The sequence below is a fragment of the Salvia miltiorrhiza genome, chromosome 8, assembly GCF_028751815.1.
Source record: "Salvia miltiorrhiza cultivar Shanhuang (shh) chromosome 8, IMPLAD_Smil_shh, whole genome shotgun sequence".
In the NCBI taxonomy this organism is placed as follows: domain Eukaryota; kingdom Viridiplantae; phylum Streptophyta; class Magnoliopsida; order Lamiales; family Lamiaceae; genus Salvia; species Salvia miltiorrhiza.
The window spans coordinates 4600836-4740785 of NC_080394.1; the positions used below are offsets into that span (position 1 = coordinate 4600836).

The 139950-nt window shown below is 35.7% G+C and overlaps 16 protein-coding genes and 3 long non-coding RNA genes across 28 annotated transcripts in view; 11 read left to right on the forward strand and 8 right to left on the reverse strand.

Moving 5' to 3' along the window:
* The window catches only part of LOC131000193 (fatty acyl-CoA reductase 3-like), a 5625-nt gene extending 3798 nt beyond the window's left edge, over positions 1–1827 (reverse strand). Inside the window, exons 1-2 of one of the 2 annotated variants that reach the window (XM_057925976.1) lie at positions 1642–1827; positions 1291–1394 (exon numbers count right to left, since the gene is read on the reverse strand). In XM_057925976.1, the coding sequence (XP_057781959.1) occupies positions 1291–1394; positions 1642–1720 (183 nt within the window). In that variant the 5' untranslated portion in view covers positions 1721–1827. The remainder of the gene's footprint in view (positions 1–1290; positions 1395–1641) is intronic. The other variant, XM_057925977.1, reaches the window with a different exon arrangement.
* On the forward strand, positions 1812–16723 carry LOC131000194 (uclacyanin-3-like). Of its 2 annotated transcripts, XM_057925979.1 has the most exons (3): positions 1812–1833; positions 15494–15853; positions 16129–16723. In XM_057925979.1, exons 2-3 carry the CDS (start codon positions 15691–15693, stop codon positions 16542–16544), a joined length of 579 nt encoding a protein of 192 aa, XP_057781962.1. In that variant the 5' UTR covers positions 1812–1833; positions 15494–15690; the 3' UTR covers positions 16545–16723. The 2 variants fall into 2 exon arrangements, with proteins under 2 accessions (XP_057781962.1, XP_057781961.1); XM_057925978.1 differs by lacking the exon at positions 1812–1833 and having other exon boundaries at positions 15450–15853.
* On the forward strand, positions 3352–6832 carry LOC130997975 (uncharacterized). Its single transcript, XM_057923413.1, has 5 exons — positions 3352–4455; positions 4536–5909; positions 5981–6076; positions 6159–6323; positions 6407–6832. Exons 1-5 carry the CDS (start codon positions 3679–3681, stop codon positions 6830–6832), a joined length of 2838 nt encoding a protein of 945 aa, XP_057779396.1. The 5' UTR covers positions 3352–3678.
* Positions 16724–30207: 13484 nt separating the features above from the next.
* LOC131000196 (uncharacterized) lies at positions 30208–32923 on the forward strand. The gene is made up of 4 exons (XR_009093682.1): positions 30208–31451; positions 31637–31726; positions 31941–32053; positions 32551–32923. It is a non-coding gene; the product is annotated as an uncharacterized LOC131000196 (long non-coding RNA).
* A 3164-nt stretch (positions 32924–36087) lies between these two features.
* LOC131000197 (zinc finger protein WIP3-like) lies at positions 36088–38425 on the reverse strand. Its single transcript, XM_057925980.1, has 2 exons — positions 37766–38425; positions 36088–36862 (listed from the first exon to the last, which is right to left on the reverse strand). Exons 1-2 carry the CDS (start codon positions 38309–38311, stop codon positions 36440–36442), a joined length of 969 nt encoding a protein of 322 aa, XP_057781963.1. The 5' UTR covers positions 38312–38425; the 3' UTR covers positions 36088–36439.
* An 8541-nt stretch (positions 38426–46966) lies between these two features.
* LOC130997976 (uncharacterized mitochondrial protein AtMg00310-like) lies at positions 46967–47801 on the reverse strand. Its single transcript, XM_057923414.1, has 2 exons — positions 47070–47801; positions 46967–46972 (listed from the first exon to the last, which is right to left on the reverse strand). Exons 1-2 carry the CDS (start codon positions 47799–47801, stop codon positions 46967–46969), a joined length of 738 nt encoding a protein of 245 aa, XP_057779397.1.
* A 1513-nt stretch (positions 47802–49314) lies between these two features.
* Positions 49315–49872, reverse strand: LOC130997977 (uncharacterized). The gene has a single exon (XM_057923415.1). The coding sequence runs from the start codon at positions 49870–49872 to the stop codon at positions 49315–49317; it is 558 nt and encodes a 185-aa protein (XP_057779398.1).
* Positions 49873–53275: 3403 nt separating this feature from the next.
* Positions 53276–56398, forward strand: LOC131000198 (uncharacterized). Its single transcript, XM_057925981.1, has 5 exons — positions 53276–53609; positions 54243–54496; positions 55113–55324; positions 55476–55743; positions 55971–56398. Exons 1-5 carry the CDS (start codon positions 53519–53521, stop codon positions 56259–56261), a joined length of 1116 nt encoding a protein of 371 aa, XP_057781964.1. The 5' UTR covers positions 53276–53518; the 3' UTR covers positions 56262–56398.
* A 4376-nt stretch (positions 56399–60774) lies between these two features.
* On the reverse strand, positions 60775–63194 carry LOC131000199 (CEN-like protein 4). Its single transcript, XM_057925983.1, has 4 exons — positions 62136–63194; positions 61935–61996; positions 61297–61337; positions 60775–61213 (listed from the first exon to the last, which is right to left on the reverse strand). Exons 1-4 carry the CDS (start codon positions 62367–62369, stop codon positions 60978–60980), a joined length of 573 nt encoding a protein of 190 aa, XP_057781966.1. The 5' UTR covers positions 62370–63194; the 3' UTR covers positions 60775–60977.
* A 2492-nt stretch (positions 63195–65686) lies between these two features.
* On the reverse strand, positions 65687–67772 carry LOC131000200 (uncharacterized). 2 transcript variants are annotated; one of them, XM_057925984.1, is made up of 3 exons: positions 67621–67772; positions 67048–67279; positions 65687–66093 (listed from the first exon to the last, which is right to left on the reverse strand). In XM_057925984.1, the coding sequence occupies exons 2-3, from the start codon at positions 67247–67249 to the stop codon at positions 65900–65902; spliced, it is 396 nt and encodes a 131-aa protein (XP_057781967.1). In that variant the 5' UTR covers positions 67250–67279; positions 67621–67772; the 3' UTR covers positions 65687–65899. The 2 variants fall into 2 exon arrangements, with proteins under 2 accessions (XP_057781967.1, XP_057781968.1); XM_057925985.1 differs by having other exon boundaries at positions 67591–67771.
* Positions 67773–67811: 39 nt separating this feature from the next.
* On the forward strand, positions 67812–69926 carry LOC131000201 (uncharacterized). 2 transcript variants are annotated; one of them, XM_057925986.1, is made up of 3 exons: positions 67812–68146; positions 68294–68447; positions 69581–69926. In XM_057925986.1, the coding sequence occupies exons 1-2, from the start codon at positions 67955–67957 to the stop codon at positions 68426–68428; spliced, it is 327 nt and encodes a 108-aa protein (XP_057781969.1). In that variant the 5' UTR covers positions 67812–67954; the 3' UTR covers positions 68429–68447; positions 69581–69926. The 2 variants fall into 2 exon arrangements, with proteins under 2 accessions (XP_057781969.1, XP_057781970.1); XM_057925987.1 differs by having other exon boundaries at positions 67836–68146; positions 69605–69926.
* Positions 69927–71421: 1495 nt separating this feature from the next.
* LOC131000202 (ferredoxin, root R-B1) lies at positions 71422–73391 on the reverse strand. The gene is made up of 2 exons (XM_057925988.1): positions 72777–73391; positions 71422–71996 (listed from the first exon to the last, which is right to left on the reverse strand). Exon 2 carries the CDS (start codon positions 71988–71990, stop codon positions 71532–71534), a length of 459 nt encoding a protein of 152 aa, XP_057781971.1. The 5' UTR covers positions 71991–71996; positions 72777–73391; the 3' UTR covers positions 71422–71531.
* Positions 73392–74748: 1357 nt separating this feature from the next.
* LOC131000203 (60S ribosomal protein L10a) lies at positions 74749–108560 on the reverse strand. Of its 3 annotated transcripts, none has more exons than XM_057925990.1 (6): positions 108453–108560; positions 108309–108344; positions 76140–76359; positions 75518–75683; positions 75166–75371; positions 74749–74992 (listed from the first exon to the last, which is right to left on the reverse strand). In XM_057925990.1, the coding sequence occupies exons 2-6, from the start codon at positions 108311–108313 to the stop codon at positions 74939–74941; spliced, it is 651 nt and encodes a 216-aa protein (XP_057781973.1). In that variant the 5' UTR covers positions 108314–108344; positions 108453–108560; the 3' UTR covers positions 74749–74938. The 3 variants fall into 3 exon arrangements, with proteins under 3 accessions (XP_057781973.1, XP_057781974.1, XP_057781972.1); XM_057925991.1 differs by lacking the exons at positions 108309–108344; positions 108453–108560 and adding exons at positions 76784–76819; positions 76926–77059; XM_057925989.1 differs by lacking the exons at positions 108309–108344; positions 108453–108560 and adding exons at positions 76784–76819; positions 76926–77042 and having other exon boundaries at positions 74749–75371.
* Positions 82836–83952, forward strand: LOC131000206 (uncharacterized). Its single transcript, XR_009093684.1, has 2 exons — positions 82836–83106; positions 83703–83952. It is a non-coding gene; the product is annotated as an uncharacterized LOC131000206 (long non-coding RNA).
* Positions 91698–92816, forward strand: LOC131000205 (uncharacterized). The gene is made up of 2 exons (XR_009093683.1): positions 91698–91968; positions 92567–92816. It is a non-coding gene; the product is annotated as an uncharacterized LOC131000205 (long non-coding RNA).
* Positions 108561–118560: 10000 nt separating the features above from the next.
* Positions 118561–121682, forward strand: LOC131000207 (glucan endo-1,3-beta-glucosidase 14). Of its 3 annotated transcripts, none has more exons than XR_009093685.1 (4): positions 118561–119163; positions 119252–120282; positions 120366–120514; positions 121437–121682. XR_009093685.1 is itself a non-coding variant. In XM_057925993.1 (3 exons), exons 1-3 carry the CDS (start codon positions 119124–119126, stop codon positions 120420–120422), a joined length of 1128 nt encoding a protein of 375 aa, XP_057781976.1. In that variant the 5' UTR covers positions 118813–119123; the 3' UTR covers positions 120423–121682. The 3 variants fall into 3 exon arrangements, 1 of the variants encoding a protein (XP_057781976.1); XR_009093686.1 differs by having other exon boundaries at positions 118813–119163; positions 121413–121682; XM_057925993.1 differs by having other exon boundaries at positions 118813–119163; positions 120366–121682.
* A 3087-nt stretch (positions 121683–124769) lies between these two features.
* Positions 124770–131365, forward strand: LOC131000208 (protein transport protein SEC23 D). The gene is made up of 14 exons (XM_057925994.1): positions 124770–125164; positions 125890–125949; positions 126396–126449; positions 126527–126699; positions 126856–127042; positions 127234–127379; positions 127464–127618; positions 127793–127874; positions 127959–128074; positions 128440–128538; positions 129651–129774; positions 130121–130398; positions 130491–130705; positions 130784–131365. Exons 1-14 carry the CDS (start codon positions 124837–124839, stop codon positions 131008–131010), a joined length of 2244 nt encoding a protein of 747 aa, XP_057781977.1. The 5' UTR covers positions 124770–124836; the 3' UTR covers positions 131011–131365.
* Positions 131366–132257: 892 nt separating this feature from the next.
* LOC131000209 (uncharacterized protein At2g27730, mitochondrial) lies at positions 132258–135224 on the forward strand. 2 transcript variants are annotated; one of them, XM_057925996.1, is made up of 4 exons: positions 132258–132407; positions 133865–133983; positions 134449–134487; positions 134711–135224. In XM_057925996.1, exons 2-4 carry the CDS (start codon positions 133882–133884, stop codon positions 134927–134929), a joined length of 360 nt encoding a protein of 119 aa, XP_057781979.1. In that variant the 5' UTR covers positions 132258–132407; positions 133865–133881; the 3' UTR covers positions 134930–135224. The 2 variants fall into 2 exon arrangements, with proteins under 2 accessions (XP_057781979.1, XP_057781978.1); XM_057925995.1 differs by lacking the exon at positions 132258–132407 and adding an exon at positions 133492–133525.
* Positions 135225–136187: 963 nt separating this feature from the next.
* The window catches only part of LOC131000210 (rho GTPase-activating protein 5-like), a 3919-nt gene continuing 156 nt past the window's right edge, over positions 136188–139950 (forward strand). Inside the window, exons 1-5 of the mRNA XM_057925997.1 lie at positions 136188–137166; positions 138000–138120; positions 138238–138357; positions 138924–139154; positions 139521–139950. The exon at positions 139521–139950 is cut by the window's right edge and continues 156 nt beyond it. Coding sequence (XP_057781980.1) covers positions 136769–137166; positions 138000–138120; positions 138238–138357; positions 138924–139154; positions 139521–139950 — 1300 coding nt within the window. The 5' untranslated portion in view covers positions 136188–136768. The remainder of the gene's footprint in view (positions 137167–137999; positions 138121–138237; positions 138358–138923; positions 139155–139520) is intronic.

Below are 139950 nucleotides of genomic sequence, written 5' to 3' on the forward strand. Positions count from 1 at the left end.
CTTCGATCGTTTGGATTTTACGTCGTTAATCCAGAAAAATCAATGGATTTGAATTATATTATTGCTAGTGCATGCAGAGTTCGTATAGCATAATGTATTAACTAAATATTAAACACAAAGACAATATACAAACAAGAAATGGGACTACAAAGTTATTAATGGAGAAAACAATGTGATCAATTAAAGCTAATTGTTAGGTCCAGTATTTTCAAAAAATGGAGTATATGTTGCGAAATTTGAAAATGAAGACTACAACTTTTATTTTTTACATTTAATTATACTCCTATGTTGGCCGTGATGGAAGCTATATATAGTCCTCATTTTGATGTGTTAAATATGAGTGTAAATGTAAAAATTGGAAGATATAGTCCTCACTGGCGGAGCTAGGGGTGGGGCAGGGGGGTCACTGGGCCCCCCTGAGATTTTAAAAAATATTAGGATATTTTTGTAATTTTATATTAAAAATAAAAAATATATAATTTTATCAACATCATTATCTTGTTGAGCTATTTTATAATGTAATTGATATGTAAGCTTTCGAGTTAAGACATTTAGAATAAGTAAACATATAATTAATTTATACATATCATGTTTGGATTGGATTCTAGAGATTTATTTTTTGAATTTTATATTGAAAGTTACTTTGCCTTACAAAGTTTCATGGGATTTTGGAAAATAAAATCACGGACTATTTTGAATTTATAATTTTAATGTCTTTTTAGTTTGGCGAATTAAATCATTATTTTTTTCAAGTTTTGCAATTTTGTCCCCCAATTTTTTTCGATCGCTAGAGCGTCGAATTGGAGCTTACATGGATTAGTAAAGACGATGACATTTTTGTGAGGCCTAAACGACATCGTTTCGTACCATTTCAATTAAAAATTTCTCCAAATTAGAAAGAGATTGTATCTTGTATTTGCACTCTATATAATATTCAATATTTAGTAATTTTATTGCAAAATACATCGTAAAATGAATATGAGCTTGAAAATCTGTTAAAATGTGTTTTTTGTAATTTAAATAATATTATAATTGTGTTATTGATTCATTTATTTTTAATTTAATTTAATTTTTATTTTTTAATTTAATTATTAATTTTCTTTTAAAAAAAAAAATTGGACCCCCCTGAATCGAAAGTCTGGCTCCGCCCCTGATAGTCCTCATTCTTAAATTTGAAAAATCCAAACATAGTTTTCAATATATCAAAGTATACCAACAACTACAAAAAGATAGATTTATTAATTTGATATATATTCTATATTTCTATGTAACTACTTAATTAGAAGTTACCTGAGTGTGAAACCTTAACATAGCTGAGTTTGAGTCTGGAGCCCTCAAGAGAAGATAAAGCTTCTTCACATTCGGTTGTACTCTCAGAATCTTCTCAATAAAAACTACACCAATACATGTATCCAAAACTCAATTCTATTATATATAATTCACCTCTGTAAAAATGCAAATATGTACATAAATGATACTCCATTTTCTTGTGAATGCAAATTAGTGGCTGCAATTTTTTCGTATATTACATATTTCATCTCCAAAAGAAAGAAAAGCAGCTAGCTAGTGTTACTTTGCACTCAAATTGTTTAATTTGTACACAATTTTGATATATATATATTCGAGAAATAAAATTCATACCCTTTGCAAGAAAGCCAGCTGCCCCAGTTACTAGAATAGACCTTCCCTCCATGAACTCAAGAATACTGCCCACCTCCATTTCACAACTACTAATATGAGAGAGAGAGAGAGAGAGGTGGTAAACTGTGAAACACACACACACACACACACATATATATATATATATATAAGAGTGCACGCAATTATTTAAGAGTAGATTAATTTGTGCTGGTAATTAAGCGTTGACATCGATTCTCTCTCACACACGTCTCTACACTATTCTTGTTTATAATTCGTATTTTATTTGTTTCTCCTCCTAGGTATACGCATTATGCAATTTTTGAACTCTCTCTAACCATGATATATAAGGCATTACATGTGATATTTCAATAACGTATATATGTGCATATATATATATATATATATATACTTAAATAAATGCGTACGTGACTCGATATGTCATTTTAATAATGTAAATATGTGCATATACTTTAATAAAATAATAGGAAAAAATTAAAGAAGTCAGTTGGCAGGCCTCGTCCTAGCTATTGATTGCGGACAAGTCAACCGTCCAATTAATTCTATATTTATTAATTGTGGTACCACGTTGTTCATGTTTTTTTTTAATAAATTACATAAATAAATAAAGAAAATTAACGTTTGTTTTTTTATAGTTGATTTTTTAAAGTTATTTTAAAAAAAAATCACAACCTTTTTTTGTGAGATTAACAATTGTTGTTTGGTGTTATTTTTTGTTTTGATTTTTTTTAAGGGGCCGGAGTTTTTAAATACCAAAAATTAAAAAAGATAACTCTTTTAGCCTCAACTTAAAAACAACTCTTTTGTATACCAAAATCAGTTAAAAGACTAAAATACCCTTACATTATATCATTAAAGAAAAGCAAAAAAAAAAAAAAAAAAGAGAGAAGTCATCGGCCCCTCCTCTCTCCTCCCTCCACCCCCAAATTCAAATTCTCTCTCTCTCTCCCAACTCACGACACGCTCACGACCGGCGCCACCACACGATCGAATTCCAGTCACGACGTCGAGATGGGCGACCGCGACCGGAACGACGACGACTCGGTGTCGGCGACAAGCTCCGAAGAGGAGGAGCGTCTCGCACATCCTACTCCTCCGGTGAGTGAGCCCTAATTTTCGCCCAATTTTGCCTCCCTTGAAAAATTGGAGCCTAAATTCATTGTTAAATGCATGTATATGTGTTATAATGCTTTGAGAATCATGTTTAGTTGGTAAATAGCTAGAGTTTGTTGAGATTTGTTGAAAACAACTTGAGAATTTTGGTGTTTTTTGTGAATTTTTCGGCTGAAATTGGGGGAAAGATCGTGGATGGACACGACGGGGGTTGGGGCAGGGTGGGCACGACGACAGGGGCCTGAGGCGGGGTGGGCACGAAGGGGGCTTGTGGCGGGGTAGGCACGACGTGGGTCTCGTCGTCGGATTCACGATGGCAGGCTCCCCATCGTGGGCACGATGGCGCCGTCGAGGTCACGACGATGGCCCACGATGGCGTCCATCGTGGTCACGACGGGGGCTTGGGGCGGGGTGGGCACGACGGGGGTTTGGGGCGGGGTAGGCACGACGGGGGTCTCGTCGTCGGATTCACGATGGCAGGCTCCCCATCGTGGGCACGATGGCGCCGTCGAGGTCACGACGATGGCCCACGATGGCGTCCATCGTGGTCACGACGGGGGCTTGGGGCGGGGTGGGCACGACGGGGGTTTGGGGCGGGGTAGGCACGACGGGGGTCTCGTCGTCGGATTCACGATGGCAGGCTCCCCATCGTGGGCACGATGGCGCCGTCGAGGTCACGACGATGGCCCACGATGGCGTCCATCGTGGTCACGACGGGAGCCTCCCATCGTGATCTCGACAGTCCGCCTACCCCGCTTCGTTTTTTTTTTTTTTTTTATTGTTGTATTATTTGTTTCAAATACATGATTATCTTTCTAATTTGTTTTTAATACATTGATTTTGTAGATTAATTGTGATTGGAAAAGGCCTACATTGATCTACGTGACCCGTGGAGTTAATCTTTATATGAGGACCGATATATTGAAGGAGGTCAAGAATGTTTTACTTGATAAAGGCGGTCCGTTGGCTCTAGAGAGATTTAAAGAAGGCGTAGTAGGACGGTTGATTGATATCAAGAGAAACCATAGTGCAAGTAATGCTCTACATCACTTGCTAGCTCGTCAATTGAAAGGTAGCGATATACCATGTGACGAGTCTTGGTTTCAAGTTGGTGGACAGACCATTCGATTTAGGCCGACGGAGTATGCCCTTGTCACGGGACTTCACTTTGGCAACAGTGATTTTGATCCATATGCAAAACACAAGCCTCCACGGAATGGTATATTCAATCGATTCTTCAATGGTGTATCCACGAAGGTGCATGTGTTGCGCAAGAGATTCAATGAGAAGAGCCTTGGCAAGGATGTGGAAGACTATTTGAAGGCTGCCAATCTTTTGGTGTACTATCTATTCCTCCTATGTCGGGATAATCCAGTGATCGAGGATTGGGCATGGACATTAGTTGAGGATTTTGAGCGTTGGGATGCCTTTCCATGGGGCTCATACACGTATGGCGCATTGTCTTACTACATAGACACTGTTGGGATTGCCCCGGACCAAGCTGAAAAAGATTACCACTTTTATGGTCCGGTTTGGGCCTTACAAATTTGGTCGTACGAGGCCGTTCCAGATTTGGGAAGCCAATGTGGCTTTCGAGAGCGCGAGGAGATATTGCCTCGTTGTTTGAGATGGAGCACTCGACAGATGAGGAAGATTGATTTTGCAACTTTTTTAGAGAAGCGGGTACGTTTTATCTTTTTATTATATAATTTTTTATATTAAAATTCGAATTCTAATATTGTGCATGTTATATTGTTTTGTAGCGGCCGGTATATCCTGTGTTGGAAGCTACATCTAGTGAGTTAGATGAGTACTATATGATGAGCTTCGACAATGGGGATATGTTTGATGTTCGTTTCGAGGCTCCTGTACGCGTTGCCTCAAGATATGAGACAACATTGAAGGCGCCTGTACAGAAAGCACGACGCGGGACGAAGCGCCCCCGACAGAGCACTCCACTTCTCACTCCAACAGAGGGGGGAGAGAGAGCTAGAGTGTGTTGTGTGCACGGACGGCCTTGCCCAGACAACGAAGGGGGCACTGACAGGGGGCATGATATCGAGGACAGATTGAGGGCAGTTATCGATGATAGATTGAGGGCAGTTTTGACTGATGATTCTGATACAGGCTTTCTTGCTGTATTGAGAGCAGTTATCGATGACAGATTGAGGGCAGTTTCCGGCCGGAGGCGTTCTAGGAGTCCTCCACTCTTCCGGGAAGAGGATGTTATCTCCCACCACTCTCAGAGTCGCTCCCGCCAGCCACAGCCTCAGCATGTCGCTGCCGATGAGGCCTTTTCTTTGCAGCCTCAGCACGTCCCCACCGAGGTCGGTACTTCTTTGCAGCCTCAGCATGCCCCCACCGAGGAGGCTATTGTTTTTCAGCCTCAGGACATACCCATCGAGGAGGTTACTGCTTTTCAGCCTCAGCACATACCCACCGAGACCAGTGCTTCTTGGGAGCCTCAGCACGTCCCCAACGAGGCCGGTACTCCTTTGCAGCCCCAGCATGCCCCCGCCGATGAGGCTATTGTTTTTCAGCCTCAGGACATACCCATCGAGGAGGTTACTGCTTTTCAGCCTCAGCACATACCCACCGAGACCAGTGCTTCTTGGGAGCCTCAGCACGTCCCCAACGAGGCCGGTACTCCTTTGCAGCCCCAGCATGCCCCCGCCGATGAGGCTACTGCTTTGCAACAGTTTACCAACCTCTTCAAGTCTGTGGTACCTGTGTCGCACTCTCCTATCAAGGGAGCCTCTTACCAGACCTATATCCCATATGATAAGGTTTGTACCTTACATTCTCCTGACAAGGCCAAGAAAGCGTCTAAGCCACATGATAAGGTACAAACATCTGAGCCTAGTGTTGATTTGGATGATCTCGAGGAGTTTGGGGAGGATGAGGATGAGGACACGGGCGATAAGAGTTTGGGGCCTCGAGAGCGTAGACCGTCTGCTGCTATTCGGACTCCTTTTAAGGGTCAAAGTCCGTCTACTGCTGAGGTATTGAGGACTCAGTACAGAAAATTCAGAATTAGTGGACCTAATTCCATTGCAGTTGTGACTGCGACAGAAGCTCCTTTAAATCAAGAGTTCTTCGATGATCTTGAGAATACTGACATGGACTTCACCCAAGATGTAAGTTTTAATTCATAATTTGTATTGTGTTATGTACATCCTTAACTAACCTCAAAGTTTATGCTTCACAGGTCATAGACCAATACGTGCTTTTTATTCGGACACGTCTTGGGATAGCCAAAGAAAAAAACATGTCTACTACTTTAGTCATCGGCACTGATTTTTATGTAAGTTTTACTATGATCCTTCATTTGTGATTCTTGTTTTCCTATCATTATTATTGAACTTGTATCTTGCAACTTTTTGTAGGTTGTATTGCATGCCGAGCTTACCCGACTGCATCCAAAGGATCCCAATTTTAAGAAGGTGAAGGGAAAGCCAACATATCCCAAATGGACTTTACCTGAAGGACTCGAACGCTTGGTTAAAGGGCTAGATACGACAAATTCAACTCCGTGGTGGAATGTAGATTTTGTAAGTATAGTATACTAGTGTAATTTGCATTTGGTATTCTTATTGGTTTATTAAACTATAAGTTATATTTTTTTTTTCAACAGATTGTTGCAATTTGTCTTGTGGGCAAAAATCACTGGGTCACTGTGCGAATTCGACTTGTTGATTGGAAGGTCGAGTTGTATGACTCATTGTCACACCTGTTTGATGAAGGCAAGGCTTCTGTGCGCGACGATGAGATGAAGCCCATTACTCGTCTCATGCCTCGTCTATTAGAGCTCTCCGGTTATTGGGAGAACACAACTCGGATAAAGAGAGAAGACGAGATGGAGCTTCGTAAGATGCCGAGTAGTGCCCAGTTCGCCCAGGTCGACAACCACAGTTGCGGCCCTTTCGCTTGCATGTATCTTGATCGTTTAGTTGCCACTCCTGACAAAAAGCTGAGACATTCGGAACAAATCAACGAAAAATATATCAAGAAGTATAGGTGGATTGTAGGATCTAGAATATTTTGTCTCACTCAAATTTGAAACATATTGAGACTTATTTTGAGATTTATTGAGACATATTTCATGTTATTTGCTTTTAATTTGGTATGTTGTTCACTTTTTGATGTTGATTTTTGTATATTGCCATCGTATGTTGTTGGTAATGGTGGCTACCGTGAAGGTGAGATGGGCTGCCGTGATCACGATGGGGGCTTCCCATCGTGAGCACGATGGGAAGCTCCCATCGTGTCCTGCAATCCCGTCGTCACCGTCCCGTCGTGTCCTTCCCGTCCGTCGTGTCCTTCCCTCCCGTCGTGACCCTCCCGTCGTGTCCTTACCATCGTGTTCTTCCCTCCCGTCGTGACCCTCCCGTCGTGTCCTTCCCATCGTGTCCTGCCCTCCCGTCGTGTTCCACTTCCCCTGCCCAAACGACCGTGCCCACGACGGCCACCTTCGTGTCCAACCATCGTGCCCACGATCGTGCAGACACGATGGCCATCGTGGGCAACCATCGTGATCACGATGGTTGGACACGAAGGTTGCCACGATCGTGCCCACGATGTCTTACTCACGACTATGGCCACGATGGCTTGTGGTAGTCATCGTGTGGTTATTAAAATCATTCAATTTCGAATTTAAATACGATTACTGACTTGTTTAGTGTATTATATTATGTTTAAAATCATATTTTATCACTCAACCTTTGTTTCTAATCAAAATTAAACTATCTGAGGTTATATACATTGAGATCTACAAATATCTAGTTTGAAAATACTTATAAGATTTCATAGAATGTATTATTTGATAACACATTTTACACAAACAATATAATTATGTGTTTTACGATAAAATTTTCAATAAACTATGTATTAAAATGTTTTTTAGAAGATATATATTATGTTGAATGTTAAATAATCGAATATAACATCATAAATTTCAAGAAATAAACATCACACGATAAAAAAATGTCGTGGCCACGTTCGTGGCCGACCTTCGTGCCCACGATCGTGCACACGATGTATTACTCACGACCATGGACACGATGGTTGTGGTAGTCATCGTGTGGTTATTAAAATCATTCAATTTCGAATTTAAATACGATTATTGACTTGTTAGTGTATTATATTATGTTTAAAATCATATTTTATCACTCAACCTTTGTTTCTAATCAAAATTAAACTATTTGAGGTTATATACATTGAGATCTACAAAATATCTAGTTTGAAAATACTTATAAGATTTCATAGAATGTATTATAGTTTGATAACACATTTTACACAAACAATAGAATTATGCTAACACGATCGGCATTCATTATGCTAACACACCATACATTCTTTATTCCAATCCTACCAACAATTCTAAAATAATTTAATCATCCTCTTCAATATAAAAAATTCCACGGAGCAAGAAAAACATCGGTTCTCCGTGCCACTGGTACGCAAGATAGCCTCTATCAGCCTACAACAAAAAAGGTTTACTTAACATTATGTGAAATTATAGAAATTAGTATATGTAATACAATGTTTGTATCATACCGCACTATACGCCTGCAACTGTTCGACGCTGATTTCCATTGTGTTATGCATGGGATCCCATTTCACACTGGGATCCTCAAGGAGGTTTCCAAATTTGAAAAATCGGTCCCTCAACTGGTTTATTTTAGCCTGGTAAAAATTAAGCTGGTGATGTATATCAAATTCACAGTTCATACCTTCACAAAGTCTGCGTTGTCGACCATCTTGCAGATGTTCGGGATTGCCATCCCACTGTCCGCAATCGACCATCTTCAATAGCCTTGTGAGAAATTTGTACTCTATTTGAGCCGTCCACTTGTAATCACCCCTATCGGCGGGGTACCACATCTCACGTTGAAGGAAATCTATGGTATTGAGATAATTCATTTTGTAACAAAACGAAGTTATGAAATTAACTCAAAATGCTTTGTGATATGAGACCTCCTCATCCCCTCATCCCTTAAATAGAGTACGAGAATGAGTTATATACAATTGCACCCGTGACTTTCGAGTTGTCATTCCAAAAAATTATACACTATTGCACTCGTGAGTGGCATGGGTCCCTTGCCATCGTGGACCACGATCGTGCCCACGATCGTGTCCATCGTGCTCACGATGGCACGATCGTGGGGTCATGCCGTGAACACGATGGTGCTCCACGATGGCAGCGACCATGTCCACGATCTTTGACGCCGTGAAATCGTACACTTTATTCGAAAAACATGTGGGACATAATTGATTCGTCTCATTAATTATGCTTTCCCGTGTGTTTGAACACATTTTCCAAAAAATGCACCCGTGACTAGTTGTCATTCAAAATAGTTAAACACTATTGCGCCCGTGACCACCATGGGCACACATGGATTGCCATCGTGGGCCACGATCGTGCCCACGATCGTGTCCATCGTGTCCCACGATGGTACGATCGTGGCCCACGATCGTGTGCACGATGGTACGATCGTGCCCACGATCGTGTCCCTCGTGCCCACGATGGCTACCATCGTGCCTACAATGATCACGGTTGCATAGTATTACTCTCTATTTAATGGGATCAAACCCCCACTCCTCATATCACTAAACCTTTTAAGTTATTTTCATAACTTTTTTTTTCCGCACAAAATGAATTATCTAAACACTCTAGATTGGCTTCAACGTGAAATGTGGTTCACCGATGATCCAAGGAACGAATGGACCCAGGATATGGAGTATTACTTCTTACTAAAGCTGATGAGGATGGTTGACAATGAGGTTTGGGATGGTAGTCCACAGCATTTGGAAATCGACCGCGCTCGTCGCCTTACTGAAAAAATGAATACCTACTTTGATGTGAATCATAGTAGACATTTTTACGCCGTTAAGATTCACACGCTGAGGTCCCGATATCTTTTATTTCGGCAACTCATTAAGGATGAAAATGTGAAATGGGATCCTTTGCATAACGACATTCGAATAAGCGACGAGGACTTTACCTACTTATGTTCGGTATGATTTCTCTATTATTGTATTACATATCGTTATTTCTAATAAGTTTACATAATTTTAAGTAAAACGTTTTTGCTTTTTGTTGTTGTAGGTTGATCAAAGGTATGCTGCGTACCGATTCCACGGAGACCCGTTTTTTTTCTTACTCCGTGGAGTTTTTTATCGTCAGGACGATTAAATCTTTTTAGTTGTAGATTGATGTTTGTTTGTGTTGTTTTTGTTGTTGTAAATTGATGTTTTTGTTGTTGTAAATTGTAATGATAATAAATGTCGTTTTAATATGCCTTACTCACGGAGACCCAATGAATGTCACGATGACAGATTCGTGACAAAACCGTGATCAGGATGGCAGCCTCCCATCGTGATCACGATGGCAGCTCCCATCGTGATCACGGTGGGAGGCTCCTATCGTGATCACGATGGCCACCTCCCATCGTGATCACGATGGGAGGCTGCCATCGTGATCACGGCAGACTGTGTTAAAAACACCAACATCCACTATCAAAAACTCAATTGATACAAAAAACGGATTAAATTCAAACTAAATGAACATTAAAATAGATATTGGACACAAAGTTCCTTCTAAGAAGTGACAAAAAGTTTAACAACTTACATTTATTCACGGAGGGGCATTGGACATGCTCTAATATCATGACCCTCTTCTCCACAATTGCTACATCTTTTTTTCTTCCGACGTCTCTGGGTCGGTTGTGCTTCCTCCGTATCATGAGATGGTTCATCTGTGGCATGAGAAGGATCCTGAGAAGTTTCCTCAAACTCTGCTTCTTGAAATGGAACATTCAAATCCACCCCACCCACAGGGATAGATATTGTGCATTTTTTTCTATTGTGTCCCGTTCCATTACACCTAGAGCACACTTGACGCCGTCGTGAGGGTAGTCCTTCAACTGTTGACCGAGTACGACTCATCTTTGGACGCCCAGACTGACGTAGAGTCTCCGGATCGGGTGGACTACAATAGATTGATAAGACATCTCCTGGCACATTCCATTCACTCGGATGTGGTATTGGACTAACATGTTCGGCATAAGTTTGTGTCAACTCATATTGTTTGAAATATTTGTGTACGAAATCGTACACATTCAAACCATTGCCCGCCCACCTAATAAAACAATATAATTTCGGCTTAAAAACAAATTAAAATGTAATTAAAAAGTAAATAAATTTTACATACCTTATAGCGGCAACCGCATGCTTGCATGGAATTTTATCCTCATCAAACTCTCGACACTCACAAGTCCAATTCTGAAGATCGACTTGATATTGTTGATCATCCTCTTCAACTTTATACACAAGTCCGGTGGTGGCTCGAACAGTAAGAGAGAGACTTGCTTGCACAGAATTAGATAGCTTGTTGAACGTAGACACCGTTAACACATGATCTCTCGATTCAGACGATGTACGTCGCTCGTCAAACCAATCCTCCAAAAGTGTGCGAAACGATTCAAGTAAAGAGCACACTGGTAAACGCCTAGCCCACCACAACCGAGAGTTAAACGATTCCGCTGCATTAGACGTCATAAATCCATAGCGTTGCACCGAACACTTTGACCTAGCCCACCTCTCCGGTCCAATTTGAGAAAGTCGTCGGTGAGCTCCATCCGGACTAGCGTCGTGCAGCAATGAAAAAAATTTTTCGAACACTTCGTGACGATAAGAATATGCTGCTTCATAGAAGACCGTGGCCACTGTCTTCCCATAGGGCGTTAGATTCTTCAACAGATGGTGATAACACAGTCCATGGAATGCATTTGGATACACGGCTTGAACTGCATTCCGAATGCTTTTATGTTGGTCACTCACAATTAATAAATCTTCTGGAGGATTGTAACACCGCCGTAGATTGTAGAGAAAATAAGTCCACGACTCATCGTTCTCTATTGGTCCGAGGCCAATTGCTAGAGGAAACACTTGATCGTTCCCATCCTTTGTCACAGCAACAAATAACACTCCTCTGTTCTTTCCCTTCAAGTGGGTTCCGTCTATTACAATCACCGGTCGAAGATACTGCTCAAAAGCCCGAATACTTTGCCCGAGGGCAACAAACATGTGGCAGAACACTCCCTCACGAGTCGTCTGCAAATCATAAACAGTCCCTGGATTACGTTGTTTCAATAGATAAAGATACGATGGAAGCCTCACATATGACATATTGAAGTCACCATACGTTCTCTCTATCGCCTGCTGCCTAGTTCTGACTGCGAAGCAATATAGCATTTGAACGCCATACTTACTACGCATCTCAGCAATCATCTCCTTTGGCCTCAAAACAACCTTCTCATCGATTAATTTTTTGGCAAAATAATATGCAGCCACCTCGCCACTCACAGACCGTGCTGTAGTAACACGATTCAAATCCGCCTGACATGTGTGATCCAATGTCAACTTAGTAATTCTCCAAAGAGTTGCAGCCTCTACTGCACATAATCTAAAAGTGCAGTTCTTCCTACCACTCTTGCATATGTACACTGCACGAGAATCTGTAGAACGATCGGTTGCAAACTCTAGATAGTGCTCCAAATGATAAATTCCTATAGCTATCCTCAACTCTACTTTGGATCGAAATATGGCCCCTACCTCGAGCAGTCCGTAGGCTATTGGATGATACTCTTCCCACCCCAACTGTAATATACTTTCAATGTGCGGAAATGGAATATCCCAATCGCGCGAGCCATGTTCATGCTCAACATAGCTTGCAGTCTGATAATCCGATGAAAAATGTCGCAACTCATTGCGACGATCTTCCACATCGTCTTCAGATGTAGACTCTGCTTCATCTTCCTCATAATCCTCATCGAATACCTCTTCATCATCTTCCTCATGATACGGCATTCTTTGATCATGATGTACAGCCGAGGTACATCCTCTCATAGTGTTGCGGCTCACATTACTATCGGGGCCGGAAGAACCGCCTTTCTCAATCACATAAACTTCTGGATCCTCTCTAGGATCTGCTAACCATCGAAGCAACTCCATATCTCCCCTCAATAGAACTTTTGCTTTAATACCATTGATGTTTGTGACGTACCATAACGTATATTCGGTCTCATTTCGATATCCCAAACCCTCTCTAATAAGATCCACGAGGTTAGCACGATTAATTGTACCGGAATCGATATACGCAACAAAGAATTCCCCATCTATATATGTTGATCGCTCCCAACGACCGCCATGATGTATCATAATACGTCGCCCCGACATCTGAAATTAACAAAATGTAATATAAACAGTCAGAAAACCATTAAAAGTACCTTAAAACATGGACTGTCAACCCCACGATCGCAGCACACCATCATGATCACGATGGCACTCACGATCGTGGACACGATCGTGGCCACGATCGTGGACACGATCGTGGCCAGGATCGTGAGTGCCATCGTGATGACGATGGTGTGCTTCGAATATGTGGGCTAAACCCTAAACCCTAATAACATGACGTCGAAACATAAACTCTAATGTGTGACCTATTTGAAACAAAATAAACAATATTCATGATCAACATATATACTTCCATGAGATCAAAACGTTCAAACAACGAAACAATCATAAAAGCCGTTTTTAGAATGTTTTTTCACGTTTTTTTTTTCATATTTCATGCTTGTGAGTAGTAGACGGAGGAACAAAACATACATACCTTTATATGAAGCGAGATGAACGAAGGAACGTCGCCTCTTGTTGTTTTCTTCTTCCTTTATGGTTGATCTTTGGATTTCTTTGATTAGGGTTTAGGTTTTAATTCGTGGTTCTTTTTGTTTCGTTCTTTGGTTTTAATTCGTGGTTTTGGATTTCTTTCGTTCTTACAACAACTACAAGCTTCCACAATTATTATCACCAACAACCTCTTCATCACAAAAGTTATTCCTAGTCTCAACTGAAAAGATTCACCAAATCTGCACTTCATTAATGACATTCCGGAGTTCACGGCGTCGTGACCACGTTCGAGCCATTTATCGTGAGCGTCCATCGTCCCCTCGGCCCGTCGTGGCCATCGTCCCCTCGGCCCGTCGTGGCCATCGTGCCCACGGGCAATTGGCCTCGACCGTCGTGGGCACGACTGCGCGCTCGCGGGGTGGGCACGTCGGGGGCCTCGTCGTTCGGCGTGGGCACGATGGGGGCGTCGTCCGAGGTGAACACGATGGACGGGGTGGGCACGATGGCTCGCGTGCCCACGATGGGCACGATGGTCGTGTCCACCATCGTGCCCACGTTGGACACGACAGTCGTGTCCACGATCGTCGCCATCGTGTCCGCCATCGTGGACACGGGTTTGACTTTGGCTTCAAGTGGTGGGCACCGTAAGGGGTATTTTAGTCCTTTCACAGATTTTGGTATACAAAAGAGTTAGTTTTAAAGAGGAGCTAAAAAAGTTATCTTTTTTATTTTTTGGTATTTGTTGATTAGTTTCCTCTTTTTTTAATAATATTAACGCTCGATTTCCGATCGTTACATTTTATGTTTCGGTCGTTAAAACATGATTTATATTTAGCAATCAATGAACTATTATCGTAAAATATATTTCAGTCATTAAAACATGTTTTATAATTCGGTCCTTGGCTTACTATCATGAAATATATTTATGAGTCTCTGAGTACTCCAACAATTTTATGCCACTCGATATCGGGTAGAAATTTTTTGATCGTTGAGTTTTATATTTAGATGGTTAAAACATGATTTATATTTAGCTAGCAAGGAACTATTATCGTAAAATTGGGTTGACCCATGACCCATGATTTATATTATCGCATGAATCAAGATACATATATACTCCATGGACCACAACCATACTTTGCATCAAATTGGGCCACAACACTGCACAACAATGTTATGTACATAATTTTGATATATATATATTCGAGAAATAAAATTCATACTCTTTGCAAAGAAAGCCAGCTGGCCCAGTTGCTAAAATAGACCTGCCCTCCATGAACTGAAGAGTACGGCCCACCTCCATTGCACAACAACTAATGAGGGAGAGAAAGAGAGGAGCTGATTGTTAAAATATGACCGTAATTATTAGTGTTTTTTAAAAAGAAAATTAGAGTATATGTTACGGAATTTGAATATGAGAATTTTCATTTTAATATTTACACTCCTATTTCACATATCAAAATGAGAATATAGCTTCCATTAATTCCTGAAATAGGAGTGTAAATTTAAAAAATGGAAACTATAGTCCTCATTTTCAAATTCCATAACATATTGTAATCTTTCTGAAAACGCTGAAAGTTACGGTCCTATTTCAACAATTAGCTCAGAGAGAGAGAGAGAGAGAGAGAGAGAGAACCGGGGCGATAAGCTGTGGGAGATATATAGAGAGAGGTTATAAAAATCACTAAATAAAATAAAATACGGAGAACGATTTTCAGTCATTCAATGATTAAGATCTATGGTGGATGCTTCATTTTGGGGAATGAGTGCAACACCTGAGTTCGAATGTTGATGGAAACAAAAAATTTATTTTTTCAAATATAGTAAATTTATCAGCATATATATTAAATTTTACGGCAGATACAGTAATTTTAATGATTTTTCACGTTCTTACAACAATTGTAGTTCATACTATATATTGTTAAGTTATAATTATATATGATTAGATTATAATTATAGTTATATATATGGTTAGTTTAATATATATGTATATAATGAAGTTGTTTTAGTGCACGCAATTAATTATTGAGAGTAGATTAATTTGTGCTGTTAATTAAGCGTTGACATTGATTCTCTCACACATTTCTACACTTCGTATTTTATTTGTTTCACCTAACGCTCTCTGTCCATATATATAAGTTGCATTTCCATCAGCTTATACCCCATTTGAGCTTCGGAAACAGTATTATTCAGCCTATACTTATATATAAAGGAAGTAAAATTATAGTCAAAATGAAAATGAGCAGAGGCATTGCCTTCCTCTTCGTGCTTCTGATATCTCCGGCGGCATACGGCCAGACGACGCACATCGTCGGCGACTCCGCCGGTTGGGACAGCACCGTCAACTACGTCAACTGGGCTAGGGGCAAAACTTTTGCCGTTGGTGACTCCCTAGGTATGTTAAATATTCAATATTCGTGCGCGTGTCTTGGCCTAGCGGTAGGAGATTAATGTCCAAGACCTGAGGTCCCACGTTTGAGTCTTCCGTCGCACGGTCTTTAAATTTCTTTATTTACGTATGTAATTTATCAAAAAAAAATTAATATTTATGTACGTGTGTTGGCCAAGTGGGAAGGGATGCTTAAGGCCAAAGATCTTGGGTTCGAGTCCCGTAATTTTTATGTGATAAATGAAAGATGAAAAATACCTAAATCGCATTTTGGTTTTCAGTGTTCAACTATGGTTTCAGTCACGCCGTGGACGAAGTAAGAGAAGGCGACTACAGCAGCTGCAACACCGCTAACGCCATCAGCTCCGACAGCAGCAGCCCAACCACCATCCCCCTCACCGCCGCCGGCACCCGCTACTTCCTCTGCCCCAGGTCCAACCACTGCGACCAGGGCCAGAAGCTCACTGTCACCGTCGTCGCCGCCGCCACCACCCCATCACCGCCCACTACTCCATCACCGCCCGCTACTCCATCGCCGCCGTCGCCAGACGGCGACACCCCGTCACCACCTACATCAACCACACCGTCTTCCCCACCGCCACCGGCGGGCAGCACCGCCGCTACTGTGGGCGGTGGGAAGAGCTTGGTGGTTTGGTCGTGGGTTGTTGTGGGAGCCATGTTGGGAGTCATGGGCTAAGGCAAGAGGCAGTGCTGTTTGTAATTTTTCTTTTTCTTTTTTTAAACATTTTTTTTTGGGTTAAGGTTATATTTTAGTAATGTGGTGAGTTTGTGAGACCATCTTTGATGCTGTTTCTATTGTTATTATCACCATTAATATTTCTCGCTTCAATAAACAGACCATGCCATTAATATTAATATTTCTTGTTATAGCGCATTGCTTAGCTAAAGCAGCGAGAGATGTAACTACTGTTCATGTTTGAAATGAACATACGTCGTTTGTGGAGGGTCATCTCCATGTTCCATGTTCGTGCGATTAATAATATCTCTCATTTTCTCAAAAAAAAAAGAAAAAAAAATTTGACCCAGTTAAAGAATCTTATAGGATCCTTATTAAGGAGTTAATTAACATAATAAATGGATTAAAAAGTAGATTAGTATGACGCGGACAAAGTGAAAGAATAGTCAAACGTTTGAATTTGTAACTAAGTATAGCTGGTACAGGAATTCTAAACTTAAAAATATATTAATATTCCAAAACCCACTAACTTACTTTACTGCATGCAATTGCAAATTAAATTGACATATTTTATCTGAATTCTGATATAACATCATATATACTCGTGATTTAGAAAATGTAAAAAAATAATTTATGATACTTTTACTATACAACATGCTAAAATTTGTGAAATCTATTTATCTGAATTCTAATATAACATCATACTCGTGAATGGAATTGAGATTTAGTGTATCATATTTGATCTTTCATTTTCAATTTTTTTTAATTTCAATTTTATATACTTTATTTAATTTCTGATTATTAACCTAATGTTTATTTCATTTAATTAGGATATATAATTATTTTTTTATCATTTAATTAACTAATAGATAATAGATTGATAAATTCAAAATTATACTATAATTTTAAAAAAAATAATTTATGAAATAAAAATTAAGTATAATTCATAATATTAATAATTTTGTTATTGGTGTTTAATGAAACCAACACCTAAAACTACACGATGAAGCAGTAAACTATACCTATTGGAACTGATCGGAAAGAGCGAAGTAGAATGATCGGAAACTGAATACGAGAGAGAAAAATGACTGTTGTATTAAAAATATGAGATAGCGTAAGTAATAATACACGAGCTCGGGCCCTATTTATAGATTTACAAGCGGAGGGGCAAAATAGTAAAATCGTCTTCGGTGCATGCATCTTGCGTGATGGAAGGGTACAATAGTAATTTCGATAATACGCGGGAGATCTTCCCGCGCGTTCATTGGCTCCTCTGATGGAAATGTCTTCTCTGGCGAAGGCGTCTTCTCTGGTGATATTGACATCTCTGGCGTGACGGACTCCTCTGGTAAACACGTCTTCTCTGGCAAGGGCATCTCCTTTGGCGGTAATGATTTCTCTGATGAAGTTGACTTTTCTGATGACGATGACTTCCCTGACGATGGTGACTTTTCCAGCGTGGATGATTTCTCTGGAGGAGAGGGCTCCTCTGTCAAGAATGACTTCTCTGGTGAGTATGACTCCTCTGGCTAGAGTTATTCCTCTGATGGGTGAAACCCTTCTGGTATAAATGATTCTTCTGACCCATACGGCTCCTCTGATGAGAGTGGTTCCTCTGATTTGTACTCTCTCCCTACTCTGCATATATTGCTCCTCACCAGTTATAACAAATATTATTAAAATAATAGATATAAGAATGAAATATAGTGGCAACATAAAATTATGGAATATTGAATCTCATCCAGATCAAGCGTGGACGGCTTCTACGTATTTATATAATAAACACATAATCTCGATTATGTAGGATCATATAGGTTCCTATAAGATCGATTAATTATAACAACAAATAAAAAAAAATAAAAAAAAATCTTTTGATTCTAATGACTTTCCCCGCTAATTTGACAGATAAGAACTAAAGAATAGCCAACATATGAACTTTAATTTAATTGAGATTTGGTTAAGGTTTGGTAATGTCATTGACCAATAGGTGTCCAATGCTCCACTTTGTATCCACTAATGACACTAAAGTACTACATAAATAAAGAAAAAAATAGAGAAATTTGAAAAGGGGAGATTAATTAATCATAACATTGATAATGTATACCTGCTTCAGAAGTATTTATTTGATAAAGTCAACAAATGGAAATAATTTCCTAAACTACAATGACATATATGACCAAGAAAAATTGCCATGTCAATCTACACATATATGATATAGTACTTTAAAATATATTAGGTGTATATTAAAACTCGAACTTGTTAACAAATAGATAATTAGATGGTGGGAATAATTAAATTTATTTTTTCTCGTCATGCGAATGGATCAAAACAGAATTAGGTGGGCATTGTATTTGAATGTGTATTAAAAATATATCTTCAAAGATTCTGACAATATTTACCCAATCTTGCAAGAGACTGTGACATGACTTGGCTTCGCTAGTTTTAAAAAAGATTAATTACATCTAAATTATTAAACTTTCAATAAATTCTTATCTTCTTGCACATGAATTTTAAAATTTTTATTAAAATTACTCAAATATTTTTTTTTTCTTCTCATTTTACATATTTGCCCATTTTTCCAGTGAAAACTTTTGGCCTGAAACAATGTCATTTCCATCCAACTATACAATACGGCATCAGTTAGTTTTTTTCCATATTTATGTTAAGCACGGATATTAATGCAGAGCGAGTATATTTATGTCATGCTACCAGAATAAAAAAAGGGTAAATATGCAAAATGAGAGAAAAAATGGTTCAATAATTTTAATGAAGATTTTAAAATTCGTAAGCAAAATTAAAATTTGTTGAAAATTTAATAATTTATATGCAGTTGCTAGCAACATTAGGTTTTACAAACAATGTACGTGCTAATTCATTGATTAGAGTCAGTTACTTCGTTCGATCCTAAAATTGCTCTAACTTACTAAATTGAGAAAAAATTGCATGGATGAATTACATCTAAGTTTTGTTGTGAAAGTTTATTTATTGGTCATTTAAATTACACAAAGAATATATTTTGTGAGGTCGGTGTGGAGGTGCCAGATGGCATCTTCTGATTGGATTTGAGGCTTGCAGCGGAGGCCCATTTTTGAACAACCTTGAGACATTCAAACAATTTGTAACAGATTAGGTAAATAATAACCTTAAAAAAACAATGAATTTTGTATGTTGCATATATACACCACCCATTGCTCATTTCTCCCTATAAAATAAATAATGTTTTATTTAGCATTTGATAAAACATTCATGCGATCTTGATTCAAGTACCTTATTAAACACCTAAACATTGTGATAATTGTATTATCTTATATATCGAAAACTGTTTATATAAAATTAAGCCAGATCAAATTATCTTAGTATAATTTATTTGGCCAGCTGATTTCTGAAAATGAGGTAGATCTAATAAAGATGCTCTAATGTAATAAAAAAATTATTTTCCATGGGCCTAACTAAATGGGAATGAAAGAATTACTTTAATCATTACTATAAAGAGAGAAACAAAAATGAATGCTGTGTATAGGATCACACTATCACTAATTAATTAACAAAATATAGAAAAAAAAAGGTATGGGCTTCAATAGTAATAAATATTTCGGTCCATCTCAAGGGTCCAGAATTCTGCTCAACACTAAATAAGGCCCAACAGTAAAATCATTAGGAATGAGTGAATCTATTAACCCTTATTTTTCTTAGTTTCCTAATTTAAGAAAATAATAATTATATTGCAAAATGTACTATTTTAACCCAGTAGCCTCTATATTAAATTAATAATGTGTATATATTTTTTAATATTGGACTATTTCAGAAAATTAAAGACTGTATAAAAAGTATCACCCATTGGCCACTAAAAATTCAACATTTTTAGTTGACCCAAACTTGAAATTAATAAAATCCTAAGAATATATATAGATCAAAAGCCCAACATTTTAATTCCATGCAAATTTTTCATTTCTAAAAATCTATAGGCGTTTACTTTGAAGGATAAATTTATCCATGAAAAATGATGGAAAACACAAATTTATGCCTTTAAATATTTTCTTCATTTTCCAACATTTGACACAAAAAAGAGATGCTCACCATTTTTCCTTCCTTATTTTCACCTCAAGGATGGATAATATTATCCCTCCATTTTGGTGTGATAATATTATCCATTCTTGAAGTGAAAATAAGGAAGAAAAAATGGTGAGCATCTCTGTTTGTGTCAAATGTTGGAAAAGGAATGAGACATTTAAAGACATAAATTTGTGTTATCCATGATTTTCCATGGATAAATTTATCCATCAAAGTTTTGAAGTAGCCAAAATGAAACATAAAACACAATTTATGGCCACTCATTGAAAAAAACATAAAATTTGGCCATTTTTATTGATTTCGGACGTTTTTGCCCTTAATGAGGCGGACTAGGTGGGATCAGGCACGCGGGTCGCGTGCCGGATCGGGTTAGACACTTATGGCACTATTAGTGCTAGGGGTGGGAAGATAGGGTTCGGGTATAGGGTACCCGATTACCCGACCCAAAAAAATCGGATATCAGGTACCCTATACCCGAAAAATTAGGGACCGGGTTTGGGATCAGGTATTTAGGGTGGAAAAAAATCGGGTATCGAGTTATACCCGAAATACCTGAATTTTTAATTATATACATTTTAAAATTATTTAATTAATTTAATTAAAAAAACTGAAATCAAATTTGACTTTAAAATCGGGTATTTCGGGTACCCTAATACCCTATTAAGCTAAATCGGGAAATTCGGGTACCCTAGTACCCTAATTCACAGTTTGACTTTGAAAAATACAATTTTGACCTAGTAATTTAGGGTCCCCGAATACCCGTGTCGGGTACCCGATTTTTTAATCGGGTATAGGGTTTTAGGCTTATTCTGGATCAGGTACCCGATCCCGACCCGATTCCCAGCCCTAATTAGTGTCATAAGTGCCAAGAGAAATAAAAAAAATTAACCAACGTCGTGGAGGTTACACAATCCACGGCTTGTGGCCCCAGCGGCATGTGACTAGCGAACTCGCAGACGTAGCTTTAACGTAGTATATAAATTTCAAATTTGAATCTAACAACAATTTAATTAATCTTTATATTTTTTAATCAATTTTTTTGATTAATTTTTAGGGTAGAGAGATTCCCCGTAGAGATCCTTTGCGGACTCTGTTCAATTGATATTGGTCAAATTTTCTATCTTCAAACAATGTAGAGTCTTGGGAGAGGCAGTGGAACAAGCACGTTGCCGTTAGCCGACAGGAGGGCTATGAGTACTTCTACAGCGCAGTTAGACTTTTCATGTAGGAGGGACTGAATCAACTTTTTTTATGTTAGTAAATTAATCTCTTTTTTTTTGTATTTATAGTGTTTTATTTCGACATGATATTATGTGTCCAATGGGTCAGACGTCGTGGATGTTTCACAATCCACGGCCTGTGTCCCTAGCAGCATGTGACTAGCCAAACTCGCAAACGTAGCTTTAACGTAGTATATAAATTTCAAATTTGAATCTAACTATAATTTATTTTTTGTTTAGTTTTTAGGGTGGAGAGATTTCCCGTGGAGATCCTTTGCGGACTCTGTTGAATTGATATTGGCCAAATTTTCTATCTTCAAACAATGTAGTCTGTTGAATTGATATTGGCCAAATTTTCTATCTTCAAACAATGTAGACTTTTGGCAGAGGCAGTGGAACAAGCACGACGCCGTTAACTGACAAGAGGACTATGAGTACTTCTACAGTGTCGTTTCCTGCAGGCGGGACTGAATCGCTATTTTTTTTATGTTAGTAAATTAATCTCTCTTATTTTGTATTTATAATGTTTCATTTCGACATGATATTATGTGTCCAATGGGACCGACGTCGTGGATGTTTCACAATCCACGGCCTAGCGGCATGTGACTAGTCGAACTCGGAGACGTAGCTTGCCTAGCGGCATGTGACTAGTCGAACTCGGAGACGTAGCTTTAACGTGGTATATAAATTTCAAATTTGAATGTTATTATAATTTAATTATTCTTCATATTTTTTCAATTAAATTTTTTGTTTAATTTTTAGGGTAGGGAGATTCCCCGTGGAGATCCTTTGCGGACTCTGTTGAATAGATATTGGCCAAATCTGCTATCTTCAAACAATGTAGACTTTTGGCAGAAGCAGTGGAACAAGCACGGTGCCGTTAGCCGACAGAAGGGCTATGAGTACTTCCACTGCGCCGTTAGACTTTTCATGCAGGCGGGACTGAATCGCTACTTTTTTTATGTTGCTAAATTAATTTTTTTTTGTATTTATATTGTTTCATTTCGACATGATATTATGTGTCAAATGGGACCGACGTCGTGGATGTTTCATAATCCACAGCCTGTGGCCTCAGCGGCATGTGACTAGCTGAACTCGAAGACGTAGCTTTAACGTAGTATATAAATTTCAAATTTGAATCTAACTATAATTTAATTATTCTTTATATTTTTTTAATTAAATTTTTTATTTAATTTTTAGGGTAGATAGATTACCCGTGGAGATGGTTTGCGGACTCTGTTGAATTGATATTGGCCAAATTTTATATCTTCAAACAATGTAGACTTTTGGGAGAGGTAGTGGAACAAGCACGGTGCCGTTAGCCGACTGGAGGGCTATGAGTACTTCTAAAGCTCTGTTAGACTTTTCATGCAAAAGGGACTGAATCGCTACTTTTTTTTATGTTAGTAAATTAATCTTTTTTTTTTTGTATTTATAGTGTTTTATTTGACATGATATTATGTGTCCAATGGGACCGACGTCGTGGATGTTTCACAATCCACGGCCTGTGGCCCCAGCGACATGTGACTAGCTGAACTCGCAGACGTAGCTTTAATGTGGTATATAAATTTCAAATTTGAATGTTACTATAATTTAATAATTCTTTATATTTTTTTAATTAAATTTTTTGATTAATTATTAGGGTAAAAAGATTCCCCGTGAAGATCCTTTGCGGACTCTGTTGAATTGATATTGACCAAATTTTCTATCTTCAAATAATGCAGACTTTTGGCAGAGGCAGTGGAACAAGCACGGTGCCGTTAGCCGACAGGAGGGCTATGAGTACTTCTACAGCTCCGTTAGCCTTTTCATGCAGGAGGGACTGAATTGCTACTTTTTTTTATGTTAGTAAATTTTTTATTTTTATTTTGTATTTGTATTTGTAGTGTTTTATTTCGACATGATATTATGTGTCCAATGGGACCGACGTCGTGGATGTTTCACAATCCACGGCCTATGGCCCCAGCGGTATTTGACAAGCCGAACTCGCAGACGTTGCTTTAACGTGGTATATAAATTTCAAATTTGAATGTTACTATAATTTAATTATTCTTTATATTTTTTTAATTAAATTTTTTGTTTAATTTTTAGGGTAGAGAGATTGCCCGTGGAGATCGTTTGCAGACTCTGTTGAATTGATATTGGTCAAATTTTCTATCGGCAAATAATGCAGACTTTTGGCAGAGGCAGTTGAACAAGCACGATGCCGTTAGCCAACAGGAGGGCTATGAGTACTTCTACACCGCCGTTAGCCTTTTCATGCCGGAGTGACTGAATCGCTACTTTTTTTTATGTTAGTAAATTAATCTTTTTTTTTTGTATTTATAGTGTTTATTTCGACGTGATATTATGTGTCCAATGGGACCGACGTCGTGGATTTTTCACAATCTACGGCCTGTGGCCCCAGCGGCATGTGACTAGCCAAACTCGCAAACGTGGCTTTAATGTTGTATACAAAATTCAAATTTGAATGTTACTATAATTTAATTATTCTTTATATTTTTTTAATTAAATTTTTTGTTTAATTTTTAGGGTAGAGAGATTCCCCGTGGAGATCCTTTGCGGACTCTGTTGAATTGATATTGGCCAAATTTTCTATCTTCAAATAATGTAGACTTTTGGCAGAGACAGTGGAACAAACACGGTGCCATTGGCTGACAGGAGGGCTATAAGTACTTCTACAGCGCTTAGACTTTTCATGCAAGAGGGACTGAATCGCTACTTTTTTCATGTTAGTAAATTATTAGTTCCAACTCCGATTCTAGGAAAACAAATTTCAATGATCTCTTAAAATCTTAAGAGGTGAAGATTTAAAGCAGATGAATATCTTTCTATTTCAAGCTACAAGACAAAATCACTTTCTGGCGGAGAGATGATGGAAAGCTAGATACAAATATTGTAACAGTAGGAAAATATCATGAAATTGAAGAGTAATGCTAAACAGCCACAATGTGACCACCCACAATTTATCTAAGTAGAAAATAATTTAATTTATTTAATTTATTTTTTAAAATAAAAATAAGATTTAGTTATTTTATCATATTCTCTACATAATAGCTATTTTCTGTAATTTTTTGGTAACTTTTTTATTTTTATTAAAAAATAAATTAAAAATAAAAAATGCAAAAAAAATTAAAAAAAATAAGTATAATGTAGAGAATATAATAAAATAACTAAATCCTATTTTTATTTAAAAAAATAAATTAAATAAATCAAGATTGTCCTTATTATATTAGTGTGTGTGGCCACAATGTAGTTGCATAGATTTATTAATTGAATAATGTATGCTACTACTTTTTATGGCTAAATATCACCTCGTATCTCTTCTGAAACGAACTGCCCCTAGTATAAGGAAATTCAGAAGCAGTCTCTGATTATCATTTCTATATATTCAATGGTCGATAAAATGAATAGTTTTATTTATTTATTTTTTGAGGAGAAACACTTTTATTACATTCGTATAGAGGTACGTACATTACCAAAAGTTCATCACACATAATTTATTTTGTAATATTGATCATTCCTCATTTACAATAAGTTAATTTTGATCATTCCTCATCCACAATTAAGTATTGAATTAATACAAGAAAAGATCATCCTAGACAAGAAATACTCAAAACCTTATTAATCGTGCACTTAAAACCGGGCCTATCTGGCCCGACCCATGCTATAAGGATAAAATAGTAATACTATTATTTATTTAATTAAGGGGTTATAAGGAGCAAAATAGGGGCTACAAATAGAATTTCTCATTTTTCTATTATTATTATTGGGCTATTTGTTTGGGCCATGACCCATGAGAATGTCTATAATTAATATATTATTATTTTGGTGGTTAAGATTTAATTTTTAGTTAAACAAATTGATTATTTTAATATTTGTCTTTTTATTAATTTATATTTTTGTTGTTCATTTACAGCATGGCGCAGCCGCATGCCTGTTACCAGTTTCCACCCGGCCAGGGCTTTAGATATGGTACATTCGACGAATTTTATTTTTAAGTAAAATAAATTTTGTTACTTTTTTATGTTAATAAATTAATCTTTTTTTTTTTGTATTTATAGTGTTTTATTGCGATATAATTTTATGTGTCCAATGGGACCGAGATCGTGAATATTTCACGATCCATGGTCTGTGGGCCCACGGACATGTGAGTAGGCGGCAATCTCCGAGACGGAGACATAAAATTTACGTGGTATATATAAATTTCAATTTTGAATGTTACTTTATTCTTTATATTTTTTTAATTAAATTTTTTGTTTAATTTTTAGGCTAATGAGATATGTTGAATGCATATTGGCCAGATATACAACGTCGAAACAATCTACGCTTTTGGCAGGAGCAGTGGGACAAGCACGGTGTAAAAAGCGGAATGGACTGCTACGATTATTTCTACAGCGCGGTAAGCCTTTTCATGAAGGCGGATTTGCATCACACGGCGTTCGGCTTTAGGCGTGATAAAGTTATGAAGGCACGTAGAGTGATCTGAACAGTTCACAGTGACATGGGAGTCCATGTCGGAATTGATGCCTACAAGCCCTATAAATAAAAGAAACATATGATGAAAGAGCTCCGAATCATGGCCGACCGTAGAGGTAATTTTATCTCAGTGCCTCATGGCTCTAGTTATTCTGCTGTTGTAGGCGGGGGATCATCGGATAAAGTTTTAGAGGTGTGACAACTTACTGAAACGCTGTGGCGAAACGAGAGCTAGATATTTTTTGAGCTGATATTTGTTAGTATTTCAACTTTTGAGGTTGTGTTTGCAGTTTCTGAATATTTCTGTTTTGAGAGAATACCTTGGCAATCAATATGGAAATTCCTAGCTTCGACAAATTTTATCGATAAAATGAATAGTTTTATTTATTTATTTTTTGAGGAGAAACACTTTTATTACATTCATATAGACGTACGTACATTACCAAAAGTTCATCACACATAATTTATTTTGTAATATTGATCATTCCCCATTTACAATAAGTTAATTTTGATCATTCCTCATCCACAATTAAGTATTGAATTAATACAAGAAAAGATCACCCTAGACAAGAAATACTCAAAACCTTGTTAATCGTGCACTTAAAACCGGGCCTATCTGGCCCGACCCATGCTATAAGGATAAAATAGTAATACTATTATTATTTATTTAATTAAGGGGTTATAAGGAGCAAAATAGGGGCTACAAATAGAATTTCTCATTTTTCTATTATTATTATTGGGCTATTTGTTTGGGCCATGACCCATGAGAATGTCTATAATTAATATATTATTATTTTGGTGGTTAAGATTTAATTTTTAGTTAAACAAATTGATTATTTTAATATTTGTCTTTTTATTAATTTATATTTTTGTTGTTCATTTACAGCATGGCGCAGCCGCATGCCCGTTACCAGTTTCCACCCGACCAGGGCTTTAGATATGGTACATTCGACGAATTTTATTTTTAAGTAAAATAAATTTTGTTACTTTTTTTTATGTTAATAAATTAATCTTTACTTTTTTTTATGTTAATAAATTAATCTTTTTTTTTTCTTTTGTATTTATAGTGTTTTATCGCGATATGATTTTATGTGTCCAATGGGACCGAGATCGTGAATATTTCACGATCCATGGTCTGTGGCCCCACGAACATGTGAGTTTATAGAAAATAGGCGTTTAGCAGGAGCAGTGGGACAAGCAGTGGCGGAGCCAGAATTTTTTTTGGGGGGGCTGAACTGTTACGGGGGCCCGGGAATTTTTTTTTGGGGGCATTCAATACATTTTAGACATTTTTTACCAAAATACAAATATAATAATAATAATAACAACATTTTTATAGATAATATAGTTCAAAACATTTACTAAATTTTTTTTTGTGGGCATTCAATACATTTTAGACATTTTTTACTAAAATACAAATATAATAATAATAATAATAACAACATTTTCATAGATAATATAGTTCAAAACATTTACTAAAATTTTTTTTGGGGGCATTCAATACATTTAGACATTTTTTATTAAAATACAAATATAATAATAATAATAACAACATTTTCATAGATAATATAGTTCAACATTTACTATAAATTTTTTTGGGGGCATTCAATACATTTTAGACATTTTTTTTACTAAAATACAAATATAATAATAATAATAATAACAACATTTTTAGACATATTATAATTTTTTTTTTTTCAAAATTTGGGGGGCTCTAGCCCCCTGGCTACGCCCCTGGGGACAAGCACGGTGTAAAAAGCGGAATGGACTGCTACGATTATTTCTACAGCGCGGTAAGCCTTTTCATGAAGGCGGATTTGCATCACACGGCGTTCGGCTTTAGGCGTGATAAAGTTATGAAGGCACGTAGAGTGATCTGAACAGTTCACAGTGACATGGGAGTCCATGTCGGAATTGATGCCTACAAGCCCTATAAATAAAAGAAACGTATGATGAAAGAGCTCCGACGTAGAGGTAATTTTATCTCAGTGCCATGTAATTTACTTTGAGGATATTGTTCAAAGATGGCAGTGTTGGTACTGGCTAATTACTGATTGTTGTAAATTTCTTTCCGTAACGATATATGCTTCTCAGGTAATATTATTTTCATTTGATATGTTTCCTATCACTTATGTTATGTACCTAGTGATGTTACCTTGCCATTTCCTATAAGGATATTCTTCAGTAGCTAGATAAAAAGAGAAGCAACAATGCATCTAGTCTAACTGTTTTGAGGAGCTTATAAGCTCAGCCAAACACCCTCTTCGTGCAATATCGGCCACCGCCGCCCACTCATCTCAATCCCTTCTCTTCACTCTCCCAAAAATCATCTTGCTGTTTAATTTCTTGCTTCACATTCTGTATGCATTAGCTCTTCAGTTTTTCCAATGAATGTTTGGGAATTTATTGCCGATGAATTGATGGAGTATTGTACAAGTTCTGAACTTAGGTGGAGTCTAACTGAAAAAGTTGTTATTAAGTTCTACATTATGTATAACTTCTGTTCAGCCTTTTATAACTTGAAATTTTCTAAACTTGTCATACCATATACCATATATTCAACCTTGAGTTAATTACTGATCAAACTAATCTCACTTGTGTTTCTTTGCTTTCCACAATTGTATCCCCTCAAACAAGGCCTTTTATTTTTCGAAATGCATGCTGAGATATATTCTTTCTAGTGGACAGCAAAAAACCAGTTTGAAAAATCACTAATAATGAAATGACTCATAGATTATTTTCTTTGTAGTGTAACAAATTAAATAAAACCATGCACACCATATGACATGGTAAAACGAATCACTAAAATACGAAATGACTTGCAGATTATTGAGTTTTTCACAATTGATCACCGCTCTAAATTGATAAGATGATTCTTATAACTTAAGTATAGCTTGCAAACACCATATGAGATTATGGTCACAAGTTACAAGTTAGTTATGATATTTAAGTTTTAGACAAGATGATGCTTAAAAGTCAAATGTGGTGTTTCATAATTCCAAGCAAGATTATGCTCAAAGGGATATTTTTATTATCCAATAATAATAATAATAATAATAATAATAATAATAATTGATGAAATTTGTTGAGATTAATAGCATTTTAAATATTATACCACTAATTTAGGGTTTTTGGCCTCATGCCATTGCTGGTTTAAATGATTTTGTCCAGGAGGATGTTTCTATTCCCTTTTTTACTCGTTTCGCTTGATTTTTTGGTTTTTTTCTCTTGGTTCTGGATCGGTTGTGAGCCGGGAGGCCTAAGGGTAATGGTTCGGCCGGAATCCTTGAGACCTCCTAACTCAGCTCTGTCAACCTTGGTCCTGGACGAGTACTCTTTTTCCTCAGCTGTTATGAGGTTTTAACGAGGCTCGGCCCTTAGTCTGCAGCTTTGTGCTTTCAAGGGTTTTTGGTTTTCCGTTGTTGTTTCTTTTCTTTTTAATAAAATCTTATTTCAACAACCACTAATTTAAAATCCACTTTTTATAAAGTGAAACCTCTTTTTCATTCACATACACTTTTATCTAACATTTATTAAAACTTATGTCACTTATAAATGTTAAAATAACAATCACTACAAGAATTGAGCTCATAGACAACATAATATAGACAACATAATATAGACAGCATGCTTCAAAACTTGTTGTCTAATATAATTATAGACAACGGCATTCCTCGTTGTCTATTATAACTATAGACAACGGTTTTTCAAAAACCGTTGTCTATTTAGTGCGGTCATAGACAACACTTTTGGAGAACTATTGTCTATTAGAGAATAGACAACGATTTTCAATGTTGTTGTCTATTACCATACCAGATTTAATAAAAAAAGAAATTTTAATTACATATCAGATTTTACCATCAACATACAAAATTATTCTACAAAATTAATTCAAACCCTAACTTAATTCAAACCCTAACTTTTCTACAAAATTGCACTTCCAATGCCTGCCGCTGTAAACCTCCTCCGCCGCTATTCCCTGGAGAGACACGCTGCCTCCGCCGCTGTTCCCGTAAACCTCCTTTGCGCCTCTTCTCTCTGCGGCGCTAGGCGATTCGTCGGCGCCGCCCCTTCTCCCTTTGCCTCAATCGATCCGGCGTCGCCTCTTCCCCTGCCCTAACTCTTCTTCTTAAATCTGAAATCGTCGCCGCCGTGGTTCCGAAATCTCAGGCGACGTTGTCGCCCCAAGGCCGACGTTGCTCCGCCTGAAAACGCCGCCACCGCCGCGCACAGAGTCGCTGCTGCTGTCTCTCAAATTTAGGGGAGGCCGCTCAAAATTGAGCCTTAATTCTTCCCCTTCCAGATCGAGCCCTAGCTCTTCTCCTGCCGATTCAGTTCGGCCGTTGCCGCCGCGTGTGGAATACCTGCGAATCGGCGTCCTCCATCTCTCTACACACGAAGTCTGAAGTCAAAGCCGGCTGCTCCTCTCTCTCCTGTAACGGACTAATCGCCGCCGCTTCCGCTCCGGTGGTGTCGCCGTGTTCGAGCCACGCCGTTGCTGTTTTTCTCGGACTCCGCCGAGGCAGCAAGAGCTGCCATCGTCATCTTCGTCCCAGCTCGGCTAAACAGGGCTGTCGGCCTTCCCTCCTCCCAAAGCTAAGTTAATCTATAGCTCTACTGTGCAGTTTCCATTTTTCTATAATTGTTATGCAATAAATAGCACTAAGCACTAAACTCTTGCTACTGTATCAAGGAATTCCTCACTGCATTTAGCTCGTGTGAAAGTCATAGGTTGTTGTTGGTTTTGATGGAAATAAATTGATTATGCAATGGTAATGTTTGTCTATCATGCTTAGATGGAGAATATGCATTATGAGATATAGCATATTGAGCTCAGTAAATACCTTGAAAATTTGTTGGTAGGCTGCTGTAGTGGTTTTAAATGAACTGGGAAAATCTGATATATTCAAGACCTCAGAGTTTTGGCAGAACAATGAATGAAGCTTCTCCTTACTCATGGTGTAATATAATGGTCCAAGCTTACAAACTCGTCAATATCGAGTTTCAAATTACTCCATGATTTAATTTGTTCGTCTATTATTGTGTTTTTAAATGACGTTTTGCTCGTAGTTTTGGATGCGAGCAGTTGCTGCCAGGAAGAGCATTTGATAGTCAGCAACTTTATGATGATTTTTGGGTGAGCAGTTATGTCCCAACACTTTAATTGTAGAACATGGCTTTTGTGCATTATTCAAGAATTGAAAGAATTGGGGTTTATCTTGTTGATGGAGATAGCTCTCTGCAAATGGGGTTTCAGGTTTCTTCTGTGCGCGTGTGTTGAGTGTGCATACCTGTTAAAGGTTTTTGGTGGTTGCATTGTAGGATGGAACAGAGGTCCAACTGAAATCAGTGAGTGGAAACAAATACGTTTCCGCTGACAATGGTGGGAGAGGGGCCGTTGCGGTTGACAAAGTAAAACTGTTCTATACATCCAAAACTTGTCCGCCTTTATTTGAGCATGAAAGAGTGTATTTCTCATTTGTGAATGTGTTAAATTGAAGAAGTATTCAAATGCTGACATGTTTCTCCTCTGCAAAATCATTAGAACTGCCTTAACTGTAATGTCAATAGAACTGAAGAAGCTACAACACCTATTTCATCTTATTATGGCTGGATTGAAATGTAGGTGATCACCTGCCAAGTTGAGGGTAGTTCAGTTATATGCAGAGTGCTTTTTACTTGGAAAGAAATAACGACAACCGAATTCACATCAAACTCAAGACTGGGATGTATTTGCAGGTATCATATCTGCCATGTAGAGTAGTCTGATTGCAGTTTGTATGGGATATAATCACAGCTGGCTGTGGATCTTGCATAGTTCATTTTAATAACTTTACTGCTATCATTCAAGTTAGTTTGCATGAAAGACAACGAGAGAGTTTCAAACCATAAACATGACATGACAGTACTAAACTTGTTTGGAATTTTTGAAGTTGTCGTGGAACTATGGCATTTGAGCCTCACTGAGTAGTCACATAGTTTTGATTAAGTTATAATTTTCGTAGGCAGCAAAAAAGCATGATAGTATTATGCCCATTTGTTTAGGCTTCAAATTGTGCAGTGTTTGTTGTTTTTGCTCTAAGTTGGAACTTTTGGATTGTATTTCAATTAGGAGATGCAACCATGATGCAACCTAGTTTGATGGGAAGACTTCCATCTTTCGATCTTTTTCCTATTAAAATTCTGCTCATTTCATTTACTAATCTCTGGTAATCTTGTTTGATATTTTGCACAAGGGCATGACAGTACTGAAATATCAAGTAGGGCTCAGGTGCAGAAGAGAATTGCTGGGAAAGTCGGGCAAAATACTACCGGAGGTTGACATGTATGGGGGATTCCAGTCCTGTTACGATTTCTCGGGGCTGAGTAATACGGTGGAACTCCAGCCCTGCATCTGACCTGGATCTCTCAGCATGTAAATTTCCTGCTCTGACCTGGATCTCTCGGCATGTAAATTTCCAGCTATGACCTGGATCTCTGGGCATATAAATTTCCAGCTTGGATCTAATATGTAATGTTGGATGAAATTTGTTTGAATGTAATATTTAATGAATAATGTTTGAATGAATGTATGGATTTTTAGTATTAATATATGTATTTTTAGTTTTCTATTATGAGTTTTTAGTATTGGTAAATATATATTTAAAAAATCAGGAAATATAAATAAATTAAAAAAAATATTGTAACATAAGAAAAGACAACAAGCAGGAAAAGTGTGGTCTATCAATAAATAGACAACGGTCAATGAAATCGTCGTCTATATTAAAAAAATTGCGGTCATAGACAACAGTTTTAAAAATTGTTGTCTATATTAGAATAGACAACGGTTTTCGGATCGTTGTCTATCAGAGAATAGACAACGGTTTTTCGTTCGTTGTCTATGACCGCCCTCCAATAGACAATACCTTCATTTACAACAATTGATTTTCTAATAGACAACGGGTTTTGTCCGTTGTCTATTTGCGTTTTGCTTGTAGTGAATGTAAATTTATTCTCAAGTAACCGGTCCTTTCAACACAAAATGAGACCAATCTAAGACAACATAAACGTAACTTTTTGTCATGGATATAATTTCTGCAAAGATAAAGCCAAAAGGCCAAAAAAAAAAAAAAAAAAAGAGTAGCAGGAACCTCATCTAAACACATGTTCAATCCATTAATTGTAAGCTAATCAGCGGAGTGAAGCAGAGAAGACAGAATAACAAGAAAAGAAACTGAAATAGATTGGTAATCCTCCAAGAGGCCGCAGAGTAAAATACTTTGTCACACCGTAACACCAATTAACAATAATAATATCTGGATGCCGTAATTTACTAAGAAGGAAAATAAATACTTAGCTCCTACTAAGGCTCATGCATAAGACATAAAGCCCGTACAGCCTCTAAACGCGTCGCCGGACTCTCTTCCTGCAACACCATAGGCGGCCACTCGCATTAACAGAAAAGAAGAGGAAGATGGGGCAGCCAATTGAGTCTGTAGCAGCCACTCTCTTGGCATCTTCATATGCAGCATTAAGCTTCTTGTTTCCATAGGGACTGCATGACCACATCTTATACTTAATACTCTTGCGCACATCATCCTCGCTATCTGACTTGATTAAGAAAAACTTTGCATTTGTATATTCCACTGGAAAATCAACACTGTTATACTCATCTCTAGAGGCATAGGGCCTGTTCCCATGTGTCACAACCTGTGAGAAAATAGCCAAATATATTTTAAATACCTTTAAACCAAATTTCCTAGGATCTTGAACAAGAATATGATCTCAGTAATCCTAGTTGGTTACTTACATAACCTTTTCTTTATAGTGAGAAGAGCGATTGTAATCGAGTTCGAGACTGAGACCGAACTCAGTGGTTGTTTAGTATCAGATAAACTAAACAGTTACGTTCATTGGCACCCAGTAAGCCAAGCGGGAGTTCAGACCAGGGTTTTGACTCCAGAGATCTTAGCGAAGCGCTGACAGGGCGCGAGTGTGTCCAAGCGTGCTAAGAGTGAGCGAGAAATCCAACATCAAAGTGGTGTTGGTAGGTTTGCTGTGCACCTATAAGCATTAGCCCAGAGTGTTTGTCAAACTAATCATCTGGCCGTGGAGTAGGAATGTTGTTTCCGAACCACGTAAAAATCCTTGTGTTATTTATCTGCTTTCAGTTATTCTTTTATGTGTGCTAAATCTGTTTTCAACTGAACTGGACTAACTGAAAAATGTAACTAAGGATTTTGCAAGTGACAATTGTGAGTTTGTTTTGTTTTGCAAACTTTTTCTAAAGGCTATTCGCACTAAGTTTAAATTCCGCTGCTGAGCTGTTAGTTTAACTGATCATACATCTGATAGTCAGTTAGATTGACAACTCAACTCTGTTTACAAACTCTAGACTGAAGCCTTACGTGGATATTAGTTAAGGCCCAATGCTCAACTGATATCAAATTACTGAAGTCATTTCAGTATCAGTCTACAACCATTTTCTAAACTGAAATTTTGTGAGTCTGTTTTGTTTTGCGTAAAATAGCCTACAAGTGTATTCCCCCTACACTTGTTCAGTCAACCCTTCGGGACCCCAACACACGATTCAATTAGGAAGATTAAATACCTCTTAAACTACATGTATCGTCAATCCGGGGCATCCAAGCAAATGATCTTACATACAAATTCTTATAATAGTATTGCGTTTACTTTGAAGGATTAGGCTTCATAGATAGAAATAGTAAGACTAATATTTTGTTTACTTTTATGGATTGAAACTTTAGGATATCCCAAGGCCCTTAATTATTTTTATCATTCAAGTTAGTTTTGCTTGATTCTTATTTCAAAGGATGAGAATGAGATTAGAGATATCCTATTCTTAAGGATAAAAATACTCAATCATGCTTGTAATCAAGCATGCAAAGTAAATGCCCCTAATAGTATTATTAATAATTGATACTAAATTTGCTCTTTGTAGCTACTGATTGTGGTATCTCTGGTACCAGCTTTTTCTTAATACCATTTGCTCTTTTTTCTGATAAAAAAAATAATAAATTAAAAAAAGGAGTCTTAAAGTAGTTTTTGTAAAGAAAAATTCCCATTCACAAGGTTTCAACCAAATAACTTCCACTTCATTTTTTTTGTCAAAGTCGTGGCATTTTTGGTTCACACTTAAACCAAATTCATGTCACGTAATGGGAATCGTGTCTTTGTGGGAAAGACTTCAAAAACAGTTTACTGCAAAGTTCTTAATTTTATTTCTCAAATATAATTAAATTCGATGAGCAGAAGCAGCTGATCGCCTGTGATTTAGGGAGTCATCCAATTTGGACCATTAACTTTTTCACAACTACTCCAACTTACCTTAATTTGCTCTCAATATTGGAAAAAGAAAAAAAAACAGCCATGATATGTTGCTCATAATTTCAACTCGATCATCATTAACTTTTTTCTAGGTGCTTATCTTGTTGACCAATTTCATTTAAATTATGGCTGTCACAATATATAATTCACATTGCTGACTCATATATACACTGCACCACTGCGACTTGCATATTTATGAACTGAGAAATACACACAGAAACAATAATTGCTTCTACCACTACTTCAACAAGTAGATAGATATATGTATGGAGCATAAAATTGATAATCTAGAAACTAGCTAGAGAAATATATACACTCTATAATTTTACCTATTTAAAGCTTAATAAGTTACAATATAAGTATATATTTATCTTACATCTATATGTATGAACTCATTTAATGGATTTAGATATATTTGGTACATATATATGTCTAGCAACGCAACAAAACATGAACTTAATTTTTTTATAAAAAAAGGCAAGATTACAACATCAACATAGTTTGAAGCTGGCAAATTTCCTCCCACAAATACCAAGGAAAAAAAAATTCATCAGCTTCACAACTTGTAGAAGATCTCCTTATGAAATGAAAAACGCGAACACGAACACGACACGAACAAACGAGTGCTCAGCAGCAAACCGCTCCCCTCATTCCGCCTCGTGCATGCAACCGAACTAATCACACGCGGGCGAGAGAATGTTTTGCTGCCGAGCACTCGCAACAAACACCATACAATAAAAATAAAAATAAAAACTACAAAATTAAAACACGACACACGGCGACGACACGAGGGCCCGGCTAGGCGGTGAGGTCGTCGTCGGAGCAGGCGGCGTCGAAGGCGTGGAGAGAAGGGTGGGGCGCGTGGCCCTTGCCGAAGGACCTGATGTGGTCCTTGAGGGACCTCTTGTGCTTGAAGTCGGAGCCGCAGGTGCAGTACCAGAGCTTGCCGCAGTTCTTCTCGTGCGTGCGCCAGTCGCCCTTCACGGCGAAGGACTTGCCGCACGACTTGCGGCACGCGAACGGCTTCGCGCCGTGCTTGCGCTTGTAGTGCGTCTGCAGCGTGCGGAAGTCCTTGAGCGGCTTCGCGCGCGGGTGGTTCACGTTGTTCTTGCACCCCGCCGCGCAGCAGTAGCACGGCAGCCGCAGCATTGCCGCCGGCTGCGTCCCCCGCAGGGACTCCGGCCCCTTCCGGAACTCCGACCCGTGGCCCCACATGTGCATCTGCAGGAATATTGATCATGAAGTGAAACACGAGATCACATAAGTAAATAAAGAAATCTAAAGATTGTGCGACAGATGACTCGAACCCAGGACCTCAGGTCTTGATCATTAATCTTCTATCACTTGGCTAACACACGCACACGTGAAACACGAGATCATGTGAGATAGAAATTTCCAACTTGTTTATAATTATATATTCAAGAATGTGCATATATATTACTCCCTGCGTCTATTAAATAAGTACTCATATTTTTTTTTGATCCGTTAATTAAATGTAAAAATAAAAATGTATGGTCTCCAAGAAGTGTTTGTGTGGACAATGGGAATGGTGACATGATGTGTACACTAATGTACAAAGAGATGGAGCAATAGATATTACATGTCAATCAATATTGATATCACTTTATAACTTAAGTGCCTCGATTGATTTTGCTATAGCATATAGCTAAAAATATATATGCAGATGGTCTAGGTGTACAAAATAATGATTGGAATTCATTCTTCGAGCATATATCCAATCACAGACAACATTATATCAATACTATTTCCGTATTTGATGAGAAATTATCTATATATCGAAAGTACTCCAAATGCAGTTTAAAAAAGGAAGACGACCTGCAAATTAATTAACATACTATAAATTCATATATTAGTAAATGATCAAAGACATGTTATTTTAGATATTAATTATACATCTTTTAGAAATAAAAATGCAATATGTATGTATTATTCTGAGATATATTAATTGATCCTACTCATATATAGCTTCAAAAACCCTTATACATGTTACGACAAATTGAACAAACCTAAACATTAAAGATTCATGAATATAATTTTAATTACCTCATAACATTATTACTTGTGAATAAATTCCAGTAGTAGTAATTAATTAAGCATATATACCTGCATGTTATTGTATCTATTGAAGGTCTTGCTGCAGATGTTGCAAGAAAACTGCATGGGCCCAACAAGAATCTGTGCTGGAGTTGGGATCCAAAATCTCCTCTCACCATTAGAAGAGCTCTTCATCTTCATCTTCATCTTCATCTGCGTCTTCGTCTTCGTCTTCATCGAATATTCCTCCTCCTCCTCCTCTTCCTCGTCGTCGCGATCAACATCAATCTCTCCTATATCAGGCAACCCTATGTGCAGAGCCACCGCCACATTCTCATTCAATCTCCCGTCGTCTTCCTCTTCCTTCACCTCCTTCTTCTCCGCCGCGAACCTGCTGAGAAGCGGCAAACACTGGATCGTCTCGTACACGTAACTTTCTCCCTCTTCGTCGTGATTCTCATCGTTGAAGAGTGGGAACTCGAAGAAATTCATGGCTTTTTTGGAGTGGCTTTGAGTTGAAGAGGATGAAGGCGGTGGTGATGGAGAGGGAAATGGCTTGAGCCATTCAATGGAATTTCGAGTAATATCGAACCACAAATTTATATTCTTCAACATTTCGTGCTCATCATACTACGACAGAATTTTATTATTTCAATTCTTTTTCCGATCAGGATGGGATTATTATAGTTGGACTTTGTGTGGGAAAGCTTGAATCAAATATTGAATTTTCTGAATCTTGGTTGCCTTCGTCTTTTTCTGAACCTTATTTTATTTTATTTTATTATTCCTTTTCGCGTGTGTTACATTCCTTGACTCTTATCTCCACGCACGAGATTGAATTCTTTCATCTTATGTTTTAATTAATTTTATTAAACATCATAATTTATAGGGGTATTGGCCTAAAAATACTCGAACTTTTTCCATTTTCTAGTTTTGCATCCCAATTTTAAAATCTGCCTATAAATACCTGAACTTTGTATTCTTTCTGATTTTGCAACCAACGAATTTTTACCCTCAAATCGTTGCTGACAAGGCGGCTGAATTGAAGGAAAAATTTGAAGTGCATAATGAAATAGATAATTTTATTGTCAATGTGAGATCTAGAATATGTAATTGTATGATTTGGAATGTCAATTCGGCTGTCATGTATGTCGGCAACGATTTAAGGATAAAAATTCGTCGGGTGCAAAATCAGAAAGAATACAAAATTTAGATATTTATAAGCAGATTTTAAAGTTATGGCGCAAAACCATAAAATAAGAAAAATTCGAGTATTTACATGCTAATATACCTAATTTATATTGTGAGTCAATAAAATAAAACACATATTTATAACTATAAAACAATAGCAAAAGTATTATTTTAGTCATTTTCATAAAAGTTCTTATCATAGTATTCGAGTTACTATAACACACTATTAGTATCGATCATCACCAAATATATATCTTGTCTTAATTTGATACATATAGCATTTGGAATAAACCGCAATTTATATATAGCCGACCAAACAAGGTAATTTTTCGCTCATAATCAGCGAGGGCTAATTCGTGTGGGTATGTTGGTCTAACGACAGAATGATTAATGTCTAAGACTAAGAGGCGGGTGTTTTCTAAGCTTATAAGCTTTTAAAATAACTTATAAATTGTTTAAGAACTTATAAACTCTTTAAAATAATCTTAGCCAAACACCCTCTAAATGTCTTGGATTAACTGTAGGCTGTAACGTTGATCTTTAAATTTTTTTAATTTAACTATTAATTTATTAAAAAAAATAAAAAAAATCCGAACTGCAGTTCAACTCCCATACATGAGAATTTAGCTATATAGATAGAGTAGTGGTGGGGTTTAAGGAAAAAGACATGCAACTATGAGAATCCTAGAATAGTCTAAACATATGCCAACTTAAACTTTATTTTTTCTTCTTCCAATTCTCTATTTTATTCACTCCCGTTTTTCACGTCCATTAAAGATATTAATTTCGTCGACTAAAATTACAATCAGTGGATCTGTGATTAACTACTAATTACACTCTTTTTAATTTTCTTCTAAGATGATTAACTAAATTTACTATATAAAAAAATAAAATAAAATCATAGCATCTCATAAGTAACAATTTGTAAACATTTTTCTTAGAGTATGAAGTCGATCTGAAGGTACTGAATAGTAGAGTTCAATTTTGAATTCATATCATTAATCCGTTTTCTGGCTCAGAAGATTTTTCTACGAGCTTAGGATTTAGGGCTCAATTAATTACTTATAGTGAAAAAAAATCCCTCATCTGGCATCGGCCTCAGATGTTCAGTCTCCTGTAAACGAATCAAGTAACCAATTCTTGTGTTCTTTTTATTTTCATAATTGCGCATGTATTATTTTCTTAAAAAAAAAAATCAAACGAGCAAATTAATATTATAGTCTGTTAATCAATCAATTAATTAATGAAGAAAAGAAATTATGACAAAAGGAGTTTTTGGATTTGTTAGTTGGAGTAGCTGTTATGGAATTTTACCCACTATTGCAACACAAACTGCATTTGACATTTTGGATCCTCAACAGTCAGTCAAATCGTATTAGAGTTAAATAAGCAACATTAATGATACATAGAGAAAATGGTTCGAGATAATGGAGACCAAAATGTTGAATTTTCTTATATATAAATATAGAGAAAACAAATAAAACTGCTGCTTCCTGGATTTCTGTGCAAAAATCATACATTTTCCCCTTTGTGAACACAAAAATCAATTCACCAAAATTGTATAAAGATAGTAACTGCATTAATTTGGCGCGCAGGAGAATAAGCCAAAGAAGCACTACTTAAGTGCTATATATGATGCATGAATCCGACATCTTTCACCTCATCGATGTCTCGCATTATTTTTATTTTTATTTTTTTATGATTCATTTTTTTTAATTATAAATTTATCATAAGAAATTGATGAATATATAAGGAAATAATAATGTTTTCTAAGATGGAAAATGTGGGAAAGTACGTATTATTATTAATTATGAATTATATTGGAGTGAAATTAAGATAAAAGAGGTTGCCCATTTTTTTTTCCATAACCCAAGACCTCTCACAAATGAGAGTCTTTGGGTGGCTCAGCTTTGTCACTTGAGCTAGGTCTCATTGACAAGATCTTGATTCTTTTTTAGAATAGAATTCGTTTTAATTTTAAGCCTGTCAATACTTTGTAATTTCGAATTTTATTTTCAACGCATGTTATATATACTCCATATTCTAATTTTATTTTCAACGCATGTTGTGTTGAAAATCATTGCTATAGTGAAACAAAGGATGCAATGCAACACAAATTGACAAGGGGAAAATCTCGACACATTTGATCTCATCTTTAACTTCTTGTTTTTTCCTCATCTCTATCTAATAAACAAAAACCACCTAGCTATTACTAGTATCTTGATCGATCAATATATTTCCTCAATTTTTGACAACAAAAGGTCATAATAATACATGTGACTATCTATAGAGTGAAACAAATTGAAGATAAACACAATATAAATAGTCAATAGAAAATCTTGCTAGTTTTTTTTTTGTTTTAGCCAAAAATCATTCTAGTTTTTTAAGGAATCATTTGTTTTAATTTGCTTCTGAATTCTATTCACAGTCTTCCACACAACAAATAATTATGGCTACCTAGATTACGTTATAGAGTACTAATTAGTCATTAATCTTCCACTAATCACCTTATGTGAGGCCATAATTAATATCATTGCCAAAGGCTAATTAATTGATGCAATTATGGTGAAGTTTATTAAGTCTAATTAAACTAACCGACAAGATATCATGTAACCGGATTTTCAGGATATTAAGAACAGCTACACTTAAAAAAATATATATATATATATTTCTTTCCTTTTCTCTAAACTTTAATTTAAACCTTTTCTTGTTGGGTATTATTTGAACTGTGCATGATTCTCTGCTTTCCCACTGTTTCCACGCCAATACCACCTTTTTGCTTACTTTTTTTTTTTTTTTCAACATTTCATACTTGAATTTTTGGTGATAATTTTGTATGGACCGATAGCAACTGGAGCATAAATTAACTTGATAATTTCATATATGTGTTGTAACGTGTATACTCGACGAGAGAATAATTAAAATTTATTTCTGGTCACATAATTAAGATGTACTAGCTAGTATATATATATCTCCAACAACAATAAAATTGATTTTATAATTTTCATTTTTTCAGAAAAAAATAAATAAAATCGATATGACTTATAGTATATACAATCATTAGATTGTCGGTTTTTGCGTGTATTTTTGCGCCCAAAAAAAAATCGAATCACATGAAACTTATTTTCTAAATTCTCAAACTTGAAATTTGAAAAGCACAGTTCCTATCCATTTTTTTTTCTAACTTTTCCCGTGTATTTACGATTTACATCAAAGCAATGAATAATAATTCATAAACTAGCCTTTTGGAACTAATTATGAATCTAAACTAAAAAGCCACTACCAAATTTTGGTGATAAACTTTCAATTAAAGTGGTCGCTAATTATTTGTATTTAAGATCACCATAATTGTTGTTTTCTGTACGCAATAAAGCATGAATAGTAATGAAACTTTGCAATCATTATTGTAATATCATAGGTTAATAATAATAGGAGGAAGGCTAATAAATTTTGAAAGAGCAATATTAATGTTAAAAACTGTGAATATGAAATCATTTTTTTAAAATAGTAATTAAGATTAAGAGTAGTGACGACATATTGGCAACAATAATTGATGATGCTGAGTTAATTTGTTTATCATTATATATATCCGTGGCATACATACTTTTAATTGGCACATTATATGCATTTCATCATTGACGATATATTCCCTCAAAAAAAAAAAATCATTGACGTGTATCTGCTTAAAATTGTCGCACGATATATACATATATACTCCATTCTCATTTTAATTAAGGATTCTCATTATATATATATAGTGTCTCCATATATATGTTAGTGCATGATATTTAATTTGCAACTATATATCAATATATAACTTTCTTTCTAAGAAATTAGTAAAAATAAATTAAATTAGCCACATCTGCGTCTTTGGGTTTCAAAAGTTCTATGGGGCGTGTCTTAGCTCATTACATAGAAATATACTTCCTTCGTCCATGAAAAAATTTATTAGGATGGAGTGACATGAATTTTTAAAAAAATATTGTTGAGTGTGTTGAGAGTGGAGAAAAGATTGTTGAATGTATTGATAGTGGTGAAGATGTTATAAGTATAGTCCAAAAATAGGTAGAACGATCTAACTATATAGACCAATAAAAAATTGTAGCTAAAAAAATTCAATCCTATTGATCTGAATTGAAAATAGTTTGAGGTCGATTGGTCCAAAAATTGAGTGGATTGACCAAATTAATCGAAAATATTATCATTATTTGATTGTCAAACTTCATTATTTTGTTTTTAGTTTGATAATACATAAAGTTTTAATACTTGTGGGATATGATTTAGTTTTTCTTTAACATTTAATAAAAAAACATGTCAACAAAATTAATGAAAGATAACCATTTATATTAATTTATTTAAGATGCGTATACATTTGCTACATAGAACTATTGTGGTTGGTTTTAATCAAAACAAAATTAACTAATAAATCAAAGAGCGAATAATAAAACCTGGTGAAATATGAGAATTGCTGAAGAATAAGCAAGATTCAAAAGAATCATTAAAGTCCAAACCTCCTACTTGAAATGATCGTGATCGTGAAGCGTGAATATCATGAATAAGAGTAACAACTACGGCAAAGAAGATGAAAAATTCCGGCAAACTAAGCAAAGAGATGAGAAAAATAGTGACACACTATTGAAAGCAAGAAGAATTTGTATTCATAGAGAATGTTTTCGATCCATCTTAAATAAGTATTACTAGTATATTTTTTGGTAAGTATATCCTACACAGTCCACTCATAATAAAAAAATAGGAGACCTTATTTCTACTCACGCACTCCCTCCGTCTCACGAATCTTGACACGTTTGGTTTCGGCACAGGAATTAAGGAGTTGTAGATTAGTGTTTTAAGTGTGTAGATAATAAAATATAAAAGTGATAAAGTATGAGAGAGAAAAGTAATAAAAGTGATGAAGTATGAGAGAGAATGTAATAATTATTACCTTATTTGTAAATGTGTTAAGGGTCGTGAGAGACAACTCAAAAAACAAAAAAAAATACGTGTCAAGATTCGTGGGATGGAGAGAGTATTAATCAAGAGAGAGAGAATATCTAAAAAGTGGCGGTTCTACTAGTGTAGTTGCAAAGCACTTTTAGGGCATTTGATTTTAGCAAGTTGGCTAATTAAGCTAATCCAATTTCTCAAACTCAGATTAGCTTTGAGGCTGACGTTTTGTCATCTTCTTCCTATTTCAGATCCCTCTCATTTCTACCAACTCAAAACTTGGGCTTTTCTCTTTCACTACCCAATATCATGTTTCCGGATACATATGTATATTTTTTTTAAGTTTTTTTTTTTTTTTCTCTCTCTCACAATAAAATATACTACTAATACATACTATCATAATATGATATGCATAAGTTGCTATGACCAAAATATATGGTTGGGAATTAATGGAAGGGTCGGGTCAATAACACGTTTGTTTACACACAAATTATGTCCGGTTCTAGAACTGGACCATACTTTTGATATTGATAGATTAATTTCCTACTCTCTCCGTCCCAAACGAAATGTTCTATTTCTTTTCGGCACGAAGATTAAGAAATGTGTATAAAGTAGATAAAGTGAGTTGGTGAAAATTATTTAAATATTAAGTATAGAGAGAGAGTGTATTACCAAAAAGGAAACATGACATTTCGTTTGGGACAGTCCAAAAAGAAAAACAGGACATTTCGTTTGGGACGGAGAGAGTATTTATTGATTTTCTTATTAAAATTAGCTACACATATCAACTTCTTCCATACCGAATAGTCTCATTAGCAACCAAAACAACACTGTTTCAATTTTTATATTAAACGTATATAAAAAAATAGAAACTCGTTTCAGAAAAAAAAAAAAAATAAATAGAAACAGCCAAATATGCTTTATCTCTCCCTCCGTCAAGTCTCTCTAAGTTCCCATTTATATTTGGTAAGAATGTTATTTAGGGAATCGATAAAATATATATAGAAAAGAAATGATCCAGTAAAAATGATCAAATGTGATGAAAAATAAAATTTCAAACAGAAAAAAAATTAGAGAGATTTTAGATTAGAGGAATTTGGAGGGATATAAATTTTTATATCGACAAACCTTAAACTTTCAGAAGAGAGAATCTCCTCCCCTTTCCATTTTTTTATCTTCGGAATTTTCTACAAATTTCTCTATCTCTAAAATTTCCATTTTCTAACATTTTTTCTCTCTAGAATTTATTCTCTCCAAACATCTCTCATTAAAATTGTTCTGAGAGACATAATGGTACGTACTTTCATATAAATAAATTAATATCGATTTATTTCGTATTTCTTTGCGTATAATACAATTAATTCTAATTTTTTTTGTCCCATCAAAAGATTTGCCCTGGATTTAATTAATTCAGAAACAAGGCAGTTTAGCCGAAACCAACAAAAGCTAATTACTAGTGCAATTTGTGATATGGGATTTGACATGTTGTTTTGGTATATATATGATTCTCTCTTATTCAGGATATCCAACTATATGTGTCTCTTATGATTAATTTCTTCTGTAAGTTGTTATCGTGATAAATATTCCTTGAAGCAAATGTTAACTTGTAAAGAATAAGACAAATACTTTTTTATTATTTAAAACCCTATTGCTCACAAAAGATTACCACCCGTGACAGAAAAGCTATAAAGCTTACCGTTCAAAATGGTTTTATAAGTTAGGTATTATTTCACCTGCAATTAACTTTCCAATGTTTCATTTGTCTAGTTACTAAAAGTCTAATATCTGGGTGATATTTTCTCTATTTCGGTAGTCTTCTTTTTTCTTTAACAATTTTTTTAGATGGATAAATTAACAATTACTAACTAAATAGAAAAAAAAAGATCAGGTCATGAATCATGATGAACTATTGAACTTGAACACAAAACCTTGAGTTAGAGGGTTTTTTAGGACAGTAACTTAGGTTGATTTGGAGATTAGGACAATAACTTTTGGACTTGTAAAAATAGGACACTAATTAATAAGCGTTGCACCCACATGACATTTCTCGGCCAATTATCGAATTTTCGAACTTTCCCGCATAGATCAAGCATATGACATCCTATCTGAAGCCATAAAAATGACGTGCTTGCCACATAATCAACCCCTCCGTGCGGATTTTCATGTGTTTGGTCTATGCGGAAAAGTTCCAAAATTTTATAACTGGCCCATAAATGTTCTGCGGGTGCAATACTTAATAATTAGTGTCCTATTTTTACAAGCCCAAAAATTATTGTCCTAATCTCCAAATCAACCTAAGTTATTGTCCTAAAAAACCCTGTGACTCCCAAAACCTTTGCATGTAAACATTAACCACTCTACAATTGGCACTAGCTAACATACCTTAGCTACAATTATGTTCTTTTGGTTACACGTCATAGTATTATTTTTCACATCATTTTTTTTTATCAGTAAAGTAAAACTTTTATTGAAAGAAAAGGGATCAAGGCATCAGGAATGCCAATCAAAACAATAAAACAAGTTTGAAGTCTTTGGAACACCAAGAAGTAAAAGGAATTCCTAACTCCACTATTTTGTAGGCCTCGTTCCAACTCCAAAGTCTCCCCTTAATCTGTAATACAAGTCTATCAATATCCCAAGCCTTGTCCTGAAAACGACTACCATTCCTGCTTTCCCAGAGCAACCACACTGTTCCAACCCACAAAGCTTTAAGCAGTCTTCTTTCTCTCTTCTTTTTTCCAGCCGCAATGAAAGAAATGAAGTGTTGAAAGATACCTCTCGGATTTGCCGTTTTGATGTCGAGCCATTGAAAGATCTGGTCCCACACCGCCGCTGCTTTCGGACAATGGAGGAACAGGTGTTCCGTCGTTTCCTCACTAGAAACACATGCATTGCACCATCTCTCCTCCACGCTGATCTGGACATTTCTTCTACTCAAATTATCACATGTTGCCAATCTGTTTCTAAGACATCTCCATGCCGTCACCTTGGCTTTATTTGGTGTTGGGGCCTTCCAAACCTTTGCCATCTCCAAAGGTAAAACTTGTTGCTCCATTCTTGTTTTTGCCACAATTTCATATGCCGACTTGATTGTGAAGCATCCATCTGTTGTCGCCTTCCAGTTCCATCCGTCTGTTACACCTACACAAGGAACAAAATCAGCAATCACCAACCGGAGATCCTCCGCAAGCCCTTTCTCCATCTCCCTTAACTCCCTCCTCCACTCCAACCTCCATACCCACGACCCTCCCTCCCAAAACCCGCTTTCACCAACCAGCCTTTTCTTGTTTAGGCTCAAATTATACAATCTCGGAAACACAAACTTAAGGGGTTTGTCTACCACCCACACATCCTCCCAGAAGCTGATCTCAAGCCCATCCCCAATTCTTCGCCTCAAATTATTGATGAACCACCGATCTCTCATTCCTCCTCCCTTATCTACAATTTTTTGCCACCACCCTTTCTGTCCACCTCTTCCCGCCACCGAACATTCTCCCCCTTCCCCCCACACTAGCTCCCCATAAAGCGATTTGATCACCCTTACCCACAGAGCTTTCCCCTCCCCCAAAAACCTCCAGAGCCACTTACTTAACAGCACCTGATTAAACCAATCAATATTCCGAAACCCCAGACCTCCTGAATCCTTGTTGAGGCACAAGGCATTCCACTTAAACCAGGTGATACCGCACGTCTGTGTACCTCCTCCCCACAAAAATTTTGAGAACAGTGAATTAAGTTCCTTAATCACCGCTTTAGGTATGAAAGCGAGGGATAATTGATAAACCGGGATGGATTGCAACACCGACTTGACTATAGTAATTCGTCCTGCCAGCGAAAGATGTCTCTTCTTCCAGCTTGCCACTTTGTTTGAAACTTTTTCAACCAAAAACTTCCAATCTCCAACACCATTGCTGCGCCCCCCCACTTTAGTACCCAAGTAGTTGCACGGAAAGGATCCGATCTTGCACATGAGGAGCGATCTTGCACGGAAAGTATTATTTTTCACATCATTTTAATGGTAGAAGGTTAATACCCAAGATATGAGGTTCTGGGTTTCGAGTCATCTGTGTGCTGTCTTTGAATTTCTTTATTTACTTATGTAATTTATCAAAAAAATATAGATATAGTATTCAGGATTAAAATTCAGTCCAGAGTTAAATTTATGGAACATAATCGTTAGTTTCACTATAATTCGTGCATTTTATTATAATTATCAATAGTTCATATCACAAAATCTCAATGAAATCTAACCCGATATATGATACTCCCTCCGTCCCGGTAATCTTGTCCCGTTTCTTTTCGACACGGGTATTAAGGAGAGTTGTATTAGAGGTTAAGTTGTATGGCCCACATGTTTAAGTATATTGTTAATTGATTTAAGTATTGATAACAAAGCAACAATTAATTCTTCAAAATTATGCCGACGTCGCTCTCAACTCCGGCAGGCCGGCGCCGGCATCCTTCCTTTCCCCTCGTCTGTCTCTCTCCACCCACTACACACGATCATTCAAACAACCAACAAAAAAATTTAACACACATCATTTCCCCCAAATTCAAGAAGTGTTTATAGAAATTCAACACCTCGCAACATCTCAGATCTCAGATTTCTACAGGTGGTGGCGAAGAGGCGAGAGGCGGAGGCGTCGCCTCCCCTCTGTGTGGCGAAGGCGGGAGGACGAAGGCGAAGAGGTGAGAGGGCGAGCACTAATTTCTGAAGAAAAAAAAAGAAAACAGAGGAGAGGCGAAGAGGGCGGAGGCGGGAGGGCGGAGGTGAGAGGGCGGACAAGCTCAAAGGCGCCGGTACACAGAGGGGAGGCGACGCCGGCGAAACAGAGGGAAAGGGGGGGGAGGCGGCGCCGGCGAAACAGAGGGGGGAGAGGGAAGGCGACGCAGGCGAAACAGAGAGGGAAGGGGGGAGGCGGCGCCGGCGCCAGTGCCGGCGGAACAGAGGGGGAAGGGGGAGGCCGATTTACAGAGGGGGAAGGTGGGGGGAGGGCGGCGAAGGTGGGGGGGGCGGCGAAGGGTAGAGAAGATGGGGAGGCGAGAGAGTGTGGAGAGAGAGAGAGATAAATTAGGGTTTAGAGGGGGAATTAATTAGGATAGTGTTTAATTAGTTCCTAAAACTTTCCTAAAAAGGAAATGGGACAAGATTATTGGGACAACCCAAAAAGGAAAGTGGGACAAGATTATTGGGACGGAGGGAGTAATTAAATTTAAATCCGCAGCTGCACAAGATCATTGACGTCGCCACACGGATGAATGATGGGGCTGTTGTTGCACTTTATTTTTGTTGAGATTGTCTCTAAATACCTATAATTATGTATAAAATTATAAGAACACCAAAATCGTGCCCTAACACCTTTTTTTTTTTTTTTTTTTTTTTTTGAGCAGGCAAAAATAGAATCTATTAGATGAATCGGTACCAGGAGTATCGAGAGAGTTACACCATACAGAAAAACATCAAAAACAGCACAGCAAGAAGACTAGGTGTTGAAATTAGCAGCAAGAAACCATCTCCTAAATTCACAAGGAGACTTCGAGATATTATACACATTCATCCAGCTCCACACACGCGATTTGAGGTCGGCAACGACACGGTTCTTGTTCCATTCTCCTTGTTGGAATTTACACTCGTTTCTTGTCTTCCAAAGAACCCATATCACTCCAGCCCACACACCAAGCAGCGCACGAGTTTCTTTTTTGTCTCCCAAATTAATGAAAGCATTGAAGTGATCTCTCACCTTGCAATGAAGTGCAGTATTCTTGCCGAGCCAGAAAGCAACGTCAGTCCAAATCGCGGAAGAGCTTTCACATTTGAAGAAGATATGATCCGTTGTCTCGACCTCCATCTTACAGAGGACACATAACGACTCCAAAGGGGGAATGGCAATGTTTCTTTTCAAAAGATTATCGCACGTAGGCATCTTACCTTTCAGCGCTCTCCAAGCCGTTGTAATGACTTTGGGTGGAGTCGGTGCACTCCAAATGATATCGAGCTCTGCAACACCTAGTTCCACAGTTGCACAGGATAGGTGAATCATACTAAAAAAAAAATTTATGGATTGTTAAATAAATTAATGAAAAATAATTTACGTACGAGCCTATACAATTTGCGAACTTTACTTGTTAGTCTTTACATGTATTTTGTTTCTCTTTTTTTTGAAAAATGAGTTTATGGTAAAGGCTGCTATCTCTTAATAAAAATAGTACTAGTATATAGATTGAGCTGATTTTGTGTGTTGAAGGCTTCAACTTAGCAAAATGGAAGTGAAAATTCCAAGATTTCGGCCACTTTTTGCAGAGAGAAGGTAGTTTTCATCATCATCGATGAGTCAAATGTATGAGGTTCACACTCTAGTGCCTCATTCTTCCTAATCTAGAACTATATATAAAACATCTAGCAAATTGAAAAACTATACATTTTAGAGAAAGTTTGTAAGTTTTCTATAGTACAATTCGTTCTGGTTAAAAAAAAATAAACAAAAAAATAAAATAAAATTAAAGTTTAAATTTTACGAATACCAATATAAAAGAACCTCCTAAAATATCATAAAGCATATTTATTCAAATATATATAGATATATATATATATATATATATATATATATATATATATATATATATATATATATCATAAAGCATATTTGTGCTCAATACTAATATTTACATAATACTACGAAATTGTACCCAAATTCTTGGGTAGGTATATGTATAGCTATCATGGAGATTTAACAAAAGGTAATCATGAGCCACAGGAATAATAAATTAGCAGATGTTTTAGTATTCAGAAGTCAATTACCGCGAGTCATTTTTTTCCCCTAAGCTTGGGATATGATTTTCAATTATTTTTTCCCAATCAAATTAAGGGTTAAATTTAATTTATAGACCAAAGTTTATTAGTTTTTGTCTTCTGCAGTAGATCGCTGTTTTTATATTGACAATTTGACATATTACAAATCTAAACCATGTTCACTTTTTCAGTGCCAAATAATCGGGCAAGCAACTGATAATTTGCGTAAAATTTCACATCATTATTTTTTGTTCGAGTATTAATTCCATGCATGTTTGATTGTTTTCCATTGTGACGTGAATATATACTACTCCTTCCGTCCCATTATATTTGAGACTCTTTCTATTTAAGGCGTCCCACTATAAGTGAGACTCTTTCATTTTTTGGTAAAGATTTTATCCTTTAAACACATTTTCACTTTTTCACCTATAAACAAAATACATTTTTCTTAATTTTCGTGTAAAAAAAAAAAGGTCTCTCATACAGTGGAACGGGGGGAGTAAAAAGGATGGATCAAATCTGGATTTAGAAACAAAATCAAAATAAGATAGTATATAATATGGTCTATCTTTTAAAAAATAGGTAAATTTTAGTATAGAAAGTGATATTAACTCTTTAAAAAAAAGGGGTTAAATGCATGTAAATTCACGAACTTTAGTCAAATTCTATTTTTAATACTTACTTTTAAAAATTCGTTTTGATACACCAATTTTGAGACCATGTTTAATTTTAACAACGAATTCATCTCCGGTCGATGATTTAAAAACACACGTGGTACCGACTTATAGGTTCACTACCCTTTAACTTCTAACCTATCAGTCTTCTCGTGTATTTTGGGGAGGATAGAGCCTATCAAAAGTGTCACATGTGTTTTTAAATCGCCGAAAATGAATTTATTGTTAAAAATTGAACATGGTTTTAAAATTGGTGGATAAAAATAAATTTCTAAAAATTCATATTAAAAATAAATTTCAACTACGTGAATTTAAATACATTTAACTCTTAAAAAAAATAACCTTATCAAATACAAAGAGGTCTTTATTAAATTCGATGCTCTGAACCCTATTTATTTATTGAAAACAGTAGCAATGTGGCACGACTACTAATAAAAAGTTAAAAGTAGACAAAAAAAAGTTACACATTAGTTTGTAATTACTAGTTTTAACTGCTATTGCATACGTGCAAGACTTTAAATTAAATAAATAAAATGATTTCCCCCTTGGGAATACGTCAATGTAGCCGGTCTCAATCAGGTAACAATTTTAAAGAGTCCAAGTGAAAATATTGTAATCATAAGCTCTTTTTTGAGACCGAAAAGTGATATTTTCCACAACAAGAAGTCATCTTCTTTTTGCGAGAGGTCGGAATTGAAGTCATAATTTTATATTGACGTTTGTTTTATTTTTCTTGAATTAAAATTCTGATTGAGTCATTGCTACGCAAGTTATGACGTATATTGCGCAGTTACAATTATGATAGCTAATAGAGGCAAAAAAAATTTACCTTTATTTCTAAGTAAATTGGAAAATGTTTAAATAAATGAAATAGAGGCATCTGGATGTATTGTGCATCGGTTCTAATTAATTATAAATATGATCAATAAGTATTAATACCCGAATTGGAATGATTGAATCCTAATTAATTCCTAATTAAGTACTACTCCATTAATTAACCATAGATTTTGCGAATGCAAGACCCCTTTCATATCTGAAGGTGATTAATTATTAAAGGAAACAGTGAATGTTTGACTGAAATGGCCAATTCTGATTATCTGGGCTCCTCAATATATTGTGCAATTGGACTTTGATTAGGCCCAAAAATCATAAAGATATTGGACTTTAAATTAAACACTGAAATTGTTGGGCTAAGAGAATATGAAGAAAACATTTTTTTTTCAAACCCAAGAGAACAAATTTAAATGAAGAAATAAAACAATAACAATTCACTATGCCTAAGACACTATATCAACATACAAAAAAAATTCCCTTTTAAATTTCTTTTTTCTTCCCTTTTTCGCTTCTATATATATATATATCAACATACAAAAAAATCCAACTAATTGTGTGCATGGGTTGGCCACTTGGGCTAGCTAGATAATTAATGATCAAGGTCAAAGGTCCTGAATTTGAGTTCATCCTAATACGATCTTTAAATTTTATTTATTTAATAATTTATGAAAAAACTTCAACTAATCACATCAGTATGCGATTTATCTAGAGCTTGTCGAATATAACGATGGTAAAATCCCTTTAAAAAAAAAAAACAACAACAACAACGACGACAAACTGTTAGAACTGAGCTGAGATCTATTCAAGGAAGCTCAATTTGTAGAAATCAAATTTGAAAATTTTAATTTAAAAAATTCCACACCATTAGCACACATATTCAAGGATAAATTACATTCTTACATTGGAATAATTGAAAGTGGTTGGTTAAAACTTGTTATTTTAGAAGTCCATGTTACTCCCTCCGTCCCACGAAGCATGACACAGTTTCTTTTTTGATCTGTCCCACGAAGCATGACACGTTTCCAAAAATGACAAAAAAATTATTCTTTATTCACATTTTCACTTTTTCACCTACCACACTTAACACACAAAATACCAATTTCTTAATTTCGGTGTCGAAAAGAACTGTGTCATGCTTCATGGGAGTATTAATTGAATCCAAATGCAACTTGATTGAGTTTGTTACGAAACGTTTTAAATATGTTTCATGAAGAAGTTTGTTTCTATTTTTGGAGTAAAACATAGAAGTCTAGTGGAAAATCAGTAACAACTTCCTCGTGTTACTGGAAAACACTGTCCCTGTCCCTTTCAAGCTCTCTCTCTCTCTCTCTCTCTCTTCCTGTTTCCTGAAACCCAAGCGCAAATCACTATAAAGGCTGCATTGAAGGAATGAGTACCAGGAAAATATCTGCTGCGTCAGCTAGGGCTCACACCAGGAAGTCCAGCAATATTGGAAGAAACAACTCCAGATTAACATCAAGTTGGTATTCTTCACCTAATTTTCTGCTCTTTTCTTCTAATTTTTGCTGGATTCTCGTTAAATAAAATCATACTAATATGTATTGAATTTCGTAATTGGTGAATTTATTTCCTGTTTCTTTTCAATTCGCGTTGACTCTGCATCAAGGTTTTGATATTGGTTGTTAGGGCGCCGTGCAGTCGTCTCGCTGTGATCGTATTCTGATAATTGGACAGATTATTATGTGTGCTTCATGAATTCCCTAATATAGGATTTGAGATCAGATAAATATGGGGAAGAGAGGATTAATTACTCATGATATGAGTTATATAGTCATTAATTACTATGATCAACTTCTTCAGATCATCACTGAGTTGTCACTTAGCTGGTGAATCCTTCTGATAAGGTTCTTGTCTCATAGCCATTAATTAGTTGACCAATTAATAGATGATTTGATTGCTCAAAGATACATAAATCGAAGCAGCACCAGGTTATGATCTCCAAATACCAAAGTCAACAATGGCATAGTTATTCTTTTTCTTTTTTTTTGGAGCTAGTGGATTGTGGGTGTTATGAGTCACCTTTTGAAGTGTAATCTGAGTTAATTGTGCTTGAATAACATGGTCTGAGCTGTGCACGCCTACGTTTTGACAGATATGATTGCCCAGATAGCAGTTGGAGTAATGGTGGGTTGTCTAGGGTATGCTTATTTTGTGATACGGCCTCCGCCTCCTAAAATATGTGGCACCCCCGGTGGTCCTCCGGTGACTTCTCCAAGGGTGAAACTTGACGATGGGAGGCATTTGGCGTACAAGGAGAGGGGCGTTGCCAAGGAAGAAGCCGAGCGCAGGATAATAATTTCCCACGGCTATGGTGATTCTAAAGACTTCAACATAAATCTTTCTGATGTAAGCAATTCTCAAGCTACTCTGCTCTTACTGGAATTTCTATGTTGAAATTTTAGCTTCTTTTATATCTATCATAAGATTATGAAACATGATCTTGAGATAAAATGACTGTACAGTGTTCCAACTTTAAGCATAAATAGTTTGTCGATATTATGACATATTTTGGTGTTAATCTAACCAAGTTCCGATTACAAAATAAATAAATTAATTCAAACCAAGTCCAATGTCCTTATTAGAGGCACTGATGGCGATTTTGCATGTAGAGATCTTGTTACATGTCTTGAGGCAAATGAGAATATTCTTGAACTTTTACTGTTTCTAGGATTAGTTTTGATATGCTGTGTAATCTAATTTTACTTAGTTCCTATGCTCTAACAGGGGAAAATTTTACTGATGTAAGATTTAGCTGAAGATCAATGTACTGGTTATTGATCCTTGGAAGTGATCATGTTTTAGTTCTCTAGGAACTGACTCAGCATAAAAACCACTTTGCTCTGTTCAAATTAAGAACATGACACAAGGAATTTTGAAGTGTCATTATTTATGTATTACGTCTGGATTCTTTTTGCAAACCAATTTCTTAATCAACAACTTACTTCAATTTCCCAAATTTTAGGAACTTTTAAAGGAGTTACGGATATACATCCTATCATTCGACCGTGCTGGTTATGGTGAAAGCACTCCAAATCCCGCAAGGTCTGTGAAAAGTGAAGCATTCGATATCCAGGAGTTGGCTGACAAGTTGGGTCTTGGGCCCAAGTTTTATGTTATTGGTGTGTCGATCGGAGCTTATCCGGTTTACAGCTGCCTAAAATACATCCCGCACAGGTAATATGATTAACTGCAACCTTTCTAGCTCATTGCATACTTCAAATATTGATCCACTGACACTGCCAAGTTGCTTATCATTTTTTTCTCAAATAGAGAATGGATAATTGTGATGTTGGATTTATTTTTTTATTTTTTTTCATTATTGAAGGTTATCAGGAGCTGCACTTGTAGTTCCCTTCGTTCACTACTGGTGGAAGGGCGTTCCTGCTAAACTATTAAAAGAAGCCTTGGGGACGCTGCCTGTCCCAGACCAGTGGACATATCGTGTAGCACGTTACGCCCCTTGGCTTTTCAACTGGTGGATGACCCAAAAATGGTTCACAAATCTGAGCATCATGCATGGAAGTCTTGATGTTTTTAGCCGATCGGACCTAGAAATTATCAAGCAGCTCCCTGCAACTCCTAAGGAGGAAGAGGTAAATTTCCATTCTGAAACCAGGCACAACAGCTTACATTTTACTATGTTTCATAGTAAATCATAATCCTAACCTTTTGAGTTTCTTCTCGCAATAGTTTGAGCAACGATATCCTTTTATGAACAACACTTGAACACGAAGATTACTGAATCTTTAGAATCCAACTACTGTGAGAAATTGATCAAACAATGAACTGCTCATTCTCAACTCGCGTCTGCTATTTTCAGGAGAAGGTGCGGCAGCAAGGTGTTCATGAATGTTTTCACCGCGACTTAATGGTGGGTTTCGGAGACTGGGGATTCAGTCCAGTGGATATCAGTGACCCTTTCCCCAATAAGGATGGGTCAGTTCATCTTTGGCAAGGATATGAAGATAAGTATATTCCATACAAGCTGAATCGATATTTATCCCAGCAACTTCCATGGATTCAATATCATGAGGTTCCTGATGCTGGCCATCTTTTGCTATACAACGCAACACTTTGTGAAGCCGTCTTTAGGGCTCTTTTGTCCTCCTAAAAATTCACAAGCTTTCTGTAGCTGTCATCTATGAGCGTTTTTCTACGAATGTACTCTTCCTTGTGATCTTCAGCGGCGGAACACACATACTTTCGATATCGACGTATATACTTATTACAGCTTTCAAGAACTAGTAGTGTACAAATCTTCTTGATTTCAGCATAAAGTTTTGTTGTCTAAATGCTAATCATGATTGCATTTATCACTAACAATTGAAATTTCAAAAAAATTGGCTCAAGTATCTTATTAATGAAAACCCTCAACGTTTAACAACCAAGGATATCTAAAAGTATAATGTGATTTACCTATTGAATCATTGTGTAAACCTACCTCTGTTTTGAAATCATGCATAACTAACCAGACTGCTAGTAACAAATGAAGAAGAAGAAGAAGAAGAAGAAGACTAACCACTACAATGGAAGGCAATTAATCCTCGCATGGGCTCTCCACATCTGCTTGGGTCAATTTTTGCTAAAAAGTGAACATAAACGTGTGTTGAAATTGGATATTTTATGAAATATATTTAGCAAATCTCAGCCCAAAAGTTAGTTGCCATATGTATTATAGGTCCAACAAACATGAAGGCCCATGATAACAGGAAGATGGTGTTTTGTTCAATGATTATATATTAGAAGAATAAGATAGTGTTTACTTTAGGTAGATACATAAATAAATAAATAAATAAATAAATAATATAGGATATGTTCCAATATTTTTTTGATAAATTAATTAATTTTGAATTTGCCTCATCATCTAATTGTCTCTACTTCGAACGGTTAGACTTGATAGATAAAAATACTAAGGTTAATCAATTGTTTACTTTCATGGATTGAAACTTTGAGATATCCCAAGACCCTTGATTATTTATATCATTTTGCTTGATTCATATCTCATTAAAAGGGTGAAATTGAAGAAATCTTATTCTTAAAAATAAAATACTTAATCATGCATCTTATCAATCATGTAAAGTAAAGTAAAGTAGTAAACAACCCCTAAATATTCAATCGTGTATTTATAATCTATCACAAAAAATAACGCTCCGGACAAAAGTGCAAAATATACATCTATATACAAAACATGAAAGATCAAAATTCACATGCGCAAATACTGTCAGGGGCGTTTAATTTGAATGATACGATAGATTAATAAAATATTAATATATAATTAAATATTTGAATGATAATTAACATGGTTAAACAAGTGTATAATTAATCAATTCATCAAAACAAAGATTAATTTAAATTTTTTTATCAATATATTCTAATAATCAAAGTAAACACCAAATTGCCCGTCAATTAAGAGTGAAAGTAGTACTGCCTACTACTATACAAGTTGAAAAGATAATTCAGATCCAGAAGATGAGATAGTGCTTCTTTCATATTAATTGTGAGTCACTATGACAACGATGGTGCATACATAAGTTATGAGCTCGAGTATTAGGATGACTTTGTACTTCTAAAGGGTGACCTCACATGGTGATCTTATAAGTGGGGCCATAAATTAAACATTCATTTAGTAGGGTTTTTTTTAAAAAGACACTAAGTTACTAATCCCTTCGTCCCACGAATCCCACGAATCTTGACACGTTTTCCTCTTTGGGACGTCCCACTAATCTTAACATATTTTCAAATAAGGTAATACTATTATCTTCTCTCTCATACTTTTTCACTTTTATTACCTTCTATCTCCTACTTTATCACTTTTATATTTTATTAACTACACATTTAAAACACTAACCTACAACTCTTTAATTCTCGTGCCGAAACCAAACATGTCAAGATTCGTGGGACGGATGAGTATATTAATTCAATGAACAAATACACTCCAAGGATGAAAGGCGGAACAGGTAATAGAATGAGCAATAAAATTAACATCGCGACTAATAAGCTTAAATTATAATCTCCATACCGATCTAGTAAATGTGCGTGCTTATTCAGTAAATGTCTATTCATGCGGTCATGTGATTTATTTGGTAAAGTTATTGACTTATTCAGAATGAAATATATTTAATTCTCCAGACCTGAAAAAGGAAAGAGCGGCAGCGACGGTGTCGGAGGGAGGCAGATCAAGATGAGAGTGATTTCCAGTAGGAGAGACCGAGAGATGAGAGGCGCCGGCTGCTGCCAGCGGCTTCGCCGGAGAAGAACAGTGTGGGAGAGAATGAGTTGGGAGCAGAAAATACAAAATGACAAATCTAACATTTATTATATAAAATAAATGAAATAAAATCATAATTAAAGGTTAAATTATGACCCTTAGATTAAGCAAAATCGACGCACAAAATTTGGTCTTTATTCTTTATCTAAGAGAGTGGTCTCCATTGAACTCTCCCCATACATCCCATATATATATATATATATATATATATATATATATATGAGAATCTATTTTAATTTCAATTAATGAGGCATGTAGAAATAGAAATAGCTGGCGTGTGAGCGTGTGTGGTAGTAGACCTGGAGCCCCTCAACTCAACGACTCTTGTTGTACCTTCTTCTTCCATTCTTAAACACGCACCTATACTATATCTTATCTTATACACACTATTATTATTATTATTTCCTACCTTATTTTCCACCAAGCTTTTTGGAACTTTCAAATCAATTATCCATAGCTCTGCTCCTCTAATTATATCTACCAGATTAACATTGAACATTTTTAATTTACTAAAAGTTTCTACCTTTATTTTTATGGTTAATTGCCCATAAATTAATAAACTTTCATCAAATTCTAATTTTGTATACAAGCTTTAAAATGTATCTTGACAATTATTGATTTTTATTTTTTTTTATCAAATTCTAATTTTTCATACAAACTTTAAAAGTAATTGTGATAATTAATGAACTATATATTGATGATTTAATATGATTTTGCTATCAATCGAGATTTTGATCAAATTTACTACTGACATGGCTAACCAAATAACCAGCGTGACATAATGGACGGAAGAATAAAATAACGTATTTGATGATACATTGCAAGCACTATTCGAGAGCATGCAAAATCAGATTATTCGGCTAGCTATATCAGTAGTAAATTTTATCGAAATCTCGCGGGCGGTTGATAATGAGATCAGATTTAATCAATAGTTCAATAATCAAAATTTAATGCAAGCTCAATAATTATTACTCCACCTTTTAAAATTTATATATAAAATCAAAATTCGATGAAAATTAAATAATTTACAGACAAGTAAGCCTTCTTTTTATCCAATTAATTTTCTTTTAAGGTATCCTGTAGCTGACAGCTAATTCTATGTCATGTAACTCAACGTTCAGAAAGTTGTTGAGCACATATGTAAACAGTGTATATTATCTTAATTTGCATTAATTAGCTACCTTAAATATTTTTTGCTTATGTACGTTCAAAAAAGTGTGACAATATATATATGATTGCTCCCAAAATAAAAACAAAAACAAAAAAGCATCATTGTACTTACAAATAGGGTATGATTAGGCATGTATTCTACTGTTCATATACACATATCTTCCGCTTTTTTTCAGCTCTAGCCTCCCCACTAGCTTCTACTTTGTCCCATTTAGCGGTGTGCCTTAATATATGCTAGTGCTAATCTTTTCACCATATTAACTAAATATATTATCCGTGCATTACAAATAGTTTATTCGTAAATTTATATTAACTTATTCATTATTATTATTTTTCATGAAATAATTATTCTCACTATAATTTAATCAAAATTTTGAATTAAAAAAAAAAAAAAAAACATAAAACCAATGCATGAATAGCCGTTCAAACTTGAGTTTGAATCTTGGAGGGGACAAAAATTTCATCATATTAACTAAATATACATTATCCGTGCATGATATGTTTTTTTTTTAACTCAAAATTTTCGTTCAAATTGAATTTGACTAGGTGCTTTTGTGGCGTCGGGAATAAGCCGATCTCTCTTCCATCATTATGACGTCGTTCATACATAAACTTAGGGTGAAATTAAATTTTTCGAAATTGTTTCCTCTTAAACGAAATTAGGGTGAAATTTGTCTATAAACTGTAGTATTTTTGTGGCGAAACAATCAATCATTCAAAGCGACACGACATATTCTTCACAAAAACGTTGTATACGTGAAGTATTCTCACTGTCAATGATGTTCTTATAATAACCAACCTCTCTCTGTACCGTATGAAACATTTTGGTCTGGGTTCGAATCCCGAGAGATGCGAGATTTTCACTATATTTACTAGATACGTATGTTCAGTAATTATGTTGATATGTTCGTAAAATTTATAGATTTGTTCGTTATTGTTCATACTCTCGAAAAATATAATTCTCTATCGAACCTAACCCTATATATATATATATATATATATATATATATATATATATATGAGTGTATCTTTGTGTGTAGGGAGAGATTAGATCTCTCATAAATAATAATTACTACTAATTAAATTAATAAATTTTAATTAGATGTCTTAATATATATAGTAGTAACATGCAACACAAAAACCTATTTTCAATTTGATATCCAATAGTAAAAACCTAAATTATTTAGTAGATTCAAATATATTCCAACCACACATACAACACAAAAACCTAAGCCTGATTAACAATTTATATCAAATATCACAAACTACTAGTGACACACACTAAAACATCAAATAATACTAGCTAACAACAACAACAACAACAAAAATAATTGTCATATAGTTTATTCTCGTATCAAGAAGTAGCGAGAGACACGAGTAGTACGTAGATTAATTAATTAGGTAGGAGCGTGTTTTGGCAGCCGTCTCGCGTTGGCAGTTGAAGAAGAGGGCTGCGACGGGTTGCCCTAATTCGTGTTCGTCGGCAAATTTTCTGCTGCAGAATCCATCTCTGCAAAGAGGCACGCTTACAGACTGCAGCCTCTTCTTCTGCTTGTACAGAATAAATACCAACCGATGTATGCCTATGTTTGGCCTTGGCATTTCGTAGCTCACCACTTCTCTCCCTAAAAAATTAATCAAATAATTAGTCTAAAAAATGGTTATTTAATTTATGGAAAGAAATAAAAAATAAATTGTTGTTTCATACCAAATGAGGAGTCCGTGGTGCCTGGGATATTTGTGACTATCCTGTAATTAATTAAGTTGATCAAATCATCAGTCTCTCATATGTTCTAATTAATTTTTCTAAATCTTTAATTTGTAATTCACATATATACTTCGACATAATTAATGTCTCATGTACATGGTTAATTAATTAAAATGCTATCAATATTATCAACTTAAATTTAATAAATTAAAATTAAGCACGCATGGTTATGTAAAAAATGAAACCTGACTATTATCCACGAATGCAATAGGAGATGGCACACAAATTGCAACAGAGTGTTTCTTTTTTCTTTTTTTTGCTTTGTATCCACCATTAATTTATAGATTTTTTTTTAAATTACAAATTATCCTCACAATTGCAAAAATTAGGGGACACATTTCGTGAGACATCACACATGCAATATAACGTTATTAATTCCTTCTGGTTACATGAAATTAAACCTCGGCCATTTTAGTTAGCTGATGATGTTTACTGCTGCATTTAGATAGTTATGAAAAAAAAAATAAAGCCCCTTAACCATGCTTAATTAACATCTTAACTACCCTCGTGAAGGATTAACGACATTGTAACGTTGTATGAAATAAAATACGAGACTGTATATTCGCAAGTTTAATTACCAGTGTAAGTGCTCCCTCAGGTATGGATCACTAGGACCAGGAACATCAGGGTCTGTCATGATCTGAAACAAATGAATTTCAAACACATTTAATTTTATAATCCATTTTCAAAAAAAAATATGGATGAATCGAGAAAACTTGCTAAACCAATTAATAATGGTGCACCTAAACCCTAAAAATGAGAGAGAGAGAGAGATTTACCAAGGTGAAAAAAGTAGTGAAATCTCCAGCAGCATGAAGTAGAACCTTAGGTTTGGAGATTAAAGAGGAAGGAAGGAGATGGTGGCCATTATAGACATGGGTTTTGGAGTTGTAGATGACAGACATCTTCGCAGTGGGAGAGAAGCTATCAACTACTTCTCCAATCACTTTACCAATTTCAAGAGGATCTCTTCTCATCTTCATCTTCATCTTCATCTTCATCATCATCATCATATACTGCTTTTCTACCTAAATTTTCATCTCCTTCCTATATTTCATCACAATCACAAAACACTTGTATTTATAGCGGAAACCAGCAGAGATCATGTGTATATTAATTACTGTACATAAATATATTATTATTAAAGGAATTCTGGATAGCTGTTCCAAACCCTATTATTAGCCCGGGTACAATTTTTTTATTTATTAGGTTAACACTAATTTAAAAGTCACGTCATCGTCGACTCGACCTCAAGACCTTCGATCGGCTCTCGGCCAACAACAATTTGATCGCGCGTATCGTGATCTTGTAACATCGATTACTCGATTAGAATTGAGATCTTATACAAACCATCCACCGTGTGAAACGTAGAAACAACACTTCATGTATTACAATATATAATGTTTTTTTAATGATAAGTAACCTTAAATTATACAAAGCTTAATGGTATGTTGCAAGATTCCTAGTTCTTATACTATGAAAAGTTATTACATGATCCGAGACAACATCAATAGTTGTCCATATAATTGACAATATATTCATTAAAATTTATTGTCTAATTTATGTTGTCTATGTGCAAAATTTTTGTATTGTCCACTTAATGGGGGGTAGAGATTGGAGGAAGCAATATATTAAAATCAAAATTAAAACTAAAAGAATGTTTGTCATGATATGGGGAAGGTACGTAGTTATAGGTTTTTTTTCATACGTTGGATTTTGTCATTATCTGGCAGGTAACCAGAAAACAAGGAATGCCTTTTTGAAAAATAGTTACATAGAAATTCAAAGAGATAAAATATGATTTGACATTGACGTACGTAGCAGCTTCTGCAATCTTCGTTATAGTCGATCTCTCAATTTATACCACCATATGTTTTTTTTAATGAGTTTTACCACCATATGTTAGTCCCACAATCAGTCTATTTTATTGCAATTTGCATATATAATGTAAATCGATCGAATAAAAAGTATATATATATATATATATATATACAAGATTGGTATACCGCATATTAATTAAGTGCATTTCTTATGAGTCTCGTCGAAGATATCTTCTATAGTCACTTCATATGGATCTAATTTGGTAATTTTGTAAATACTAATTTGTCTCGCTTGAAAAAAGTCATGTGTAAGCATTTGGGCGGTTTGGTTCAAAATCGAACCGATGATAATATTTTATTCTTTCAAATTAAAAAAAAAAAAAAAGCACCTAATTAGCATGTCAAATGTAATCGAAATATTCGGTTAGATGGGATGATAAATCCTTCTTCTTTTTTTCGCTTTAACAAGCTTGATACCATGCATATATATTACTCCATCCGTCCCACTTCAATAGGCTCATTTTCCTTTTTGGGTTGTCCCACTTCAATACGCTCATTTTTCTTTTTTGAGTAAAAAAATTGTACTTAATTGGTGTGGACCACACCATTTTACTACCACTTTCCTACTAAAAAGTAAGTTTTCTTAATCTTCGTGCCCAAAAGAAGTGAGCCTATTGGAGTGGGACGGAGGGAGTATATTGGAATCTTGCATTAATTTAAAAGGTAAATGGGTCAATAAAGACAAAGATTATTAAATAATATAATTCAATCAAAGTTGAAGCATAAATTGAGATAATTGTAGATTACCCAAATGGAAACACTTGTCTGTCAACATATTTCTTGTAGCGTAAGATTTATTTCTAGTATGATAATTGGCATTTAGTAACATCTAGAGACTAGAGGCATCCAGTTTGGACTGCTAAACATAACACAAGATAAAGTGTTAACTTCTCTTCTTCTTTTTCTTCAATTAAACAGCTTTATGCTATTCAGAGGAAGAAACTGTTGATGATTTGAAATTTCATTATTATTAACGAGATTTGGTAGCAATTTTTATGTGTTGAGTCATCGTTTTCCAAGAAAACTTACACATCACTTTCTTTCATGCAGTTGTTCTTGGGTCAGTAAAAGTTAGTTTAGTGAACAAAGCTCATTACGCAGTTTGGCTTGAAATTATAAAATTATGAATTAAATTGTATTTCTATATTAAAAAAAATTATTATAATTATATAAAGTCAGTAATTAATTTACTTATTTGTGGATAAAGTAATCTATATTTGAAGTCACATACTCCCTCCGTCCCGCTTCAAATAACTCTATTTCTATTTTGGGTTGTCCCACTTCAAATGACTAATTCAATTTATAGAATTATATAACACTACTTTTTGGATGGTCCCACCACCATTTTACACCTTTATCACACATTCCTTAATCTCCGTGCCGAAAAATTTAGGGCCATTTGAAGCGGGACGGAAGGAGTAATATTTAGGTATTGTACATATAATGTTAAATATTTATGTGGCTTCAAATCTCTTAGTTATTATGGGAAATATGTACTATAAATATTTTCATAACGCAATATTATAGGCTTAGAGTTGTAGTTTTTTTTTTTTTTTTCAAAAGTTTAATATCTAGTTTTCCTCCTATTTGTTCACAAACTGTTCGATGATATGCTTCGGAGGGTTTGCTTAAGCTCTCTGATATATTGCAATGTATGTTTCCTGTTGTATCATTCCCTCATGCTCTCGCTTTTGTTTTTCACCCAACGAAATGATAACTTTACCGTATCAAAAATGTGGTTTGGATTAAAACTCAAGCTCTTTGTTAGATACTTATGTGTTGATTTAATAATTAACGAGCCGAATTCGAACCAAACTCGAGCTTGGTATTATATAAGCAAGCCGAGCTCGAGCTCGAGCTCATTTTTAGGCTCGAATTCGAGCTTGAGCCGAACCAAATCTTCACGAACCGAGCCCGAGCCTGAAGGTATTCGGCTCGGCTCGGTTCGTATACAGCCCTATCCACAGCCGGTGATTTGTTTTTGCATGGGAAACAAAATTGTAGTTTAACAGCTTTTGCTCATTACGGTTTACCTTGGCCTTGAAACAAGACATGTTAAAACTCTTTGCAAGGATTTATCAATGGCTTTTTAAGTTTATCAAGCTTAAAAGTTGCTGCTCAATAGTCAAAACCAATTTACACATTCTCCTTAATTCTCACGCCGAAAAATTTTGAGTCACTTATAGTGGGATGTAGGGAGTATTTCATTTCTAGGTGAGTTATCAAAATGGATGCTTATCTAAGAATATTTTTATATTTTTACATGTTAAATGCTATTGGAAGGTTATACTATCTTTATACCTATAATGTACCTAGAAATGGTTGTGAACAGCTCTTTGCTGGTTTTAGTCTAGCTCTATTTCCATTCTTGCTTATCACACATCTTCACAATCTAGCACATAATAGAGAAGTTGAGTGACTAGTTGATGTTGTCACTTGGCCAAAACAGATGAATCGTCTACATTATTAATTTCAATAAATCATTTCAGGATGACATAAAAGATTATCTAACATCCAAAGATGTTGAATGGTAGGAGAGTGGCGATTTTCAACGAAATCCGATGCTCACAACTAATTACAAACAAGTCAGTTATCAACATACATCGTAGTAACACTGTGTGGAATGAAGATCAAAACCAAAGGGAATCGAGCACATACCTAAATCAACTGGTTCGTTTCATTTTAAAAGCAGGATGGATAATCCCGTTGGAAGAGTCCAAGGCATCAATCCTGGCCATATGTTCTTTCAACCTATTCAAGACAACGGGCATTGTGGTGGCATTACCTGAGATTTTCTGTTTGAGGAGTTGTAGTTTCTCAGCTTCGTCTGAATCTTCCGTGGTCTCTCTCATCAGACCTACACAAGCAAGCAAAGCTTAGCATTAAAGAACGATGATGCAGAAAATTTTCATTCAGATGAAGACATAAGCCATAAAGCTCACATACACATGTAACACGTTTAATTGATCCAAAAGTTACCCAAGACTTATATGAGCAATATCTACAGATGCTATTATGATTGTAACTATCCACTATCTCGGTTTCCAATGAAGACGTTGCAACAGAGCTGCCGTGTTCAAGGACAACATTGACGCATAAAACTCAGCTGACGAAGGTAGACAGGACTGTGTACACTTCTGTATCTAATCTCATTTCAAATGCAACCTATATTGCATTGATCAAAAAGCTGATGCAAAGAGAGGAAACAAAGATCAGTTGGAACATGAACTACAAATTTCATAATAAACATGTATCTGCAGCAAACAATGTACAGCAGATTATGTATTTAAACTGACTATCAAAAGAGCTACTTCAAATATTATAGAGGTTGCTATTAACAAGCTATTGTAAGATTGTAAGATAAATAGAATGAGCATTCTTCACAAACATATTGCCAAGCCGGCCTATTGCATTTGCATATGCATGATTTGTTATTAGCAAGTGGAGTGTGAATCTGCGAGGTCTTCTTTACATTTCACCATCAAATGATTGATGAACCAAACACATTTTTGATCACTGAGATCCACATATGATCGTAATTGGAGAAAAGAATCCAAGAAAAATCAGACAAGAGAAAGATTTACAAAGAAACTTGAATAACACCAAAACATCTAAAACAAGAGCCAAAATCATGATCTAGAAAACATGTTACAGTCAATTTCATGTCGCAGCACAACATAACTCCTTATTTTTAGCTTCAGAAGCAGAATTCTCACATCTCACATGATATTCTAAATGCAAATGAGGACATTTAAATCAGTCACAAAATAATATAATGACAATAAGTGCACCAAGGAAATAACTCACAAACCTTGGCTGACGCCAGCTTCGGCATCCGGAGCTGGAAGCACAGGTCTCTGAGATTCAAGAAGAGAAGAAATGGTGGAGCTAAGTTGTCCCGGAAGAGTGGTTCGGTAGTCGAGTAACTTTTCAGACATTTCCTTTACTTCTTCTTCCAATTTCATCATTTCTTCTTCGTCTGCAGCTACTTGGCTTCGCGATTGGGACGACATTATGGATTTGAGGGGTCGAATTCGACAAGTCTGTGTGCGGCAAGCGAAAGAGAGAAATTTGGGGCTTAGGGTTCGGAGATTTTGAAATCTATTACCACATCACATATACTAATAAACGCTGAATACTTGGAAGAAACTGCAATTTTGATTCCACCCAAAAGTTTGCTGCTGTATGTCTAACTCTTTTCAATACTTGCTGACAAAATTTTTACTGTTACCGAAAATTCGATAACAGCAGAAACGAGTATTTGCAATTTCAACATCCATTCGAAATTAAAATGCTACCCCTTTGGAACAAAATATTAAACTTGGTTGTAAATATATAATTAAATACTACTAGCTTAGTTAAGAGCAGAGAGAGTAGGGCGCACTCGGCGGCAGATGACGAGGACGGCGAGATGCGATGGGCCGCGGCGGCGAGGAGGAGTCGGAATTGAGAGAAGAAAGAGAGTCTCTCACCGGAAATGGAAGAAGAATGAGAAGGGATAGCGATTGGGCCCAATGGGCCGAAGAAAGGAAGCCCAGCCGCAAAAGAAAAAACTATCGGCCTAATAAATAGCCCAGGCCCAGTTAGATCCGACGACGTCGTTTGAAGCTCTCGATCATAGCATTTGTGCAACCCTCGTCTTCTCCCTTTTCTGTGCAGGTCTGCTGCTTCTCATTCATCATCAAAATCCAGAGATTAGTGAGTAAGATTGAAGGAAAATGAGTGCATACAACGCATTTAAAGCAAATGTTCCAGTTGCGTGGAGCCGGAATCTGTACATAACGCTGGTGAGGGGAATGCCCGGCACGAGGAAGCTCCACCGCCGCACCTTAGAGGCCTTGCGCCTCACCAAGTGCAACCGCACCGTCATGCGCTGGAATACCCCCACTGTCCGTGGAATGATCCAACAGGTACTCTCTCTCTCTCTTTCTCTATTTGTTTGGCATATGCTGGTTGGTTGAATTATTTCTCTCTATTTTGGTTGGGATGCTGCTTGGATTGAATCGACAGTTTGTAACTTTCTAAAAAATCTATATTTTTAAATATTTTGATTGCAGGTGAAAAGGTTGGTTGTGGTGGAGACGGAAGAAATGTACAACGCTCGGAAGCAGAAAGACGCTAATCACCGAGCGCTGCGCCCGCCTTTGGTCGTAAATCACCAGCCTGCCTCGACTAATGATTCTTCTGCATAATTTCTGAGATTATTGACCGGTTAGCTCCTTTTTTTTCAACCAATTGTTTGAAGACGGCGATAAACCACTTTGATTATGCATTCCTAAGTCTTGCCATATTCTTTTGGGGTGAATTTTCAGTTCCTTTGTCTTGTGACTTATCATTTTAGGATCAGTAATATGTCTGGAAACGGATTCGCAGTAATAATTTCTGTATTATATGGCTTAAGCTTCTTCGTTAGTCCATTTTTTGCTTGAGTTTTCAGTTGGTGAACATGTTGTTAGATGCCCTAAAAGTTTAGAATTAGTTGGTCCTTGGAAGTTATATATTTTAATTACTACAATCACCTGAATTATAGTTCTGGTTCTACATTAGTCATTCAGTCATTTTGTAGCAATTCATTGCCCCAAAAAATAGTCATTCCTATGTACTTTGCACTTGTTTGGTGGTGTTGGTTTTTCTCTCACCCTAGAAAGATTATTGGTTTAGCTGTTTTGGAGGAGGAGAAGCTGAATAATTGATATACTTCTTTTGTTAGGTTTAACAAGTGATGTTATGTATGCCCTTGTTCCACACACAAGACCTGTAGGCGTCATAATTTGATAAAATGGGGGTAGTCATAATTTAAGCATTGACCAAGAAAAACAAAACCATACTGTGGATTTACTTAAATATAACATATAGCAAGAAAAGTATAGTCATAATTTAAGTGTTGTGTTAGGTTAGGTGTTTGCTTCCATCCCTTTCGACTTGCTTGGACATTTTTGCAACTGACCCAATCTTATGCCTATAAAACCCCAGTGAAGCACAATAGCAATAATATGCAAATGTGGTGTTTGATTGAAATGAAAATTATATGAGCTGACCAAAATGTAAATGATTTTAAGGTCATTGCAGATAAATTTACACAATTGAGATGGTGAGGGATGTGAAACTCCTTGTTGACGCTGTGTGGATATGTTTATTCTATAATGATTTTGAAATCATTCTTCTCACTTTGAACTGTTATTGAAGTGATTGTAATTGGTTTACAATCAACTTAATGTCGATTCCTTTGAAATTCTTCCTCAAATTAAGTGTTTTGATATGTCGAGTTCATAGTTATTTCATCATGTAATATTGAGCTTTGAACCGATGACTTGTATTCTAATTTCATATTTCTTTTCCTATAGCCTATAGGTTGTCTACAAAATAAGTCATCTCTATGAATGAGGACTAGTGGCGCCTCAAAACCAATGTTTAAGCACTGAACTCGGAGGACGTGCAAAATTTTGTACTCTTTCTACTTCTGAAGCTTTTATTTGTGGATTGGGGCGCTGACACATCTACAGAGGTTCTAGCCAAGGCACGTCTTCTGCTGGTTGAGAACTTTCTACTTCTGAAGCTTTTATTGTTAAAGACTTCATATACTCGTATGATGATAGAGATGATTTATCCTTAGATGAAGAAAATAGATGTTTTGACAATTGCAGTTATGCACTTTTAAGTTTTAGCTACTTGCCTTGCTTGTTCTGTACATTTCAGTATCTTTCTCTTTTGTCGTTGTTTCTGCTTTTGTTTGGTGATCGTATTCGTATATTGTTGGTTTTGTCACAATTAGTGTAAAACTGAGCTTCTTCGTTGACTGTAGATGTTAGTGGCAATATTCTAAGTTAGCACTTGCAATTAACTTTAATAACTGGTAGTGATTAGAATTTGATTAGCTCTCTCTGTTACAAGGATCTAGCTTTCTTGTTTATCTGCATGGTTTGATACCTGTATCTTTTCTCTACAAATGAGATGTGAAATTAAATATTTAGTGATGGTGAGTTTGGTCATGATGTAGAAGTAGAACACTGTTGTTTTGGATGTTCAGAGCTATGTGACATACTGTTAGTTTGCTTAATCAGAGCTTAAGCTAGAAACTCTACGCTGACGCCGTCTCCTCTCCCCTCCTCTGTGCCGCTCTCTCAGTGGCTGAATCTGTCGGCCTCTCCTCCCTTGCAATCCGTGCTGCTCTCCCTTCATCTCTCCTTCGTGCCACTCCCGAGCAGTGGCTGAAGTTTTTAGCCCTTCCTCCCCTCCACACCATGCCGATCGGCTGACTGAAAAATCGATTACTCTGATTCAATTTTCTGTCAATTGATATGTCCAAAATCAACCGATTCGGCCCGTGAGAACTAACTGTCGTTAGTCTTGGGTCGATCGGGCAGACGAAGCCACCGATGCATAGCCCTGGTTGCATACGAATGTTGCATTGGGTACTACTCCCTCCGTCTATAAAATGAAGTCATATTTACTTTTTTTATCCGTCTACCAAATAAGTACCCATGCCCTGGTTGGGTATTAGTATTATCCAACGCTCCATTTTGAAATAAATCATTTTCAACTTCAGGTATCATATGTAACTCACATTCTACTTTTTATATAGAATTAGGTATAATATATACCTCCTCCGTCCGTTAAGATTATGTCAAATTAATTTAGCACAAGATTTAATAAAATTGGTGATGATTTTGATGTAGTGCTCCTCCGTCCGCCAAGATTATGTCAAATTGATTGAGCACAAGATTTAATAAAATTGGTGATAATTTTGATGTAGTGGAGAAAATATGTCAAATTGATTGAGCACAAGATTTAATAAAATTTGTGATGATTTTGATGTAGTGGAGAAAAAGTCTCACGACTTTATGAAATGTGTGGTTGAGATTGAATTTTGAATTTGATTTTTTTTAAATAAAGAGTGTTAATAAAGATAAAATATTAAAGAGAATTGTGGGACCATTGCCTTAAAAAGAAAGTGACATAATTTTGATGGACGCCCAATATAGTAATTGTGACATAATCTTGACGGGAGTATAAATTTACAAATCAAAGATCAATCATGTATTCTTAAAGAGTGCATTTACTTAGACAGATTGATCAATCCGACCTCACCCAGAGTGAACGGCAAATTACTGAAAATCTTTTAATCATGGTGCCATGGGAGAAAAAAACAAAACAAATCGAGAAACCTCATCTGAAACTGCTCTCATTCAACGATAATGGATAACATTTATTGCAAGTTGCAAGTGATTGAACAAGTCTGCTTGGCTTCTGCATATCTAACAAGCCAAAACAGCAGGAAAGCAAGCAAAGACATTTTCAGTACAACTCACTTTCCTTGTGAGTGTGGATCACACAATCTGAAGTCGGGTAGGAAACGCAGGTGAGCAGGTAACCCTCCTTCATTTGGTTGTCGTCAAGAAACGAACCATCCGACTGATCGACTGAGCCCGATGCAATCTTCCCCGCACAGGTGGAGCATGCGCCAGCCCTGCACGAGTAAGGCAGCTCCACTCCCGCAGATTCAGCTGAGTCGAGGATGTAACAATCATCGGGCGCCTCAAATTCACACTCCTCGCCATCTGCTCCGATCAGTTTGACCTTGTACGTGGCCATTGCACATGCCCTGAAATCAGCCCTTGCTCTCAACCCGAAGGCTTTGGTGATGCTCTTCACAGACCCCAACGAGGCCGGGACTCTTACAAACGAAGAACCGGTTTGGTTTTGTGGCACCACGCTCGTGATCAGGGAGCTGGTCGGAAGCCGTGCAGTCGCCATTTTCTCCTGAAAAAATGATGCCATTTCAAACACGTTGGCGAGTGGCAAACACGCAAACAACACAAATGCAGCATTGCATTTTCATGAATGTGTACTTAGAAATTGAGTGCAAAGACGCGTTGAATGTTTAATGGCAATTGCGATATATGGTATGTATGCCTTGTTGCAGAAAACATCAGAGGATAACGATGATTCGATTGAATTGCAACAGAGCAATATGTGTTTGGAGCATTATGAGAAGGGCAGGCGGATTGCTCTTTGCCCTTCACTCGAAGCTCCAAGGCAACAATTAAGTTGATTTGCCGTGACAATTATCAACGAAATTCTACACTTTAAACCAACAACATCAACAAATCACTGCAAACAACGAGAGTTCAAAAAAACGAAAGCTATGACAAAACAGATACCAAAAATCGACTAAATGCAGATACTTGAATGGCTCCTCCAAACTCTAATCGATAAAAATCAATCAAATAGATACCAAAAATCGATAAATAATCACGTTTCGAGAAAAAACAGTCTTAAATCTTTGAAAAAAAAAAAAAAAAAAAAACATCTCGCCAAGATTTACACATGAATCTTCGGGAAAATGCCATAGATGTTCTAATTTTCAATTTTGAAAGCGAAACTAAACGAGAAACAGAAAACATAGCAGAAACGTAACATAAAATGAAAACAGATCAAGACCGACACAAACTAGCGAGTGATTCTAGAAAAATTGAACAGAAACAAGCATAGCTAGTTCGAGAAGGCGAGCAAAATCTAGACATTAAAATGAAGGCTTACACAAAATTTGAAGATCTGATGTTATACAGTGCTTAAGAAATGATGGAGCGGCGCTTCTTTTATATCTGCACAACGGAGAAACCGAGGGGCACGAAACAAGGGTTTAAAGAATTTAGTACCAATGCCAACTATTTATAGGAATAAATTTCACTTGTTGGCTAATTGTCTATTCATGAAACTTTCACCAATTTTTGCAATTTTAACATAATCTTTTAAAATATTACACAGAAAGTATATTATATTTCACTTTTAAGACACGATCCTACACTATCTCCTTATATTGTTAACCTTAGAAATATTTTTTATTTATCAAAAAATTACTCATGACCCTCGCTCATTTCAATCACAATTATTTATTTTTATCTATTAAATACATATTCATCAATTATTTTACTCTCTCCGTCTCAACTAACTTAATCAATATTCTCTTTTGGATTGTTCCAATTAAGTTGATCAATTTTTTTATATGAAATAAATTAAGAAAGATATTTGTGACTTTTTTATTTTATTCACCCTATCTATTTTATTATTAAATATATTTAAAATATTAAATAATAATTTTTTAAATTTTGTATAAAAAAATGATTTAAGTAAGAAGGGAGTATTAATTGATTCTACTTCTTTTTTTTTTATGGTGCGTTTATGAAGAGTGAATTCAAAGACAACGGAAGAGGCGGCCTTTGGGAATTAGGAATGGGTGGGAGTAGGGGTAGCCCACTAGGAAGAGCCGTGTGCGCCTCTTTCAGATGCAATTTGCAGTCAATTATGATGCACTTTATATTTAATTAAGTAAATGACAGTTATGTGATTTGAAAATGCACTCGTTTTTTTTTTTTTTTTTTTTTCGAGATGGCATTTGCATTTCTCAATAGCCGATCGAATCTCTTTAGGAGCTACACGCCTACGCGAGCAATTTATTTGATTAGTAAGAATGCAAAAATGGTCCAATTTTTTAAAAATATTTGACAAATAATGTATTGAAATTATGTAAAAAAGAAGTGATTGAGGTAATCTCAAAATAGACATGACACATTCTTATGAACGGACGAAAATAAAAAAGTGATACATTCTTTAAATGATCCGAATTTTAAGAAATATTTGACAAATAATATATTGAAATTATGTAAAAAAGAAGTGATTGAGGCCATCTTAAAATAGACGTGATACATTCTTATGGACGACGAAAATAAAAAAGTGATGCATTCTTATGAGATGAAGTGAACATACCATTAGGATATAATTTACGTGTAATATTTTAATACCTTTATCCATAAAAAGTGTGGCATGATTTGAAAGACATTCCAACAATGATACCACATTTATTTTTTATTTATTTCAAAATAGATTTTTTTTTTAATAAAATAAATGATGATAATATATTATACATTACGAAAGTATTTGGTTTGAGTGATAAAACATGACTGTTAAAAATATTATCACATCAATATTGAAATAAATTATTTAATCACTCTCCAATCTGGCGATATTATCAATAAATCAAACGATTCAAACGCTTCAATCTTCGATTAAGGATTTTGGATAATTGAGAATTTGAGTTATTAGTTCCTGAAAAATTCATGCAATAATGAAACTTTTGATTTCTTTTTCCTCTAAAACATGAGAGAACTTTGACACCAATTAAAATCATGATTGGAAAAATAACTGGGGATTTTTTTTCATCATGAGAAAAGTGAGACATGATAAAATAAGGAAAATATTTTTTTAGTTATATAAGCAAACATATTTCGATTTGGAAGTTCAAATACATGCTTAACATTTTTTTTTCTAAAACGAGTGATTGCTCATTATTATAAACTTTCGTAAATCGTAATTGAAAAAAAGTCTATTAGTAAAATATTTTGTTTAAAAAAAATATGTATTTTGTAAGAACAGAAATTTGGCCAATCCCATGATAAAACCACAAAGATGGAGATGCAATCGCTACTAAGAAAGCATAAAAGAATAGCAGGCATTCAAACACAAGATTCATGAAAATTTTAAACAAGAAATGTTGCTATTCCAGTATAGGCCAAAGCATTCTCAACATAAACAAAATTAACCCACCTCCATCAAAAGACAAAAATTCCCATGTAAAGGAAATATTAGTTCAAAAAGCACATACAAACTGCAGGACCTAAAACTCCAAACAGATAACGACTCTCTCAAAAGATGCGTTGAGGCTTGCCCATGGTACTCTTCAAGTACAAACATCTCACCTGTTTGCAATAAAACATGCCCCAAATTAGCATATCCTTAAAAGCATGAAAGATGTTATTTTCGGAGGCACGACAAGATGAAACACCTTATCAAGAGAGATTTATAGACATCAACATTCCAAAGACTTGATAGAAATTTGTAATAAGCTAACAAAGCACAGTAAGATACTTACATTTTGCCAGTTCTTTTTCAGAAGAGAGACCAGAAAGTTAACACTCATTTGAATGTTCTGAAAGAGCTGCTTTTCTTCCATGTCCAAGTTCCCAACAGCTACTCCCATGCAGAGCACCTTCTTCAATTGGAACTTGATAGTAGCCTTGGTCTCATTCACCTTGGACTCGAGAGACTCTTGGTGGGTCACAAGAGTAGGGAACTTACCTGCATTGAAGGAGAGAATGATTAACAAGTTAGCTCAAAACATAAGAGACTTTTTGAGTGATTCAATGTTTAATATATAAACAACCAGATGCAAGACGAGTTTGACATGGACTTGCAGTAAATAACCCCAGCATGTGAACAATTACCTGCTTTGTTTAGACCGGGACCCAAAAGACGAGGAATCTGCTTGATAACAGCCTCTGAGGCTAAGAAAGCATGATACTTCTTGGCAAGCTTCTTCACCAATTTCTTGTTTTTGTTCAACTTTTTCAGAGCCTCCACATCCATGGACTCCAAACCAATTTTTTCAGCCTGCGTATAGATTTACACATCATGTAAGCCATAACATTTAAATCTTCAGAATTGAAATTCCTTAAGAAGAAAGGATTGATCTATACACGGTTGACATCCCAAAGGATATAATATGGAAATGCAAAAATAATGCATATGTTGAATTGAGCTGATCTCTTAGAGAGATGATATCTGAATTATGCAAAGAAGTTCGACTACAATCACACGTAGATTACAACCTCAACCTAATTATCAAATCAAGTGGTTTCCTGTGCATGAATGAAAAGAAGCATATATAACAAATTTTATGACGTTATTCCTCAACTCAAGAATACATGTCACTGGGGGAATACTGGAACTATGGCATGAAAATTGAGCGTACGTGGAGTATACATATCTCACACTTAAATATCAATATATGCAAAACCATCTTATTTATCATACCGAAGAAAACAAGTTAAAAAAGGGAAATTGTACCTCTTCCACATGCTGAGCATCACCAAGCATGCAAATCTTCATTTTTGGCCGGGGAATATGTGGCAACCTAACAGAACCGCTAAAACGCTTATCCTTCTGCGGGTCATAGTTTTTCAGCCCAATCTGTAGCTCAACTGTCTCAGTGAATTTTCTATTTTTCTCCTTACTGTCCGACACAATCTGAGTGATAGCTTCTCTCAAGGCTTCACTCTGAAGCTTACTGCATTACCGTAATGGTCCAAACCAAATTAGCACAACAAAACTATCTAAGAATACTCTTTTCAAATCATTTATAGTAGCAAATGCATTATCTATTCTTTTCAATATGAAAACTACTGAAAAAAAATTGGACAAAAGACTCCAGCTACTTACAGCGAAGAACATTAACAAATTAACATAGTACGCACAACAGAGATCGCAGGCTCATAAGTCTACACCGAAATTTTGCATCGGACTATTTCGACTTATATTGTTAATCCGTTCATACAACTGAAAATTGCGAAAGTCACAGGAAAATTTCGGCACGAAACGGGGATAGTTAACACGATTGGCAACAGAACAAACTCCACAGAAAAAATCCAAATCAATTGGATGCAGAAAAAGATCGATAATAACATTAATATAAAATGAAGCTTAAATCTCACCTCATCCTTCAAAATTTCGTGAATCGCAGGTTACTTCTGCACAATAAAACCAGACAAACACTAGTCAGCAACAATCAAAACCATACGCATATAAGGCAGGCGAGAGAGTAAGAGGAGATAGAAGGAAAGAGCGGAGAGAAACCTGATGAGACACACTGGTAGGGTTTGTGAGCAAGAGCGGTGAGGGTGTGAAAAGATAACTAATCTGTAACAGAAGATAAACCCTAACGGGCTTCTTTCCTTTGGGCCGTTGGGCCTAATGTAGTAATTTATTTTGTTCCTGGAAGCCTGAACCAATTTAAATGCCATAACCTTAATGTAGTAATTTATTTTGTTCCTGGAACCCTGAACCAATTTAAATGCCATAAGCTTACATCTAATAAGATGTTATTGGGACTCAAGCAGGGCTGGTCCTTTGAAAAATGAGGTCCTGGCGAAATTATAAAAATGACCCCTCAATATATTAGCACATCAATATATTGAAAAATAAAATTGCCCATCACTTATAAAAAAATGACTTCATTTAGCATTTTTATTTGCAAAATCATCTATGTTATCTAAAATCTCTTAATCTCTTTTTCTAAATAACTAATATTACTCCAGTGCGATGCACAATTAAAAAATTATATTTCTTAGAATATTATATTTAGAAAATAAAATTTTATAAATTATTTATATTATTGTATAAAATAGCTCTAACAAAGATAATAACATTAAAATGAAGATAAAACCATCTTATAATTGGAGGCATATAAAATGAATGATCAATATCTTGACAAAATATTTTTAACTAATGATTATTATTATCTATTTAATAAAATTCCATCAAAATATCTAGATATTTTTCTTTCAAATTTTCTATTAGTTTTGAAGGATTTTTTAGAACTTTTAATTACTTATTACTGATTTGCGTATCATAATATATTTTTTTGAGGCGTTAATTGCCTGTAAATCCACAAACTATTAGTGAATTTTGCTATTTTTTCAACTATATAAAGTTGCAATATAAATACATAAACTTTAGCTTATTCCAGAATTTGCTCTGAATTTTAATTTCGGTCATACATGACAAAATTAAAGATGATATAATATATACACATTATATTAAAATAACTTATTCAAAATTTCTACTAAAATATACACAGTAGAAATAGAATTTCTAATATGATTTACATTTATTAATTTTTTTAGTATGTTTTTGTATGAATTTATTATTATTATTATTATTATTATTATTATTATTATTATTATTATTATTATTATTATTATTATTATTATTATTATTATTATTATTATCGGAATTAATAAAAATATAGAAACAAAAAATTATTTCCAAAAATAGTAAGGTGATTTTCGGCAGGAAAACATAACTTACTATATATATATATATAGGGAGTGGTTCAATTGAGAAGCTCAAATGTGTTGAGAAGTTGAGAAGCAATGTAATAGATGAACATGTTAGTACATTTTGATGAACATGGTAATTAGACCCTATATCAATAAATTATTTGAACATACCAAATATAACTGACGAACATACGAATCTATTTAATTTGTTAAAAAATACGTCACAGCCAATGATCGAACCCCAGATCAAACTCGTGTTCATAAAAATTAATTGGCATGTTCATCTATTAAATTGCTTCTCAACTTCTCAACACATTTGAGCTTCTCAATATAACCTAACCCTATATATATATATATATATATATATATATAGGGGTGGACTAGAATAAAAACACTCTTAAGTGTATAAAATATAAACGTTTCTTAATGTACGAATTTTATGTAGAACACGTATGAATTTATCCAACAGAGTTACGAATTGCGAAAAATAAATTTTTGTTACTTTTGGGATTCGAACTCAGGACCACGAATTCATCCAACATGGTTACGAATCAACCGTAGATCTTGATGATCTAAGGGCTGAAAATCATTTATATTTTATATACTTAAGAGTGTTTTTATTCTAACCCTCCCCTATAATATATATATATATATATATATATATATATATATATAGGGGAAGACTACGGTAAAAACACTTCTTAAAATATAAATATAAACATTTTTTAATGTACGAATTTTATCCAACAGGGTTACGAATTCATCAAACATGGTTACGAATTGTGAAAAATAATTTTTTGCTACCTTTGGGATTCGAACCCAGGACCACGAATTCATCCAACAGGGTTACGAATCAACCGTAGATCTTGATGATCTAAGGGCAGAAAATCATTTATATTTTATACACTTAAGAGTGTTTTTATTCTAGCCCTCCCCTATATATATATATATATATGTATATATATATATATATATATATATATATATATATATTGTCAAATCATTCAATCTCTCTAGGGACATTGACGATCTCAAATACGTTTTCAATAATTTTAAATTTGAGAAGCTCTTTTTAGAACAGTAAGTCAGTAACTGACATTGTCAGCATAATTTTATATTTCGATTTGAACTTTGAAGTTTTAATATAATATAAATTTGACAATAAGTTATACTACCTAATATTTTTTAGTAGATATAAAGTATATAATTAATGAGATATATTTAAAATTTTGGGCCCTCAAAATTATTTTACAAAATTATCATCAAATTAATTTAAAATTGATTTTAAATTGAACTTGAATTTTTGACAATAAATTATGTTATTTTTTAGTATACATAAAGCCTATAATTAATGGAATATATTAAAAAATTATGCCCTCAATATTTTGGGGCCCCGGGCCGTCGCCCATGCCCACCCGCCCACAGGGCCGGCCCTGGACTCAAGCCTCATTCATTTATGTATATATGATAAATTGATAACACAAAATCTTCAGTACATCCAGGTCGTACCTGATCCGAATCCTAACCTGGGTCTAACCCAATTGAACTATTCTATCCGAATTTCAAGTGTTAGTGTCATTTCGATATAGTGTTAATGTCATTTACATGTAGTGTTAGTGCAATTTCAATATAATGTTAATGTTATTTTATACGTAGTGTTAGTGTCATTTTCGAAATAGTGTAATTTGTAAAATAAAATAGTGTTAGTGTTATTTTCGAAATAGTGTCATTTATAAAATAAAATAGTGCATGTTAGTATCATTTCGTGTTAGTGTTAGTACCATTTCAAAAAAAAATTAGAATAATTCAATTGAGTCAGAATTCGGATCGGGTATAACCCAGGTGGACAGAAAACCATCTCAATTGATAATTGATGTTACACTATTGCTTCAAATTGGATACAAAAAATTCTTTATGTTAGAATCGTGTTTATCTTGCGGTTAGATGTATTTTGAAATCCAAACTCTCATTAAGTAAGAAAGAAAAAAAGAAGAAGTAATAATTAAACAATTTCATATGAGATGAATGATTTCGTAGTAGAACAAAAATCAGTATGAATCCGTTACACCGATGACCAAGTTAACTATTTTACTTGATGTAATAACACGTAAATTACTAGTAAACTTTCTTAATTTTACAAATCAGCCACGCTGGTATGTAACAAACATGGCATAATGATTGTCACGCGGCTCTAAAAGTGCGCGTGCATATATTTGTATAGAAATTGTAAAGGATTATTATCTGAAAATACTTATAGTTAGAAAATACGCTAATTTTAAATTTAATCTTGTTATAAACTAGAGAGAAGCGAGAGAATATATAAGAGAATATGAATGAAGTGTATTCAATATGGAGGCTAAAGGCCTCTATTTATACAAGTAGGAAGCTAGGGTTTTAGGGAGATTTCTTGGTCAACACACATAAGATATATATCTTATAGATATATTTACAACACTTCCCCTTGATTGACCAATCCCTAAAACAAAAAATGTTGCCTCATTAAAACCTTGCTAGGAAAACCCAATGGGACAAAACCTAGTCGAAGGAAAAAGAGTACAATTGCTTCCCCTAAACTTGAGATCATAGAAGATCTTTGAGTCGACGTATGCCGATCTCATGTACCAACTTTCTGAATGTCGATGTTGGTAATGCCTTGGTGAATAAGTCCGCCAGATTATCACTTGAGCTGTAATACCCCGTTTCCTCGAGCTAAGTTTAGAATAATTTTTAAACTTAGGTTTAAGATGATTCACGCCGGAATAAGAAAAATAATTTATTTTAATTCCAACAAAAATAATTTACAAAAACATTTATAAATTTAGTTATTAAATTTATATGCATTGCATATTTATTTAATTGAGCATCGATCATTTACACGAACTATTTTATTTAACGAACACTGAATGATTATTACAGTTTTCATAATACAACCCGGAAGACTTTTTATTGTATTTTAGTTTATCCTCCCACACCTACCTCTCCCACCTACTCCCTCCCACACCTACCCAATTCCAACCCAAAAGTTAGCAAAAAGAATTCATCCCCATCACTCACACCTGCAACCTTCAATTATAGTTTTCAATCTGCACTCTTCTATCTATTAGAAACATACTTCACTCATTCTGAAAATTTTCATTTGCTCACCAAGATCATTTCGACAGAATCCAGCACACAACAAACAAACAGGATCAACACTCACTGAAATTTCTCACAAGGTAGCCACTTGACTTCTTTTACCTCTGCTCATAAATCGAGCTTCAAGCCGCAAGCTTGTTCAAAGCCATATACAATTGTAATATACCCAGCAACACATTTCAAGCATTTCAATTAAAATGACATTCATATACATATGCATACAACCTGTTCTTGTATATACATATATGTAAAGCATAATTATTCTATTTTCTGCAATACTCCACACTTTTACTGTTTTTACATGAGAAATCAAAAGAAAAGGAAAGAATTAAAAGAATAATAGTAAGAAATTAGAAGATAAGAAAAGGAAATGAATAGAAGAATTGTTGGTGAAGATTGTTGTTGCCGGAGGTGAGGGCGGCGCGGCTTATAGCTGTCGTTCGCCGGAGTTCCAAAAGGGAGGCGGCGGCCTGGGGGTCGTCGACCATCGGGAACTGGGGCTGGTCGGAGCTGGGTTTAGCAGAGGGAGGCCAGAGCTCGGCGGCCATGGCTGCTGCTGCCCGGCCACGGCTGGAGAGAGAGAGGTGGTCTGGGCTGGGTATTGCTGAGGGTGTCGGCGACGGTGGCTCGGCTGCTGTTGCCGGAAGGCCGAGAGAAAGATCGCGAGGGAGGTCAGCGGCGGCAGTCCACTGCTTCGGCTGTCGTCGGGCGATCTGTGAACGGACGGAGAGAGAGAAGAAGGTGACGGTGAGGGTGACCGGAGACGGCTCTCTTCGCCGGAGATGGGCCTCGGCGGCCGTGAGTTCGGGAGAAAGAGAGAGATCGGTGTTGCTATGTGTGTGTGTGCGTTGTGAGGCAGAGAGAGAGAGACGAGAACTGAGGGAGATGAGGCCGGAGTTGGCCGGTCGACGGCTGCCTCGCCGGAAGGAGCCGCGGCGGCGGGACTGATGGCTGAAAGAGAGGGGTCGAGAGAGAGATGACTGATTGCGTTTGTGTGTATGTGATTGTGTCGTGTGTGCGTGTGATTTGGGGAGAAGAAGGGAAGAGTGTGGGCTAGGGCTTAGTTTAAGTGTTGGGCCGAGAGTTGGGCCTTTGTTTTAAATTTTCACTTGGGCCGATTTATTTATTCAGTCTGGGCCATTTCTATTTTATTGAGTTGGGCCTCATCTTTTAATTGGTATGAGCTATTATTTATTTGAGCGTGGGCTCTATTTCATCTATTTAAATGGGCCGATTTTTATGAGTACTTGGGCCGAGATTTTTAATTAAATGGGCTGGGTTATTTCTTATTTTTGGGCCGATTTTCTTTTATTAAGCTGGGCCTTTGATTATTTTAAATCATGGGCTGCCCAAGTATTTATTTAATTGGATTTGTGCAGATTTTATTTAAAAGGAGCTACACTATTATAATTAATTAGACTTATTAAGTTTAATTAATTATTTTCATAGAGTAAATTTTTATAATAATATTAAATTATTATTATAAGCATATTTTCAGTAAATTACTTATTATATGCTAAGCATGACATGATTTGCATTATATCTTGCAAAAATAATATTTATTATTCAATTGGTTTTATTTATAATTCCAATTATTAAAGAAAGATGAGTAAGAATATTGTTGGTGTTCTTAACTCAAGAGAAATGTTTTTAATTATTTACTCATTAAAAACCCGGCTAAGTGAATCATAGAATGTTAAGCACTACACCATGACTTAAGATTAGATTCAAGGAGACCTATTAAGAATAGAATTTCTTGTAGGCTTTGTGGACCAAGGGGATTAGCACTGCTTTCCCAAGACAGGTTATGTGATTATGATCTTCAGGCTTTGCCTATCCAGGTGGGCATTACTTTTACTATACGTATAGAGATCCCCTGCGTGTCGTAGGCCTCTTATACGAATATATGCATGAGATGATTTTAACTGTTAATTTCAGTTTATTATTATGCCCAAATGATAAATGTCTCTTATGAAATGAAAATGAAATGTTCATGAAATGAAATGAAATGTTTATGAAATGATTGACTGCCAAAAATGTTTATGTTTTTATATGTATCCTATCTGTGTTGGTTCGCCAACTTTAAAGGAAATCCAATTGGGATCCTATGCTAGACAAAGGTCGCTAGCTAGGGTTAACGTGTACACTCATGGAGACCGCGAGTCGCTTGCGACCGGTCTTGGCGTCCGTGGTAAGGAGGCCTCCTTCCCGGCGCGTGACAGAAAGGACAGATATGGATCATATAGACTGAAAATGGGATGCGCATCCACCTTTATGAAAATGAACGAAATGTTTTAAGTAAGCGCAGGTCATTCAAGAAAACCCCTGTGTGTTACTGTTATGGCAGTTCAATTTATATATGTATGCATGTTGTATTTTCGGCTTATGTCACTGAGTATTTTTATACTCAGCCCTGCATGTATTTCTAAATGTGCAGGTTGAGCAACTGATGGAATGGAATGATGTTGAGCGGGTGTTCCTTTGACATTTCAAGAAATGTAACCTTGAGTATACATCTTCATATGTATATCTCACACGTTTTCCGCTGCAAAACACTTTGATTAGGATAGCTCTATGTTATGAAGTTGTTATACGTGTTATTGGGTAACCCACCTTAATCAGTTCTCATTTATGTGTATGTTTTATAAGTATTCAAATAATCATATATGATCCTAGCATTTTATCTATTAGTGACATTTCCATATACTTTAATGTTAAGTAATTGTCCATTTCCATTTCTTATTGTTCACCCCAAGTCATAACCCCTGTTAACCCGTCATTGGGATAGTGGGCTGTGACAGAGTGGTATCAGAGCGGTTCGTTCGCTCTGGCCCTAGAAACCTTATTCTAAAGAGTCGAGTCTAGTTTGATTCTTTAGACTTACACGGGTTCATATGGCACCGCTCAACACTCCATTGCATCGTGCTCAATCAAGGAAAGAAGGTAACTGCAGTTTCAACGTTTTAAAGATGTTAATGTTCTAAAATGCTTCATGAATATGTTTATGTGAAGAGCATGTTATGATGAAATGTTGAATATTTTGCCTTTCATGGCATATTTTCGCAGTCTATGATGTTATGATCAGATGAATGATAGAAAAGTGACATATGTTTTCCCAGAGAACATAGATTGTTATAAGTTGCATGATCACAATTTTAAAAGAACATAGACTACTAGATTAGTAGTATATCTCTACAATCTAGATTCTTAAGGTGATGATGTAGAAGAATGAACGAGAACTTAGAGCGTTTCAGCTCCCTCAAGAAAACAATGATTCTTTTGAACTACAAAGAAGAATGGAAAGATATGTACGAGGTAAAGGAAAAACACAGAATGACGATACGCGACGAATTCAAGGTAAACGTTGCATCAAAGGTTGAACCATAGTCTCTACGTTCAAATGTTCAAGTACGACGGAATATCAAATCGACTTTTGCTACAGGATAGATTTTATGAATAGAGTATTTTGCCTGTGTACGTATGTCTGTGTGTATATGTCTTAAGAGAGGTTTGGGGTTTGAGATCAATAGGATAGGGAACCTTAAGATAAGTTTAATTGTCATAATGAACTTATGTTTTGTTATGTATAGTATGTTCATGGCCCTTCAAGTTCGGGACGATGTTTCCCGTGTGACTGGGAGGTGATGATGTTGGACCTGGCCAGTCCACATGATCCAAATCTCAGTAGACGTCTTTTGGGTTGAAAACCCATGTGTTTCAACTTTCGGTTGAAAAGCCAGATGGGCTCTTACTCGAGGTCATTTTGTTCGACCTTGTAGTTAATCATTTCATACCCTCTGGTCATTCTTTTGATTCTCTTGAACAATTTCTACAACATCTTGCTTTGATGTTGTGTTGAGTTTGAGTCTTGCAACTCGTGAGTTGTCATAATAGATCTCCTTGATTGATAAGACTAAGAAGTGTTAGTCTACTGACGTAGTATACTACCCAAATTATGGCTTCGTATAATTGTGTCTCATTGAAATTAGTTGAGATTAGTCTTTGTCCTATAAATGATATCGACCACTCATTATGATAGAAATTCAGAGTTCAAGCTAAGACCGTAATATAGTGTTCGAGTACGAGGACTTAAGTTAATTGGTCTATGATAGTTTTAAGATAGATTCATAGGAAAGTGTTATGCATGTGATAGGTAACAAGAAATGGGTTGATGACCATTTTGGTCTTTGAAAAATAGAATACCCCGTAGATGAGCCCTTGGAATGAGGTAGGAGCAATAAACCGCCGCAAAAGAACGAGGGAACTTATTTTCAAGTAAATCTCGTGTATATAAATTGGAATTGGGAATCCAATTGATATGAGGAGAGACCCGAATATATATTCTAGATCGGAAAGTTAAAAGTACTAAGGAATAAGTCGATACCCTTAGTAATAGTTCTTTGGAAGCACCATGATCAAGAAAAGGCGACGTGGGAACTCGATTCTAGCATGAAGGAGAAGTACCCAGAATTATTTTCTGTGGTACAAAATTCGTGACGAAATTTCTTTTAAGGGGGATAGTATGTCATACCCCGACTTTTAATCCCTGATTAAGGGCTTAATTATTAATAATTAGGGTTCGGCATCCATTAATAATAAAAAAAAAACTGGTTTGATTTATCTGATGTGATTTAATCGTTATATATGTGTTTTAATGTGCTTAGTTAAAGGAAATTTTTATAAATGTGGTGCATAAGTTTTAATTGGTGAGTTAAGTGTATTTATATGAGCCACATGAATTTTAAATTATGCATGAAGTCATGAATTTTATCTAAATTTGATAGTACATGTAACACCCCGTACTTTTCCCTATGTTGTGAGATAGTGTCTTAACACTATTGAGAATATTGAGATGTCAGAGAGATTGGCTGTCCTATTAAGAAAATAGGAATAATGAGTTGGAAATAGAGTCGAGAAAGAAAGAGTGAAAAACCTTGATAAAAAAAAAAAAAAAACTTGATAAAAAAAAATCGGTCGGAGAGACGTCTAGTTTGTCTGTGTTTACCGACTGCTTTGACGTGATATTATGTGAAATTACGTGACTGATTGATTATGTGAGTTTTGTTACGTATGTCATTGTGAGCAAGTTATTATGATTTTTAATTGAGGATATTAGCACTTGGAATTTTAATTAAGTTTCTAAAGCAAGTGCAGTTTATTTTTACCGAGAAATCAAAGAATGCCGGTTAATGAAAATATTTCCAAGCATATATTTTGTTTTTAAAATTATTTTTCCTATGAGAGGAATATTATAATTGAGTGAGTGCACTAATATTAATGCTATAATTATTTTATGTGGTCACATGAATAATTATGTATTGGTATTTTATTAATTAGTACATTTCCATAGTTTTTGTGATTTATTTTTGATCACCCTTCTCACACTATTACTTTAATTTCCCTACCATGTGACTAAATACCACAATTTGCCAAGTGTAGAGATTATTGAAGAGAGTGTAGAGATTAGAGAGATAGTGTAGAGATTAGAGAGAGAGAGATCAAGGCATTAATTGTCAATATTTCCTTAAGATTACAAAATCCTCTTTAAAGATCACAAGATCATTTACAATCTTGCAAAGTCCTCTCTCACTACTCACTCATCATTTTCGACCAACACCACTCTCCCTATTTCTCTCACTTTCCTCCATTTTCATCCATTGTAGAGACCTTCGGAGCTTTCAAAAAAAAAAAATTATACCAAACACCTCAATTCACTCTTAAATCTTACATAAAAACATCCTAGCTACTTATATTCAAGAGAATCATTGAAGAAAGGCTTCCAAGCTAGAGTGAGAAAGTGTGAGTTTTGGTGAGAAATTTGGGTAAGTGATCATGTATTCCATAAATCTTGCTTGAATGATGTTGTATGTGAGTATTCTCGAAAGATTGAAGAAAGAAAATCACCCCTCCCTTGTTCTTAAAATTTTCAAAAAAAAAATGGATCTTTACCCTTCAAAAAAAAAAAAAAAAAAAATCTTTTTCTTTCCTTGATTTGGGGTGAAAAATGAGTCTATGTGATGTCTATGATGATGATTGATGGAGTAAATTGATTATTTGATGTCAATTGATGAATTTGAGGTGAGTTAGTTTAATAAAATTAGGGATATGTGTATCTATGCCCTAAATTGTAATTGATGGATTATATGTGAGTTTAAATAGTTAAAATTGATGGATCTATGATTAGATTAAAGATTCATGTGTGTTATAAAATTTCAAAGAGTTTAGTTTAATAAAAATTAGGACTTTTTGCCTATGTGTTATTTAAGTGATTTTGGTTTAGGATATATGTAATTGAGCATAATATTAGTGTCTAATTATGTTTGACTAGGTCTTTTGTTGGCTAAATAAAATTTTGACTTAGTTTAGTTTATATGAGTTTTTGAGTTTTCATATATTGAGAGGTTGATGATTGGTAAAATGAGGTCTAATTGCTTTATGATCATTATGTGAATGCTTGTCATGCTTTTATTAAGAGTTTACGTTGATACGTGAGTTTTCATTAGAGTTTAGTTTGCTAAAATTTGGGAAGTTTTTATTGATGATGAGATTTGATGAATTGATGTCTTATATGTGCTATTAAATGACTCAATTTGATTAATCTAAGGTTGGATTAATGATTTATGCATGTTTGTAAATTTTCAAAAAGTTTAGTTAGATATAAAATAGGGCTTTTTGATTTATTTGCTAATTATTTGAATTGGCTAAGGATAATTGATAATAAGCATGATAGTAATGATAGTTAAAGGTTAATTTCGCTAATTGTTGATTATATGTGAAATTGCTTGAGTTTAGATTACTAGGATTTGGGTATTTTTGAATTATGAGATCAATGTTTGGATTAATGATGTCTATATGCTAATTGGACTTTATAAAGGACTATGACATGATTAAATTGAGAATTTTGAATGAAATGAAAAGTGTTAGTTTGAGGAAGAAGATGACATACATGTGTATCTATATGTGTATAATGAGTTATATGATGAATGAGATCATGTTTGAATAATTGAGAAATTTTTGTGCATGAAAATGAAAAGAGAATTTTAATGATGCGTTCATTGAAACGTTTTACTAGAGATAAATCGAGACTTAGTATCATGATTTTCTTGAAACCTATCCTTGAACTTAAGGATTTGAGATGAGTGGAGAGTTTATATAGAGTTGAGTAAAGAGACAGAATATGAGATAGAACATGAGTTAAGGCTTTATGAGTATGGATTTTTAAAAGGATTAAAATGTTTTAAATCAATTCCTTTTTAATGGAGTTTAAAATGCTTATTTAAGTCATTTATGAATGAATAATGAGAAATGCGTAAAGGAGTTCGTAAATGAATCGCGGCATGAGATTTTCAATTTCCCTAGTAAACTAGGGAGATATTATGAAGGAACAAGCAATGAACGAGACTCTCACCACCGAGTCACTACAACAATTGGAGAAGGAAAAAGTTCACGCACAAACAAGATATGTACACCACCTCAAGATGGAGGTAAAGAAAAAGGAAATGGAAGAAAAGCACTAGAACTAAACTTAAGGTATAACCCAACCCCAAGGCTAGTAGGCTCAAGGTAAGAGAGTGAATGCTTTGGCTAAAGTGCCAGAAGCTACAGCAAGAATAAAGTTGGAACGCCACCACAATGGAAACTTAGAAACCCCATTAAATAATCATTTGGAAATGAGAAAATGAGTTTACATGGCAGAAGGAGTGCCATTAATCTTTAAATGAAAGTTACCAAAATGATGAGAAAAGTTTGATGTTAGAATTTCCTAGTCAAATCTGAGAAGGTGACTTAGGACGAAGGAAACAATTAAGGTAGTTCACCACTTTACTAAGATGAAGTGGGTGAAAGAAAGCTGTTAGGTCCTGAACTGGTCCAACAGATGGTTGAGAAGGTCGACCACATTAAGCAAAGAATTAAAGAAGTTCAAGATAGACAAAAGTCTTACGCCGATAAACGCCGATCGGAGTTAGAATTTAATGTTGGGAATCGAATTTTCCTCAAAGTCTCTCCCTCAAAGGGAGTTATACGTTTTGGAAAGAGGAGCAAGTTACGACCCCGTTATATAGGACCTTTTGAGATCCTAGATAAGTTAGGTCTTTGTAGCCTATAAGTTGGCTCTGCCACCAAGCATTGTGGATGTATACAATACGTATAGCATCTCGCAATTAAGAAAGCATGTGATTAAGCAAGATAAAGTAGTCATAGCCAGTACCTAAGTTGTGAAGAGAAATCAGTCCAGAGACTTGATCGCAAGATTCAAGTTTTACGAAGCAATAATATTGTTCTCGTCATGTAGTGGAACCATCACAGGATGGAAAAGGCCACAAAAGAGAAGGATGGAATGAATGACTAGTATCCTCAGCTAGATTATCAAGGTATATAATTTCGAGGACGAAATTTTTTTAAGGAGGGAGGAATGTAATACCCCGTTTCCTCGAGCTAAGTTTAGAATAATTTTTAAACTTAGGTTTAAGATGATTCACGCCGGAATAAGAAAAATAATTTATTTTAATTCCAACAAAAATAATTTACAAAAACATTTATAAATTTAGTTATTAAATTTATATGCATTGCATATTTATTTAATTGAGCATCGATCATTTACACGAACTATTTTATTTAACGAACACTGAATGATTATTACAGTTTTCATAATACAACCCGGAAGACTTTTTATTGTATTTTAGTTTATCCTCCCACACCTACCTCTCCCACCTACTCCCTCCCACACCTACCCAATTCCAACCCAAAAGTTAGCAAAAAGAATTCATCCCCATCACTCACACCTGCAACCTTCAATTATAGTTTTCAATCTGCACTCTTCTATCTATTAGAAACATACTTCACTCATTCTGAAAATTTTCATTTGCTCACCAAGATCATTTCGACAGAATCCAGCACACAACAAACAAACAGGATCAACACTCACTGAAATTTCTCACAAGGTAGCCACTTGACTTCTTTTACCTCTGCTCATAAATCGAGCTTCAAGCCGCAAGCTTGTTCAAAGCCATATACAATTGTAATATACCCAGCAACACATTTCAAGCATTTCAATTAAAATGACATTCATATACATATGCATACAACCTGTTCTTGTATATACATATATGTAAAGCATAATTATTCTATTTTCTGCAATACTCCACACTTTTACTGTTTTTACATGAGAAATCAAAAGAAAAGGAAAGAATTAAAAGAATAATAGTAAGAAATTAGAAGATAAGAAAAGGAAATGAATAGAAGAATTGTTGGTGAAGATTGTTGTTGCCGGAGGTGAGGGCGGCGCGGCTTATAGCTGTCGTTCGCCGGAGTTCCAAAAGGGAGGCGGCGGCCTGGGGGTCGTCGACCATCGGGAACTGGGGCTGGTCGGAGCTGGGTTTAGCAGAGGGAGGCCAGAGCTCGGCGGCCATGGCTGCTGCTGCCCGGCCACGGCTGGAGAGAGAGAGGTGGTCTGGGCTGGGTATTGCTGAGGGTGTCGGCGACGGTGGCTCGGCTGCTGTTGCCGGAAGGCCGAGAGAAAGATCGCGAGGGAGGTCAGCGGCGGCAGTCCACTGCTTCGGCTGTCGTCGGGCGATCTGTGAACGGACGGAGAGAGAGAAGAAGGTGACGGTGAGGGTGACCGGAGACGGCTCTCTTCGCCGGAGATGGGCCTCGGCGGCCGTGAGTTCGGGAGAAAGAGAGAGATCGGTGTTGCTATGTGTGTGTGTGCGTTGTGAGGCAGAGAGAGAGAGACGAGAACTGAGGGAGATGAGGCCGGAGTTGGCCGGTCGACGGCTGCCTCGCCGGAAGGAGCCGCGGCGGCGGGACTGATGGCTGAAAGAGAGGGGTCGAGAGAGAGATGACTGATTGCGTTTGTGTGTATGTGATTGTGTCGTGTGTGCGTGTGATTTGGGGAGAAGAAGGGAAGAGTGTGGGCTAGGGCTTAGTTTAAGTGTTGGGCCGAGAGTTGGGCCTTTGTTTTAAATTTTCACTTGGGCCGATTTATTTATTCAGTCTGGGCCATTTCTATTTTATTGAGTTGGGCCTCATCTTTTAATTGGTATGAGCTATTATTTATTTGAGCGTGGGCTCTATTTCATCTATTTAAATGGGCCGATTTTTATGAGTACTTGGGCCGAGATTTTTAATTAAATGGGCTGGGTTATTTCTTATTTTTGGGCCGATTTTCTTTTATTAAGCTGGGCCTTTGATTATTTTAAATCATGGGCTGCCCAAGTATTTATTTAATTGGATTTGTGCAGATTTTATTTAAAAGGAGCTACACTATTATAATTAATTAGACTTATTAAGTTTAATTAATTATTTTCATAGAGTAAATTTTTATAATAATATTAAATTATTATTATAAGCATATTTTCAGTAAATTACTTATTATATGCTAAGCATGACATGATTTGCATTATATCTTGCAAAAATAATATTTATTATTCAATTGGTTTTATTTATAATTCCAATTATTAAAGAAAGATGAGTAAGAATATTGTTGGTGTTCTTAACTCAAGAGAAATGTTTTTAATTATTTACTCATTAAAAACCCGGCTAAGTGAATCATAGAATGTTAAGCACTACACCATGACTTAAGATTAGATTCAAGGAGACCTATTAAGAATAGAATTTCTTGTAGGCTTTGTGGACCAAGGGGATTAGCACTGCTTTCCCAAGACAGGTTATGTGATTATGATCTTCAGGCTTTGCCTATCCAGGTGGGCATTACTTTTACTATACGTATATAGAGATCCCCTGCGTGTCGTAGGCCTCTTATACGAATATATGCATGAGATGATTTTAACTGTTAATTTCAGTTTATTATTATGCCCAAATGATAAATGTCTCTTATGAAATGAAAATGAAATGTTCATGAAATGAAATGAAATGTTTATGAAATGATTGACTGCCAAAAATGTTTATGTTTTTATATGTATCCTATCTGTGTTGGTTCGCCAACTTTAAAGGAAATCCAATTGGGATCCTATGCTAGACAAAGGTCGCTAGCTAGGGTTAACGTGTACACTCATGGAGACCGCGAGTCGCTTGCGACCGGTCTTGGCGTCCGTGGTAAGGAGGCCTCCTTCCCGGCGCGTGACAGAAAGGACAGATATGGATCATATAGACTGAAAATGGGATGCGCATCCACCTTTATGAAAATGAACGAAATGTTTTAAGTAAGCGCAGGTCATTCAAGAAAACCCCTGTGTGTTACTGTTATGGCAGTTCAATTTATATATGTATGCATGTTGTATTTTCGGCTTATGTCACTGAGTATTTTTATACTCAGCCCTGCATGTATTTCTAAATGTGCAGGTTGAGCAACTGATGGAATGGAATGATGTTGAGCGGGTGTTCCTTTGACATTTCAAGAAATGTAACCTTGAGTATACATCTTCATATGTATATCTCACACGTTTTCCGCTGCAAAACACTTTGATTAGGATAGCTCTATGTTATGAAGTTGTTATACGTGTTATTGGGTAACCCACCTTAATCAGTTCTCATTTATGTGTATGTTTTATAAGTATTCAAATAATCATATATGATCCTAGCATTTTATCTATTAGTGACATTTCCATATACTTTAATGTTAAGTAATTGTCCATTTCCATTTCTTATTGTTCACCCCAAGTCATAACCCCTGTTAACCCGTCATTGGGATAGTGGGCTGTGACATGAGCGAATTTGTTGAACGTCGATATCGCCATTCTTTTGAAGGTCGTGTGTGTAGAAGAGCTTGGGAGAAATATGCTTCGTCCGATCGCCTTTGATGTATCCTTCCTTGAGTTGCGCGATGCAAGCAACATTGTCTTCATATAAATAGTTGGTTTGGCCTTTGATGAAGTTAACACGCACGACTATTGGATATGACTCGTCACATTTCTCAACCATACACATCCTCGACTTGCTTCGTGGATTGCAATGATTTCAAAATGATTTGAGGATGTTGCGGTCAAGGTTTGCTTCACAGATTTTCATGATATAGCAGTTCCACCACATGTGAAAACGTATCTAGTTTGTGACTTAACTTCATGTGGATCGGATAAAAATCTTGCATCCGAGTACCCCCACTAGAGTATTATCAGATTTTTCTTGATAATATAATTCAAGGTCAATTGTACCATTTAGATAATGTAGAATGTGCTTAACACCATTCCAATGTCTCAAAGTGGGTGCAGCTCTAAATCTTGCTAGAAGATTGATAGAAAAAACTATATCTGGTCTAGTATTATTAGCCAGATAATTCAACGCTCCAATTGCACTTAGATATGGTACTTCAGGACCAAGTATTGTTTCACCCTCTTCAATTGGTCGAAATGGATATTTCTTAGTGTCAATAGATCTAACGACCATTGGTGATGCTAATGAATGTGCATTATCCATGTAAAAGCGTTTTAACATTTTTTCTGTATATGTGGATTGATGGATAAACGTTCATCCACTGATACGTTCCATTTGCAAACCAAGACAAAACTTTGTCTTTCCCAAATCTTTCCCAAGTCCCCACAGCAGCAACATTTTCAGTTTTTGGTTTTGAAAATCACAATTGAAGGTATTAATTTTTAAACCCTAAATTAATATTTTACTTTTCAAATATTTTAGTTTAATGATAAACTTTGTTTGAATATTTATTTGTTAGAATGTTTTTACTTTATTTTTTATTGTTAAATGTGTCTATGAATCTATTTAGTTTATTTTATAATTTATATTTCTATATTGAATATATAGGAAATGAAGAGTGATGCATCTAAACCAAAAAAATCAAAAGGAATGGTAAAACAATCCAATCTCCAACATTTTATGTTCAAGAAAAGAAATAGTGAGAATCCTTCTAGTGCTAATGTCGCTCCTACAAATGATTTACCTCAAGAAAAGGCTATGGATTTGGGTGGTTTAAATGCTAATAGTGTGCCATTGGAGGAGAAAGAATTGATTTATGATGTTGAGTTTCTTCCTCATGATCCGGGAAAAAGAATTAGCATAATGGATTATCCTCCAAATATGCGCGATTCAATTAGAAGAGCCTATATTCTTAAAAAACCTTGCCAACCAAAAAGTCATGATTTTCCTCAAAAAGACTTTGGAGCTTCATCACGCCGATTTATTCCTTCTTGGTTTAAAAAATGGGATTGGCTTGAATATAGTATTGAGAAAGATGCCGCATTTTGTTTTGTTTGCTACTTGTTCAAGAATGAAGTGGAAAATAATGTGGGGGGAGATGCATTTGTCAATGGAGGGTTTAAGTCTTGGAATAAACCGGATAGGTTCGCGAAACATGTTGGTGGAGTTAAAAGTATTCACAATCTTGCTTATGAAAAATATGTGAATTTAAGAGATGGCAAAAAGAAATCAATTATTGTTTCTTTTGATAATGCCAATGACTTGACTCAAAGAGAGTATGAAATTCGCTTGAAAGCTTCAATTTCTTGTGTGCGTTATCTATTGCGACAAGGCTTGGCATTTCGAGGACATAGAGAAAGTGAAGAATCCCTTAATAGAGGAAATTTTATTGAACTTTTGAAATGGTTGAAGGCACATAATGAATCTATTTCAAATGTCACTTTAGAAAATGCTCCAGGGAATTGCCAATTGATAGCTCCAATGATTCAAAAAGATATTATCAATTGTTGTGCTAAAGAAACAACTATGAGAATATTGGAGGAGCTTGGTGATGATTACTTTGCTATATTGGCCGATGAGTCGAGTGATGTGTCCCAAAAGGAACAACTAGCTCTTTATTTGCGATATATTGAAGGAAAAACAGGAAAGATAGTGGAGCGATTTATTGGACTTGTTCATGTTGGTGATACCACAGCTTTGTCTCTTAGAAGTGCAATTATGTCTTTACTTGTTGAACATTCATTGAGTCCATCTAAGATTCGAGGGCAAGGGTATGATGGGGCTAGTAACATGAAGGGTGAGATAAATGGTCTCAAGACCTTAATTATGCAAGACACCCCAAGTGCCTACTATGTTCATTGTTTTGCTCACCAACTTCAACTAACTCTTGTAGCCGTTGCTAAAAAGAACAATGATTGTGTTTGGCTCTTTGATACGCTTGCAACGTTGTTGAATGTGATTGGAGTTTCTTGTAAAAGAAGAGAAATGCTTCGAGAATTTCAAGCACAAAAAATTGCTCAAGCTTTGGAAGTTGGTGAACTTGATACGGGATCCGGGTTAAATCAAGAACTTGGTTTGAAGAGGCCGGGAGAAACTCGTTGGGGCTCTCATTACAAAACTCTTGTGAATGTCATGAACTTGTTTTCTACAATTGTTAAAGTTCTTGTGATGATTGGGGAGAATGGCTCTAATTCGGATGATAAGGTGAAAGCTCAAGGCATTTTGTACCCACTAGAATCATTTGATTTTATTTTCATGGTACAACTGATGTCTACTATACTTGGGTACGCTAATGATTTATGTCTTGCTCTGCAAAGAAAGGATCAAGATATTGTTGGTGCTATGAGACTTGTCACTTTGACAAAAGTTGTATTACAGAAAATGAGGGAGAATGGATGGGAGGCTCTTTTAGATAAAGTTACCTCATTTTGCAATGATAATGACATTGGTGTTCCAGATATGGAGTCCCGATATATCCCTCAAGGAAGATCAAAGCGTTTTGCTCAACAAGTTTCATATCTTCATCATTTCCGAGTTGACGTGTTTCTAGAAGTAATTGATTTACTACTTCAAGAACTTGACAATCGATTTGATGAGGTCAATATGGAGTTGTTTATATGCATGGCTTGCTTAGATCCTAAAGATGGCTTCTCTTCTTTTGACAAGGAAAAGGTACTCAAACTTGCAACTTTTTATCCCTTTGAATTTTCAAGCATTGATTTGATGGCTCTTGAATGCCAACTTGATATATTTATGGAGGACATGAAAAGAGATGGTGGGTTTCAAAATTTACAAGATGTTGGTTCTCTTTTGATGAAGCTTGTTGAAACTAAGAGACATGTGACTTATCCTCTAATATTTTTGCTCATCAAGTTGGTGTTGATTATTCATGTTGCTACTGCAAGTGTAGAGAGAGCATTTTCTGGAATGACGTATGTCAAGAATAGGCTACGAAATAGCATGGGTGATCAAGTTCTAAATGATTGTTTGGTTACTTTCATTGAGAAAGATATGTTTCTACAAGTTTCCGATGACGAGGTTGTGAAACGCTTTGAAGAAATGAAGACTCGTCGAAAGATAAATTAGATAGTTATGTAATTTTCTTTTGTATTTTTAACAATATTTTGGAATGTAATGTTTTTAACATTAAATATCTTTTACTTTTATGCTTATGAAAAAAAAAATTTGCACCCCCAATTTTAAAATCCTGGATCCGCCACTGGTCATGGGGTCGGCAGCTTCGATATTCCGATCATAAATCTGCCGCCACCCAATCGGCGCTGTCGCTCAATATTCAAGTTCAAATCTCGAAGAATCAATATGAGCCGCAGTCAGGGGCGGAGCCAGGGGGCTAGAGCCCCCCCCCCAATTTTGAATTTTTTTTTTTTTATAATATGTCTAAAAATGTTGTTATTATTATTATTATATTTGTATTTTAGTAAAAAAATGTCTAAAATGTATTGAATGCCCCCAAAAATATTTTTAGTAAATGTTGAACTATATTATGTATGAAAATGTTGTTATTATTATTATTATAGTATTTGTATTTTAGTAAAAAATGTCTAAAATGTATTGAATGCCCCCAAAAATTTTTTTAGTAAATGTTTTGAACTATATTATCTATGAAAATGTTGTTATTATTATTATTATATTTGTATTTTAGTAAAAAATGTCTAAAATGTATTGAATGCCCCCAAAAAAAAATTTTGTAAATGTTTTGAACTATATTATCTATGAAAATGTTGTTATTATTATTATTATTATATTTGTATTTTAGTAAAAAATGTCTAAAATGTATTGAATGCCCCCAAAAAAAATTTTCCGGGGGCGGTCCCCCCCCAAAAAAAATCCTGGCTCCGCCACTGGCCGCAGTGGAAGCCAAGGCATACCAGAAAATTTCCCAAATCCTCAACGCATCAATCGAGGCCTGCCGGAACCCTAATCCGTTCGCATTCCTCTAAAAATTCTCAAAGAAGCCGTAGATTCAAGATCATCGGCAAAATGCTGCAATCCTTCATCTCAATTGAGTGATTCGAAATCTGTTTGCGTTCTTTGTTGTGTGTTTGTTATTGAGTGATTGACGTTTGAGTTTGTACAATTGATGTAGGTGATCCTTCACGTGAGGTGTTGAAAGAATCAGAGAGAAAGAAAGGAGAGGCGTGGGTTGCTGTCCGTCAGCGTGCGACGCCGGATGGTAACTGGTGACGTGAGGACAGAGACAGGGAGGCGGATGGCGGAGAACTCAGAGAGGGAGAGCTGAGAGACGATAGATGAAGGAGAAAAGAAATAACAAAAGGAGAGGCGGAAACGCTGCCTCCGGCAACGGCACCGCCGTCGGGACGCCGACGGCAGGACCTCAGAGAGAGGGGCACACGACGTATGAGCATTGTAGCTGTGCATAAACCAATAAGTTAACTTCCCAGGTAGGTCCCTAATAGGAAGATCCAGCAAATGGTCAAAGTCCAAAGTCGCCACTGCTTGCTTTTGTTGCTCGTTCATCTGTTCCACGGCTTTCACAAACACACAAGAAGTGGTCCTCGTGAACATTGTCAGATAATCCTCATACGGTCTCACAACCCATTCTTTGTAGTTCACCATCCCCTCCTTGCGTTTCTCATGCCTAGTCTTTTTGACGACTTCCACTGGAGACCTACTCTCCTCTGACGAATCTTCCAACGTCTCCTGCTCAACATTGTCCACAACATCCATTTTCTTCCTCTTATTCAAGACCCCTAATTCATAAGGAACTCAAATTAAAACTTCCAACAATGCTATTATACTATGAACTTTGCAACAGTTCATACTAAAAATTTGTATGGTTCATATAATGTCATCGCTGATTCACACATTTAATTTGTTTATTTACTAATTCCATGATTCATACATCAATTCTTACTGGATCATACAACAACTCGTTTGAATCCATCATAAAAAAAAATGTACTTACTAATGTAAGTACTATAACTGATTCATTTCATACCTGATTATGATGCATAATATAAGTCAATGGTTCATTACATATTTATTGTGGTTCATCCCGAACACAATCACTACTGATTCGACCAAGACGCCGTTTTTTCAGCAAAGACAACAAAATTCAATCGAACCCCATGGACGAATCGAACATTCAACCCATTTCACCATTTTTTCAACCAAAGCAGCAAACAAAATTAAATTAAAATAAATAGAAAAAAACACTACAGCGTCATCTACATACTGGTTCTCTTTGATTTCGTAATTGCCATTATAGCTAATTGCCCGGTATAATTTTTTTTTCTCGTTGGTATGAATCGTCCGCTGGCAGAGGCGGAAGTGATGAAGTGAGAATAAACCCTAAGAATTATAATTCTTACAATACATAATAATAGTTTAGAATTTCTACAAAAATTAGATTAGATATGTTAATAATTACCAAAGATACGGTTCAACTAATCTAATCCCTTCATTTCGCAGGCAATTAAATTTCCAAATAAAAGGGGCTCTATTTTCGGGGGAAGGTTGGTGAAGATAAACAGCCGATTTTTTTTTGCTTTGCAGCGTTTGCAGCTATAGAATTTGAAAATATTTGTTCCAGAATTATCTCCTTATTTGCTTTGCAGCGTTTTATCATTCTGAAAGTCAAAGATATCGTTTTATTTTCCAAAAAAATTGTGCAATATTTTCGAAAATCTGATCATTAATGCGGAAAGAGATTAAAATTCGATACCTAATTTACCCTGGAACGACACATACTAATGAATTATAGGGAGTTAGCTCCGAATGTAACCGATGTCTTCAGATGTAATCTTAGCCGTCCAAAATATGATATAGATGGTTGTGATTTGTTCTTATATTATAGTCTAAGGGGAGTTTTTTGAATAGCCATCCCCTATATATATATACAAATTGCTATTAATACATTATGCCATTATTTTTATTGAATGTAATAACTTTTATAGAAAGAGTTGATAAACAAGGATCACACAAAGGTCAAACTTCTTGGCAATTCAATTTATTAGTGTGCAATTTAATTGAAGTATTAGCATGCAATTCAATTTATTAGAGTGTGCTATTTAATTGGAGTATTGCAATTCAATTTATCGTTTAGTTGACTGAATAGTGAATACTGATCGAAAAACAAGGACCACACAAAGGTCAAACTTCTTGGCAATTCAATTTATTAGAGTGTGCTATTTAATTTGTTTAGAATTTTTTTATTTAATTATACATCTTTATTTATTTTTATTATAATTATAACTATTAACGTCCATCGCATGAGGATTAAAATAAAAACACCTCTTAAAATATACCTCTTATAATATATAGTAGGAACAATTTTCAGCCCTTAGATCATCAAGATCTACGGTTGATTCATTACCTTGTGGATGAATTCATGATCTCGAGTTTGAATCTCATAGCTAGGTAGCAAAAAATTTATTTTTTGCAATTCATACAGTTATACAGTAAATTCATACGATCTCTCTCTGTACGCACGGTCTCTCTCTCTCTCTCTCTCTCTCTCTCTCTCTCTCTCTCTCTCTCTTCCCCACCAAATTCATCACGAACATGGCGGATCTGAGGGAGCTGGCGGCGACGAGGTACGGACGGCGCGATCTGAAGAATTTAGGCTTGAAGAGCCTAAAAAATTCAGGCTTGATGCTTTCGTGTGCTTTGAGATCAGTAGGATTTTGAATGCTTCTTCTCCTCCCGCCGTTGCAGCTGCGCACCTCTGCCTGGGGCTTGGGCTTTGGGTGTTGACTCTTAATTAGATTTTGTCGGTAATTTGGCATTTGAAAAAATAAAAATCGGATTGAATTATTTCTATTTTGTGAATAGATGATTTTCGGCTTCGGCTTCAGCTGTTGACTCTTAATTAGATGATGACTGGTATTTGAAGGGGTCGCCGGAGAAATCTCAATTCTCAGGCATCTTTGATTTAATTTTTTTTTTAGTGGACAATTTTTAAATTTACTATTCCAAAATGACTATTTTCAAAATTCACTCTTTTTTTAATTGTAATTATTTAACACATTTATTATTCCAAGAACCAATTAAAATGTTTCTTTTCTAGAACACCAATTAAAATTATTGTTGGTTTGTTGGGAGGAATACCTTGTAGAATGAGAAACTGAAAGTTATTGCTGGCGGTTATCTATTTGAGTTTCAATTATAACTAGTGTACCTCCCGCACGATGTGCGGTGACTGTAGTTTAAATTTTTGTATGATGCGCGCACGTATATTTTATAATTATTAATTTAAATTAATAAAATTAAAATTTGATACAAAATTAGTCTCTGTAAAGTGATCCAATTTTCTAATATAATCATGTAATTTATATAAAACGATACTACGTTCGTCCACCAAAAATATACAACAATTACTCGATTTAATGTCCACTAAGAATATACAATTTTCTTTTTTAGGACATGACTATCATTTTTTTAACCACAATCACTCATTTAACCACAACTACTCATTTTTTTAATGACGTGAGACCCTTTATTCACTAAAAGCATGCATCTACCATTATTTAATTAAATAATTCATCATTACCCTTTATTTTTAACATTTAATTTCTCATAATTAATTTTGTTGACTTTTATTAACTTATAATTATTTTACTATTGATTTAAACAAATGAGTAATCAATTCGACAAAAGTAGATCTACATAGTATTATCTTGTAATGTAATAACTTTATACTTTCCTTCTTGACACATATTAATATATTATCTTTTTTATAATAGTATTAATAACATTGTATTATATTAATAACTTTTCAATGTAAAATAAATAGGAGTACACAATATAAAAAATCAGAATGTTATATAAATAACAAAATAACAAAGAAAAAAAAACATTAAAAAGATGTTTAAGTGCGTCAGTAGTCTTAACTTTAAAATAAAAAATAATAATAATATATATAAATTTTAAACGATCATAACATGCTCATTTAAATTGAGTTATGATCTTTAATTTGAGACATATAATTATATATTGCATATTTTATCTTGAAAAGAATAATACAAAAAATAGAGGAAAAAAAATGGACAATGAAGATAAAAATATATAATAAATTGAAACTTAATCGTCCACAAGTAACAAACTAAGTTTTTTTCTTTGAGAACTTGAGTCTTTTAAGTATTAATTTACTAATAGCTATTTTTAAAATGTTAATTATATTTTAAAATAAACTATTTATTCTTCTATTTTTTATATATATAGGCTTTACATTTTTATTATTATTATAATAGGAAGTATTTTTAAACTATGTAACATTTATAATTGCTTCCAAATTCAAAATTATATTAATAGTTAAACAAAGTAATATATATATATATATATATATAGAAGGAAAATAATCAAAATAAAAATTCAAAATAAAAATTAATAATTAAGTGGTGTGTTTAGTATATACAATTTAATATTTTATATTCAAATAGTAGAACATACACTACAAGAAAATGCGGCTTTAACGACCGAAATTTCGGTCGTTAAAACCCAAAAATCGGTCGTTAATATTATTAACGACCGATTTAACGACCGTTTTTTTCGGTCGTTGTTTGCATCGTCGCCCGAGTTTTAACGACCGTTTTTTCGGTCGTTAAATTTAACGACCGATTTTTTATTTTTAACGACCGAAATTTCGGTCGTTAAAAAGAGAAAAAAAAATAAATAATATAAATAAAAAAATTATTTTTTTTTAATTTTTTTTAATTAACGACCGAAATTTTATTTTTAACGACCGAATTTTCGGTCGTTAAAAATAAATAAAAAAAAATATTTTTTTTTTCGAAAAAAATATATATATATATATTTTTTTTAAATCTCTTTGTATCCCACAAGTATTTTTAGTGTATTTCTAATATATTTTGACCTTAATTGCATACCATTTGACGAACTTCCCAGTAGGTCACCCATCTTACTTGTGCTCTAAGTCAAGCACGCTTAACCTTGGAGTTCCTTTCGAGTAGTCACCAGTACAGAACACTCGTATTATTGATATATATAGTACCTATTAATTCATTTAAACTCTAATTCAATATAAAATATCATTAATCATTCATAACCTTATAATATGTCGAGATAATATAAAATATCATTAAACATTTACGATAAATATAAATTCGAATTAAAAATAATAAAAAATTAATATTATCGTAATTAAATAAAGAAAAGAAAATATGAGTATGAAAAATAATAATCGTATACAACAATAATTCAGAAAATCTAATAAGTCTAATAATTTATTATAATAAATCTAATAATTTATTATTATTTGAAAATTAATAAAATAATTAAATTTGTAAAATAATTAAAAATAATATTAAATAGAAAATTAATAAAAAATAAATAAATAGAAATAGAAAAATAAAATAATAATCGAAAAATAATAATTAAATAATTAATTATTTCTATAGAAAATAATAATTAAATAATAATCGAAAAATAATAATTAAATAATTAAAAATAATCTCTATAATTTGAAAATAATAATTAAATAGAAAATTAATAAAAAATAATTAAATATTTATATATAATCGAAAAATAAAAATTAATAAAAATATAAATGAACTTTAAAAAAATTTAAAATTTGAAAAATAATATTAACGACCGATTATTCGGTCGTTAATAAATAAAATAAATAAATAAATTAATTAAAATAAATAAAAAATAAATAAAAAATAAAAAATAAATAAAAAATAATTTTAACGACCGAAAAATTCGGTCTTTAAAAAAAATAATTAAAAAAATATTTTTTTTATTTTAAAAATATTTAAAAAATAAAAAAATAATAAAAAAATAATAAAAAAATAATAAAAAAAATAAAAAAATAATATTAACGACCGAATAATTCGGTCGTTAAAAAATTAATTTTTTTTTTCGAAAAAAAAAATTATTTTTTAAAAAAAAAAAATTTAATAAAAAAAAATTAAAAAAAAATATTAACGACCGAATTTTCGGTCGTTAAAATTAAAAAAATAATTAAAATAAAAAAAAATAATTTTTACGACCGAAAATTCGGTCGTTAAGAAAAATTAAATATTAAAATATTAAAATAATAATTAACGACCGAATTTTCGGTCGTTAAAAAATAAAAAAAATAAAAAAATAAAATCGGTCGTTAAACGGTCGTAAATCGGTCGTTAAGGCCGCAAAATTAACGACCGAAAATTTCGGTCGTTAATTTCGGTCGTTAAAGGCACAGTTTCTTGTAGTGATAGCATCTAACATTTATATGTTGTAATTTATAACTAATTTTGATTTTCATACAATTAACTGGATAAAAATTATTTCAAAAAATTACGTATAATCTATAGGCGTACAACGTACTTCAAATTTAATAATTAAATAACATTGTTAAACATTAAAATATGTAACTAACTCAATAAGAAGAGTATTTAATGTTGAATTAGAATATTTTTGTTTAGAGAGATAACGATTTATGCACAGTAAAAAGATTTAATTATTTAATATTTATATATTATTAATTTGTTTATCTTTTTGAGAGAAGAAATCATTTAATATTGTTAACATTCATAATTACTTCATGTTGTTTAGAGTCACTTTTCTCTAAACATACGTGTGGTGTTTAGAATGAGACCAATACATGCTTATGTTTAGAAACAATCATTGGCAGTATTTTAGGAGAGAAAATTTCGGCAGTTTTTATAACTAATGTAGTGGATTGGATTGTAATTTTTTCCATAAATTCCAATTATGTCCTTCAAATTGAATGAAATTACATTTACTTTGCTTTTTATATATATAAAGATTTTTTTCATAAATTCCAATTATATCCTTCTAATTGAATTTATATACATTTACTTCTCTTTTTATATATACTAGCATTTGCATCCCGTGCAATGCACGAGAAAATATTTTAAATTTTTATATTTATATAAAATCAATACTAATTCAATTATTATACTTATAAATATAATAAAAAAAACTAATTTTAATTGAGTATACTTGAATTGAATATTGAAAAAATAAAAAAGAATTCACATTTTTAAAATTTGATATATATTATGAAAAACAAAAACAAAAAATAGAGTAATTAAAAAAATTAAAAATATATTTATTCAAAAAATATGAGAGAGGAGAGAGAAATTTATAAAACTTTAATATTTAAATAAAATTAATTTTTACATTTTAAATCAAATATTTTCATAAAATATATCATATTAAAGCTCTTATTGTGATCTTTAATTTGATATGCATATTAAACATTTTTATGATTAATCGAATTTCACAATTTTGGAAAGAAATGTAACAATAAGAAGTTAAAGAAAATGAAAATAAAAAGAAAAATATATAGTTTAAACATAAGCCTTCAATTTTATTATAACTACAAACTTGCCACTCAATTTTGAAATTGATTTCAAATTGGAAACCCCTTTTTAATACTGTATAGATATAGATTATGATAAAAATTATTTTCATAAAAATATTATTAAAACAATAATATACGTGGTGGAGCATATCAAATTGTGAGACTTGGGATTGCTTATATATAGAGCTACTAGTATTTTGTGTATCAAAGTATCAACTCAACTCCACTTGAAAAAATGAAGATAAACAAAATCAGCCGCAAGTTGATAAAACCGCACGCCCCAACCCCTCAAAACCTCAAGAATTACAAGTTATCATTTGTAGATGAGTTAGCTCCCCCTATCAATTTTACAGTTGTTCTGTTTTACGAATCGAAACCCAAAGACTGCAGCCTCCAGTTGGAAGAATCACTGGCCAGAATCTTGGTTGAATTCTATCCTCTTGCAGGAAGATTCATCAATAATTATAGTTGGATTGATTGCTGCGATGAGGGAGCCGAGCTCGTCGAAGCAGAGGCTCCGGACGTCGAGCTGATCGACCTCGTAGCAACAACCGAGATCGATCAGCTCGACAATCTCCTCCCCGACCAACATTTCCGACCACACGTGGACGGAGCTCTTGATCTTCCAATTCTCTCAATCCAGATCACGCGCTTCTCACGTGGTGCGGCCGCCATCGCCATCAGCGTCGCCCACGAGATCTTCGACGGGGCGTCGCTTGCTACGTTCGTGGACGCCTGGGTGGATGCCGCCAATCCAGATCATGATAAGAGGGTAATAATTAGCCCGTCTTTTCATCTCCCCTCGTTGCTTCCATCCGTGATCCGCAACGTGGCCCCGGCCCCGCTCCCGGCTTACGGTCACAAGTTTGTTTCCAAGAGGCTTTTTTTCAACAAGGAGTCTTTGAGGAGGCTGAAATCAAGAATAAGACAAACCAACGGAAAACCCTTATCTGGAGCGCGTGTTGTGACCGCCGTCGTGGCCAAAGCCGTAATCCGACTAGATCGCGCCGTCCACGGCAGAAGCAGAACCTGTGTCGTATTTCATCCGGTTAACATGCGAGAGAGATCAATCCCACCTCAGTCAGCAAACACTTGTGGGAATTTCTTTGCCCCGGCAATGACGGGACCCATAGAAGCTGCGGACAAGCTCGATTTTGATCAACTTGTTCGTCTATTGCGTGATTCAGTTCGAGGCGCCATAGCTCGTCATGCTGAGATACTGTCTCCTGATCGGGATTGGCGTGATATCTACGCAAATGCTGTCGAGAGCTGCCAAAGAGCTGCGTGCGATCCTGAAATCAATGTTTTAACCATCTCTGATTTGACTGGGTTTGGATTCCAGAAAGCTGATTTCGGATGGGGGAAGCCTGTCTCGTCGATCCTTCGATTCGGGCAGCCGCTTGGCAGATTTATGCTGCTGATGACCGACAAATCGGGAGATGGGATTGAGGCATCGTTGTCTATGTACCAACATGAGGTGCCTTACTTTGAGCAAGATGCGGAGATCAAACCCTTCATATCCTATTATCCTAGTCGTTTATGAATCTCTGCTTGCTTTACAAATAAAAGGGTAATGATTAGGGGTGTAATCGAGCCGAATAGTGTCTTGCTCAAAGCTTGGCTCATTTAAATAATCGAGTTGTTTGCTTAATTATCGATCGAGCTTTCATCGAGTCGAATACAGTGTTGAGCTTAATCGAGCTTTTTAAATTTAAATTTTTATTTAAAATTTTAGTTATTTTCCTAATACATAAGTTAATTTTTAAATATATAAGTTATTTTATTCACAAAAATATAATATATTTACTATTTTCTTGTAAATAAATTATGTTAATTAGATACTTAATCCAAATATTACTAATTATAGTAAAAAATATAGTAAGACATTTAATGAATAATCTTATATTTTTAAGATAAATCACTTAACGAGCTTGTTCACGAGCTAACGAGTCGAGTATCGTCATGCTCAAGCTTGGCTTGTTTAGCTAAACTCATCGGCCGTTAGATTAGGAAGAATGGACGATCAGATTTTTGTCCATTTTCTTGGAGATTCATTTGCGCTCATCTCCAAAGGGTTATTTTAGTACTTTTAATTTAAAGATAATCACACTCCAATAATTAAGGGATTGCATATTAATTATATAATAGTTATTAATTCTAAAATCTTGTATTGTACCATTTTACTGTCAAAATTTCTTAACTTCAAAATTTTTATTGGAAATCAAGTTTAGAATTTTTTTTTGTACCGTCATTCATGATGTTCTTTTTCGTTTACCATGTATTGTTTAGTAGAGTAGTTGTTTGTTAATTTTAATTTTTATTATTCTATACTCATTTTTGCCAAACCAGGATGAATTAAACGTGTAATGTTACGAATTATTATGCTTCAAGTGGATATATTAAATGGATCATTTTGTTATTGTGAATGCTTTGACATAAGTCCTGATCATCTTTCAATGAACTATAATTCACACTAATGTTGGTTATAATTCGTAAATCTATTTGTTATTTTTAATCTGTGTTCTAATTCACATGATTCACGTATAGTTCGTCATGAGTATACTTTTAATTCAAACTTATTCATTATTTATTTTATTCTTGAACCAGCATGAATTATTGTCTATGTTCTGCCATTCTTTTTAATCTATATTCTAATTCACATGATTCATGTATAGTTCGTCATGGGTTCACTTTTAATTCAGACTTATTCATTACAAATATTAATTTCAGACGTATAGTTCGTAATGTTCTAATGAATTATTTGACGAATTATCCGTGTAACAACAAGTTTCAATGATAATATCTTCGTTTACAAAAGTAATTTGTTTTAATTCCGGAAACACGTTATTAAGAGAGAGAGAATTAAAATTCGAGCAAAAATCTTGCCATCATTCATACACCATCCATAATAAAAATATTACATACAACTAACAAAGCCAAAAAAAAATTATGTATTTTCACTTCTTGTATTGCTACTTTGACCATGAACAACGGATCAACTTGCCTTTTTCCCCGGCTACAAGAGATCCATCATTGGCTGTCAAAAAATTTGATTAAATTTCATCATGATAAAGAGATCAAAATTTCAATGTGCACAAAAATGGTTATCGGCATCATACAATGAATTAAAACTTAAAGACATTGTTAATGAATAATCTAACAAATATAACAAATATAACAATATACATTAAGATTATTCACTCAATTAACACAGTAACACAACACAACATTTAAGCTTATAATTCATACAGATTCATCATAATGGAACATAAATTTAGAATATTTGTGTACGAATTATCAGATATATGTAATGATTCTTCATTATGAATTAATGTCTTTTATTACGGAAATTTAGAATATTTGTGTACGAATTATCAGACATTGATTCATTATATGAACTTAATAAATCATACAACCTACCAATTCATTGTATAAGCTTAATAAATTATACAACCCCATACAATACAACAACATAATTCCTACATACACTCAACAAGGATGAAAACAACAAATCTTAAAGTAAAAAAATTAAAACCATAAGATATATATAAATCCAAATCAATTGGATGCAGAAAAAGATCGATAATAACATTAATATAAAATGAAGCTTAATCTCACCTCATCCTTCAAAATTTCGTGAATCGCAGCTTACTTCTGCACAATAAAACCAGACAAAAACTAGTCAGCAACAATCAAAACCATACGCACACAAGGCAGGCGAGAGAGTAAGAGGAGATAGAAGGAAAGAGCGGAGAGAGAAACCTGATGAGACACACTGGTAGGGTTTGTGAGCAAGAGCGGTGAGGGTGTGTAAAGATAACTAATCTGTAACAGAAGATAAACCCTAACGGGCTTCTTTCCTTTGGGCCAAATGCAGTAATTTATTTTGTTCCTGGAAGCTGAACTAATTTAAATGTGTTAGATCTAAAAAGATGTTATCGGGACTCAATAAATCGATAACACAAAATCTCCAAAACACCCAATTCGAATACTGATCCACATCTAATTCAATTGGACTATCTTATTTAAATTTTAAGTATTAGTGTCATTTCAATATAGTGTTAGTGTCATTTTCGAAATAGTGTCATTTATAAAATAAAATAGTGTTAGTTCATTCCAAGATTGTGTTAGTGTCATTCCGTATTAGTGTTAGTATCATTTCAAGAAAAAATGGGTCAGGATAGTTCAATTGGGTCAGAATTTAAATCGGGTACAATTCGAGTGTACAGGAGACCAACTCAATTGATAATTGATGTTGCACTACAAAGAATTCTTTATGTTAGAATCGTGTTTATCTTGCAATTAGATGTATTCTCAAATCCAAACTCTCATCAAGTAAGAAGGAAAAAAAAAAAAGGAAATATTTCCTCCGTCCCAACGAAAACGGTGCACTTATTTTCGGCACGGAATTTAAGGAGAATGAGATTGTAGTGTAAAAGTGTGTAAAGGTGTGTTGGGCCACATTATTTGTAGTGTAAAATTATTACCAAAAAAGAAAATACACCACTTTTATTGGGATGGCTAAAAAAGAAATACGCATCGCTATCGTTGGGACGGGGGAGTAATAATTAAGCAATTTTCGTATGAGATCAATATGATTTTGTAGTAGAACAAAAATCAGTATGAATCCGTTACACCGATCACCAAGTTAACAATTTTTCTTGATGTAATAACATGTAAATTACTAGTAAACTTTCTTAATTTTACAAATGACACTAAATTTCGGCGATGCTGGTATGTAACAAACATGGCATAATTATTGTCACGCGGCTCTAAAAGTACGCGTGCATATATTTCTATAGAAATTGTAAAGGTAGAAACTAGAAAATAAACACAAATTGTAAAGATATGGGGACTTTTACTGCGGTTTATCCTATTTAGATTTCAACTTTATCCCAAGGCTGAATTAAGGTTTTATAAAAAGAAAAGAATTAAGAAAACTTAAAACTTTTGAATGCACAAGCAACAATTAGGATGGAATATTTTGCAGGACTGTCGTAATTTACTATCGAATCGACGAGCTCTTTTCGAATCGAATTGAGTCTTAAATAATTTACGAGTAGCTCCATTTATTTTTACAACCTTGTCATAATTTTGATCTTAAGTATGAGTTCATCCAATCGACGAGCTTTTTTCAAATCGAATCGAGTCTAAAATAATTTGCGATTAATTTCATTTATTTTTACGACCTTGTAAGTTTGATCTAAGTTCAGAGATATAAGAATTAATTTTGCAGACACTGTGAGCCTTGCAAATACAAAAGAGTACTTCTATTCCCACTTCTCTTCTTATCTACCACTGATTTCTTCTACATAAAACTTAGATATGGATAGTAATTTGGGAGGTATTTCATATATTATTATAACGAGGTAATTTTGAATATTATTTTTAATTTTATTTTTTATGTCATTCTATAGAGATTTAATAAACTTTCTAAGATTATTATTCAAATAACGTTATTATTAAATTTTAAAAATATTATTTATTTTTATGAATTTTTTGCAGGTAAAATAGGTGGAATTAAAAAAATGGTTGGAAGTTCTTTTTATGCAACATTAATATTTTTATACACAAATATAAATACAAAGTTGTAAAATGTTAATGTAGAGAGAAAAAATAAAAATATTTTTAATTTAATTTTGTCATGATTTATTTATTTTAAATTTATTTTTGATGATTTTTTTATACCATATTAAAGATCTTATCACGAATTTAAATTTAAGATGGTAGTATCTTAAGTATTTTTTCTTAATTAAATTTGATGATGTTTAGATGAAAAAAAATTAAAGAAAAAAAATAGAGAGAGAAATAGTGAAAAAATTAGTAAAAGAAGAGAGAGAGTAAATGGAGGGGAAAAACTCCTCTTTTATATATTATATAAATATAGAAATAGATTTTCTTAAAAATAAATATTTAAAAATAATTATCAAAATTGGCGCTCATCTAAAACTGTTTTTTCATGTAATGTTAGTATATTGTAAAATACGTATAATGGGCCGGGCCCATATTATTTAAAGGGAAGCTGCTGACATTATATGGCCAAAGCAGATAAATAGTAGTTGGGCCCCACAACAAAAGATAAGGGCAGAAACGTCTTTCCAAACGTAACATAAAAGTTAGTGACGAGCCCACCGACCTTCGCCAGTGAACGCGCGCCTCCCGATTAAGATCGACTTCCGCGTTCAATTACACGTGTACACCTATTTATTACGTCAATATTATTTTTAATTTGTACCTTTATCTATTTCTGTTTTTTCTATTTTTCTTTTCGTATAATATATAGAACTCTGTATTGGTACCATCCATCCCACATTTTTCTGATAAACATATGAATTTTCGGTTGTGTTTTCATTTTCTACATAGCTTTTAAATCATATATTGCCAAACAATGTACATGATTTTTTCTTCTTTTGAAGTTGTAACAAAATTGATATAGTGCAAGGTTGATTATATGTGGACATTACAAACTCTATGTAGATCAACATCAACATCTCCCATCTTCACTTATTATTGGTCGAAAATATGAATCTTGTTATAATCGCCAAAACCCAAAAAATCATGTATTCGTGTGCAAAACTCAAAAAGATTTAAAATTCATGAATTTTATAGAAATACTCAATGCAATAACTACGACATGATCATGAATTTTGTAGATAGATGATGGATCTTTAATATTTTTAGGCACTATATTCACTAGGAGTTATAAAGATCTACTTTATGTTCAATTTTAGAAAAGTTAATGAAAAGCCCACGTACTTACTTGAGATTTGCAGTACAATAGTGTTTTGCAATATCAAAAGTCCTTTCTCTATTCTTTTTTTTTTGGGTGGATAGTCCGACATACATATATAATTAATGACTTCTTATATTATCTTTAAGACATGCATTATCTATATAATTTTGGTATATTTCAACCGTAATAAAATTATTGTCTTAAATATTTCGAAAAGAAGAGAGGAGTACAAATTAACTCTGATCTCTAATTACACTATCATTTGAAAAACATTATATACATAGAAATTTACAATTATTATAAATATAAACAAAAAAGTATTCCGCGCGCTCTACCTCTCTCTCTGATTAAATTTAAAACATATATATTAAGAAATTAATAGATTATTTATAAGCAAAGTGCAGGAGATTTAATCCAAAAGTTGTAGTATTTGTAAAGCAACAAGATATTAAAGCATTTCTTAAGCAAGTGTTTAAATTAGATTGATAAAAAGGGAAAAATGAAAATGAAATGATGACTTGATTGTAATGTGCCATGCATAATGTCCAAGTTTCTTAGGTGAAAAGTATCCATCATTTATTTCTTACATTGATGATCAACTTCTTTTATTTGTCAAATTGAGAGCTGAGAGCTACATCTTTATTTCAACAGGGACAAGAGGCTACCCATTAATCTATTGATCATGTCCTACTGGCTACTTGTTTCTAGTATTACCTACCTCCATAATTACACACTCCAAATATTAATACTCTTTAAGATATTTTTGTTTTCAAATATAGAAATATTTCAAAGCACAAAATATTGAGTACATCTGGGTGTACTGTACAATCGGGTTGACCCGTACCTAAAATAATATTATTTATATGGATTGGGTCATGATATGGGTTCAAATCAAAGCGCGGGTCAAAATTTAATTGAAGGTATAACTCGATTATACGGTGCACCCGAGTGTATCCAAGACCACCTCATTTCAAAGTGTGTTGTTTGGTTTCAATATGAATTGGACTGAGTAGAATATAAGTTTATTTGCAAGAGAGTGTTAGACCACAATGGTGTTTGGGCAATTTTATATTTTTCTACCATTGTGGTCGAGTTTATATATTTTTTTTCTGTAATAACTTTAGGAATGATATACTTTATCTTAATATTGGGATTTAATATTAATTTCTTCCTAAATAAATCAATAATAATAATTTCATTGGCAATAATATCATTCAAACTAAATTTTATCTCGAGTTCACTTTTTAGTGTCAAAAATATTATTTTCTCCGTCTACGAAAATTGTATTCTCTTCATTTTTCGTTCATCTATAAAATTGTATTCTTTTCGTTTTGAAATTGTATTCTCTTCATTCTTTCAAAAAATTAATCATTGGTATATATTTGAAATTTCATTCAATGTGTATAAAATACATAACTATGTAACACATCGATTTTAATAGGTCCCTTTCTCCATTCAATTTTGATGAGGTAAATCTATAATTTATATACATTTTTTAATTATTTATTAAAATATATATATTCTTCAAATTACACTATAATTTTTGTGGACGAATGGAGTATTAGCAGCTGAATTTTACAAGTTACTACATTTCTAATTGAATTAATTTGATGACGTGAAAAATTCGGATATCCCACGCCTGATCTAAAATTGACTGAAAGTAGCAACTAAAATTATGAGTGAAGCAACAAATTGGAGTACTTTCAATCAAACACCCCACCGCCGCAGCTTTCACTATCACCGGCCTTCCCCGACCACGTTCTTTTTGTTGAAAATACTCAATAACAAAGTCAAGAAAAACCACAAGTAAAGTCAAAAGAAATATATTGTAGGACTTTAGTACCTTAATTATAGGGATTTGCATGACTTTGATCATTCTTAAACCTATAAATTGAGTATCATTGTAATACGGAAATATCAAGCAATATCAAAGAAATACAATAACAATCTTTGGCTTCTCTTTATTTTTCTCTACATTATGATGATACCATGTTTCAACATGGTATCAAAGCAGGTTCAGCAGGTTCAACCATAGGAACTCAGAAACGAATCATCATCGTTCATAATCCAAAATCAAAACCATTCCTAGCCAATACACCAAACCATTCCTAACCAATACACCAAACCAAAACCTCTGTTCTTCATTTCCTGAAAAAAAAATGCCAGGAGAGATTGAAGCCATAAACCAAACAGATTCAAATGAATCAATTCAACAAATCCACAGAATGGATCGAACTTACCCAAATCCACTCGACTGGTGTGAAGAAGGGATCAATAAGCACAGAAAACTGATCGGAAATCACCGATTATTTCAGTTCCTCTCCGGATTTGATAGGAGATATGACAGACTTCGTCGGGACATTCTCAAGGAAGTTCCCTCAGCCGAGTCGGCATTCTCAAGAGTGAGATGGGAGGCCGCCCGGCTACAGCCGGCAACCAACCCGGACCCTTCATCATCGGGAGCCATCGGGACCGGGATTGCCACCGTCCACTGCCATACGCCTCGGCCGGAAGACGGCTTTCAACCGACCACCACCGGCAGAGGTCAGCCAAACCGCTCAGGCAGCTCTTCATCGAACTCTCCGAGATATCAAATTCACCGTCAAACAGCAGCGGCAACTCCTCCGCTGCTGCAGCTGCTGCGGCGCGGATCTGATCAACGGCATCGCCACGCCACGGCCAGGCAGCAACATGTCGCTGACCGCCGACGTGTCGGTGAAGAACCCCAACTTCGCGTCATTCCGGTACCCGGAGACGACGTCGGCGCTGTTCTACCGCGGCGCGGCGGTCGGCAAGGCGCGCGGCCCCGCGGGGAGGGCGCGGGCGCGGCGCACGGCGAGGATGAACGTGACGGTGGAGATGATCGCGGATCGGGTGCTGGCGCAGCCGGATCTCGGGTCGGATATCAACTCGGGGCTCCTGACGCTGGGCAGAACGGAAGTGGAGGAAATTCGGAGCAGATCGGAGCAACAACGACCGGATCGGCGGTGGCCGAGAACCGGCCGGCGTGGGCCGCAAGAGCGGCGGCCATGGCTGTCGACCGATTGGCAGCGGCTGGACCGTGGGGCTCGAGGGAGATGTCGGCGGCTGGAGATCAGTCGCCGCTGACCGTGGGGTCGGCGGCACCGGCCATGAACCGACCGGCGGTGGCGGCGGTGGCTATGGATCGTCCGGCAGCGGCTGCAGGACCAAGGAAGGGAGGAGGTGCAGATTTATTTGATGGAGGCGCAAGTATAGGAGGCGCAGGTATAGGGTTTGGTGTTTTCACACCAAACCCTCTAACTTCTTCAAATTATTATAAAAGACCCCATTTTTTGCCCACTAAGTCCCCGAATTCTGGAGTATTACAAATACCACCCCTGGGTTATCCTGAATTGCAGCAAGAGCCCCACTTTATGCAAACTACCCCCCTGGATTTGCATAAATTACAAAACCACCCCAAACCTCTACATAATACTAAAAACACCTCTCAATTATGTAGAATTTCCCTAAATACTTCCGCTGCATATCAAACCTCTTATGATAATAGGGATAGGGATAAAGGGTGGATTTTTGATTGTGCAGCCACTGATACAATGACTTTTGATAAAACTGATATTATTAAGTCATCAACATCACATCGTACGCATGTTCAGACTGCAAATGGTGATTTGACTCGTGTTAAAGGAGCCGGAACTATAGAAATTTCCCCTACTTTACGTCTCTCAAATTGTCTTTATGTCCCGTCTCTTTCACACAAACTCTTATCTATTAGCCATGTTACTAAAGAGCTCAATTGTACCATGCTTATGCATCCTCACTTCTGTTTACTTCAGGATATCAGGACGGGGGAGATTATTGGGCGTGGCACTGAGCGGGATGGATTGTACTATGTGGATGAGATAGCTCAACAAGGCAAGGTGATGCTGGCTCACGGAACTGCTGACCGGGAAGCCTGGCTTTGGCACCGTAGGTTAGGGCATCCATCCACGGGTTACCTTAAGATTTTATTCCCTAACATTATGCAAAATAATACTTTGTCTTGTGAAACTTGTGTTTTGGCTAAAAGTCATCGACAACCTTTTAAACCTAGTGATACTCAAGTCGATTCTATTTTTTCTTTAGTTCACTCTGATGTTTGGGGTCCATCACCTATTGCCGGGGGTCAAGGGTTTAAATATTTTCTGCTTTTTGTTGATGATTGCACTAGAATGACATGGTTATATTTTCTCAAAAATAAATCTCAAGTTTTTGATAAATTTACTCATTTTTTCGCCATGGTGCAAAATCAATTCCAGAAAAATATCCAAGTCCTTAGAACTGATAACGGGGGTGAATTTGTCAATCATAACATGCAGAACTTTTGTCAACAAAAAGGGATAATTCATCAAACCACTTGTCCCCATACCCCTGAACAAAACGGTGTTGCTGAACGAAAGAATAGAATCTTGCTTGAAATGACCCGAGCTATGATGATTGAGTCTAAGGTACCCAGCCATTTTTGGCCCGAAGCTGTCGCAACCTCAGTTTACCTTATAAACCGCCTTCCCACTAGAACCCTCAAACTTCAAACCCCATTACAAAAATTATCCACTTTGGCCTCTGTCCCTGTCACTCTCACTCTTCAACCCCGGGTCTTTGGTAGTTCTGTTTTCGTTCATATCCCTAAGAATGAACGGACTAAACTCTCTCCTTGTGCCATTAAGTGTGTGTTTGTCGGGTATGGTGTTAACCAAAAAGGGTATAGATGTTACAATCCTAAAACCCGTCAAATCATAACCACCATGAACTGCGACTTTCTTGAAACTGAATATTTTTACAGTACCCACCTTAACAGTCAGGGGGAGAGTGAAAAAGAGAGTGAGACCGATCTGTTAAGTTGGTTACCAATGCCAGGCTCGGAAGCAGACCCAACAGAAAAAGTTAGCCTTGCCACCGAGCATGTTTCATCCACTCCAGAACAATCTAGTCCGCTGCATGAGCCTATATCTTCTCCGCCACTGATATCTGAGGTAAGAGCTTCTGAACCTACTATTGTGGCTTCTGATTCTGCTGATAATATTTCTCAAGTCATTGAAGAAGAACAGGAGGATAATACAGTAGATGGAGATACTGGGAGATATGTGCTACCACCCAGGAGTAATCGAGGTGTACCTCCTAAACGGTATACCCCAGAGAAAGTTGTGAGGAATTCCCGATACTCCGTTGGGAATATCGCCAAGGGAAACTTGTCCAAAAATGCAACAGCCTATGAAGCAGCCTTATATGATGAGGAGATTCCACAAACAGCGGAGCAAGCACTGAAGATCGAGCATTGGAGAAATGCTATGAAGAAAGAGATAGGGGCCCTAAACCGGAATCATACATGGGAAAAGTGTCGGTTGCCGAAAGGGAAGAAAACTGTGGGATGCAGATGGGTTTTCACAATCAAACGAAAACCCGATGGATCTATTGAGCGATACAAAGCTCGGCTGGTTGCAAAAGGCTACACACAAACATATGGGATCGACTATGCAGAAACTTTCTCGCCTGTGGCAAAGATGAACACTGTCAGGGTGCTCCTCTCCATTGCTGCAAACAAGGATTGGGATCTTCATCAGTTTGATGTTACAAATGCCTTCCTTCATGGTGAGCTTGAAGAAGAACGGGAGGTATACATGGATGCACCCCAAGGTTTTTCAGATGAGTTCGAGGAAGGGAAGGTATGCAAATTGAAAAAGACTTTATATGGGCTCAAACAATCTCCCAGAGCTTGGTTTGGAAGATTCACCACAGCTATGAAGAAGTTCGGGTACCAGCAAAGCAATTCAGACCACACCTTATTCTTGAAGAAACGAGGTGATCTTATTTCTTGCTTAGTCATTTACGTTGATGACATGATCATAACAGGAGATGACTTAGAAGAAATTCAGAAGTTGAAAGAAAATCTCTTCAAGGAGTTCGAAATGAAGGACCTTGGGAGACTGAAGTACTTTCTCGGGATCGAAGTACTCAGATCAAAGAAAGGGATATTTATCAGTCAGAAAAAGTATACTCTTGATCTTCTTGCAGAAACAGGGATGTTAAATTGCAAGCCAGCTGAGACACCTATGGCTGTCAACCATGGGCTACAGATTGTGAAGGGAGCTGAATTGGCAGATCGAGGAAAATATCAACGTTTGGTAGGGAAACTTATATATCTTTCCCATACTCGGCCTGATATTGCATATGCTGTTGGAGTTGTGAGTCAGTTTATGCACCAACCACAAGCTGACCATATGGAAGCAGCACTCAGAATTGTGAGATACTTGAAAGGAACCTTTGATTATGGAGTACTGTTCAGGAAGACTGGACATCTCGAGATACAGGCATACACTGATGCTGACTGGGCTGGAAATCCCGTCGACCGAAAGTCAACAGCAGGATACTTCACCTTTATTGGAGGCAACCTTGTCTCATGGAGGAGTAAGAAACAGAAAGTGGTAGCACTCTCTAGTGCAGAAGCCGAGTTCAGGGGAATCAAGAGTGGACTAACCGAAGTCCTGTGGCTAAGAAGATTGTTGACTGAATTGGGTCTTCAACCGACAAAGACGTGTCAAATGTTCTGTGACAATAAAGCAGCCATCAGCATATCAGAAAATCCTGTTCAACACGACAGAACAAAGCATGTAGAAGTTGATAGGCACTTTATCAAGGAAAAAATTGAAGGAGGTATTGTGACGCTCCCATTCGTAAGATCTGAAGACCAACTCGCAGACATCCTAACCAAAGCTGTGAACTCCAAGAATTTTTCAGAAGTTCTTGGCAAGTTGAATATCGGGAATCCCGTTACTCAACTTGAGGGGGAGTGTTGAAAATACTCAATAACAAAGTCAAGAAAAACCACAAGTAAAGTCAAAAGAAATATATTGTAGGACTTTAGTACCTTAATTATAGGGATTTGCATGACTTTGATCATTCTTAAACCTATAAATTGAGTATCATTGTAATACGGAAATATCAAGCAATATCAAAGAAATACAATAACAATCTTTGGCTTCTCTTTATTTTTCTCTACATTATGATGATACCATGTTTCAACACTTTTCTGGTGGTCCGCGGCAAGCGAAGGCTAGTGGCGGCGGCGGTTATTACTAGAAGCGATTGGCTGAGGAAGGCAAGAGAAGATCTCTTTGGGGCTTCAATAATAAAGAGACTGAGCCTTCTGCAACTGTGAGATAAAGACTAATTTATTTTGTTGGTTTTTTTCTTTTCTCTCTCCCCCTTTTTCTTGGAAAAATATCTGTGGGAAGCTGAAGCTGAGGGATATATTTGGAAATCCAACAGTATGTCGGTAAATTAACCTTCCCAACTATGCTTAGTTTCGTTTTAGATAAAAGGTGACAACTGAAAAAGCCAAAAGCAATGAGATTTCATCTCTAGCTACGTGGAAAATACATAACTGGAAATTCCTTTATCAATAATCTTGCTCTAGTAAAATACTACAGCACTTCCTTCCTTCCATCATTCTAATCCAAATGAAGCTATGCATTGTCTAGTGAGAGAGAGAGAGAGAGAGAGAGAGAGAGAGAGAGAGAGAGGGATTTGCAGCACAAGAGCCAACTCAATTTGTATTTGTATCCGTACCAAAATATATATTATTTAAATGCACAAAAACGTGTGCGCCTACATATATATATAGATACAAAATGAAGCGATAAAGTAGCGCCGTGGCTGAGATTTATCAGAGTTGGCAACTTGCAATGGCCATCCCTCTCCTCCTCCTCCTCATCTTCTTCTCAGGTTCTTCTTCTTCTTCCTCCTTCTCAACTCCTCTGTCTATTCCATTCCAATTTTTCCAATTTGTATAAATATGAGTGTATATTTGCAGATTCATTGATGAAGAGCGAGAGCTTAGGAGTAGGGATCAACTACGGCCAGATTGCAAACAACCTGCCGTCGGCGTCGCGCGTGGTGCACCTCCTCGGATCCGTGAACATCACGCGCGTGAAGCTCTACGACGCCGATCCGGTCGTCCTCTCCGCCTTCGCCAACTCCGGCGTCGAATTCGTGATCGGATTAGGCAACGAGAACCTCCAGAGCATGACCGATCCCGTCCAAGCCCAATCCTGGATCCAGCAGCACGTCCAGCCCTACATCTCCCAGACCAGAATCACCTGCATCACCGTCGGCAACGAGGTCCTCATGGGCAACGACACGCGCCTCAAATCCTACCTCCTCCCCGCAATGCAGACCGTCGCCGCCGCCCTCCGCTCCCTCGGCCTCACCAAGGACATCTACGTCACCACCGCCCACTCCTTCAACATCCTCAGCACCTCCTTCCCCCCCTCCGCCGGCGCCTTCCGCCCCGATCTCGCCGAGTATATGCAGGGGATCCTCGCCTTCCACAAGCAGACCAATTCCCCCTTTCTCATCAATGTCTACCCCTTCTTCGCCTACAAGGACAGCAACGGCCAGGTGCCGCTCGATTACGTCCTCTTCCAGCCTAATTCCGGCATGATCGATCCCTCCACCAACCTCCACTACGATAACATGCTCTACGCGCAGATCGACGCTGTTTACTCGGCGATGAAAGCCCTAGGCCACACCGACATCCCGGTCAAGGTCTCCGAAACCGGGTGGCCTTCCAAGGGCGATCCCGATGAGGTCGGGGCCACGCCGGAGAATGCCAGATTGTATAACGGGAATCTGCTGAGTAGGATTGAGCAGAGGCAGGGGACTCCGGCGAAGCCTCAGGTGCCGATTGATATCTTCTTCTTCGCGCTTTTTAATGAGAATATGAAGCCTGGGCCGGTTTCTGAGAGGAACTACGGCTTGTATTATCCTGATGGCTCGCCTGTCTACAACATTGGGCTGCAGGGGATTCTTCCGCGCATAAATTACTCTGCTTCTGCCAAAAATGTAAGGAGAGGAGAGGAGATGACAAATTTTTAATTAATTAATTCGGCTAATTAATCTGCTTTTCTTTTTGCCTTTTTCTTCAGGTTGTCATGTTGTTCACCCCTATTCTTCCTATATTCTTATTGATATGTTTATGGTAGCGGAAGAGGTAGAGGTAGAGGTAGAAGGAGGAGCTTGCAGACAACATTTTTCTCAAGATTAGACCATTTCTTTTGGTGGGAAAACGTTCGAGGTAAGGACTGTTCAGTGTTCATTCATGTTAATTGTTCAATTTCCATATTGCTCAAAAAGTGAGATTTAGAGGGTGTCGTGTTAAACTTATTTTAAAGAGCTTATAAGCTTCAATAAATTACAAGATGAAGTTTTCAAGAGCTTACAAGTTGTTAAAATATTTAGATAATTTAGCATTTAGCATATAAGTTAGCGAGTATATGTATAACTGTTTAAAAAATTATTGAGCCAAGTAATTTGCAAGAGATTATAAACCCCTAATAATTTATAAATCATTTGAAAAACCTTAAGGTGGTTTGCACTGTTTAGGAGTCCAACCTCTGCCACTTGATGTTTTTAGAGTTATCCAATTTGGCTTCCATCAAAGTCCAAGTAGTAGAAAAGTTTGAAAAGTAATACTACTAATTTGATGAATCCATTATTTAGTATTCTATTTCCCCTTTTGTCTCTTACTAGGCGCCTACATACAAAAACGGTTTTACACATCCTTTGCATCGTCACCTTTCCAATATCTTTCTTCAATTTTCAAACGCGGCGGTATGCCGACCAACTTCGCATGAAGCTGTTCGCTTCCAAGCCAAAAAAACGTGTCTTGGCGGCTATGAAATTATGGGATAATATAAAAAAATAAAACATTCTGCCTAGCTACACTTCTATTTGACAATACAACAAAAAACGGCGCCGTTTCAACGCTATCGCCGTCATCGCTCCTTGATCTTTACCGGCAGCTTTGTTGACTACGGCTTAATGTGCGTGAAAACCGTGATTTTTTTTGGTAGGCTGTCCACTTTGATCGTTGAAACATAACTAATTTTGCCCAAAATAGTGATTTGTGTTACGTGTCTTTTTTTTTTTCCCCCTAAATACTACAAGATTTGGTGCATGTCGATTATTGACAGGTCAGGAATGATCTTTTTATGTAGGTGATGTTGCAAAGGTGGAAGAGATTGGGCAGAGAGCATTGGTGTAGTGGAAAGTAGGACTTTTTAGAGAGGGATATACATACTTTTAGATCGAATAGGAAATTCATCCACATATATAAACACACAATAAATAGCATACTTGTCATTTTGATAGACACAATAGAAGTTGCACTTTAATTTAATGTATTCGATTTCGTGACACTGCCGATTTCTACTTATTTATATCAGATTCGTTTCACAAGTTCATTTTCTTTTCTTGTTTAGTTCATGAGTAGAATCATATTAGCTGGTTGTGGGCTATATGCATATATTATATTATACATATATACGAGTTGTTAAACTACCATACGTAACCATGATATATGAATGAAACATGCATGATCAATGTTAGGCATCAGACATGAGTATCTATGTGAAAGCACATTTACATATGTACATCTTAGGAGAGACAAAATCTATCTACTTTGATGGTGTTAAATATGATGGCTGTTTATTTTAAAGATAGGGTTCAATTATTTTCAAAATGAACAGGAGGGTATCTAAGGTGGTTGCAACAATAAACTTAAAAAAACAACTTCAACAATGCCACACATCAGTGTTACATTAAAAGTTTAAACCCACAAATTTTTATAAACCTATCATTGCGCAACAATGAAGTTAGAAAAGTGACTGCAACATGAGTCCCAAATATTGTATTTAATGTATTTAAAATCAAGAAGAAGAAAAAAAAAAGCAAGTCTCCATTCTGTGCCCAAACGCACGTGTGTTCAATAATTGAGAATCTTTTCTTGTATGGTAGATACATTCAAGATTGTGTAACTGAGGAAAATTCATACTTAGTTCTCTCATTTTGAAAAAAGAAATAAAAAAGTAATAACTAATTATGATTGCTTAGAAAAAAAAAGATGAGATGAAGTCGACGTCTGAATGAGAGACTTTAAACAAATTCTATTGGGCTGTGTTTATATGCAGTGACACACCAGTATCGACCCGAAGCAATAAAAAGTGGGGCAGACAAAGAAGATGATGTTATTGTCACTCTACTAATAATGCATTGTATGACTTTCTAGATAACATATTTTTCTAAATATTTAATAATGAGGCTGATGAGGATTTCAAAGAAATAATAATGATCAATAACTCCTTCCCTAGTAAGTCCATTTCTAAGCAGGTTTTCCTGAGGAGAAATGATAAAAAGTATATGTGACACCCAAATAATGGAGCTTTGACAAAGATAATAAAAATCTGTTATGCTACTAGCCTACTAGGGAATATAAGTATTTAGGAGCAATTCCTAATGAACAGGGCCGGTCCTGTATCTCATAAGACCCTAAGCAAAATTTAGAAAATGGGCCCTTATAATTTTCTTTTATAATGACGATACAACAATAGTATATTAATATAAACTTTTTCAGCCAATTATTTAAAATAGTTTTCAATCAAAAGAGATGACAAGATAAGGTACTAAGAATTCAAGACTAATGGTATGATCTACATGACGAAAAGAGCTTTCATAGGATGAAGGAAGCTCTGTAAATAAGTACTTTATTGTTAAGCAAAAATAATTTTTATATATACACTATATATAAAATAAAAATAATGGGCCCCCAAAAATTTAAGGCCCTATGCGACAACATGTTGAGCATGTGTTTAGGTACAACTCTGCTAATCAACAGTTGAGAAGAAAATAATACACGCAAGAGCTAAGTTGATTTCATAATAGAATGAGAATTCTGTGTCTGCCTCTTCCTTGGTTGCACACATAGCTTAGCTAATAATTCCCAACAATTGGGATTATGTATTGATGATGTTCATCACAACTTGAATTTTTCTCATCGGAAGCTAAAATTGTCGATTGGATTAGATCGGGCCGGCTTGGCTTGGGAGGTGAGCCCACCACAAATTAGGCCTAGATCGGTTCATGCTCGTGAGTGAGCTGGACCGAGCCTGGGTTGAGTTCTTAAAAAATTTATGGACCCAATCAGGCCCAGGATCATCTACGGAGTGGGCCTAGATCGAGCTTGGGCTATGCGTAGGACTGTAAATGTCAAACCTCGGTTAGCTCCTTCCAAATCCACTTTCTAGCTATTAATTACATTTGCCAGAGGGTTTCTTTCTTAAGGCCTAGAGATAGCAGTCTAAGACCTTTTCTGATCAAACTATGGATAAGCCAGGGGTAAGAGAAGAGATCGAACCTAAGAGCAGAGAAAGCAGCCGGAAGATCAAGTTGGTGAGCCGTGTGAAGGGAAACCTTCGGACTTTCTTTTTGATGCTGCGATCACATAAAAACATAAATTTTGAAGCTCAATAGTTACTCGCAAACTATTCGAGATTCGACTCTCAAAAAGCTCGTTCAGAACTCGATTCAATAGTAAACGAGCCGAGCTCGAGCCTAATTTCGAGCTCCATAATTTTAGCGAGCCGAGCTTGCGCCTGACAACATTCGGTTCGTTGAGCTTACGAATATTTTAGGATTTAATTATTCGCAAACATGTTTGTGACTTGTGAGCATGTTCACGAACCTCTAATCGAGCCTTAAATAAGTCGAGTTTAAGTAACATCTTATTTATGAAGCTTTACTAAATTTTTAATGAATTTGAGTTCGAACATTATACATACTAACATCTGATGAGACGAAATCGAGTTCAAGTTCGAATTCGACATTATCGAGTATAATACGAGTCGAGCTCGAGCTCGATGACTAAGTGATGGTCTAAGCTCGATTGCAAGATTGAAGCTCGAATCGAGCTCGAATTGAACTTGGACATTCGAATATTTAAATGAGCCAAGTTTGAGTCCGTTAATATTCAGCTCAACTCGTCTTGTTTACTATTGTTGCTAGGCTTGAGGTAGACCTTTATTGTTCTTTAAATTGCATTTATTTTTCTTTATACTTTTGTTTGTATCTTATGCGCAAATATTCAAATGAAAATAATCCAATTCAATTTAATTCATTTGCTATATGAAATGTAATTTAATTCATTTGCTGTGTGGGCGGAAATGGAAATAATCGGCCCAGTCTTGGAGGCATCTCTCGCGGAATTTCACCTATCATTGATTAATGAGAAATCATATTATTATCTCAAAAAAAAAACAATATAATCTTGATTTTTTTTATTAAAACTGTTAATATATTTATAATTTAATGACTTATCTTTAAATAAAATTAAAAACTTACGACAGTTAAGTGGAGGGGTGCAGTGTGAAAGGTTCATGTACAAATTCAACAACGGTAAAACTAAAAGCCAACGTGTCAATTTTTGATTGGCGGCTCCTACGCAGTCGCCCGCTGTCCGGTCGTTTAACCATTTCCGTTCAATTTGACAGAAAATTGAAACCTCACTCATAAAAAAAACCTCGAATAAACCTCTCCCCAAATCACCATCAACCCGAATCCACAATGTCGGTCCGCCCGACGATGACCCGGTTCCCGGGCAACCCGGCGGAGCAGGAGGCGTGCGCCGTTCCGTGGGGCATGACGGTGGCGCCGTTCGCCGCCAAGGACGAGAACGGCATCGCGGCGGTGTACGGATCCGGCGGTGAGATGCTGCCGCGATGCGAGAATTGCTGGGCCTACTACAACACCTACTGTGAGCAGGACCAGTGGTCGTGGGACTGCGCCCTCTGCGGCACCACCAACGGCCTCTCCACGCAATCCATCGCCCGATACTCGTTGCCCCAATCCTGCCCCGAGAATATCTCCTCCTTCATCGACCTCGAATTGCCTCGTAATTGCTCTCTTGCTTTCGTCAGCTCTTTGTTGTGATTCTGAGGCAGTGGAATTGGTGAATTTTGATTGTGTTGTTTGGTGTTCTCGCGTGACCTGAAATTCGTTTATGTTCTCGCAGCCACCTTTCGTTACTTTGAACTGTTTTCTTTTCCTTTTATCAATCTATTTAACAATCATAATGTTGAGAATTTCAGCTTGAACTTGAACTAATCATGATATACTAGATGCTTAATTAGTCTGGCTGAAATTGAATGGATATCATCATTTACGATGTCTACTAGCTTTATAATGTGTTGAAATCCAATAGGTATTATTAGTATAGTTGTCAATTGATATAGGTTGCTATAGCTTTTCATTGCTCTAGCAGGAAGTTGAATTACCTATCACAGTTTGTGATCTAGGATTACATAAAATCTGGGGATGCAGGATTACCTTGGCCACATTATTTATACATGTAATAGATGTAATAGATGTGATATTATCAGTCTGTCTTCTTTGCATTTATAAGATGTATTACTCGATGAATATATGATTGGATTAGTCTTATAGCTTCAAACTTCAAAGTAGTTGAACTAAGGTGCACAAAAATCATTTCACACAGCTTGTTATTGCGTGCAAAGTTGTAGTTCATAAGCTTGCATCTTCATTTCATTATAACTGTGATTTGGCGGACACTATGGTTCAGTTGTTTTGTACGTTTCATCATTCTTTTTGTTGTGGCAGAGGAAGGATCCGAAGAAATGCAGGCAAGACCAGTGTATGTTGCTGCTGTTGACCTCTCTTGTAAGATTTTGTATACCCCTATGCAAGAGTTGACTGCTTCATCTCGATTGGTAACAAATATATAAGATAAATTAATCTTTCCCACTTGAGTTTGGGGATTAAATGGGTGTTTGTTAAGTATAAATTATACAGGGATCACAATATTGGGCATGTTAATGCAAGTGATGTCAGGACATCATACACTGGGGTTCAGGAGTTCAAACTCTGTTATAAACTGTAGAAGGTAGCAAAGAATAGATTGCCGATGCTAAATGAAGGCATAAGTGGATGTTGTTATTATGAGTGTACTAAGTCAAGAAGAAGAAGAATAATGCAACTTGAACAATATATCCAAAAATTTCATTAATGTGTGAATTAGAGACTAGTATCTTTCTCCACCAATCATGTATGATAATGCAATTTAGTATGACTGACATTTGGTTTCCATAAATTGTCTTCTTCTGCAGCATCAGAAGAGTTTTTGGAACTTACTAAAAGTGCTCTTTTAGCAGCATTGGAAGGTTTGTTATGTTTCCATCTCCTATTCAAGTTATTGTTACTAAAGTTAAATTCTTGTCTTAATCTTGTAATTTTGCAGCACTGGGGCCTGGATCACTTTTTGGTCTTGCTACATTCAGCCACAAAATAGGCTTGTATGATGTTCAAGGGCCCATTCCAGTAGTCAAGAATGTCTTTATTCACCCAGAGTCTCTTGACAACCTAACAGTGGAGCTTGAGGATGTTATGCCACTGTTTTCATTTCTGGCTCCGGTATGTACATTGATAGTGTTTGTGTTATCATGCTTTTTCTTATTTCATTCTACTAAATATTTACTAGTTTCTATATCTTTTATCAAAGTTGTGGTATAGTTGAAGCTTTGGATTTTGAGTAATCAGTACTCACATGTTTAATTATCAATATTGTAGGTGGATACGTACAAAGACCATATTGCATCTGCCCTTGAAACTCTAAAGCCAACCACTTCGTGGGAACGGACTACAGCTGCTGGTCAAGGAGTAGATGGTGTTTTACTTGGTGGGCGAGGATTTGGGGTGGCAATGGAAGCTCTGCTCAAGTATCTCGGATCGGAGTATGGGAATACGTATGCGCTGGGTACAATAAATCTATCTATGATTCCTGTAAATCTTATTATGTAATTTACTGATTTGTTTGCTTCCCTTTTCCTGCTTTTTATAGGAGGCACTTTAGCGAAAGCCTCTCAAATCATATGTTTAGTTTATGCTCTGACCTATTCAAGGTTTTCTAATTCTTCTTCCTTTTGCTTCTCCCCTGATGGAATGCAGCCAGAGTTTTTGCCTTTTTATCGGGTCCTCCGGATTATGGTCTTGGCCAGCTAGACACCAGACGATATGGTGAACAATATGCTAGTAAAGGAGAGGACGCTGATCGTGCTTTACTTCCTGAACAGACTCCATTTTATAAAGATTTGGTAGTTTGTTTAGGCTTAACAAAGTTTTCGCTTAAGAAACTGGTGAAAGAATAAAGTGATAAGCTGAAAATTTATGCTTCACAGGCTGCTGTTGCTGTTCAAGCTGGTGTATGTGTGGATCTATTTGCTGTTACAAATGAGTATACTGATCTAGCATCTTTGAAGTTTCTAAGCATTGAGAGTGGAGGCTCTTTGTTTCTATATTCAAGTACCGATGATTCAACTCTTCCTCAAGATATGTGAGTTTCAAAGTTATACCTGAAGATGATTCTTGTAGATGATATTAATTTTTGTTTATCTTGTAATAGTTGGGAATAAAGTAAATCAATTTATTAATGAAATTAGATGCGTTAGAGCTACTACCTTTTATGTTTTTCCTTATCAGTTAGATGATATATATGATGTGATTGCAGGTACCGTATGCTAAGTAGGCCATATGCTTTCAACTGTGTTCTACGTGTCAGGGCATCATCTGAATTTAAGATTGACCATTCAGTAAGAATTGGCTGTTTCAGTTTTGAATTGTTTTTGCCGTTATTGAGCTCTTACAATAATGACTCCCCATTTCTGATGCTACAGTATGGGCACTTCTTCCCAGACCCAGAGTATGAAAATGTTCAGCACATCATCTGCTGCGACTCTTTTGCCACATATGCCTATGACTTTGATTTTGCAAACGATGTTGGATTTTCACGGTAACGTGATACTTCCTTTCACTGCTTGATATTGATTCTAGAACATGCAGTGGGCCTTAGTTTACCATAATTGGAACTCTTCTGAGGTGATAAACAGGACTTGGTTATTATCAATGAATTAAGTATTTGATGTTTGTCTAAGTTTGCATATGTCATACAAAATGCTAGTGTCTCTGTTTTCCATTCTCATGATTTGGGGATTGAATTGATAGATAAAGCCATTTGTTCATAACTCATGCCGAACTTTATGGATGACACTTTTTCAGTGATTTCTTAATTTTATTTTGTGTGCCAGTCTCTAAATTTTCAATGTTGTATTTGTGTTTTATTCTGTATAAAATCAGACAATTGACCATTTTCTGCAGGCACAGCAGAGAACTTCCGACGTTACAGATTGCATTTCAATACTCAGTGGTTGTGCCTCCCAATGAATTGTCAGTGTCAAGCTCAAGAACCCCAAAGAGGTATGCTTCTTTTTGTGCAGTTGTAGCTTTCTGATCATAAGATTAGTGATACTGACTCCTGAGGGTCAAACCTTGGGAAGTGAGTTCTCGAATAAGAGCTATGTATATGTGATGATTCAGGAGAGAACAACATATTCACTGACTTCATAATGTGAAGGAAAGATTGAGAACGGTTTCAGAGATCGTGAATATTGTAATTTTCTTGTCAGTAGTTTCTGAGCAGTTCAAATGCAGCCATCAATCCCAGTGTGAATGCAGTTTCAAAAAAATAGTTGAGGTGATCATTAGGTTGAGTCATTTACAATAATCGTGCTTTCAAAATCTGCTAACTCTGATAGTTCCACTTAATTGGCATAATGCTTCATGCAGTCAATCTTAAATTGCATCTGTGAAATAAGATAATGAACGGCAAGAACTAAATCCATTAGTCACTTAATGGTATGTTATTCACATTAAAAAATCCACGAAGTTGATGTCAAGATGAAATAATAAAAATCTGATATGACGGTTTAATTATTTAAAGAGCATTATTTAAATATTTTTGGAGGCATTCATTTGTCCCTATCTTTCTGGCAAAATTCTCATGCACACTGGCTGTTAATCAATGAAACGTTGAAAATGTGTGTGCTGGTGTATATTTTCTGCTGGATTATGCCAAGTGAGGCTGATCCTGACCGCACAACTCAGATAGTGCTGGAGTGGACTTAATTATCCTTGTTTAGATAATAGATAGAACCCATAAGATTTCTTGATCTTTACTTGAGAAGCTTCATTAGCAGCTGAGATTTATGTTTTGTTGCTTTTAATGGCAATGAGATAAAATGATTAACTCTTATAATTATCCACGACTTCTATATTTTCTCATTTTTTTAATCTTAATTTTTGAAGTCAATAAGTTTATATATTTACTATTTAGGAACACTAGATCCTGCAAAAATAAGTTATCTCATACTAAGAGCTCCTTGTGCCCCTATAAATTTGATCTGTTGAGGACAGAGTCATTACTTATGTTCTACTTGCTTTTGCCGTTGTTAAAGAGCCTTCAAATGCTTTGAGTTTTACATGTGATTCCGTTGACCTATGTTATGTGTGTATTATCTACATTTATGCAGAGATACATATTCCCTGCAAAGGAGACTGAGGATAAGAACTATACAATTTGCAGCTGCTCGCAATATCAACGAGATTTATGATAGTGTGGATCCTGAAGTCATCCTCTCTATACTTATTCATGAGGTAAACTCTAATTGCCGGAAGGTTATGATTGATCTCTATCTAAGCATTTTGTAAGCTTGGGGAGTGACAGAGAAGGTAAGGAATTGCGGATTTGTGGTCATCTGTACTGCAGGCTTAAGCAAGTGTGATATGATTCATTTCATATTTTGTCCTATACATGCCTTTGTTAAAGATTGTGTCAGTTTGTGTTTATGTACTGTCGACTTCTGCCTAGCTGAGTTATAACCAAATATTTGAATTTGATCTACCAACTTTAATGCTATATCTGCAGAGGAGTATACTGATAGTTGATACATTTCTACTTATTCAAGTTGTTTTAACATTTTTTCTTTTAAATTCTTCCCAGGTGATTTTGTCTTCTCTGGAGCAAGGAGTTCGGGAGGGTAGGATCTTACTGCATGAGTGGCTTGTAAATCTCGTGGCTCAGTATAATGATGCTTTCAAGCTTGCTGAATATGGAAGAGGAAGTTTAACCACTTCCCATGTTGATGTTGCCTTCAGCCAATGCCCTCAGCTGCAATCTTTACCCCGCTTAGTTTTTGCTTTGCTACGGAATCCTCTTCTTCGGTTTCATGAAGAAGGTGTTCATCCGGACTACCGGATATACCTTCAGTGTTTGTTCAGGTATACAGGATATAATTATTTAAATCAACCTTTAAGTGATTATTAATGGCGCCATCAAGCTTTTTAGAGCTCACAATTCATTTCTGATGCAGTGCCCTGGATCCTTCTTCACTTAGCCGTGCTGTATATCCATTGTTGTCATCGTATGAAACTCCAGATAAACAAGCATTTCCTCGCCATTCCTTGAGCCGCGCTGCACTACTAACAAGTGGCAGCCCAATATTTTTCCTTGATGCTTTCACGACGCTCATTGTGTTCTATTCCTCCACAGCCGATGCTGCCCTTCCTTTTCCTCCGCCCCAGGATTGTAAGTAAACGTCCATTTGCTTCTCTCTCTCTCTCTCTCTCTCTCTTTCCAGACTGCTAATAAATGATTCCTAACCAGGCCTTTTGAGAAGTAGCATCAACAAACTGAAGCAAGAGCGGATTATTACTCCTAAACTGATATTTATCAGAGGAGGGCAGGATGATGCAACGGTGTTCGAGAACTACCTCATCGAGGAACAGGATGTGGAGGGAAGTGGCTTCACAAGTGTCATGGGTTTCGTCTCCTTCCTCGACGAGATCAACCAAGACGTGCTAGAGTACATCAACAAACCAAACGGTAAATAGCGTTACGAGAATTCGCTTTGCATATACACGAGGAGTCGGAATACAAAGTTGGATAATTGTGGATACACAGGTTTCTTGTAGGTTAGTTTCCCAAGAGAGACGCAAAAAACGTCGTCCCTTCTTTGGGAATTATGTTGTATCGACTTTGGGGGGGAAATGCTTTGTTTATTTTCAGGTTCTGTATCTTGTAATATTAGACCGTGCAAAGTGTTGATTAGTTTAGGATTCCAGATTCCAATTTCATCATTTTTTTTTTTTGTTTCTTCTCCTTTGCACTCTTTTTGTATTACTACTCTAACATCAGCCTACATTTTGGCCGATTGCAGGAATAATTTAGTATATTTGGCTTCGGACTTGCACGGTGTTTTAACAGCACCCATATTCTTCTATGTCTATGTCAGAGGCAGCTTTAAATTGGCCTAAAACAATCACACATGCACTCACATTTACATTTGTTCGGGACTTTTCCAATCATTTTTAGGATGTCTTTCATAAGGATATCCAAAAATATAGATACCATTTGAAAGATCTTGTCATAGACTTTCTAACAGTATTTTGGATGAAAATTTTGGTAGTGCAAAAATATTTCTTGATGGCGTTAATGGCCATCAAATACTTGTATCATATTCTTGAAATAATTATCCATGGAGTTTTACTTCTTTTCTTTTTCAGAAGAGGGGTTTTACTTATTTTATAATCGAGAGCAGGGAAATATAAGTAACTAAACTTATATGTAACATTCTTGAGAAGAGATAGCCTAACAATATATAACGAATTAAATAAAGTAAAGAATATGATTTGCAGGCTATTTTATAAAAACATGAGATTACCGTGCGTATCTAAAATAGCAGTTGTGAGTTTCCATGAACAATAAAACATGAATTGTTTTAATAATAATATAGTTTGATTTTTAAAAGGTCAAAAATTTTATATTAAATGATGGCTATTAATTTTATTATATTGATGGTTTAGTGTTGTTTGCTCAAAATGAGATCAATTTAATTATTTGCTTTACAATCTATAAATTTCATTATTATTATATATATATATATATAATTATATGCTCATAAATAATGATATTATTATTATTATTATTATAGGAAATTATTTGCTTTTACCTTCAATTCAAGCGTGTTTGGGCTGAGCCTCCTCGGCCCCTACGGTTGACCTTCCATTGTTTCCTTAAAAATGTGATCTACTAATGGGCCTGAATTAAAAAACGGACTTAGGTTTCAGGCCCATATTCAAGAATTAAGCAAGTGTTGTGTTCGTCCTTTTCTATTTTTAATTTAAGGGCATTCTGATTTTTCAACACACCAGATTCCACACACATATCCAAGAGAAAAATCATCATCATCTCTCTCTGTTCAGCTTCTTCCCGTAATCTCTCTGGCTAGGTTTGTGCATACACAATCATCTGCATTTATCCGTATCTATGCGTTGTCTAGATTTATGCCAGCTGCGAAGCTGTTACTTATTCTAATTATTAGTACATTTTTCGTTTGTATAATTTTCTTATTTTCGTCGGTGCTTGCGTTATGTTTCGCGACTCCGATTTTTATGATATTCATCGTCTGTTGATCGTCATTTACTTTTCTCTATCGTATTTTTCGTTGTTTGAAATGATTTGGTTGTTTGGCTCTGATTTTTAGGTATATTGGAATTTGCCCAGTTTTGTTGAAGTATGAGATGTCATTTGTATGCTCCGATTACAAGGCAGCATCTGATGCCTACTAATAAATATTTTGCGTGCATCATTATCATGTTGGACCAGATTTTTCGTGAAACTCAGAGGATTCTCTCTGCAGTTTTTTCTTGTGTATTCTTGATTTTATTTTAAATTTGATTGTATAATAATGAATCAATCTCGACATATTACATGTGCTGAATTGGTCCTTGATCTATCTCTTTACTATGGAATTAACTTTGATGGAGTTGCTTTTGAAGAGCATAAATGTTCAAGTGGTTTGTTGAGGCATTTTGTATTGGATTGTTCTAAATGAGCTAGAAACAATGAGTTCATCACCATTTCATTGTTGTCGAATATCTTTGGCTCCTGTTGATGGATTCATTAGAAATTAGGATATGGTCTTTTTGTGGTCTGAATATACATGTGGTATTGATCTATAATTCATATGTTATAGTCAAGCATACAAAGAAAATGAACCAGTCATAATTTGATTCTTCAAGTACTGTTTTGTCTCTCCCACTATATATTTTTTCATTTTTCCTTTGGCGCATGTTTACTGGCAAGTTTTGTGGTTTATATCTTTATGAACCTACGTTTCATGTATTTGTACACCTTGTAAGGTTGATCCTGTTCTTCTCCAGATTCAAGGAACTGTTATGCACCAACAATTGTTTGTATTGTAATTGGGGAATTTTTCTTCAGAGAGACTAACAGCTGCTGCTGCCTCATTTTAAATATTCATTTCTGAACTAAGGAGTAATATATTGCCTAATTTTTCTAATGGTGTGTAAAGACAAGCCTTTCTAATGCGGATACTATGCAACAGTATGTGAGCTACTACAGTTTGGGCTAAATGTGCATAGTGCTAAAAATTGATCAAAGAATATGCTAATGCTGTAATTGTTTAGTTAAAATGCATATACAATGCTGGATTATTTACTTAGGACAGTTTGAAGCTCCTCTGTTGCTGACACTGGCCATGTGTTTGAACTGAAACCTTGTATATTTGTTGATTATACAGTTAGACTTATTCTGTTGAACATGTGATTTTGGACAGTTGAATGCACATTACAGACTGAAAAGATCAAAGATACTCTAGTTAAAATGTCAATGAACAGATCTGTCACATTCTGTGGACTTGACCCTAAATTATTATGTTGACAGGACAATATTGTGTTTCCATGGCGACTAGAATGGCTGCTAGATATATCTCGCGCAGGCTGTCAAGCAACGGAAAAATCTTCAGTGAGGAGGAGAAGGCTGCTGAAAATATCTACATCAAGGTGAACTTTAATTGGTATAGCATGTTAGATGTAGGCTTGACCAGCATATTCTTTTGTGGCAAGTTGCATTTTGCTCATCTTTCTCAGCTCTCTTGTTAAGAAACTAAATGAATTGCCTTAAGAAGCTTGATATTCCAAATGTCCACTTTGCCGATGAAGTAAGGTTCACCACATAGCTGAAATGACATTATGTATTGAATATGTGCGCAAACATCCCAAGCAATGAGCTAGTTGGTTGAGTGGGTTAAATTCTCTGAGACATCCAAATGACTGCTTGTTTACGTCCAGTGCTTGAATTGTTCGATAGCAGGGAAATTTATTTGTGGTCTTTGGTTCAGTGTGTTCTTATAACCACATGGCTGATTTCTTGGTTTTTTTTCCAGAAAGGGTTGTCCATACTTGGTCACATGCTTATGATTATGATTCAATAAGTTTTTGAATGCTCTAACTTTTCAAATTTTGCAGAAAATGGAACAAGAGAAGCTGGATAAACTTGCTCGAAAGGTAGGCATATATATATCTACATTGCGCAAAGTTAACTGAGTTTGTCCTAGTTTTTTTTAGCACTCTTAGATGTTCCCTCTCCATGATTAAGATAAATCTATGCGAGTTTCTTTTGATCCTGTGAAACACCACACACACACACAAACACAAACTTATTAGCTTGTTTTCTTGTGAATAACAATATCTCAACTCATCATGTGTTGTGACTTGTGATTACTGCTAGGGCCCCGGAGCAGGTGAAGCCCCAGCATCAGGATCTGTAGCTGATGCTAAACCAAGCGGCGGCGGCGGCGGCGGCGGCGGCAGCGGTGCCTCTGAAACTCCTACTGTTTCAACTGACAAGTACAGAAACTACGGTGTCGTTGCCGGTATTCTTACCATGGCCACCGCTTTTGGATGGTATTTGGGTTCAGAGAAGAAACCCAAAGAAGTGCAGGACTGATAGAGAAAGCTCTCTTGAGTGTGAGGTCACTATGTTCACGAAATAATAGCAAACAAATTCCATTGCATTTTGTTTCATAAGTAACTCCGAAATATGAGGATTCGGCTCCACTGCTTGTCTGCTTGCAACACTTCAGTTTTAGCTTAAATGAGATGCCTTTATTTTGCTCGTTTCAAGCAAATGCTCTCGAGTCTTGAAATTTATGAAGTTTCAAATTTACCAAAATGCCATTTAGCTTGTAGCCCTGGGAAGGATGATGGATTGCACAAGTGATGTGGCAAACGTTGATTGGTTAGCTATGGATTGCGCATATTATGTGGTCTCACCATAGACCATAAAGAGCTTTAAGCATTGGTTTGTTTATCGTGTGCAACATTAATTTTAAGTACTTGCACAATATTATTAGACGCGACATTTCATAAAATTCCATAATTTGTACTCTATTATCACTTTTAAATCGCCACCCATGGGAATATTTATCTTTCTTCCCAATTCCTTCAAGAAATTTCAATTGGGAGAGGCCTAGGCCTTAGAGCAACTTCAGTTTTCAGGACATAAATGTGTTTTCATATCCAATTATTTATATCATTATCAAAATTATAACAATATAATGTTACTTTTTAATATTTTGCAATATAGTTGTGTATAAATATTACTCCCTCCGTCCCAACGAAAGCGGTGAACTTCTTTTCGTCATGGAATTTAAGGAGAATAAGATTGTAGTATAAAAGTGTGTAAAGGTGTGTGGGGCTACATTGTTTGTAGTGTAAAATTATTAAAAGGAAATGCGCCACTTTCGTTGGGACGGCTCAAAAGGAATACGCACCGCTTTCGTTGGGACGGATGGAGTATTAATGATTCCAAAATTATTTGTTCAATTATAAGTTAATTTATAATTGACGTATAGTATTAATGTTAATATTCCTTCCGTTCACAAAAAAAATAGTCTATTTTTGTCATTTGGAATGCCCACAAAAATTAGTCATTTTTATTTTTGAAAATTTCCTATCAAATGGTGGGCTATAATCTCCACGTACAATACAATTAATTATATTATTAACATTATTTTCAACTATTTCTTCATTAATAATATATTAATTATTTTTATTAAAATTTGTGGCGTTTTTTTTAATGATTATTTTTTTGTGGACGGGGAGAGTAGTGAATAATTATTTAAAATTATAAAATATACCGAACTCATGCCCACCAAATGTGGTCCAAGATTTAATGCACCACCATTAGTAGTAATTATGTACGAAAACGCACCAATTTAGTGATTAGGATTTAAGAGCAAGTTGCCCTTATGAAAGAGAAAGAGACACAGAGAGAGAAGATGGTGATAAATGATAATGAAGAGATGGTGATAAATGATAATGAAGAGAAGATGCAAGACTCCACACATTTTTATTTTTATTTTAAGAGCAAAACTCCACACATTAACTTCCAACTTCACATACCTTCCCATCTGTCTGTCTCTTCTCATTTCTTCAACAATCTCTTCAACTCCAACACAACCACATAATTCAATGCAAATTCCAACTCACCTGCATCCATCCAGATCCCTTTTATGATTCCCACGTCTCCGATTTTACCATTCCTTCAATCCGACTCCTTCAATTCGCCATATAATATTCACCCCTCATCAAATTCCCCCTTCCATTCCAACCTAACCCCCCATTTTCTTGCATGGCTGCATCTTTCTTCACCACCACTCCGAATCTAATTTCACCCATTCGCTTTTCCGTGCTCAACTCAAAGAACCCACTTCGTTTCTTGATCGAAAAACCGAATCTTGACGGATAAAACTATAGATTTTTCTCGTTTTTTTTTTTTTTTACTATGACAGAGGTGCTGCAGTCACCCTCTTCTTCATCCTCCACTTCGATATCCACGCCCACGCCCAATCACGCGCTGTTTCAGCCTTATGGGGGTGATGAGGTAGGTGCTAGGATGAGAGGGGGTGACAGAGAGGAGGAGGAGGAAGTGAAAGATAATGAGAGGAGGGATCAGCTATCCTTTTTGGCATTGCTGGTTGCTCTGTTTAGGAAGAGCTTTTGGGTGACTTGCAAGACGGGAAGGGATGGTTTCTCCACCGCCGCCGCCCCCGGCGGAATGGAGATCGGGTGGCCCACCGATGTACAGCATGTTAATCATGTGACTTTTGATAGGTTTGATGGTTTCTTGGGTTTGCCTGTTGAGTTCGAGCCTGAGGTTCCCAGGAGGGCTCCAAGTGCTAGGTATATGTTTATCATACTTTGCTTATTGAATTGCTACAATGCTTGTTGGTTTATATTCTAGCATGGAAATGGTTTTAGACAATAGTTGGAAATGGAATGTTAATCCTGTCAGCTATTTGGGAGTTGGACTCTTTCTTGTGTTCTAATTTTGGTGAGTTTGAATAATTTAACTAACCATTTCGTGTAATTTATTTTGGCCGTTTTAAATGATCTGTTCAAGTTAAAGTCAACTAGGCTGAATATTCACACTTAGTATTACTTATGCTACCAGTCCAACTAAAAAAAGGTGGAAGTGGTTCCTTTTTAGAATGATTCAAACAACCTGTCTATGTTGTTGTAGTTGTCTTAATAAGTACCCCAGCTCCTTAGAGAACAGTTCATAAGTGGAAAAGTTGATGAGTGATCGTGATCCTCAATAATTGAGGCTTCCTACGGATTAGGTATGTAATTAAGTGCTGAAGTTTTATCTGATTTGGTTAAGTGTTTCATATGTGGAGCATAAGAGTTGTCTCAAGGCATCATTGATATTTATGTTGTTAGATTACTTGATTCTATTTTTGTGTTCCACTTAGCCATTAAACATGGATATTCAGCTACGACAATAGTTTGAGGTGTTCTGTTACATTTCGTGTACGTGGTTTCATGGAATTATAGATCCCAGCCATCTTTAACATAATTTATTACAATTATCAATCTTCTGCAGTCTTTTGGTTGGAATTTGTGATCCCAATGATTACTTAACATTATTTCTATAAAATGCTATTGTGTCGACTTTTTTTTACGTTGTCGCTATCTTTCCTCACTGGACTTCTGCTGTGGGTTTACATGTGCAGTGCTACTGTTTTTGGAGTTTCTACAGAATCAATGCAGCTATCTTATGATCACAGAGGCAATAGTATTCCTACAATCCTCTTGCTTATGCAAAGGCATTTGTATTCGCAAGGTGGCCTTCAGGTGCATTGTTGTTTAGTTCGATGTGCCCAAAAATATTCTTCAGGCAGAAGATTTAGCGACTGCTATACTGTATTATAAAATTAGTAGACTCACGGTGGTCACAATTTTTTTTCACAGGCTGAAGGTGTATTCAGAATAACTGCAGGAAACAGCCAGGAGGAGTTTGTTAGGGACCAACTAAACAGAGGTGTGGTTCCAGAAGGGACAGATGTACACTGTTTGGCAGGTCTAATCAAGGTAACTTAAAAGGCTATATAGCAAGGCTCTTTTGCATAAAATTTGTTTACGTAATTGTTCGAAGACATCAGAAATACAAGTTTGCAAATGACCTTTTAATACTGCTGAACCTCTCTTCCCGCTGTTCATAATGTATACTGATACTTGTGCTGTCAAATATGCCATAGCTTATTATAGTACCAATCTCCTTCTTTGATCTTTGTTCTCTCACTATTTCTGAACCATATAGATTTCTTCAACTTGTTGCAATACTCAGTAAATTCTTCTCTTAAAAAACTTGCTATTCGAGTCCAGTTTCAGTCTTGCAGCGGTTTGTTTTCAATTTGTTAATTTTCTGGTCTTTTCCTTCAAGTGCAGTAGATTTATCTGATTTATTTTAAATTTTCAAATGCATTAGTTAATTGATCCAATTTGAGCTTGAAATGCTGTATATGTAAATGGTCTGTCTGTTGGCAAGTTTTGATTCCATACATGCATGATCAAGGAAACTGTTGATTATCGAGCAAGACTAATACGGGTTTCTGTTGCAGAATTTGTAACTAATGCTTCCCATTTGATTTTTGTAGGCTTGGTTCAGAGAACTTCCAAGTGGGCTACTGGACTCTCTTTCACCGGAGCATGTGATGCAGTGCCAGTCAGAAGACGACTGTGATGCGCTCATAAGGCTTCTACCACCGACAGAAGCTGCTCTGTTGGATTGGGCAATCAACCTAATGGCAGATGTAGTCCAGCAGGAACTTTTTAATAAGATGAATGCGCACAACATCGCTATGGTATTTGCTCCTAACATGACACAGGTAACTCTGCATTTGGTTTCTCACATACACCGCATTTTTCTACCTTGCCGATGCCTACCTTGAAAGAGACGCAATTCGGTGAATTCGGTTACAGAGTGCATCCGCCCTAATGAAATCCTAAATATGATGAAGAAAACTTAAATAGAGTTTAATAAACCTAATTGGGGATTCATAAGCCCTAATTAGAGATTGGTGACCCCCTATTTGGGGTGGATGCACCGGTTGAAATTTGGAGACGAAAAGGATTTGATTTCAAGAAAGTAAACTGCTGGCAGTCTGTTATATATGGCACGATAAGAGTGCCTTTGCATTTCTGCACAAGATCTTTCTGTATCGCTTTCTAACACAGTTGGGGTTTGGTTACAGATGTCTGATCCATTAACGGCGTTGATGTATGCTGTACAAGTCATCAAATTCCTAAAGACTCTTATAGAGAAGACTCTACGAGAGAGGGAAGATTCGGTCATAGAGCCATCTTCTGTTCCCCATACGGAGTCTTCTGATGACAACGGGAACCAGAGCTCTTCAACGCTGTATCACGACAGTCGGGCTGAATCAAATGGAGAAACAGTACACGATTTTGTGGCGGAGGATCCTGGTTCAGACACTGACTGGGAGACGAGCCAAGTGGAGAACGTCAGTGATGAGGACTATCACAGCTATTCGACTTGCACAGAAGAATCCGAAGAAAGTGTCTCTTGTGGGGGCCATGGAGCAAGAACGCGTGTTCAGAATCGGGCTGGGGAGAGCACGAGGAGGCGAGCAGGCGAGTCGAGTAAATCGCAGTCTGCAAAGA

Excerpts from the sequence above, each read along its gene's own strand:
- LOC130997975 (XM_057923413.1), top strand. The coding sequence starts at position 3,679 with ATGAGGACCGATATATTGAAGGAGGTCAAGAATGTTTTACTTGATAAA. Across the intron at positions 4,456-4,535 it reads CAACTTTTTTAGAGAAGCGG|CGGCCGGTATATCCTGTGTT; the intron begins GTACGTTTTATC and ends ATTGTTTTGTAG. Across the intron at positions 6,324-6,406 it reads CGTGGTGGAATGTAGATTTT|ATTGTTGCAATTTGTCTTGT; the intron begins GTAAGTATAGTA and ends TTTTTTCAACAG.
- LOC131000194 (XM_057925979.1), top strand. The coding sequence starts at position 15,691 with ATGAAAATGAGCAGAGGCATTGCCTTCCTCTTCGTGCTTCTGATATCT. Across the intron at positions 15,854-16,128 it reads TGCCGTTGGTGACTCCCTAG|TGTTCAACTATGGTTTCAGT; the intron begins GTATGTTAAATA and ends TTTGGTTTTCAG.
- LOC131000197 (XM_057925980.1), bottom strand. The coding sequence starts at position 38,311 with ATGTTGAAGAATATAAATTTGTGGTTCGATATTACTCGAAATTCCATT. Across the intron at positions 36,863-37,765 it reads ATAGATACAATAACATGCAG|ATGCACATGTGGGGCCACGG; the intron begins GTATATATGCTT and ends ATATTCCTGCAG.
- LOC130997976 (XM_057923414.1), bottom strand. The coding sequence starts at position 47,801 with ATGTGCAAGATCGGATCCTTTCCGTGCAACTACTTGGGTACTAAAGTG.
- LOC130997977 (XM_057923415.1), bottom strand. The coding sequence starts at position 49,872 with ATGATTCACCTATCCTGTGCAACTGTGGAACTAGGTGTTGCAGAGCTC.
- LOC131000198 (XM_057925981.1), top strand. The coding sequence starts at position 53,519 with ATGAGTACCAGGAAAATATCTGCTGCGTCAGCTAGGGCTCACACCAGG. Across the intron at positions 53,610-54,242 it reads CAACTCCAGATTAACATCAA|ATATGATTGCCCAGATAGCA; the intron begins GTTGGTATTCTT and ends ACGTTTTGACAG. Across the intron at positions 55,325-55,475 it reads CTAAAATACATCCCGCACAG|GTTATCAGGAGCTGCACTTG; the intron begins GTAATATGATTA and ends TCATTATTGAAG.
- LOC131000199 (XM_057925983.1), bottom strand. The coding sequence starts at position 62,369 with ATGATGATGATGATGAAGATGAAGATGAAGATGAAGATGAGAAGAGAT. Across the intron at positions 61,997-62,135 it reads TCACTACTTTTTTCACCTTG|ATCATGACAGACCCTGATGT; the intron begins GTAAATCTCTCT and ends CATTTGTTTCAG. Across the intron at positions 61,338-61,934 it reads CTGAGGGAGCACTTACACTG|GATAGTCACAAATATCCCAG; the intron begins GTAATTAAACTT and ends AATTAATTACAG.
- LOC131000200 (XM_057925984.1), bottom strand. The coding sequence starts at position 67,249 with ATGTCGTCCCAATCGCGAAGCCAAGTAGCTGCAGACGAAGAAGAAATG. Across the intron at positions 66,094-67,047 it reads CGAAGCTGGCGTCAGCCAAG|GTCTGATGAGAGAGACCACG; the intron begins GTTTGTGAGTTA and ends TTGCTTGTGTAG.
- LOC131000201 (XM_057925986.1), top strand. The coding sequence starts at position 67,955 with ATGAGTGCATACAACGCATTTAAAGCAAATGTTCCAGTTGCGTGGAGC. Across the intron at positions 68,147-68,293 it reads TCCGTGGAATGATCCAACAG|GTGAAAAGGTTGGTTGTGGT; the intron begins GTACTCTCTCTC and ends TTTTGATTGCAG.
- LOC131000202 (XM_057925988.1), bottom strand. The coding sequence starts at position 71,990 with ATGGCGACTGCACGGCTTCCGACCAGCTCCCTGATCACGAGCGTGGTG.
- LOC131000203 (XM_057925989.1), bottom strand. Across the intron at positions 75,684-76,139 it reads ATGCTCAGCATGTGGAAGAG|GCTGAAAAAATTGGTTTGGA; the intron begins GTACAATTTCCC and ends ATCTATACGCAG. Across the intron at positions 75,372-75,517 it reads TCCCGGTCTAAACAAAGCAG|GTAAGTTCCCTACTCTTGTG; the intron begins GTAATTGTTCAC and ends CCTTCAATGCAG.
- LOC131000207 (XM_057925993.1), top strand. The coding sequence starts at position 119,124 with ATGGCCATCCCTCTCCTCCTCCTCCTCATCTTCTTCTCAG. Across the intron at positions 119,164-119,251 it reads CCTCCTCATCTTCTTCTCAG|ATTCATTGATGAAGAGCGAG; the intron begins GTTCTTCTTCTT and ends GTATATTTGCAG. Across the intron at positions 120,283-120,365 it reads ACTCTGCTTCTGCCAAAAAT|GTTGTCATGTTGTTCACCCC; the intron begins GTAAGGAGAGGA and ends CTTTTTCTTCAG.
- LOC131000208 (XM_057925994.1), top strand. The coding sequence starts at position 124,837 with ATGTCGGTCCGCCCGACGATGACCCGGTTCCCGGGCAACCCGGCGGAG. Across the intron at positions 125,950-126,395 it reads TGCTGCTGTTGACCTCTCTT|CATCAGAAGAGTTTTTGGAA; the intron begins GTAAGATTTTGT and ends CTTCTTCTGCAG. Across the intron at positions 127,043-127,233 it reads TGGGAATACGTATGCGCTGG|CCAGAGTTTTTGCCTTTTTA; the intron begins GTACAATAAATC and ends GATGGAATGCAG.
- LOC131000209 (XM_057925995.1), top strand. Across the intron at positions 133,984-134,448 it reads CTGAAAATATCTACATCAAG|AAAATGGAACAAGAGAAGCT; the intron begins GTGAACTTTAAT and ends CAAATTTTGCAG. Across the intron at positions 134,488-134,710 it reads TGGATAAACTTGCTCGAAAG|GGCCCCGGAGCAGGTGAAGC; the intron begins GTAGGCATATAT and ends GATTACTGCTAG.